Below are 144179 nucleotides of genomic sequence, written 5' to 3' on the forward strand. Positions count from 1 at the left end.
TGGCTAAATCCATACCCATTTAAGGGGAAGAACTTTCAAAAGTTCTAGATAAATTTTCATCTATAAATTCATCCATTGGAGTACTCCCCTCTTCAACCTTTTCCACTCATAAGTAACACATGCTAGAGAATGGAGGAAATGGTATCTGTCTTCAAATATATGAAGGGTCTTCATGTGGAAAATCCATTAGGCTGATGCTATTTGGCTCCAGACAATAAGATTAATAGAAAAGAGTAACAATTGAAAGGTACTATTTTGGCCAAATATAAAGGGGAAACTTCCTAATCTAGAGAGCTGTTATTTTCTGTTTCTTTGGAAGTCTCCAAGAGGGGAATTGGTTATTGCTGATCAGGGATGCTCCACTGAAGATTCCTATTCAAGTAAAAAGTTACACTAGATGACTGTCTTCTAAGATTCTTTCCAATTCATGTAACCTAAATTTAGTAAGTAATAAGTCTTCAATTATGGGGGGAAAGAGATAGAGAAAGAATGAAAAACTACTAAAAAGTGTAGGCTTGCTGGCCTGAGATACCTCAGGAAAGAGTCATAAAGAATCTGGTAGCAGAAATAACTTTACAACATACCTCCATGTAAGGTGGGGTAGGAGGTATTAAAACTAGCTCAGAGACAATTTAGTCAGGGTACTCAAGTCTCAGGCTATTGACATTTTAGACATAACTAGATATCTTAACAGGTAGGTAGTTCAGAGGAGTCAGGAAAAAGTTAGTTTGATTCCTTTCTTAATAACAAGTTGTGTGACTTTGTTCTAGTCATTTGATTTTCATACTCAGTTTTCTATTCTTAAGAATTGGTTTCATAATAGCACCTACATTAAGGGGTTGTTATGAAGAGCTATACCAATGCTATGTGACTTACTTCTTGGTTTCCTCACCACAGAACAGTTGCAAGGTGCTACAGGTTTCCTGATTCTTGCACTGGGATTATGCCTAAGAGTAATGTTGGGCAATTCAGAAGTAGGGGAGCTTTGCTCAACTGTATTAACTCAAAATGTTCTTACTGCATATTCTATTGTGACTAAGTAATTGTGATTTTGTTACCTATTGAATGATTTATGAGAACAGTTTGGTCTTTACTGGACATAAACTACCCAATTGCTACCTTACATTAGGCTAGCCCAGAACACCAAATAACTAAATAAAGACAACAGTAAGTAGAGGAATGAAAGAACTGCTGAGAAAACATCAGCATTATCATTATCATCATCAACAATAACAACAATAAAGTTGTTTATATGGAGTTTATATAAGGAGAATGGAGGGATTCTAGAGCCAGCCTATCCTGATTGCCATTTGGCCTAATTAGCCAAGTTTTTGATATGAAAGTCTAGGCCTGAGTCTAGGATTTGTTTCTCTGTATTACTGTTTGGCTCCTTTTCCTGGGATGGATATTACTCTTAGGCATAATCCCAGTGCAGCCAGGAGATTACAGGATGATAAAATTCTTCTTTTTAACCATTTTTCCTAAAGGACTAGCAAAGAATCTTCTTGGTAAGTTCTGGGACAGTGAGATGCTCCTAGATCATGGGTAGGTGCTCAAAACATCATGGTGCTGAAGCATGAGACTATACTTTTCTAGTTTTCTGTAATATCTGAGATGTAGTCCCTGCATTTATTCTGGGGAGTTTTACAGGTATGTAATGGGATTCTATGATGAATACTGTACTCTTACCTTTCCTAAGCATGTGATGTTTGAATTTTTGTCTCACATAGTCATTGTCTCAAGGGACTTAAGAAGAAATGAAGATTTAAAATCTCGGCTCTACCACTTACTAGCTCTGTCACTGTAGGCAAGTTTTTTTTTTTTTTTTTTTTAAACCTCTCTCACCTCAGTTTTCTCATGCATAAAATGAGAAGATTGTATTTAATAGCCTAGGAGATCCCTTTTAGCTTTATGGACTTCTCTATGAGATTGAGGGCAGGTTCAACTTTTCATGTCCATGTATCTCTTTCAGGTTCTAGTCCATCATAATCAATTTCTGAATCTTAAGTGTGACTATCCCTCATGATGAATATTTCCTTCCACTTCCTTCTGATTTCTCAGAAGAATCTCAACAAGAATCTGTTGGCTTTACAAAGTCTGGTCTGATCCTTTAAGGAAAGGTTGTTAAATACCAAATTTAGAAACTCATATGGACTGATGGTTAGTGTTTATAGTTATTGATGTTAACAACATGCTAAATTGAGTATGCCCAGGCTGAACATAAAACTTATTACATGGAAGTGCATATGCTAACATTTAAAAGAAATACTCCCTTCCTGGTTTATGGCCAAGGTTATTTTTGTTTTTTTTAAAGGGTAAGGATGCTTGGAGTACTATTTGTATTTAGATTTTAGTCAATCATAGGACTGCTAATTACCTCTCATATATAAGAATTCACACTTAAGTCAGCAGAAACTTTGTCTTTAAAGTGACAAAGTGACCAAGAGAAGACATGTTTTTCTGCCATTTTAGTCATGTCTGATTCTTTGTAACCCCAGTTAGAATTTTACTGGCAAAGATACTGGAGGGATTTGCAATTTCCTTCTCCAATTCATTTTAAAGATAAAGACATTGAGGCATATAGGGGTAAACGGTTGGTTCAGGATCACATAGCTAGTAAGTATTGGAGACCAGAGTTGAACTCGTAAAGATGAGTTCCTGATTCCAAGCCCAGTGTGCTACCAACCATGTCATCAAACTGCCCAAGAGGCTAAAATAAGAATCCAATCTGTGCCAGACTCTGTGCTTTATAAATATCTCATTTCTCTTCACAATAATTCTGTGAGATAGATACTATTATTATCCACAGTTTACAATAAAAGAAATTGAGGTAAACACAGGTTGAATGACTATGATGAGATGTGAGATTGGTTTTGGGGTGGAGAGAGAGAAAGGAGGGGAAGTGGGGGGGGAGAGGGGGAGAACGGGCAGGAGGGGAGAGAGAGAGAGAGAGAGAGAGAGAAAGAGAAAGAGAGAGAGAGAGAAAGGAAGAGAAGGGGGGGAGAGAGAGGGAGAGGGAGAAAGAGAGGTTCATGTGAAAAGAAGTCAGGAACCTGAGTGTCTGTGGCAATAAAAGGAAAGGGTTTTTTTGTTTGTTTGTTTGTTTGTTTTGTTTTTGTTTTTGTTTTTTTTCCTCCCACTAAGAAAAGAATTCTCTTAGTGGACAAACCCCTAATCTAATCAGGAGATTTGTAAAGAGATTTGCTGACAGTTCTTAATTTTATGGGCAGATACTGGCCTGCAAATAGGGGCAGTTTGAGTTGAAATCAGAACCCAGATCTTCCAACTGAATAGGAGTTCTCCAATTGAATGAGTGGTCCTGGACTAATCTTCAATTCAATAGAGGGTGTAATCAGTAGAGGGTATTATCAATGGAGGGTGTTGATGGTCTCCTCCAGGATAGGGCAATGAAACTACTTATCTTGATTCCCTGGGATGGGTCTTTTACAGAGGCGATCTTATCAAGAGTTCAAGGAGAGTTTCTCCCCTTCAAGGACCCCCTAGCTTCCTCCTAAAATCAGGACAGTTTCAGGATTCTCCCATCAACTGGATTTGGAATTAAGTTTTCCTAACCCAGGCCTAATACTATAGCTTCCACATATAGTTTTTTTTTTTTTTTTCTTAGTGAAGAAGGAGAGGTAAACAATCAATTAAAAATAGTTGTTAAACATTTGTTATATGCCAGACACTGTACTAGGCATTAAGGATACAAGTACAAAGGATAAAGCAACCTCTACTTGGAATAAGATTATATTCTAACAGATAATATTCAATTCAATTAACTAAGCATTTATGAAGCATCTATGTAAAAGTTAGGAAGGTAACCTGACCTAATGGTAAGTCTGACAACTCTGTGGAACATGGGTTAGAACATGAAGAAATTGTACATAGCAAGATCATTTAAAAGGTTATTGCAATATTCATAGGATCATCAATTTTGGATCTAGAAGGGATCTTAAAGATCATCTTGTACAACTCTCTTTATTTTACAGATTGAAAGACAGAGGAGGCCCAGAGGAGTTATGCAAATTATTCAATACAGATTGTAAATGAAAGAGCTAGAATTTGAACCAACATTCTTTGACTTCAAGTGAGAGTGATGTGGGAACCCTAAAACTGTCCTCCTTGAAACTATTCTTCTGGACCTTTGAGGTGAGCCCTGAAACTCTCCTGACAGGGATCTATTCTTCTGGGCAGTTAAGTGGTTCCATTAAGAGTGACCTAGGACCACGCCCTACTTAGCTCAAACTTGAGAGGCCTCATTTAGTTGGAGATGTAGATTTCTATTGACCTCTATTGAGCTGGAAATTAACTCAAGACCACTCCCAGTAAGTGCTCTCAATCAACCAGAAATCTAGGCCTGGGGGCAATGACAACATTGAAGGAATCTCATTCAATTGAAAGCTCAGTTTCAGATTCCTTATTAAAAAGGGCAACTTGGGGCTCATTTCTTTGCAGAGGCTCAAAAGCAGGACCATGCCTTGTCAAGGAACCTCTCTCTCTCTCTCTGGCATAGCTGCCTGCCAGGAACCTACCTGCTGGGAAGAAACCCTCATATCAGTGTTAACACTCATTTTATCTCTCTCTCTGCCAGGATTTCTCTGTTTGACCTTTATTTCTCTGTCAGGATCTTGCTACTGAGGATGTCAGCCTCTTAGCAAAAAGATGACATCTCAGTGCCAATAAATTTCTTATTGCCAGTCTGACTTTTCGAGTTTCTGAATTCTTTCATGTTGGACCTACACCGACCAGAAGGGGTTCTCACAACTCTCTGCCCTGCACCATACCTCATCAAGAAGTGATGAAATTCTGAAATAGAATGGCTGTTGTGTGAATGTATAGAATCGGAGTAGGTGTTTGAACTAGTGTGGTGGAAAAAATCAACAAATCAAGTAAATCCAACAAACATTTATTTAGTATTTACTATATGCCAAGGTTGTGCTAAGCACTAGTAATATAAATAAAAGCAGAAAGAAAAATAGTTCCAACCCTTAAGGAGTTTATAGTCTAATAGTGGAAGACAACTCATAAAAGCAAGCTAAAAATGGGAGAAAAGGGAGCAGGAAACATACAGGTGAGTGTGATAGAGAAAATCCAAGAAACAGGAGTGCAACTGGAGGGAAATGAAGACATGGCTACCATATACATGTTCCCTAAAATGGAGGTTCTTTGAAGAACCAGAAAATCATAGGGAGAAGATGCAGGATCAGACGGTCTTTCTAGTATGAGAAGTCAAAACACCAAGGGGATGAAGAAAATTCTGTGGCATGGCAGAGAAAATCTAGGAAGTCAAGAATTCATAAGAAAGATGAAAGGCAATTGTTTGGATATGAGGGCTGAAAGGTAAGTATTCAAATATGACTCTGAAGTTGAGAATTTTGGTTACTGTAAGCATAGAGGTATCCCTAAAAATAAGGGAATTTGAAGGAATATCAGGATTGATGAAGGATGAATAAGGAACATTGTTTTGGACATTTTTGAGTTGGAGATACCTATGGGTCACATTAAGTATCAACAGATGTGTTTATTGGCAGACAGAGAAGTGAATTTGGAGATTAAGAGATGAGATTGATAAATGAGTAATTAGCTTATATAATATATAAATATTGACAAGTAGGTAGCAGATTTGTGCTATTTGCCCCTTAACCTTTTATTCACTTTGCTATTGTTTTCACCTAAGGAACAATCTAGGGACTCTAGAAAGTAGCTAGTCTTCTTCATATAGATTCTGTTTTGCCACTGGCTAAATCATTTAAATCAAGGACAACTTATATGATATGACTTACTTGGCTATGATTCTTATGGGAGTTATGTGGGAAAATATGAATGTCACCTTCTGGCTTATTTTTTTCCTGATAAGTCTTAGGTCTCTTGCAAATCTTGGAACTAATAACAATAAAAATGAAAAAAAATACAAGTTTTATTTATCTTAGAAAGACTTGTATCCAAATCTTTAAATAGTCAAAAAATACTTCTATTTTCTACAATAATACAAAAAATAACTTGCAAATGATCATAGGTAGTCAAGAATCTACTATTTCCTACCAAGAGGAGTTGGACTATGTTCTCTAACCTTTTATGTGGAAAAGCCCAAGAATGCATGACATGCACATGCACAAAAAATGAGATAGAATCGGAAGGTTCAATGCTGCACCATTATGGATCCAGAAGCAGGCAAGTTAGGAAGGAAATGAAAAGGAATACATGGATCTTAGAGACAGAGGTCCATAATGATGGCTGCCACATTGCGGCTCTAGAGGGAAAGAGCCAATGGACACTCATGATAGGTACCAGACTTTAAATGGATCTTATTAGAGGCCTACAACTGAGGGTTCCTATTTTCTTTTTTTATTATTATTATAGCTTTTTATTTACAACATATATGCATGAGTAATTTTTCAGCATTGACAACTACAAAACCTTTTGTTTCAATTTTTCCCCTCCTTCCTTCCACCTCCTCCTCCAGATGGCAGGTTGACCAATACATGTTAAATATGTTAAAGTATATGTTAAATAAAATATATGTGTATATATATATATATATATATATATATATATATATATATATATATATATATATCAATACAGTTATTTTGCTACACAAGAAGAATCAGACTTTGAAATAATGTACAATTTACCTGTGAAGGAAATAAAAAATGCAAGCAGACAAAAACAGGGGGATTGAAAATGCTATGTAGTGGTTCACACTCATTTCCCAGAGTTCTTTTGCTGGGTGTAGCTGATTCTATTCATTATTGAACAAATGGAACATGGTGGAGCCACGTCCATTAGAATTGACCATCATATAGTATTATTTTTGAAGTATATAATGATCTCCTGGTCCTGTTCATTTCCCTCAGCATCAGTTCGTATAAGTCTCTCCAGGCCTTCCTGAAATGATCCTATTGGTAATTTCTTATAGAACAATAATATTCCATAACATTCATATACCACAATTGATTCAGACATTCTCTAATTGATGGGCACCCACTCAGTTTCCAGTTTCTGCCCACTACAAAGAGGGCTGCCACAAACATTTTTACATGCACATGTCCCTTTCCCTTCTTTAAGATTTCTTTGGGATATAAGCCCATTACTAAAACTGCTGGATCAAAGGGTATGCACAGTTTGATAATTTTTTGATATAGTTCCAAATCTCTCTTCAGAATGGCTGAATGTATTCACAATTCTACCAACACTGTATCAGTGCCCCAGTTTTCCCACATCCCCTCCAACACTCAGTATTATTTTTTCCTGTTATCCTAGCTAATCTGGCAGGTATGTAGTGGTGTCTCAGAGTTGTCTTAATTTGCATTTCTCTGATTAATAATGACTTGGAGCATCTTTTCATATGGCTAGAAATAGTTTCAATATCTTCATCTGAGAATTGTCTGTTCACATCCTTTGACCATTTTTGTCAATTGGAGAATGACTTGATTTCTTAAAAATTATATTCAATTCTCTATATATTTTGGAAATGAGGACTTTATCAGAACCTTTGACTATAAAAATATTTTCCCAGTTTATTGTTTCCCTTCCACTTTTGTTTGCATTATTTTTGTTTTACAAAAAGCTTTTCAATTTGATAACATTTTCTATTTTGTGATCAATAGTGATCTCTAGTTCTTCTTTGGTCACAATTCCTTCCTCCTGCACAGGTCTGAGTGGTAAACTATCTTATGTTCTTTTAATTTATTTATAATCTCATTCTTTATGCTTAGGTCATTAACCCATTTTGATCTTGTATTGGTATATGATCTCAAGTGTGGGTCAATGCCTAGTTTCTGCCACACTAATTTCCAATTTTCCCAGCAGTTTTTTTCAAACAGTAAATTCTTATCCCAAAAGCTGAGATCTTGGGGTTTGTCAAACACTAGATTATTAAGGTTATTGACTACTTTGTCCTTTGAACCAAACCTATTCCACTGATCAACTAGTCTATTTCTTAGCCAATACCAAATGGTTTTGCTGACCTCTGATTTATAATATAGTTTTAGATTTGGTACAGCTAGGCCACCTTCATTTAATTTTTTTTTTCATTAGTTCCCTTGAAAGTCTTGACCTTTTGTTCTTCCAGATGAATTTTGTTGTTATTTTTTTTAGGCCATTAAAATAGTTTTTTAGGAGTCATTGGTACAGCACTAAATAAATAGATTAGTTTAGGTAGTATTGTCATCTTTATTATATTTGCTCGATCTATCCAAGAGCACTTAATATTTTTTGAATTGGTTAGATCTGCTTGTATTTGTGTGAAAAATTTTTTGTAGTTTTGCTCATATAATTTCTGACTGTCCCTTGGGAGATAGATTCCCCAAAATTTTATATTATCGGCAGTTATTTTAAATGGAATTTCTCTTTGTAACTCTAACTGTTGGATTTTATTAGTGATATATAAGAATGCTGATGACTTATGTGGGTTTATTTTGTATCCTACAACTTTGCTAAAGGTATGGATTATTTTTAATAATAGTTTTTAGTAGAATCTCTGGGGTTCTCTACGTATACCAAAATATCATTTGCAAAGAATGATAATTTGGTTTCCTCATTACCTACTCTAATTCTTTTAATCTCTTTCTCAACTCTTATTGCAGAAACTACCATTTCTAATACAATATTGAATAGTAATGGTGATAGTGGGCAACATTGTTTCATTCCTGATCTTATTGGGAATGGTTCCAGTTTATCCCCATTACATATGATACTTACTGATGGTTTTAAATAGATGCTACTGATTATTTTAAGGAAAAGTCCATTTATTCCTATATTCTCAAGTTGTTTTTTTAATATGAATGGATGTTGGATTTTATCAAATGCTTTTTCTGCATCTATTGAGATGATCATATGGTTTTTGTTAATTTGGTTACTGATATGGTCAATTATAGTAATAGTTTTCCTAATATTGAACCAGCCCTGCATTCCTGGTATAAATCCTACTTCTTCATGGCGTATTATCCTGGAGATGATTTTCTGTAGTCTTTTTGCTAATATCTTATTTAAGATTTTAGCATCAATATTCATTAGGGATAGTCTATAATTTTCTTTCTCTGTTTTCAACCTACCTGGTTTAGGTATCAATACCATGTCTGTGTCATAAAAGGAATTTGTGGGAGTCCTTCATTCCCTATTTTTTCAAATAGTTTATATAGCATTGGAGTTAATTGTTCTTTAAATGTTTGGTAGAATTCACATGCAAAACAATCTGGTCATGGGGATTTTTTCTTAGGGAGTTGATTAATAGCTTGTTCTATTTCTTTTTCTAAAATGGTACTATTTAAGCAAGTCACTTCGTCCTTTGTTAATCTGGGAAGCCTATATTTTTGAAGGTAGTCATCCATTTCACTTAGGTTATCAAATTTATTAGCAAAGTAATTCTTAAATATTGCTCTAATTTCATCTTCATTGGTGGAATATTTTCTCTTTTCATTTGTAAGACTAACAATATGATTTTCCTCTTTCCTTTTTCTAATCAGATTTACCAAAGCTTTATCTATTGTATTGGCTTTTTCATGAAAACAACTCAGTTTTATTTATTAATTCAATCATTTTTTACTTTCAATTTTATTAGTTTCTCCTTTTAATTTTAGAAGTTCAAGTTTAATATTTGATTGGGGGTTTTTAATTTGTTTTGTTCCTAGTTTTTTAAGTTGCAAGTCCAGTTCATTGATCTTCTCTTTATTTTATTCAAGTAAGCCTCTAAAGAGATAACATTTCCCCTTACCACTTTGCCTGCATCCCACAAATTTTAGTATGTTGTGTTATTGTTGCCATTCTCTTGGGTGAAAGTATTAATTGTGTCTATGATTTGTTTTTCCATCCAATCATTCTTTAGGATGAGATTATTTGATTATTTAGTTTTCAATTACTTTTTGGTCTATTTACCCCTAGTTTTTGTTGAATGTAGTTCTTATTGCATTGTGATCTGAAAAGGATGCATTCACTTATTTCTGCCTTTCTGCATTTAATTTTGAGGTTTTTATGTCTTAATATATCATCACTTTTTTATAGGTTCCATGAACTGCTGAGAAGAAAGTGTACTCCTTTCTGTCTCCATTTAGTGCTCTCCAAAGATCTATCATACCTAACTTTTCTAATATTCTATTTACCTCTTTAATTTCTTTCTCATTTGTTTTGTGGTTTGATTATCTAATTCTGAGAGTGCAAGGTTGAGATCTCCCACTGTTATAGTTTTGCTGTTTATTTCTTCTTGCAACTCTCTTAACTTCTCCTTTAGGAAGTTAGATTCTATACCACTTGGTACATATATGTTTCATATTGACATTGCTTCATTGTCTATGCTACCCTTTAGCAAGGTATAATTTCCATCCTTATCTCTTTTAATTAGATCAATTTTTGCTTTTGCTTGATCTGAGTTAAAGATGGCAACCCCTGCTTTTTTGACTTCACCTGAAACATAATAGATTCTGCTCCAGCCTTTTACCTTTACTCTATATGTATTGCTCTGCTTTAAATGTGTTTCCTGTAAATACACATTGTAGGGTTCTGGCTTTTGTTCCAGTTTGCTATTCGCCTCTGCTTTATGGGAGAGTTCATCCCATTCACCTATATGGTTAAAATTATTAATTCTGTATTTCCTGCCATCTTATTATCCTTTTCTTTTTCTTTCTCCCTTTACTCCCCTCGCCAATATTAAACTTATGGGCACCATTTGCCTTACACAAATCTCCATCTTTAGAATCCTTCCCAGTCCCTTTGAGTGCCTTCCCTTTCCCTTATTACTGTTTTCATTTTCCATTTTTTTCTCCCACTTTTTAATGAGGTGAGAGAAGTTTCTCTGTAAACCAAATATGTCTATTATTTTTCTCTTTGAGCCAAATCTGATGAGAATAAGATTCACACAATGTTCCTTCCCCTCCATAAATTCCTTCAGATATAGTTTTCCTTTGCCTCTTCATGGAATGTTATACCCCTGTTTTTATCTCCCCTTTGCCTTTTTCTGATTCTATCTCCTTTCCACTTCTACTTCCCTTTTTTATATTATATAGTAAAATGAAATTATACATGCTGTCTTTATGTATGTCCCTAACAGAAATATAGTTCTCAAGAGTTCTTTTTACCTTTTTCTGCTTTTCTTGAGTTCTATAGTTGGAGGTCAATTTTTTTTTTTTTTTTTTTTGTTTAGCTCTGTTTTTTTTTTTTTTTTTAAATTAAAAACAAATGGAATTCACCTGTTTCATTAAATACCCATCTTCTTACCACTACACACCTGTCAGATCAGCTAGAATGGCAGAGAAAGATAAAATCATGATGGTCTGGGAATCAGGAAAAATCAGATTTGAATCCCATCTCTGACACTTAGTAGCTATGTTAACTCTGACTCACTAAACCTTTCTAGGGTTCAATTTCTTCATCTTTAAAATGGGAGATTTGAAGAATAATTAATTCTAATACTAAGGAAATGATGTGAATAAATAGGGAAAGAAAGAGTCCTATCAAATTCCTTTTATGACACAGACATGATGTTTATCCCGAAACAATCTAGGGTCAAAATAGAGAAAAAAATGATAGATCAATTTCCTTAATAAGTATTGATTCAAAAATTTAAATAAAATATTAGCAAGAAGATTACAGCAAGTTATTCCCAGTTTAATATACTATGACAAAGTAGGATTTACACCAGGAATGCAGGGGTGATTTAATATTAGGAAAAGTATTAGCATAATTGACTATATCAATAACCAAACTAATAAAAATCATGATTATCTCAATAGATGAAGAAAAAGAATTTGATATACTCCAATATCCATTCCTATTAAAAAACACTAGAGATTATGGGAATAAATGGAGTTTTCCTTAAAATGATCAGTAGCATCTATTTAAAACCAACAGCAAGCATCATATATAATGAAAACAAACTAGAACCATTCTCAGTGAGATCAAGGGTGAAACAAGGTTGCTCACTATTATCATTAGTCTTCAATATTGTATTAGAAATGTTAGCTTTGGCAATAAGAGAATCAAAAAAATTAAAGGAATCAGAATAGGTAATGAGGAAACCAAATTATCACTCTTTGCACATGATGTGTTGGTATACTTAGAGAATCCAAGAGAATCAACTAAAAAACTACTAGAAACAATTCACAACTTTAGCAAAGTTGCAGGATACAAAATAAATCCACATAAATCATCAGCATTTTTATAATTAACAAAAAAGTCCAGCAGCAAGAGATGAACACAATTATAAAACACTTTCCACCCAAATAAAGTCAAATTTAATCAATTGGAAAAAATATCAAGTCCTCATGAATAGGCCAAGCAAATATAATAAAACTATCAATCTACCTAAATTAATGTGCCATACTAAACAAACTCCCAAGAAATTATTTTACAGATATAGAAAAAATAATAACAAAGTTCATCTGAACGATCAAAACATCAAGAATTTCAAGGGAATTAATGAAATAATGCAAATGAAAGTGGCTTACCTATACCTTACCAAAACTGTATTTTAAAACAGTGGTCATCAAAACCATTTGGTACTGGCTAAGAAATAGAGTACTTAATTAGTGAAATAGATTAGGTTCACAAGACAAAATGTTCAATGAATATAGTACTCTAGTGTTTGACAAACTCAAAGCCCCTAGCTTTTGGGATAAATACTCACTATTCAACAAAAACTGCTAGGAAAATTGGAAATTAGTATGGCAGAAATTAGGCATTGACTCACATCTAATAACATATACCAAGATAAAGTCAAAATGGTTTAGACATAAAAAATAATATTATAAGCAAATTAGATGAACAAAGGAGAATTTACCTCTCAAATTTGTGGAGAAGGAAGGATTTTGTGGCCAAAGAAGAACTAGAATACTTTATTGAATACAAAATACATAGTTTTGCTTATATTAAACAATTTTTCTACAAACAAAACCAATGCCGACAAGATTAGAAGGGAATCAATAAACTGGGAAAATTTTTTACATTCATTAAAGGTCTCATTTCTAAAATATATAACTGATTCAATTTAAACTATTCAAGCCATTCTGCAATTGATAAATGGTCAAATGATATGGACAGAAAATTTTCAGATAAAGAAACCATTTCTAGTCATATGAAAAGTTGCCTTAAATCACTGATGATCAGAAAAATGTTAATTAAAACAACTTTGCAGTACCACTACATACTAGTCAGATTGGCTAAGATGACAGGAAAAGATAATGATGGATATTGGAGAGGATGTGGGAAAACTGGGACACTACTACATTGTTGGTGGAATTGTGAACTGATCCAACCATTCTGAAGAGCAATTTTAATTATTCCCAAAGAACTATTAAACTGTGCATACCCTTTTATTCAGCAATGTTTCTACTGGACTTTTATCCCAAAGAGATTATAAAGGAGAGAAAGGGACCCACATGTACAAAAATGTTTGTGGCATCCTTTTTTTTTTTTTTTTTTTTAGTGGCAGGAAATTGGAAACTGAGTAAGTGTCCATCAGTTGGAGATGGCTAAATCATTTATGGCATATGAATGTTATGGAATATTATTGTTCTATAAGAAATGATCAACGGGATGGTTTCAGAGAGGCCTGGAGAGATGTATATGAACTGATGCTAAGTGAATTGACAGAACCAGGAGATCATTTTACATGGTCACAAGGTTATGCAATGATCAATTCTTATGGATGTGGCTTTTTTCAACAATGAGATGATTCAGGTCAGTTTTAATGATCTTGTGATGAAGAGAGCCATCTATACCCAGAGAGAGACCTGTGGGAACTGATTGGGGATCACACTATAGTATTTTCACTCTTTTGTTGTTTGTCTGATTGCATTTTGTTTTCTTTCTCATTTTTTTTCTTCTTGATCTGATTTTTCTCCTGCAGCACAATTATTATAAAAATATGTGTAGAAAAATTACATATATTTAACATATATTGGATTACTTGCTATCAAGGTGAAAGAGTGAGGGGAAGAGGAGGAAAATTTTGCAAGGTTTTGCAAGAAGATCAGTGTTGAAAAAAAATCTATGAATATGTTTTGAAAATAAAAAGCTTTAATTAAAAAAAATAAATGGGAGATATAATAGTACCTACTTCATAGGGTCATCATGAGGTTCAAATAAGATAATGCAAACTGCTTTGTAAACCTTAAAGAAGTGTGTAAACATGAACTATAGAAATTTGGTGGCATGATGGTTAGAACACTGGATGTAGAATCAAAGAGACTTGACCAAATCATTTAACATCTTTTTAAAAAGATCCTGAGGTCTCAAGAAAATGAAATTCAGTAGACAGAAAATCCCAGGGAGGCATATTAGCTCTGATCATATCCTTCCTCTTTCCTGTTTTTATTACCACTTTCAATCGCATGGAGGAGTAAAAAGCCTAAATGTGATAATGAATTCCATGATTTTTATATTTCAGCAAATTCTGTTTTTGTATCAAATTTTTTTCCTCAAGTTTTTTGAAGTCTAACCTTTTCAATTTTGTTGTTTTGTTATCGATATCTTCTATAATTTTAAAACTATCTGTTTAAATAATTCGATTTTTTTTTTTTTTTTTTTGGTTAGAAGTTGGGAGTGGAGGGGGGAAGAATATCCATTCAAGGAAATAGTGGACCAGTATGGACATGGAGCAAGTTGAAGAATAAGCAGGAGGTGGAAAGTGAGTGGCATCTCTGAGCCTTCCCATGATGTGGCAGTTTAAGATTATCTTTATCTTTATCACTTTGGCATATTCTTCACTCTATGATTTATTTATTTGAAATTTTATATTTAGGTAAATTAAATGATTTAACCTTAAGGAATGTCTTATGATTTTTTTTCTTTCTTGTGTGGCTTTTAACCTTTTAAAAATATTTTTATTTGAAAGTCAATTTTTTTTGGTGGTTCTTTCTATTCTAGTAATTCGTTGGGAATGCTTGAAAGTCCTTTAATTCATTAAATATTTATTTTTTCCCTTGAAGAATCATACTCACTTTTGCTGAATAGATTATTTTGCTATATAACTACTGGGGACTTTCATTTTGGGATCTTTTCTAGGTGACAATTGGTGCATTCTTTCAATTCCTATTTTGCCACTAGTTCAAGGATATTGCCACCTGGGAAAAATCCTAAAATGAAAATTCTCAAAAATTATATTGTAGAATCCCAAAGTTCCAATACCAAAAAGAACATACTTCAAACAGGCACAAAGAAACAATACAAAAACACCATGAAACCATAGTGAGGATCATACAAAATTTAACAACTAATACTTAAAGGAGCAGAAGACTTGGAATTTGATATTCCAGATAGCAAAAAACCAATGTCTCCATCTATATCCTTGATCCCTGATGTCCAGAAAAGTGTTTCCCATCTTCCCTGCCTATCTTTTGTATTTAATACCTCCCCATATACTGAATCTTTTTCTGCTTCCTAGAAATATGATTGTGACTTGCCTATCTTTGAAAATTCATCACTCGTTTGGTTCTGCAAATATGTATTGTATCTAGGATATACTGCAACATATTTAACATATATAGGACTGCTTGCCATCTGGGGGGGGGGGTGGAGGGAGGGAGGGGAAAAATCGAAACATAAGCGAGTGCAAGGGATAATGTTGTAAAAAATTACCCTGGCATGGATTCTGTCAATACAAAGTTATTATTAAATAAAATAAAATTAAAATTAAAAAAAAAAAAAAGAAAATTCATCACTCGATCTTACTAACTCTGTTAATTATGGTTCACTTTCTTTTCCCCTTGAGAAATTATTTAAGAATAATTCTCCACTGGGCACTTTCACTTTTCATCTTACTTTCTCCTAAACTCTATATAGTGTTTTAATCATTCAACTAAGACTTCTTTCTCCAAAGTTAATGAGAATGATTTTTTAATATTATCAAATGTATTAGGATTTTTCTCAATTTTCATATTTTATGACATTATTAACTGGACTTCCCTTAAAGATTTGTCCTGAGCTCTTTTCTTTTGTCTTTGTACAATGTCACTTGATAACCTAAATACCTTTCAGCCTTTCATCTATATAGCTGTTTCTTAATCTAGTTTCTCCCTGAGCCAAATAGTCAGTATCACAAAACTATGTGTCCCCAAACAAATTACTTTGTAAGTATCTCAAACTCAAAATGTTAAAAAACAATTGACTAACATTTCCTCCAAAGCTTTCCACTCTTTTGAACTTTTTATTACTACAGAGGTCACCAGCAACCTCTTAGTTAGCAAGGCTCTAAACCTCAGTATCATCTTTGGCTCTTCATTCTCATTCACTCTACAAAGCACATTCATTGGTAATTTTATTTTCCTTTCTGACTTCACAACATCTCTATTTACATCAACTTCTCTCTATTTACATAACCACAACCTTACTTTAAGAGCTCATCAAATGATATTCTTTTATTGTTAGATATTTTTAAAGACTCCATAACATAAAAGAACTGTTTATGTGTTTTTTTTAAACAATCATTTGGGTTAATATCATCAATACATCAACATATGTCTCTTAAGCTCAGATCTGTCTTTTACATAGTCTTTCCTGATTATTATAGCTGAGAGTGAAAATTTCCATGAGAAAATGTTCATGAAGGTTTTTGTATGGATACTGCTCTCCATATATCATGCTTTACTTTGTCTTATGCTTATTTATGTACAAATGTCAAATATATTCTCTTCTAAATAGATCAAATAACTTTTCTGCTTAGGGCCATTATTGTTTTTAATTCCCATATTTCTAGCCTTGTGATTTATATGACATATGCTTAATTTAGTTGAACAGTGAAGTCTTTATGTTAAAATGATTTTTTTTATTATCCAGAATATGCTTATCTTGAATTATGATGGATAAAATTACGTTGTATTTAGGCTATACAGGAAGCCTTATTTTCTAACTTTCAGATTTCCTTAATATTGGGTAATGATGGAAATAATGCCTAGTTTTGGAAAAACAAATACAATAAATTCCCATTTATAGGATCTAAATGATCAGAAAATGTGAAGAAATAAAATTACTTCACAGTTTAATACAATGGTGATTGATATAAAGGAAGAAAAATTCATGTAAGATCTTGATATTCCTTCAAAATTCAAATAAGATTTTAATCTTCAGTATAATGGACATTTAGTAGAATTTATGGTATTTTGATACCTTGAAAATCATGTGTATGTAACATATGACAACTTTCTGTCAACTTGATTATTTGGCTTTTTGTATTAGCAATAGTTTAATGCCATTTTGCAAAGATCCTCTTCTTTATAGATTTATGTTTCAATTTTCAAAAAGATGTTCATCAATCCTTCAAAAACTATTGCTAAAACAGAAGAGAAAGACAAGCAAAATTCTCAAGCTGTCTCACAATCCCAGACTATTTGAAAGTGAATGTACTCTTTTTTTTGGAGTTCTGTTAATGTGTCCCAAATATTTAGTTTTAAGGCTTTCTCAAGTACTTTAGTTTTGTTTTTCCTTAAAATAAAGAGTTTCAGCTGCATTTGTCACTTTTTACTTTGTAAACTTATTCAAGTAAATTAAGAATACAACATTAGGTTTTTTTTTTTTTTTTTTTTTTTAAGTTAGAAGACAGGTTCAAATCCAAGCTTTGTTGTGCATTGCTTGTGACCTTGTTAGGAAGTGCAACTCCTATAAATCTTTCCCCTCCCCTATAAAATGTAACACTTGACTAGAAAATTTCTATGTCTTTTTCAGATTTATGTTCTTGGTCATATTTACTGTAGATATGATAACAGATTGTTTCTAAGACACTGTCATTATTATTCTGTACAGTTTAAATAATTTTTAAAATTCTATAAATGTATAATATGACCTAGACTCAAATCTTATATGTAAACACTGACAATGAATTGAGAATAATAGACAATTACCTAGGCTAGAAGTAAAAAGAAATGTAGTGAAAACTCCAAAAAATATTGGAGTTCAAACCTAATCTTAGTTACTAAGCAAGTCACTTAACCTCTTTCTGCTTCAGTTTTTTCAACTGCAAACAGAGATCTTTATATCATATATCTCACAGGGTGACTATGAGAATCAAGTGAGATAATATTTTTAACAAGCACTTAGCACAGTGCTTGGCACATAATATACACTATATAAATGCCCAATCCCTCTTTTCCTCCCTTTGTATAAAAAAAGAATGTTTAGCTTTGAATATTTCTATTATTTTATATTAACTATTCAATTTTATAAATGTAAATCTATTTTATTTTAACACCCTATGTTGCCTTACTAAATTAAAAACTTTAAAAGCAAGCAAATTGTTGGACAAAGATGAAAAGAAAGACCAATATCTTCTTTCACTGTAAACTCAGTGAGAGTAACTCAGGTTAAAGAAAGAGGTGATAAAAACAATTGCCAGTAGGGGGAACTAGTGAATCCATGTGTGAATCTCAGTGTAAGAGAAGGTGGGGCATTACAGGAAGTAGTCTGCAGGGCATTTGAATTATAATCTTTGGTCAAGTGGTTAACTCGGTGTTTTGACACAAGATTGGCAAAGGCAGTAAATATGTTTTACTAATTGGCCTGCTGCATAAAGAGAATAATTCTTGGAACCATTCTATTCCAGCATATGTACATTCACAATCAGACTGTAAATACACAAATCTAAAACCATCACGGAGATGAAAAATGAATAACATAGGCAAGTATCCAGATTTTTATTTATATGATTCCAAACAGCTGGATGATTCTCTTTAGATCAGTGTCCAGTTATTAATGTTTTTAAGTCAAACCAAGCCCATGCTGATTGAGACCTTCCTAGGGGTGTTTATATTGGTCTGTAGGTATTGTTATACAAGATCTGATGATGCAAAAAAATCATCTTCCCAATAGATCTGCATGCTATTCATCACCTCAAAGTCAATGTTTTGTTCATGTTTTATGTATCACTTTTGATCCTGGGTTCTAGGAAGTGTAAGTGTCCTTGATTACATGGAAATTATGGGCTAATTTAATCTGGAGGCAGTTGTAAAATGCACTTATTTTCAAAATATCTATATTAGCATCTTCTGAAAAATTCTAGTAACCAAAATCAGTTTTTATTTATCCATTAATTATTTATTTATTAATTTATCATTTACTTATTTATAATAATCATTTAAAATTTTTATTTCCAAATTCCCGCCCGCCATCTAGCCTTGTCTTGTCTACTAAGAAAGCAATTGGTATGGTAACCATTATAAATATGAAGTCATAAAAACACATTTCCATTTTAGTCAGGAGATGAATTTTAAAATAATTATTGTAGATAATAAGAACAGAGAAAATCAAAAGGGGAACTTCTTCCAATCAAGGGAGTCTTTAATTTAATAGTTAAGATCTAGTGAGTTGCTGAATATCAAAGACATTAAATAACCTACAGGATTGGAATTTTAGTATTACTGACTCTAGGGACAGAGGGGTAGAACCATGATGGAGTAAATGCAGGGAATAGCTGAACTCTCCCACACACACTGCTCCAAATTCCTTTAAGCAATTACTCTAAACAAATTTTAGAATACACAAAAAAGATGAATGGCATATTTTCCTGCTGAAGATAACTTAGTAGGTCAGCAAGAAAGATCTGTGACACCAGGGTGGGAGTCTGGTGCATAGTTCCAATGCAGGCCATGCCAACACAGCCCTGGTCCTAGTCTCAGTTCAGGTGCCAGCAAAGCAGGAATATGACATGGGCCACTGATCAGCCACAGTACTAGCTGTTTCCAGACCTCTCAACCAGAGATACTAAAGACCACTTGGAAGGTCAATAGGAAAGATCTGTCAGTAGGGTGAGAGGGTCTTGGTTAACCAGCAAACCAGAGTGAGCATGATTGGCAGTGGCAGTGGCAAATTCTATCCTTAGTGAAAAGGAAGTCTCTTTACCACGTCTGAGAAAGTGCTCTGTTGTTGACCATAGAAAGTTATTATAAAACAAGGAAGATCAAAACACCCACTGAGAAAAAGATAGCAACGTCAAAGATCCTATATCCAAAGGTTCCAAGAAAAATAAGAATTGGTTACAGGCCATGGAAGAGCTCAAAAGAAATTTTAAAAATCAATAAGAAAGATTTAAGGAGTTTTCTCTAGATAATTTCTGTTTTTTCTTTTCCTTTTCCTTTTCCCTTTGAGGCTTCATTTGGTTAGTGTCTTCAGAGTTTAAGATCTGTTCTTCCCTGTCTTCATGATAGCTATCTATGGTCAGAGTTCTTTTTACACTTTTGCTCTACTGAAGTCTTCTCTTTGGGCAAAGGGGAAATTGTCCCAAGCTTCCTCTATAGGCAATAGTGACTTCACCTTGCCCTGGGCCTGGTGCTGCCAGCTTCCTTCTCATGTTCCCAATTGAAACAAAACTTTTCTGAAGTTCTTCCAAAATATCTTCTGCTTGAAATTTGTTATATTCCAATTTGTGGGTTATGTCATTTCTATTTTCAAGGATCAAAGGGCATGAAATATGATATTCCAGAAGGCAAAGGAGCTTGGACTGCAGCCATGAATCAACTATTTAGAAAAATTAAGCATTATCTTCCAGGGGAAAAAATGAATGAAATTAAGTGAAATTAGGGAATAAACATCTCAAAATCAAATGCAGAAAAAAAGAAATAATAAATGCATTGTTTTCAGATCATGATGCAATTAAAAATTACATGTAATAAAGGGTCAGGGAAAAATACATCAAAAATTAATTGTAAACTATAAAATCTAATCTTAAAGAATGAGTGGGTGAAACAAATCATGGACACTTGGAAACTAAATAATCTAATTGTAAAGAATAAGTAAGTGAAACTACAAATCATCGACATGATTTGTTGGGAGTTCAAATGTTGGCATTCTTGTTCTTCTCAAAACACAGCCGGTTTAGCTTAGAGCCCTCCAAATATCTCCAAATCCAAAGGTACTGTCCTTTAGCCTCTGCCTCTACTTTCTTCAGCCTCCAACCAGCACAGAGATGGAATGAATCTCTTGTCTCCTTCACTTGGGGTTCGGCTAGCTTTCTGGTGAGTCTTTTAGACCAGCTTGGTCTCAGTGGGGGGAGTGCAGGAGCCCAGCTACCAACTACAGTGGTGTGAGATGAAGATGAATCTGGTTGTCCGCTGAACTCTCCACTCGTAGCTTTATCCTCTGGAAACTCTTCTTCTGCCACCAGCCAGCCAAGTAGAAAATATTCCTTCTTGCCTCAGAGAGAGGGCTTCTGGCATAATTCCGCTGAAATCTCCCAAAGTGCTCTGTGTCTGCACCAGAGTGCTCCTCTCCAATCCAGCTGAACTCTCTTCTGCGACCAGCCAGCCAAGTGGAATATATTCTTGAATAGATCTTTCTTCACTGGCCTTATATCTGAGTCTTCTGAAAGAATGGGATTAGGGGTTTTCTCCCATAGTGCTTTCTGGCCCAAAGAGCTTCAAGGGAGGTGTGAACTAACAAAGTTACAAAGTTTACTTTGTGAAGCTGGCATACTTGTGAACTCCAATGAGTAAAGGTGTAAACACAAGCATTGTACTAATTAGTTCTACTTAGTACCTTGTTTCAGGTTCTGGCCCAAAACATCTTCTTGTAAGATTAGATCAACTCTAATTAGTTAGCAGTTTGTAAAGATTCCAACAATGATTGATAATTTCATCCAAGAGAATGACAATAATGACACAACATACCAAAATTTATGGGATGCAGTCAGAGCATTCATAGGGGAAATTTTATATCACTAGATGCTTACTTGCATAAAATAGAGAAAGAGAAAATCATAAATTGGGCATGCAACTAAAAAAGCTAGAAAAAGGACAAATTAAAACCCCACAATTAAATACCATATTTGTAATTCTGAAAATAAAAAGGGAAATTAATAAAATAAAAAAAACTATTGAGCTAATAAACAAAAGTAAGTTTATGAGAAAAAGAAAGAAAAAAATAAAGCTGTTAGTATCAAAAAATGAAAAGGGTGAGCTTACCACCAATGAAGTGAAAATTAGCCCAACAATTAGGAACTATTTTGCTCCACTATTTGCCAATAAATCTGATAATCTGAGTAAAATGGAAGAATATTTACAAAATATAGATTGCTCAGCTTAGGAGAGAAGGAAATCAATTATTTAGATACTTCCATTAAAAAAAAATTAGAAGAGGTTTTTAATCATCTCCTTAAGAAAAAAAAATCTCCAGGGCAGATTACTAGTAAATTCTACCAAATATTTAAAGAACAATTAATTTCAATTCTATGTAAATTATAGAAAAATAGGGGGAGAAAGTGTCCTACCAAATTCCTTTTATGACATAGATGTGATGCTGACGCCTAAACCCCATAGAGTCAAAACAGAAAAAGAAAATTACAGGCCAATTTCTCCAATGAATATTGATGTAAAAATCTTAAATAAAATAATAGCAAAGGAATTACGACAATTTATCACCATAATAATACACCATGACCATATAGACGTTCTACCAGAATTGCAGGGCTGGTTTAATATTAGGAAAATTATTAGTATAATTTAGTATGTTCATAACCAAATTAATAGAAATGATATGATTATCTCAATAGATGCAAAAAAAAAAAAGAATTTGAGAAAATCTAACACCCATTCCTATTAAAAACACTAGAGAGGTTAGGAATAAATGGAATTTTCCTTAAAATGATTAGTAGTATATCTATTTAAAATCATCAGCAAACATTATATGGATGGGGATAAACTAAAGCCATTCCTATATAACAAATATATTTCTATACAAATAAAGTCAGATCTAAATAAGTGGAATAATATTAAGTACTCATGCTACCCAGGAGCAATTAATATTCTTCTACTTGTTTAGATTAGCTGAATATTAAAAAAATAACAATTCTCTGCAAACTAATCTACTCATCAATGCCATGCCAATCAAACTGCCAAGAAATTACAGATCTAGGAAAAATAGTAACAAAGTTCATGCAACAGAATAAAAGGCCAAAAATTTCAAAGGAATTATTGATAAACAAAATGAAGCTGGCCTAGTGATACCAGATCTAAAACAATATTATAAAGCAGTGGCCATCAAAACCATTTGGTACTGGCTAAGAAATAGAGTAGTCGATCAGTGGAATAGCTTAGGTTAACAAGACACAATAGTCAATTACCATAGTAATCTCATGTTTGATAAACTCAAAGACCCAGTTTCAGAAATAAGAATTCATTAATCAACAAAAATTGCTGGAAAAATTGGAAAATAGTATTTCAGGAACTAGGCATTGACAAACACCTTATACCTTATACCAAGATAAGGTCAAAATGGATTCCAGATTTAAACCTTAAAAAGTGATACTCTAAGCAATTTAGCAGAACAAAGGATATTCTACCTCTCAGATTTGTACAGAAGGAAGGAATCTGTGACCAAAGAAGAACTAGAGTACATTATGAAATGCAAAATGGATAACTTTGGATCATTTTCTAGTCTATTTCTTGGCTTTCTTTAGTTACCAAATAAAGGGGATACTGTCCTAAATTTTAGGGGGTTTTGTGCAACTGTTTTAGAGGCAGTTTTATGGAATTATCAATTTTGACTCTTCTAAGGTGGTATGAACTAGGGAAAGAATAAGTTTATTACTCTCCTATATAGTACATTGGTTTGTGAATGACCACATGCATTGTTTTCAATCCTGCTTACCTAAAGCTGCAAGCTCTACTGTGTTAGTGGTTCTCCTCTCTCTGATTCTAAGACCCTGAATTTTGATCCTGGTTCAAGTATAGACAATAAAAGAGAGTCCTTGGTGCCACAAGGAACACTTATAAATCTCTTTCTGTTCCATTGTCTGATCTTTTGGTCATTTTGAGGCTGAGAGGTCTAGAAAGTGCCACTACTGCTACTGATTTGTTGTCCCACAGCTTGTTCAGGGTTTGAATGGGGCCTCACAGGTTGGTCTTTAATGGATTGTGCTCCTCTCTCACTCTAGACCTATTAAGTTGTCTTTAAATGGAAAATTATTTGCTTGTTTTTTTTTTTTTTTCCTGTGGGTTCTGCCATTTGGGAATTTTTAAAAATAACTTTTTATTCATAGAACTCATGCCAGGGTAATTTTTTACAATATTATCTTGCACTCACTTCTGTTGCAATTTTTTCCCCTTACTCACTCCACCTCCTCCCCCAGATGGCAAGCAGTCCTATATATGTTAGATATGTCGTAGTATATCCTAGATACAATATATGTGTACAGAACCAAACAGTTCTCTTGTTGCACAGGGAGAATTGGATTCAGAAGGTAGAAATAACCTGGGAAGAAAAACAAAAATGCAAACAGTTTGCATTCATTTCCCAGTGTTTTTATATTTTAATATACATATACATATACATATATATGTATATATATTATGTATATATATATATATATATATATATATATATATATATATATATATATGAAATTTTTTATATTATTATTTTAAAACATAACAGGAAATGTGTTAGGATTCTTACAAGGTGCTAAGTCAGTGGAATTGATAGAGACAATAATTATCTAATTTAGCATGGTTCAGTGTGATTGATCTGATCCTACAAGGAGATGTTATGGGCCAGAACTTGAAACAAGATATTAAGTAGAATTGAGGAGAGAGTGGTTAAATCTAGTTTAGGATTGATTTAATCCTACAACAAATAATGGTTTCCTAGTGATATAATGATTGATGTATACTCAGTGAACAGCACATAAGCAAGAAGCTTTCATGGCCAGGAGGACAAGCCCACTAGAGGACGAGCCTTCTAGAAACTCTGAGCCTCAGCCAGTGTTAGTCGAAGAGATTCACAAGCCAGAGAAAACAGCTTAAGCTTTCAGAACCAAGGAGAGAGAGAGACCTCTAAGAAAGCTAACCAGGCCCCAGGAAAAGAGAGAAGACCTGGAAAGAGAAAATAAAGGATTTGAACTTTAACTCCTGACTGCATTTGGAGTGATAACACTGAACTGAAACTACTGGCTACCTAACAGAACTCCAAGAAACCTGCTTCCAGAGAGTATTATATTTTAGAGAAGAACATTGCATTTTGGCGCCCAGAATGGGGCCAAGAACCTTCATCTGTAACACAGAAATTAGGGTGAGTACAACAAGGAAACAAAGGCTAAAATAGTATTTCTGCTAAAATGGGACAGATGTTTAGAAAACAGTCTTCTTTTCCTCTTCAAGGAAAATGTGTCAAAAGCTTGGTCAGACTGATAAAAAAAATCAAGGTTTAATTGTAACCTGGGAGCAGATCATTGAACTTTTAGAAATAGTACAGTGCATATCTCCTTGGCTCTCTAAGGAAAAAGAATTTAATCCAGATGAGTGGAAATTGGTAGGAGAGCAACTAGGTGAAAACTATAATTCCAATTCAAACTCAATTTCCAAAAATATACTTTAAACTTACAATTTAATATAACTGGCTTTAAGAAATTATATGTGTTAGAATAAAGAAAAAGACAAAAGAGCAGGAAGGAGAGGATCTAAATAAATTAGGTGAAAAGGATAAAGAATCAGATAAGAATGGAGTTGAGTACAATTTTAAATATAATATTTCACAGCAGAAGAAATTAGGTCATTCCTCATCCCCTGACCTCTCTCCCTCAATTAACTCTTCATGAATGGAGGGAGAAGGAGGAGGGGAAGAGGCAGTAACCCATTCAGGACCTCCTATGAAGCAGATTATGACAAGATTACAAAAAGCACTGGTTACAGCAAAAAAATGAAAGACAGGATGTATCAGATTTAATAAATGCATACCATGTGATTGAAGAGCTTGACTCTTCAGGTCAAAAAAGGAGAAGATACACTCCTTTTGATTTGGAGAAAATTAAGGATTTGAAAAAGGGTTGCACTCTTTATGGGGCTACATCATCTTATGTTAAGATGTTACTAGAGAGTTTGGCTTATGGAATCCTAACCCCTAGTGATTGGAAATCCATAACAAGGACATGTTTATAACCCGGACAAAATTTGCTATGGCTTTTGGAGTATCATGAATTATGTAGGATTCAAGCCCAATGCAATAGGCAAATAGGAGTTAATATACAAGACCTTTGACCTACTAGCAGGTGAAGGTCAATATGCAGAGAATTCAGCACAGATTAATTATCCCATAATAATGTATGAGCAAATTGCTAATGCTGCAATAAAACTTAAAGTTCCCTCCCAGCGAAAGATGAAGGTAAAGCCTTCACAAAAATAGAGCAAGGTCCCAATGAACCCTTTGTCAATTTCATGGGACATTTGCAAAGAGCTGTCACAAGAACCATTGGAGAAAATGCAGCTACAGAAATAATGATAAGACAACTGGCTAAGGAAAATGCCAATGAGATTTGCAGAAGAATTATATGGGGACTACACAAAGATGGTCCTTTAAAGGAGATCATAAGACTTTGTGCCACAGTGGGCACAAATACTTATTATATCCATACTATGCTGAACATGGGAAGACAGGGTCCCTCTTGACAAGGGACTTCAATGTGGAAAAGTTGGGCATCTGAGAGCTCAGTGTAGGCAAAGAGATAGAGTAAGAGGACAGGATGAGAGAATAAAATCCAAAACCCCATGTCCAAAATGCCACAAGGGCTTCCACTGGGAGTCAGAATGTAGATTGACCCAAGGAAATGAGAGGCAGGGCCCAGCTCTAAGACCTCAGTCAAAAGATAGGTGGGGCATAATGGCAGCCAAGGTTACACCTTTAGAAGTTCAATACTCTGATGTGATCAATCAGCAAAAAGCAACCACATAGCAGAAAGGGATTACATGATCAGTCATCCAAAAAACAATCAAGTAGCAAAAAGGGATTACAATTGGGAAGAATACAGGCTTTTTAACCCAACAGAAGGGCAGTGTCCAGTGCAAGTAGCTCCAATATAATTAGCAGCTCAATGTAATTGCCAGGTGATGAGAAGAGATTTAGAAAATAGTAAATAGAAGGGACTAGATAGATTAACTGTATGGGAAAAAGGGTTTGTTTGTATTTCTACAGATGGAGAAGGAATCAGATGGGAGTCAACAAGCACCTGGAGAGAGAAAGAAAAAGAGAAAAACCTCGGGCACTTGGAGAGAGACAGAAAAAAAGAAAAAAATCTCAAAACAAAGGAGAAGACTTAAGAACAAAATCTGCAGGAATCATTTGATTCCCTAACACAAGATGAGATTGTTGTAGGACTTGAAAACCAGCAGGAATCATTGGATTTTTTTTGATTATATTAAGTTTTTTTAAAAAATATTTTATTTTATTTCATAATAACTTTATATTGACAGAATCCATGCCAGGGTAATTTTTTTTTTTTTTTTTTTTTTTTTTTTTTTTTTTTTTTTTACAACATTATCCCTTGCACTCGCTTCTGTTCCGATTTTTCCCCTCCCTCCCTCCATCCCCTCCCCTAGATGGTAAGCAGTCCTATATATGTTAGATATGTTGCAGTATATCCTAGATACAATATATGTTTGCAGAACTGAGCAGTTCTCTTGTTACACAGGAAGAATTGGAATCAGAAGATAAAAACAACTCGGAAAGAAAAACAAAAATGCAAATAGTTCACATTCATTTCCCAGTGTTCTTTCTTTGGGTGTAGCTGCTTCTGTGCATTATTTATCAATTGAAACTGAGTCTTTGTCAAAGAAATCCACTTCCATCAGAATACATCCTCATACAATATCGTTGTCGAAGTGTAAAGTGATCTCCTGGTTTTGCTCATTTCACTTAGCATCAGTTCATGTAAGTCTCTCCAAGCCTCTCTGTATTCATCCTGCTGGTCATTTCTTACAGAACAATAATATTCCATAACATTCATATACCACAATTTACCCAGCCATTCTCCAATTGATGGGCATCCATTCATTTTCCAGTTTCTAGCTATTGCAAACAGGGCTGCCACAAACATTTTGGCACATACAGGTCCCTTTCCCTTCTTTAGTATTTCTTTGGGATATAAGCCCAATAGAAACACTGCTGGATCAAAGGGTATGCACAGTTTAATAACTTTTTGGGCATAATTCCAGATTGCTCTCCAGAATGGTTGGATTCGTTCAATCATTGGATTTTTTGAGATGAAAAATTGTTGATGAAACTATTGCAAGACTTCAAAACATGCAGGAATTATTGGATTCTTGGCACATGAATTAATGGACAATAGATTCCTTTTGGACTATTTCTAGAACTTATGGACATGTGTAATTCCTCATGTTGATTCATATTATTTGTTACATCACTATTAGCCTGTGTTATATTGCTATGTGCTCATATAATTTATGTAATTATGTGTTAATACCTTCCATACTGATGGATTTATGTATACCTGTTTTAAGAGTGAGCCCCTTCAGAAACCCACTAATCTGATTTGATTTCCCATTTCCTTTGATGTTTTCATCTCCTTTCCTGAAATGTCAGGGAGGGAGGGATCATCTCCTTTATATGGTGTTTTCACATTCTTTTTTGGGGTTCCCACCTCCTTGAGAAGTCAGGAAGGTCATGGCCACCTATGTTCTAAATCAAAAGAAAGTGGGAGATGTTAGGATTCTTACAAGGTGCTAAGTCAGTGGAATTGATAAGAGATAATACTTATCTAATTTAGCATGGTTCAATGTGATTGATCTGATCCTACAAGGAGATGTTATGGGCCTTGAAACAAGGTACTAAGTGGAATTGAGGAGACAGTAGTTAAATCTAGTTTAGGATTCATTTAATCCTACAGCAAATAATGGTTTCCTAGTGATATAATGATTGATGTATACTCAGTGAACAGCATATAAGCAAGAAGCTTTCATGACCAGGAGGACAAGCCCACTAGAGGATAAGCCTACTAGAGAAGCTCTGAGCTTCAGCCAGGATTCAGACAAGGAGATTCACAAACCAGAGAAGGCAGCTTAAGCTTTCAGAACCAAGGAGAGAGAGAGGCCTCTAAGAAAGCTAACCAGGCCCCAGGAAAAGAGATAAGACCTGGAAAGAAAAAATAAAGGATTTGAACTTTAACTCCTGACTGCATTTGGGGTGATTACACTGAACTGAAACTACTGGCTGCCTAACAAAAGCCCCCCCAAGAAACCTGCTCCCAAAGAAAATTATATTTTAGAGAAGAACATTACAGAAATGTTTCCTTGTAGCATGAAAAGAGCAGAAAAGAACATATGTCCCATTAAATTTGGCATATGGTTTTATCTGTATTCCAAAGTCAATATTTCCCATGAAAATTTCTAGCTTTTAACATTTCCTTTTAAAAGGAGTTATCTTATATAATATCTCTTAATTATTTACTTAAAAAGCAAGAGCTTTTAATAACTTTTGATATTTGTTCAGTGTCCACCAGAATTATTTTGACAAAGTTGTTTCATATTTTGCCTATTAAGATATTAAGTTCTGCAAATATATTGTTATTTCTGAAATATGTTTCTATTCATAGGATTTCCTTTAATTGGGCTATAGTAAAATGACTTTACTTAACATAAGGGGAAAAGAAAATCACATTGTAGGTATGGATTTATTCAATTAATAGTGTATGAACATCTAGAAATTTGATATACCATAATATATAATGTCTGTTTCAATCTAGTGACAAACATAAGGAGGATTCTGAACATAGTAAAGATACAAGCTCCAGAACTGGTTCATTCATATATCCATTCAACATATTTAAATTACGTCTTGATACAAGGTCCCATGGTAGATAAAATGGAGCTTACATTCTAATAGCATATAACAAAGAAGGACTTCAGAGTATTCTAGGAAAGTGTGAGTAGGGTGAAATTTTTTTCAGACTCCAGGTGATGACATAAACATAGTTTTAACAAACATAATATAAAAAGCTGACGGTGCACCTAGTTCACAAGGATTTATTAAGCACTTACTATGTGCCAGGAATTATGTTAAGTGCTAAGTTCTGTGGATATAAAGGTAAAAACCATGTACTCCACAGAGTATATATATTCTGATGGGAAAGACAACTAATGAACATCCATATAATGCAGAACATAATCAGGGTAAATGAGAGGCAATTTAAGAGGGAAGACACTAGCCTTAAATGGGGGCCAAGGAAGGCTTTCCTTAGAAGGTTCAATATTAGTTGAGATTTGAAGGAAGCCAAGGAAACCAGGAGAGAGTGTCAAGGAAAGAGCACAATCTAGACACTGGAAACACCAACTGAAATTCAGAGTTGAAAACTAGATCTTATACTTTCAGGCTTGTCCTGCCCATGGTGGAGAAGAAAAACAAATACCTTGTACACCTACCAGGCTAGTAGAGAATATGATGAAGATATTCTCTAACAGGGATTGCTAGCTCCCCAAGACTGCCAGTAAAACAGTCACTAAGCTAATAACTAAGGGGTAGATAGTAAAGAGAATGATGTTATTTGCAAATGAACCACAGGGGTTGAAAAACAAAATGCAACAACCAAGAGTTTTTAAAAGCATTGATATTTTCTCAAATGTGGGTTTCAACTTGATGGATTTCCTTTAAGAGGGTGGTATGGTAGATCACACCCATATGGTGATAATGAAGAGTGAAAATCAAATCATAGTACAAATTAAGAGAATTAGATTATATATTTTGAAAATGAAAATTTACAATCAAACTACAAGTTCAAAGTTGTTGCTAAATAAAAATAAAGTATTGAAGAAATCTTTAGAAACCCATCTATTCATTCTTCTAACAAATATCATGTAGTAGAGTGCTTTGCAGCCAAGATCACTGAGGCTTCCCCAACATATCTTAATAAATAGGGCATTCTCTGTAATTCTGGTTCTTTTTAATTGTGTGTTTTATTTCTGGTGGTATCATTCCTCATCATGTATTGTATAGTACTTTCCATTCTTCTTAGTCTATATTCCTTTTTACATTTTCCCAGATCTGATCCCACTTTAATTATTATCTTGTATCCATTCCAACTTTGGCTCCTTATTTTTGGATCTCTTCTTTTTTGTCCCCCATTATCTGAGTCTCTACTTTTATTGGGTTTCTTTCTCTCCTCCTTCTTCTTTTCCTCCTTCTCTTTCTTCTCCTCCTCCTCTATCTCTTCCTCTTTCTTCCTATCTCTCTGCCTCTGTCTCTAATAATAATCTCAATCACCTTATTGCCTTTTTAACCAATTGAAACCTTTCCTTCCTGCCTTTATCAATTTTTATTAGTTTATTGAATTCATTTAGAAATGCACAGGTGTTGTTGAATTGAAAAAAAAAACTGGGATATATTGGCATAGATGAAAATAGTAATCATGATTTGTTAGAATGTAATTGTTAGGAGTGACATTTGAGAGGGTTTCAAGTGTAAAGTCTGAAAGTTAGGAACAGGCCTTAATGTTGTACTGTAGAACAATTCTGGGAATGGAACCAAGATGGGGAAGTAAAGTCAGCAAGCTTCTCAAGCTGCCCAGTTTTCCTCAAAAACAACATTAAGCCAAGCCTCTGAACAGAGAATGGTGAAATAAAACCACTCTCTAGCTTAAGATAGACTGAAAAAGACTTCAAGAAAGGTCACTCTCACTGGGGTGGAAAGAGTGTTCAGCCCAATTCAAATACAATCTGGGAAAACCTGTGAAAGAATCTTAATCACAATAAATCAGCGACTAAGTTCCTCAGTTCTGGCTCAGTAAAGTAGCGAATCAGGTCTCCAATCTCAACTCAGAAGAAAAAATGTGAGAAACTAGGCTGTTTCCTGAACAGAGCAAGGAAAACTACCCCTTACAAACAAAAGGATCCCCTGTGCTCAAAGTCAAGGCTCCAAGCTGCATAGAAAGCTTAGTGTAGTACCCCCTTACCTCCAGGAGAAAAATTCCACCTAAAAGTAAATAATATCAAAAAAGGAAAGAAAATGAGCAAGAGACAAAAAAGAACAGTGGCCATAGATAGCCACCATGGTGACAAAGCAGACCAAAACATAAACTCAGAGCACGACAGAATATCCACTGAAGAAATCTCAAAGAATGAGATAAATTTGTCTCAAGTCCACATAGAGTTCTTGGAAATTCTCATAGAAGACTTCAAAAGGGAAATAAAAGAAGTAGAAGAAAAAATGAGAAAAGAAATGAGAGGCATGCATGTGAGTCAACAGTTTGGAAAAGAAAGGAAAAATTGTCTTAAAAAACTTCTTAAATAGTAGAATAAAATAGGAGGAAAAGGAGATAAAAAAGTTAACTGGAGAACATTACACATTAAAAACTAGAACAAGGAAAATGGAAGCTAATGACTTTGTTGGGGAGCAAGAATCAGTCAAATAAACTAAAAAGAATGAAAAAATGGAAGATGTGAAATATCTCATTGGCAAAATAGCCAACCTGGAGAATAGATCTGGAAGAGACAATTTAAAAAGTATTGACCTATCTGAAGACCACAACCAAAAAGAGTTTGGATAACTTTCTACAAGAAGTAATTAAAGAAAACTATCCCAATATTCTAGAAATGGGGGAGGGGAAAAGTACTCATCAAAAGAATCCATCAGTCACTTCTGGAAAGAGATCCTACAAGGAAAAACCCAACGAACATTATTGTGAAACTCCAGATCTCAAGGAAAAAAAATATTTCAAGCTGTCAGACAAAAATGATTCAACTGTCAAGGAGCAACAGTTAGGATTATCTAGCTTTTCACAGTTTCTACAATAAAGGATTGGAGGGCCTGGAATACCATATTCCAGAAGACAAAGGATCTGGAATTATAACCAAGAATTAACTGTTTAGCAAGATTTAGCAACATTATTCAGGGGAGGAGATGGACCTTCAACAAAATAAACGACTTTCAATCATTTCTATTGAAAACAAAAAGAACTAAATAGATAATTTAATCTACAAACACAGAACTCAATAGAACCTTAAAAAGGTAAACAGGGGAAAATATATATGTAAAGGTTAAACTATTTGCATCACGGGGGCGGAGCCAAGATGGCGGAGAAGGCACAAGCGACTTTCTAAGCTCATTGTTTACCTTCACTATCAAAATTATATCCAGCCTCAAAAATAGGCTTGACTGCTGCAACTCATAAAGATTAGAAGTACATCAACTCACCAGTTGAAAATTATCTGGAACCTCCCCAGAAAAGGTTTGTCCTCGGTGGGGGAAATCAACTCAGGCAGGGAGAGAACTAGAGATCCCAAGTGAAGCCTCAAAGTGGAAGTGAGAGCACAGATCACAGCACAAGCTGGCAGCCCCAACCCACAGTATGAGGCTTTTCCTTGGGGCAGTTGTGAACCTGTGCTAGACAGAGGGGCACAGCTCAGGGCAGCCTCTAATCTGCACAATGTGGGGCTCAGCTTGGGGCAATAGAACTTTAACAGGGCGATTTGCTTCCAGGCAGAGACATCCGGTCAGAACCAGGCTATTTGCAGGTCAGCTGCTAATACCCACAGCCTCACAAGGGGCACTGGCCTGGGGCAGTGACACTTTCACTGCTTAGTCTCTAGCTTTAGGACAGTCATAAACCACACAGTGGGGTTCTCCACTGGGCACTTCAGTAGCTCAGCCTGTGCTAATTCACCTCCTGTTAAGGGAAGGGGAAACTTTCACTCAGAGCACTCCCATACTAAGGAGCCAGAAGCCGGTTTACATCTCTCCCTGCTCTGCAGAGGAAGCTGGTAACCCCTTTACCCTGAGGCATACCTCAAAAAATGAATAAAAAAATGAAAAGGACCATCTATAGCTTCTATACAGAAAAAGAGCAGGTCTGAAATTCCAAAGAGACTAATAGCAAACAGCCACCAGACAATACCCCAAAGAGGAATGTTACCTGTCCTTTCTTACATAAGGCTCTCATAGAAGAGACCATTAAATGTCTCAAAAGAGAGTTAGAAGAAAAATGGGGAAAGGAAAGAGAAGCTATGCAAGAAAGTAACAACTTGCTGAAATATGAATTGGAAAAGGTAAAAAATTCCCAGGAAGTGCAGGGGAACAAAATTTGTGAATTGGAAAAAGTAAAAAAATCTCTGGAAAGTAAGATTTGTGCATTGAAAAAGACAAAGAATTCGCAAGAAAGTAGGATCTGTGAATTGGAAAAAGAAAATAATTCACTAAAAAAAATAGTGAAATGGAAAAAAAATTCCATAGAGCAAAACAATTCATTTAAAAACTCAATTGGACATATATAGAAAGAAGTAAAAAAAAAAAAGCTAATGAAGAAAATAATTCATTAAAAATCAGAACTGAACAAATACAAACTAATGATTCATTGAGACAGCAAGAATCAGTCAAACAAAACCAAAAAAATGATAAATTGGAAAAAAACCATGAAATATCTACTTAGAAAAATGACCGACCTGGAAAATAGATCTAGGAGAGATAATCTGAGGATTATTGGACTTTCTGAAAATTATGATGAAAAAAAGAGCCTAGATACTATTTTACAAGAAATCATCAAAGAGAACTGTCCAGAGGTAATAGAATCAGAAAGTAAAATAGGCACTGAAAGAATTCATCAAACACCTTCTGAAAAAGACCCTAAAATAAAAACTCCAAGGAATATTTGTGGCCAAATTTCAGAACTGTCAGATTAAGGAAAAAAAATTTTACAAGCAGCCAGAAAACAACAACAACAATTTAAATACCGAGGTGCCACAATAAGGATCACCCAAGATTTGGCTGCCTCCACCTTAAAGGATCGAAGGAATCTGATATTCCGAAAAGCAAAAGAACTTGGAATGCAACCGAGAATAAACTACTCAGCTAAGCTGAGCATTTTCTTCCAGGGAAGAAGATGGACATTTAATGAAACAAATGAATTCCATTTGTTTCTAAGGAAAAAACCAGAACTAAACAAAAAATTTGATCTCCAACCATAGGACTCAAGAGATGCAGAAAAGGTAAAAGGAACTCTTGAGAATTGTATTACTGTTGTGGATATACAAAAAGACTACATGTATAATTTGATTTTACTGATGTAACATAAAAAAAAAAGGGAAGTAGAAATGGAAAAGGGATAATGTCAGAAAAGGGAAAAGGAGGGCTAAAAAGAGGGAAACTACATCCCACAAAAAGGCAAAGGAAACTTATCATATCTGAGAGAACTCAGAGAGAGGAAGGAACATTGTGTGAATCTTACTGTCATCAGAGTTGGCTCAAAGAGAAAATAATTGACATACTTGTTTTACAGAAAATCCTTTCTCAACTCATTAAAAAGGGGGAGAGGAAAAGGGAAAAGAAAAAGAGTAATAAGGGAAGGGTACAAGGAAGGGGAAGAGATTCAAAGTGAGGAAGGGAGGGATCCTAAAGAGGGTGAGCATCGTGATACATACAAGTGGGGCGCATAAGTTTAAAACTGGGAAAGGGAGTTGGGGGGGGACAAGAAAAAGAAAAGCATAATCTGGGGATATTAGAATGGCAGGAAATACAGAATTAGTCATTTTAACTGTAAATGTGAATGGGATGAACTCTCCCATAAAGAGGAGGCGGATAGCAGACTGGATCAAAAGTTAGAACCCTACAATATGTTGTTTACAGGAAACACATTTAAAGCAGGGAAATACATACAGAGTAAAGGTAAAAGGCTGGAGCAGAATCTATTATGCTTCAGGTGAACTCAAAAAAGCAGGAGTAGCCATCCTTATCTCAGATCAAGCAAATGCAAAAATTGATCTAATCAAAAGAGATAAAGAAGGAAATCTTGCTAAAGGGTAGCATAGACAATGAAGCAATATCAGTACTAAACATATATGCACCAAGTGGTATAGCATCTAACTTCCTAAAGGAGAAGTTACAAGAGTTGCAAGAAGAAAGAGACAGCAAAACTGTAATAGTGGGAGATCTCAACCTTGCACTCTCAGAATTAGACAAATCAAACCACAAAACAAATAAGAAAGAAATTAAAAAGGTAAATAGAATATTAGAAAAATTAGGTATGATAGATCTTTGGAGAAAACTGAATGGAGACAGAAAGGAATATACTTTCTTCTCAGCAGTTCATGAAACCTATTAAAAAATTGACCATATATTAGGACATAAAGACCTCACAATTAAATGCAAGAAGGCAGAAATAGTAAATGCTTTCTTTTCAGATCACAATGCAATAAAAAGTACATTTAACAAAAAGTTAGGGGTAAACAGACCAAAAAGTAATTGAAAACTAAACAATCTCATCTTAAAGAATGATTGGGTGAAACAGCAAATTATAGACACAATAATTTCACTCAAGATAATGACAATGATGAGACATCATACCAAAATTTGTGGGATGCAGCCAAAGCAGTAATAAGGGGAAATTTTATATCCTTAGAGGCTTACTTGAATAAAATAGAGAAAGAGAAGATCAATGAATTGAGCCTGCAACTTAAAAAGCTAGAAAGAGACCAAATTAAAAACCCCCAATCAACTACTAAATTTGAAATTTTAAAATCAAAAGGAGAAGTTAATAATATTGAAAGTAAAAAAGCTATTGAACTAATAAATAAAACTATGAGTTGGTTCTATGAAAAAACCAATAAAATAGATAAACCTTTGGTAAATCTGATTAGAAAAAGGAGGGAGAAAAATCAAATTAGTAGTCTTAAAAATGAAAAGGGAGAACTTTCCACTAATGAAGAGGAAATTAGAGAAATAATAAGGAGTTACTTTGCCCAACTTTATGCCAATAAATTTGATAACTTAAGTGAAATCTATGACTACCTCCAAAAATATAGACGTCCCAGATTAAGAGAGGAGAAAGTAAGTTGATTGAATAGTCCTATTTCAGCAAAAGAAATACAAGAAGCTATTAATCAACTCCCTAAAAAAAAATCCCTAGGACCAGATGGATTTACATGTGAATTCTACCAAACATTTAAAGAACAATTGGCCCCAATGCTATATAAATTATTTGATAAAATAGGGAATGAAGGAGTCCTATCAAATTCCTTTTATGACACAGACATGGTACTGATACCTAAACCAGATAGGTTGAAAACAGAGAAAGAAAATTATAGACCAATCTCCCTAATGAATATTGATGCTAAAATCTTAAATAAGATATTAGCAAAAAGACTCCAGAAAATTACCCATAAATATAACTTGTAAATACAAGGCTATTAAAGAAAAAACTATTTGCATCACTTGATAGGAAAACAATATCTGTAACTCTTGAGAACTGTGTCTGTCACTAAGACAGATGGGGGGCGCATTACAAGGGCTTAGGATGTGCTTGTGAATGGTCCCTTTTGTGTTGACATCAAAGAAAATGACATTAAAGGGTGGAAACACTCTTCTAATGAAGAGTGCAAAAAACCTATTACAATTCAGGATAAGAAGAGAGAGCATTGTCTAAAGTTTAATCTCATCAATTTGGGCTTTAATAGGAAATAAATCATTCAATTGGATATATAAATATGTCTAAACTTATAAATAAATAGGAGGAGAAAGAGGAAAGGAAAAGGGAAAGACATAATAAAAGAGAGGGCAGAAATACTGTGCTAAAAAGGTAAGAGAGAAAGGCTTGATAGAAGATAAGGTACTGGGTGGATTGGGTTAAAAACACTACTAAGAAAAAGAGAGAGGTGTAAGAGGATAAGGTAGTGAGTGGGGTGGTTAAAAAACACTAGTAAAAGAAGGAGAAGGGATGATAAGAAATAAGATAGTAGATAGGTTAAGTTAAAAAAATAGGACTAAGGACATGATGGAAAGAGAAAACAAAAGTATACAAAGAGGGAAAAAATAGGTTGGAGGGATGTAAAGGACTGAAACTCTTAAAAGCTATGCTTGAATCAGACAGCCGAGCACTTAAGGCTAATTACCTATTGGGCAATGATTCTATTAGCATATGTTTGGGAAAATGGCCTTTCTCACTGTTCCGTGCTGGCTTGATGTTTGGTGTATACAAATAATCATAGGAAGGATTAGTGGTTGGAGTGAGAGAGGCAAGAGAACTTCAGTTGGATGCAGGACAAGGAGGAGAAAAATGTGGAGATTCTGGACCCTAGAATCAAGGAGGGATCCTTGGCAAAACTCCTGGAATTCTGTCCATCTCCATCACTTCTCCCCCTAAAGATCGAAGGACTTTTGCTTATCCTGACTCTAGCTGATCCTGAGGCCTCTAGGGAGCTAATCTGGACTTTTCAGAGGGAAATGCAGGGCTGGTAATGATAAATGTGAATGTGAATGGAATGAACTCTTCCATAAAATGGAAGCAAATAGCAGAGTGGATTAAAAAAATACAGAATCCTACATTATGTTGTTTACAAGAAACATATCTGACACAGAGAGATACATATAGAGTAAAAGAAAAAGGCTGGAAAAGAATTATTATGCTATAGTTGAAGTAAAAAAAAAAAATCAGGGGTAACAATTTTGACCTCAGATAAAGCAAAAGTAAAAATAGATCTTATTAAAAGAGATAAGGAAAGAAAGCACATCTTGATAAAGAGGACCCTAAATAATGAAATAGTAATGGTAATAAATGTGTTTGTACTAAATGGTAGAGCAGACAAGTTCCTAGAAAAGGTATTAAGCTAGTTACAGGAAGAAATAGACAGCAAAACTATTCTAGTGGGGGACCTCAATCTTTCACTCTGAGAATCAGAGAAGTCTAACCACATAATGAACAAGAAAGAAACCAAGGAGGTCAATAGGATTCTAGAAAACCTAGACATGATAAACCTTTGGAAATAAATTGAATAGGAACAGAAAGTAATACATCTCTTTCTTGACAGTGGATGGCATCTATACAAAAAATGAACATGTATTAGGGCATAAAAAACTTACAACCAAATGCAGAAACACAGAAATAGCAAATGCTTCCCTTTCAGTATATATTTATTTAGTGGATATATATTTATTATATTCAGAATTTAATAAAAAATTATATTCAATAAAGAGCCAGGAAAAGGATTCCATTGTCCATTAGTTCATGTGCCAGGAATCCAATAGTTCCTGTAAGCCCTGAAGTACTGCAAAAGTCTCATCAACAATTTTTCATCTCAGGGAACCCAATGATTCTTGCTGGTTTTTCAAGAAGTAAAACAGTTTCATCTTGTGTTAGGAAATCCAATGATTCCTGAAGCTTTTAAAAGTCTTTTTAACAGTTTCATAATCAGCCATCTGATTCTTTCTCCATCTGTGGAAATATAAGCAGATCCTCTTCCCCAAGCAGTTAATCTAATTCCCTTCTATTTACCAAATTTGGGATTTCTCCTCATCATCTGGTAATTACATTGGAGTCGTTTGCATTGGATATTGTCTTGTTGTCTTAAAAGGCCTGTATTCTTCCCAACTGTAATCCTGTTGCTTTTATGTTGGTTGATGACATCAGAATCCTGAATTTCTAAAGTCTCTCTGGGTGTAACCTCAGCTGCTATCATGCCCCACCTGTCCTTTGATTGATACTTTAGAGCTGGGCCCTGCCTCTCATTCCTCTGGGTCAATATCCATTTAGAGGCCCAGTGAAAGCCTCCGTTACATTTTGGACATGGGGTTTTGGGTTTTCTCTCACCCTGTCTTCTCACTCTATCTCCATATCTACAATGAGCTCTCAAATGTCCAATTTTTCCGCACTGAAAACATCGACGAGTTTCTCTAGAATTCCTCTGCCAAGAAGGACCTTGTCTTTCCATGTTCATCATAGTCTGGGCATAATAAGCATTTGTGCCCACTGTGGCACAGCGTCTTATGATTTCTTCTAAAGGAGCATCTTTGTCTAGCCCCCATATAATTCTTTTGCAAACCTCATTGGCATTTTCCTTAGCCAAATGTTTAGTCATTATTTCTGTTGCTGCATTGTCTCCAATGGTTCTTATTACAGCTGTTTGTAAACGTCCCACAACATCTGCAAAAGGTTCATTGGGACCTTGCTCTATTTTTGTGAAAGCATTATTTCCATCTTTCTGTCCAGGGAGAGAATTCCAAGCTTTTATTGCAGCCTTAGAAATTTGCTCATACACTGTTATGGGATAATAAATCTGTTCTGAACTCTCTGCATACTGACCTTCTCCAGTTAGTTGGTCAAAAGCAACTTGTACAATAGCTCCTGTTTGCCTATTGTGTTGGGCTTGAATCCTACATAATTCATGAAACTCCGAAAGCCACAATAAATTTTGTCCCGGTTCTAGACAAGTTTTTGTTATGGATTTCCAGTCATTCGGGGTTAGGATTTCATAAGACAAATTATCCAGTAACATCTTCACATAAGATGATGTAGCCCCATAAAGAGTGCAACCCTTTTTCAAATCTTTAATTTTTTCCAAATTAAAAGGAGTGTATTTTCTCTCTTTTTGACCTGAAGAGTCAATCTTTTCAATCACAGGATATGCATTTATAAAATCAGATATATCTTCTCCTTCATTTTTTGCTTTAATTAATGCTTTTTCTAATCTTGTCAAATTCTGCTTTACAGGAGAAGCTGACTGTGTTTCTGCCTCTCTCCCTCCCCCTTGTTCCACCCATGAAGGGTTAATTGCGGGGGGAGGGTCATGAGATGTGGAATCACCTAATTCCTCCTGCTGTGAAGTATCATACTCAGAATTGTAATTAACTCCATTCTCATCTGATTCGTCCTCCTTTTCACCTAGTAAAGTTGGCATTTCTTCCTCCTGTACTTTCCTTTTCATCATTCTATCACTTAAATAACTTCTTATAGCCAATTGTATTACATTATATGTATTAATTATTGAGTTAGGCCCATTTTTATCATAGAATTGACAAAGATCCTCTCCAACCAATTTCCATTCACTTAGATCTAATTCCTTATCAAGAGAGAAACAAGGACATATGTCCTTTACAGTTTGTAAAAGTTCAGTGATTTGCTGTAAACTTATAATTAAACCTTGGCTTTCCATAACTTTGACAATGCTCTCTAAACATTTTCCTTGAACAGAAACAGGCTGTTTTCTAAATATCTGTCCCATCTTAGATGAAATTCTACTTTAACTCTTTTAGCAAAATTTCTTTGTTGCACTCACCCTAATTTCTGGGTTGAAGTCTTTTCCACTGGATCAGGATCAGAGGCTTTTCCACTTGAATCAGGATCGTAGCTTTTCCACTGAAATCCACTGAAGGGGTCTGTTTGCCCCACGTTGAGCGCCAAAATGTTGTGATCTTCTTCTTCTCAAAACGCAGCCAGGTGATAAAATTTCAGATCTTTTGTTATCTCAGTATAGCCCGGTTAGCTTAGAGGCCTATCTCTCTGCTTGGTTCCAAGAGCTCTCTCCGAATGTTGCCAAATCCAAAGGTCTGGTCCTTCAGCCTCTGCCTCTGCTTTCTTCAGCCTCCAGCCAGCTCCAACTCTTCATGCCATTCCGGTGAAAATCCCAACTTGTAGCGTCTTCCTCTCTGAAGAACTCTCCGACTGGCCCATTGGCCTATTTATGCTCCTTCCAGAGAGAGGGATTATGGGTAGTTCTACTTAGTACCTTGTTTCAGGTTCTGCCCAAAACATCTTCTTGTAAGATTAGATCAACTCTAATTAGTTAGCAGTTAGTAAGGATTCCAACAAAAACCCAATTGGAAATCAAAGAATGAGTAGGTCAACCAACAAATCATAATAACAATCCTTAATTTCATCCAAGAAAATGACAATGAGACAAGATACAAAACTTAAGGGATGCAGCTAAAGCAGTTCTTTGATGAAATTTTATGTCTCTAAATCACTACGTAAATAAAATAAAGAGATCAATGAATTAGGCATGCAACTAAAAAAGCTAGAAAAGGAACAAATTAAACCCCCTCAATTAAATGCCAAATTACAAATGTTGAAACTCAAAGGAGAGAGTAATAAAATAGGAATTAAGAAAACTATTTAATTATTAAAACTAAGAATTGGTTTTATGAAAAAAAAACTAACAAAATAGAAAAACCTTTGGTTAATTTGATTAGAAAAGAGAAAGAAATAGATCAAATCACCAGCATTAAAAAGAAAAGGAGTGGGGCAGCTAGGTGGCGCAGTGGATAGAGCAACCAGCCCTGAAGTCAGGAGGACCCGAGTTCAAATCTGGTCTCAGACACTGTCTAGCTGTGTGACCCTGGGCAAGTCACTTAACCCCAATTGCCTCAGCAAAAAAAAAAAAAAAAAAAAAGAAAGAAAGAAAAGGAGTAAACTTACTACCAATGAAAAAGAAATAAAAACAATAATTAGGAGGTATTTTGCCCAACTTGATGGCAGCAATTTTGACAATCCAACTGAAATGAATGAATATTTAGAAAAATATAAATTGCCCAGGTTAAGAGAAGAGGAAATAAAATACACAAATAGTTTCATTTTAGAAAAAGAAGTTGAACAATTTATTAATGAATTTTCTATAAAAAAAAGTCTCCAGCACCAGATGGATTCACAAGTGAATTCTACCAAACATTTAAAGAACAATTAATTCCCAATACTATGTAAATAATTTGGGAAAATAGGTAAAGAAAGAGTACTTCCAAATTCCTTCTATGACACAAATATGGCACTAATGCCTAAATCAGGAAAAGCCAAAATAGAAAAAGAAAATTACATACCAATCTCCCCAATAAATATTGATGTAAAATTTTTACATGAAATATTAGCAAAGAGATTACAGAAACTTATCATCAGGATAATATATTCTGACAAAATGAGATTCATACCAGGAATTCAGGGAATATCAGGAAAACTATTACCATAACTGGCCATATTAATAACAAAACTAACAGAAGTTATATGATAATCTCAATAGATGCAGAATCAGCTTTTGGCAAAATATAGCACCCATTCTTATTAAAAACACTAGAGAACATAGGGATAAAGGAAGCTTTCTTTAAAATAATAAACAGTATTTATGTAAAACATAGAGCAACCATTAAATATAATGGAGAGAAGCTGGATGCATTCACAATGTGATCAAGGTGAAACAAGGATGCCCATCATCACCTCTGTTATTCAATGTTGTACTAGAAATATTGTATTTAGCCAAAAGAAAAGAAATAAAAAGAATTAGAATAGGCAATGAAGAAATAAAACTATCACTCTTTGCAGCTGATATGATGATATACTTAGAAAATCCTAGAAAATCATCCAAAAACCTACTGGAAACATTTCACAGCTTTAGCAAAGTTGCAGGATAAAAAATAAATCCACACATTCTGTATATTACTGAAAAAACCCAGAAGCAAGAGATAGAGAAATTTCATTTAAAATTACTATAGACAAAATAAAATATCAGGTTGTCAACCTGCCAAAATAAACCCAAGAATTATATAAATACAATTACAAAGCACTTTTCCTGGAAATAACATCAGATTTAAGCAATTGGAAAAATTGGAAAAATATCCTGTGTTCATGTCTAGGATGAGCTATATAAAACAAAAGACAATTGTCTGCCTAAATTGATCCACTTGTTAAGTGCCATACCAATCAAACTGCTAATACATTATTTTATAGAACTAGAAAACATAACAAAATTCATCTGGAAGAATAAAAGGTCAAGAATATCAGGGAAATGAATGAAGAAAATACAAAGGATAGTGGCTTAGCAGTACCAAATCTAAACAGCAGTAATCACAACTATTTGGTACTGCCAAATTAGTAAGCAGAACAGCTCAGATACACACAACATAATAATAAAGGCCTGTAACAATCTAATATTTGATAAACTCCAAAACTCCAGTTTTGGAAATAAGAACTCACTATTTCGCTTAAATTCTTGGGAAACCTGGAAAATAACATATCAGGAACTTGACATAGAGCCATATGTCACACACCATATCAATATAAGGTCAAAATTGAAACATGATTTGGTCACAAAAGATGATACTGCAACCAGATTAGAAGAACAAGGGATAATTTACCTATTAGATGTATGGAAAACAGAAGAACATCTAGAAAATATTATGAAAGACAAAATGGACAACTTTGTTTATCATAAATTAAAAGGTTTTGCACAAACAAAATCAATAGAAACTAGATTAAAGGGCAATGCAAGCTGGGAAGAAATCTTTACAGATAGTATTTTTGATAAAGGTCTGATTTCTGAAATATATAAAGAACTATGTCAAATTTATAAGAATACAATTCATTCCCCAACCAATAAATGGTCAAAGAATATGAACAATTTTCAGATAATGAAACTAAAGTCATCTATAGTTATATGAAAAAATACTCTAAATCACTATTGATTAGAGAACTGCAAATTAAAACAACCCTAAAATATCAATTACACCTCTTACATTGGCTACAATGACAGGCAAAGTTAATGATAAATATTGGAGGGATTGTGGGAAAACTGGGACACAAATGCATTGTTGATGAAGTTGTGAAATGATCCAACTATTCTTGAGAGTAATCTGAAACTATGCCCAAAGGATTATAAAACTGTGCATATCCTTTGACCCAGCAGTGCCATTAATGTGTCTATATCCCAAGGAAATCATAAAGGCAGGAAAAGGACCCAACATGTGCAAAAATGTTTGTAGCAGCTCTTTTTGTGGTAGCAAGGAATTGGAACAAATTGTGGTACATGAAAGTAATAGAATATTATTGTTCTATAAAAAAAAGATGAACAAACTGATTATTGAAAGGCCTGGAAAGATTTACATGAAATAATGCTGAGTGAAGCAGGCAGAACCAGGCTTACATTGTACACAATAACAGCAAGAATGTACAATGTTCAACTATGAAAGGCTTGGTACTTTTCAGTGGTTCGGTGATACAAAGCAATCCCAATAGATCTTGGACAGAAAATGCAATCTTCATTCAGTAAAAGATCTAAGGAGACTGAATGTAAATCAACACATGCTATGTACACTTCTTTTTGAATATATATATTTAATTCTCCTATGATTTTTTTCCTTTTTGCTGTGATTTTATCTCCCAACATGATTCATAAAGCAATATGTATTAAAATATATAAACTTTAAAAAAGATTGTTAAATTTATTTTATGTAATTGGGATATATTTAACTAAATAAAATAATTTGAAAAAGAAAAAATGTTCTATAATAAATAAAATAAAGTTAAATCTCATAGTTTCTTCATTTAACTAACTTTTTAAAAGATCTTATGTAAAGCAGTTAAGTGGCTGAATGGGTAGAATTTTGAAATTTAAGTAAGGAAGATCTCAGTTAAATTCCTGCTTCTGATTTTAATTCTGGATATCACTTATCTTTTTTTTTCAGCTTCAGTTTCCTTAAAGTTATAAAGGAGATAGATAATAACTGAACCTATCCACAATGTTATGAGGATCAGATGAAATAATCTAAATATGGTGCTTTTAAAACATTTAAGAACTTTATAAATATTAGCCTCCATTATTATTTGCAAAGTTGATTCTGTTACTATTAGTTAAAGAAATAATTCAATATTGAGAATTCTGATCCAGCACTTTTCTCCATTTAATTGAAAAGGTAATAGGTTGCTTACTATGCACTTCCAAAGAGAAAATAATAATAAATTCCAAAATAAATATTTAATTTAGGGAGAAAATGTTTTTGTATTTTGTATATTGTTGTTGTTGAGTTGTTTATGTCCAACTCTATGTGAGCCCAAGAATCAAATCAAGCTAATATTGTCCATGGTGCTCTCTTGGCATGAATACTGGCGTAGTTTGCCGTTCTCTGTAGATGAAGGCAAACAGATGAAGTGACTTGTCTAGAGTCACACAAATGCTAAGTATCTGAGTCCTGATTTGAACTTAGGTCTTGCTGATACTAGGCCTAGGGTTCTATTCACCAAGTTATTTAGTTGCCTATTGTAAGGGCTACCAAAGATTAAGTGTGTACTATGAAAGAACAATGATATTTCATATTGAAATAGTATGGTGGAGTCTACAAAGTACTTTTACATTTGTTATTGCTTTGTTTCATACTGCAGCCTTGTGAAGAAGGCATGGTAATTATTATCTTTGTATTATGAAATGGAAACTGAAAATCAAAAAGAAGTGTCTTATGCAAGATTCCATACATACTGAGTAGAGGAGCTAGATTTCCTAAAATGGGACTATTTAAATAATTTATTTTCTCTTCCATTAACCTGGGAAATCTATATTTTTGTAGATATTCCTTGATTTCATTTAGATTATCAAATTTATTGGCATATAGTTGGGCAAAATAATTCTTAATTGTTCAATTTTCTCCTGTCTTTAGATTACATGTGATTTTTATTGCATCATCATCTGAAAAAATGTATTTATTATTTTTGCCTTTCTGCATTTGATTTTGAGATTTTTATGCCTTAATACATGGTCAATTTTTGTATAGGTTTCATGAACTCCCAAGAAAAAAGTAAATTCCTTTCTGTCTCCATTCAATTTTCTCCAAAAATGTATCATACTTAACTTTTCTAACATTCTATTTACCTCCTTAACTTCTTTCTTAAGAGGAGCTAGATTTCCAACGCAGGTTTCTGGATTCTAATCCCATTGGACCTTAGCTTGTCCCTCCTTACTACGCACAATATTAAATAATATATCTGCCAAATCGTATACTAATACATGAATGTAGTTGGTAGATGGAACAATGGATGGAATGCTGGTACTGGAGTCAGGAAGACTCATTTTTGTGAGTTCAAATCCAGGCTCAGAACCTTACTTGCTGTGAGACCTTAGGCAAATCACTTAACCTTGTTTGTCTCAGTTTCCTAATTTGTAAAATGAGCTGAAGAAGGAAACAACAAATCACTTCAGTGTCTGCCAAGAAAACCCTAAATAGGATCATGAAAAGTTAGACATGACTGAAGTGACTGATGAACAATAAAGAAAAAATATTCCAAACAATGTAATATACCTATTGTAATAATTTTTTTTTAAAAAAATGAGCCTTCACAAAAAGAATTACAACATATTCTCAATTTTTGTTTTGGAAAGTGTGGTTACTTTACCTATAGTTGAGGTAGTTTTACTTATTCCAGAAAGTGGTAGGATTCAGTTCTGCTGGGTAATCCCATGCCACTTAACAGTTCCATTGATGTTATATATTCTGAATCTCCATATAACCAGATGAATTCTGAAACCTTAAATTCATATGCTTCAGGCTATATGTATCTTTATTTTTCAAATAAAAATTGCTCTATGAATTATGTTGGGAGAGAACAATCAGAACAAAAGGGAAAATTATGAGGAAAAAAATCAGAAAAAAAGAAGTAAACATAACATGTGTTGACATATTCAATCCTCATAGTTCTTTTTTTTTTTTCTGGATAACATTTTGTATTCACAATCTATTGGGATTGCTCTGGAAAGCTATATGGAGTTCTTCAGACATGGGAACCATGAAGGTTCTTTACTTTTTAGATTCCTGGGAGTAAAGGAACCAACCTGTTTAGGCATATACATGAGCCTAATCAACTAAAAAAAATATGAATGGGAAATTTATGCTGACAAAAAAAGTCCCAACCATTTATAAGTGATCACAGCATAGAAATGTTTCAATCCTGCCATTTTTTGCAGGTGTTATGGATGACCACCTCTTCCTTAATTATATAGGAATCTGTTTAGATTTTGGATGAAACCATTTTGACATGTGCTGTGTTTTGGCTCATCAAATAGTTAGAGATATGACCCAGGTATTTTGGGAATACTTTTAAAATGGATATCTTAGACATTAGACTGAAAAATCTAACACAATCCCATTTCCTAAACTGATTTTAGGATTTGAGAATATACATTAGAAACATTTTAAACATCTGCCAGAATGGAAAATAAATAAAAAATAAAAATAAATGGGGAAAAAGTGTTGGATCAGGGAGAAAGAAAATGGAAAATTAATTCACCAGATTTGGAATTGTCTTAAAACAAGATTTATTCTAGATGGAAACACTTAACGGAGCTAGCAAGGTTTTAGAAAGTGATATATTGATTGATCCCAGATTTCTGAGATCCTTATTCCAAATTTAGTCTGAGGTATTTTTTTTCAAATCATATTATTGGAAGCTTACTACTTAAAGGATGAATACTTTTAAGTAGGGCACTTTTATTATTATTATTTTACTGAGAGGGCAATCAACTAAGAAATGTTTATATATTTTGAAAGGCAAAAAAAAAAAAAACTAATGTAGCTAACTTCTTTGATGTTTGTGTTAATTAAATCCCATGTTAACTGACATTAAAATATCAATAATATTCTGTCATTTAAAAGGTGTCAGTTTATGATGGAGAACAACAAAATAAAGGTTTTTATTTTGCATTAGTTATGCCCAAAATACTTTGGAACTCTGAGCCTTTTTCAAAAACTTGAGCTACTTTGAGTTAACTTCTAGGGGGAAATATTCAATAGCTAGCCATAGAGATTGAAAATATATGAACAAGAATTGTATTTGATAACACATTACAATTAAAAAAGATGATTACACAAAAAACCTGCAAATCTATGGTGTACAAATTGTTATTCCCTCCAAATTTGCAGACATACAATTTTTCTAATCTTATGTCATTAGAGTTTAGTATTTCAATTTGGGAGTAGAGCTGGAGACACCAAGTAGTACTAGGCATAGTTCTAGGAAAGTTATAGTTCTCTGCTTTCACAGTAATATTGAAATATGTTTGATCCCTGCAATGTGACAAATGAAAGACTATTCTATCCTATAAATAAGAACTCTTCTAGTGAATTGACTAGAATTGAGGAGCTATGTATATATGCATGGGTGGCAAGTGATGTAGTAATGATAGGGGGTTAGGATAAGAGAAAAAAAGTATTCTTTTCTTAGATAGTATGCCTTATCTGGAGGAGATAAACTATTTTATTCTATAATTTTATCTTTATCACAGAGTCATAGATCACAGAGTCAAGGAAGACCTGGATTCAAGTTCCCTCTTGAACTTGACTCTGTTATGACTAGAAAAGTTTAAGACACAGAATCAAGCAGACCAGTATATTGAGTATAGAAACCAGCATATTGAGTATATCCACTGGGCTTCTTTCCATACCTTTCATCAGATTTTTACTCTTTGCCATTACTTTAATCTGTTATAAAAATTATATCTAAAAACTGAATATCTGACAACTGGATAGGTCTGACAAATTGTAACACAGAACATGGGAGATAAAATAGGAAAAATACTAACAGGATTAAGATAAATCTGAAAACAAGGTCAAAGCACACTTTGCCTATTTTATTTTTATAACTCATCTTCTCCTTTCATTTCCACCATCATCCCTGCATCAGTCTTAGGTCTTTCTCTCCATCTCTGCCATTGTAGGGGTCCAGGAGGATTCTTTTATAATGTTCATAGAACCTCAGAATCTTAGTGAATGAAGGAACTTAAGAATCATCTTGTTCAACCAGAATTTGAGGGAAGAAAAACTTACCATATTATTCACTCCTCTGCCTTCTTTCTTGGTGGCATCAGAATTATTACCAGTGTTAGAAAATCTCTTTTCAGAACACTGATAATCCAATATAATGGGTAAATCATTTCCTTGATTCTATTCTGTAAGTTTGAGTAAGTAGGTTGTGACTGTGAAAGGAATATTGCATTTAGAATCCACAGACCTGTTCAAAACTTGGCTTAACCATTTACTATTTGTATTACTTTGGACAAGTCAACAACATGTGGGCCTCCATTTCCTTATCTATAAAATAAAAGGCCTCCAGTTATCAATTTTTCAGGTTCTTTCCACTTCAAAAGCTGTAACACTATGACTCATTTCCTATACAAAATGTTAACTGTCTATTGACATGTGCATGTTCAAATGAAGAAAGGTTATGACAGTGCCAAAAAAGAACTGGTGAGGAATAATGGAAGTCATCTTCCATGATCTGATAACTGTGCTGTCTGTAATAGGACTAGCTATTTTATTTTTTGACATTCAGTGAATAAGATGAGTTTTGACTTCTACTTCAACCTGTCTCAAAGCTGGTTTTTTATTAAGTGATGGATTGTACTTTGATCTTGGCAGGAGTTCTCAACATGAGACCCTGGGTTCTGGCAGTTGGATTGAGGGTTTCCATGCTCATGTACTTTGTTTTTTGCCACTTGGCTCAATTTGCTTTATTGTTTCATCATTGATAAATGCTGAACATGGCCCTATTTAATGCATATAATGGTGTAAGTGGAATTGAAACTGACTATAACCTCTGAACTGAGATCCTGATGTTTTAGAATGAGATAATTATGAAGGTTATCAATGGGTCTATTGAACACTTCCAAGAAAATGGGGCTTCGGACCACTCTTCTATTTGGATTTTCCTGATGAGTTTCATCTTGGACTAACCATCTGAAAAAGGAAGGGATTGAACTAAATCATCTCTAAAATTCCTTCCAAATCAGATATGCTATAATTTTTTGTAACAGAGAAAGTTTTAGAAACAAGGAATTGGCAGAGCATAATATTCAGATTCAAAGTGGCCAAGACCAGGAAAGAAGAAAGAAGGAAATGGTAACATGATTGAGAAGGAGAGGACTGATAAGAAAGATTAATGCAAAGTCAGAGCTATAACTATGAATATTTTTACCTGCTGAAAAATATTTAAATAAAGTGTGTGTGTGTGTGTGTGTGTGTGTGTGTGTGTGTGCGCGCGCGCGCATGAGCACTGATATAGTTTGGAAATAATATAACCTATTATAATAATTGTCTTCAAGATTTCAATATTGTCTTCAAGCTATCATATGGAAAATAGATTGCTGTTTTTTCTCTCATGGGCAAAAATTGGAGGATTTGTAGAAATTACAGAGAAGCAGATTTATACTGATAATAAGAGGGAACTTCCTAATGATTTCTAAACCCTAATGAAATGGATCATTTCAATTTTCCTCTCACAGATTCTATGATGTTTTATGAAAGAAACAAGCAAAACCTAAATATTTTCAATGTTTAGGTCAGTCCAAAAGTGAAAGCCTTTTGAGATAGTGGATTCTCCTTAGCTAGATGTCTTTCAAGTACAGACTGTGTGTCCACATATTGGGTTGTTTTAAAGATTGCTACCATCTGAACCAGAAAAGTTGACAGGAGTGGCGCATTTTAAGGTCAAGAAGATCAATTCCATTTTGAACATATTGAACTTTAGATATCAATATGACCACCTGGTAGAGAAGACGATCTAATAGTTAGATATATGAAATTAGTGATCAAAAGGCAGCATGTGTGAAAGGAAAGAGGTATGACTTAAAGATGTTGTAAAGTTTAAAAAAGACAAGATTTGAAAATGGATTAGCTGTTTTGGGTGAATATTTTTGAAGGGCTGAGAATGACTCCATGATTCTGAGCCTGAATGAGTGGGAAAATGGTAATTCCTTTGATGGCTGTAATGACCGCGTATTTAAAATCAGCCGGAGTCAGGAATTCAGGTTAAGGGAAAAATCTTCAATATTTATTGAAGTGAAGAGGTGAATAAAGATTGCGATAGCAAATATAGGCAAGAAAGATTGTGATAGCAAATATGGGCAGTTGTGACAGGAAGCCAGCTAACAGAAAGAGATGTGAGCTGAGCAAACTGGCAATAGCAATCCAAAAATCTCTCCCTCCCCTTCCTTTTCCAATCCCCTGCCTCCACCCACCAAAATCATCATTTCCTATACAACCATCAGGACTTGCACAAAGAGTGGGCGGGGGCCATTCTTTCTCCAAGCTTATATATTAATAGAGTATGGTCCAATTACTATTTAGCCTCATGTGCTTGGGACCTCAGTGCATCAACTCAAGCCTCAGCCCATTACAGATGGCAATAGGCAAGTTGGTAAAGGCAGAGAGGATTTATGTACCTTGTTCTCTTCAATCTGTCTCTCAGTTTTTACAACTTTAACAGGTCCAGAGGGGGCCACAATGGATGAGCATTTTCTTTTTTTTAAAAAAAATTTTAATAGCTTTTTATTTACAAGTTATATGCATGGGTAATTTTACAGCATTGACAATTGCCAAACCTTTCATTCCAATTTTTCCCTTCCTTCCCCCCATCCCCTCCCCTAGATGGCAGGATGAACAATACATGTTAAATATGTTAAAGTATAAATTAAATACAAAATAAGTATACATGTCCAAACTATTATTTTGCTGTACCAAAAAAATCGGACTCTGAAATATTGTACAATTAGCCTGTGAAGGAAATAAAAAATGCAGGCAAGCAAAAATATAGGGATTGGGAATTCTGTGTAATGGTGCTTATTCATGTCCCAGAGTTCTTTCACTGGGTGTAGCTGGTTCAGTTCATTACTGCTCCATTGGAACTGATTTGGTTCATCTCATTGCTGAAGATGGTCAGAGTCATCAGAAATGATCATCATATAGTATAGTTGTTGAAGTATATAATGATCTCCTGGTCTTGTTCATTTCACTCAGCATCAGGCCATGTAAGTCTCTGCAGGCCTTTCTGAAATCATCCTGTTGGTCATTTCTTACTGAACAATATTCTATAATATTCATATACCACAATTTATTCAGCCATTCTCCATTTGATGAGCATCTACTCAGTTTCCACTTTCTGGCCACTACAAACAGGGCTGCCACAAACATTCTTGCACATACAGGTCCCTTTCCCTTCTTTAAGATCTCTTTGGGATATAAGCCCAGTAGTAACACTGCTGGATCAAAGGGTATGCAAACTTTGCTAACTTTTTGAGTATAGTTCCAAATTGCTCTCCAGAATGTTTGGATGTATTCACAATTCCACCAACAGTGTATTAGTGTTCCTGTTTTCCCACATCCTGGAGGGAGCATTTTCATGGCGCATTAGAGATCCAATCAAAAGAACAAAGAACAAAATAAAAAATTAAAGATCATCTTGTGCTAGTTTGCCAAAAAGAACTCTTAAGTGGAGCACTTAGACCAACTTTTCTAGGCATGAAAAGAAGCTTTGTGACTCTGGTTAGACCAACCATAGCAGTACATTCCTGTTAATAATTAGAAGTTTATTTTGAGAGGTTTTTGGTATTGCCTTAAATCTATTCTGGTGTGTAGAAAGTTGTTTATTTCCCATTAAAATTGATATTACAAGAAAAGCTCCAAGTTCTAAAAGAGAAAATAAGGCAAATTTGTCCTTTTCACATTGTCATTGGGGTTTTCCTGAGAAGACTGTCTCATACAATGTGATCAAGGATTAAGTATGATTTTTTAGATATGAAATTACACTGGAATTATTTGTGGAAAATTCATGATAAAATATAGATGAAACTCACAGAAAACAAAGGGATATAGATGGGCTATTTTGATGAGACTTTGTTTTGATGATATGCAGTGAAATCATAGATCACACAAAGCATCTGACAATTAATATTTATTTCCTATGAACCCAGAAAGGAGCCTGGAAATTAGTCATAACAATAACATGGCAAAGTGCTATGTGAATATTTTAATTATTTTTAAAAAACCTCATAATTCTTTTGTTTCCCCTGACACTCCTAGAAGGTTAATCAGATTCATTATCATGAAGAACAAGGAGAACAAAAACAGAAAAAGAGACAACTTATTTGCAACAGACCAAACATACTAGAAAGATCTGGGAAGGAGGGACCAGAAGCAAGGTACTTTAAATAGATATTTAAATCAATTTAGATTTCATTAAAATGAAACGTTATTTAACAATAATGGATGATAGTTTTGGATATTGAATTTGGATAGTGAAAAACAGTTCTGAAAAATCCATCTCTGAGTTTTCAAAATAAGTAAAAAATATTCTCATAAATATTCCTTGCAATGCATCTGGGTTTAATAATTATTGGAAAATAACTTCTTCACTTTTTTGCCTGAAACAGAATATATGTAAGTGATTTGAAAATTTTTATCAGCTCAAAACAATTTAGATCTAGTCACTATTCACTGTAAAACAACCAAACTGACTATTGGTATAATGACTAAATTTAGGAATGATTACAATAATTATGATTTGCATTTAGTCCATTTGTATATTTTTTCTACCCTCTATATATGTCACAGTGAAATATGACTGATATTTTGAAAGTCTTCCTCTCAAGTACAGTAGGCACTAGACATATTTGTTTGTGGTATGTCTCATTGCCTTGTGTTATGAGAAACTGTTTTCAGATGTTAATTCAAGTAATGTGATAACTTAACATAAGGATTGCATGAAATGTTTCAATTCTTCCAGAGAACTAATATGGATTTGTAAACTAAATGTTTGCTAGATATATTGTCTACTTTACAGCTTTGAGTAATGAAAGAGCCTCAATCAGTGTACTCACTAAATGATGGAAGGAGAGATTTGTGAGTATTTTTCTATTATAAGCTGGTAATCAAAGGGATTTCTTTATGAGAAGTCTTGGGGGGATATTGGAGGGAGCAATGGTAGAAATTAAGAAATGACTCACAAATGGATCATAGCAAAACCTGAGAAAGAATATATGGCACAGAATTTTAGAAGATACTTGAAAGGCCATCTATTCCAACCTATAACAATAAAAATAATCTTCTTTACAAAAATCCCAGAGATTTTTATTAAAAATCTGCAGTTCTAGGAAATGTCTAAGGGCGGATCATTTGATTTGGGGATAACTATTATTGTTAGGAAGTTCTTTCTTTCCTGACACAAATCCTAAATTCCACACAGAAGGGATGGAGGTTTGTCCTACAGAGGCCTAATAAAGAACCAAAATGAAAACATGAAGAATAATAAGTGATTTTATTTGAGAAAAGAAGCAGCTGAAAGGAAAGAGCAAAACAGACCATCTACCTGGACCCCCCGACATGATGAAAGTTCTAGAATTAAAAAAAATATGTATAGAAAAATCATATCAACTATAAAAATATGTGATGAAGACTTAGGTGACAGAAGAAAGTGGAAACTCCTAGTGAGAGCTTTGAAATAGATTATTAGAATCTTAGTTGACATTTAATTGATGATTGTTGATTGCATAATTTAAAAAAAAATCAGATCTATGAAGAGAAACAAGGTTAGTTTTCTTTGTATTATGAACTTTTTACAATAAAAACTACTCCCAATGGATATTGGCAGTATATTATTTGATACCACCCAAGTGTTGTTTTTCTTCAAGTTTCCATACTCTAACTGTTTATGTTTTCTCATTTGTTTCTGTTGGTAACCACAAATACTCTTATGACTTCAATTATTATTTCCAAGCAGATCTGCATATCCAATCCCAATTTTTTTCCTGATCTCCAGTTGCACATATCCAATTAACAAATTATCATCTTTACCTGGAGGTTCTACTCATGCCTCAAGCTCAATATATCCAAAATTTAATTTATCTTTTTATCCTTGAACTCTACCACGGTTTTCAACTTTTTTGGTTTAGATAATGTCACTACCATTCTCTCAGTTATAAAGATTTGAAAACTTAAGATCTACCTTGATTTCTTTCTCTTTCTCTCAGCCCCTTATCCATTCAATTCTATCTTATCACCAAATTATTTTTCACATTTCTGATCACCAGATCCAAATATGCTACCTGTACTATGGGTATCCCCATCTTTTTTATGCATGACCATTGCTCTTCACTCCTATAACCTCAGGGTCTTACAGGTGAGTTACCAAATCTCACCTGGAAGTAGGCCTCATTGCCACTTCCTGGATATCTCTACAATATTCTGCTTCTTCCATTTCCCATTTTCCATATCTCCTTTTGTCTTCCTCCAATAGAGTATATAAGTCCATTGAGGGCATGGAGTTATCTTGTTTTCTTGTATTTCTTCATTGTTTTCTTTCTAACACTTAGCATAATTGGTATAACATATTAAGTGATTAATAAGTGCTCTTTCTCTTCCCCTTTCTCTCCCACCCTCAATCCATTCATCACATTATTCTCCATCCCAAAGTAGAATGGCTCTAAGTGTAAGGAAGTCTTTTCTTACATTACATTTACATTTGCCTAATTGCCTACTTTTACTTGTTACTTCTAATTCTACTTTTGGAAGCCATTTACACTCTGAGATCCTCTTCAAAAAGACTGTTGATATTCCTACACCTTGTACTTGTGAAGTTGATTTCTTGAATCCAATTGAGACTTTGCCTTTATCCCTAGTGTCTTCATACTTAGTTGAAGATTTTTTTAAATTTTGACTCTTTTATCCAGAGTGTAAACAATCTCTTCCATCTTGCATCCTTTGTAAATTTTATTAAAATATTCTCTATAATTTTTGAACAGTATTGCCCTTTTCAGGACCTCCTTGTCTCTTGTGTGAATTATTTTATTTTATGAGCAAATATTTTAATTAAATATCTGGGGTAGGGAAAGGGAGAAAGAGAGAAAGGGAGCAAGAAATGCTTTGGAAATCATACAGTAAAAAGATAGTAAATGTTGAATTTGCTTATAAATTGGAATCTTAGGAAGACTAAAAAGTAGGAGCTTCAGGTCACCTTTTTGCTGTAATCTCTTCTTATCTACCTTCTTCGTGTCCCAGTGGCCACTGGAAATGTTAGACGCCTGGAGAAGCCTCATTTCCACCTGGCATCAAGAGAGGGTACCAGGATTATACTCAGGGATTTTTTTATAACTTTTCTTTCTTAGTCACTCTCATCCCTTGTGATTATTAAGGGGTGTGAGTAGCCCATGGCAACTTTGTGTAAATGACATCCAAAGTTTTTGCTTCTTGGGCCACAGTGGAAGATTTGGGTTTGTGATCACATAGCCCAGTTCTGTGTGAACTATTTTAATAGCTTTCTATATATGCTCTTTGCTTTCAGTTTTTCTTCCTCAAATCCATCTTTCATTCAAATACTCAAAAATTTCCATAGCCATATGAAAAAATAAAAAAGTGACAAGAATGAAGGTCATTATTTTTTTTGTTCCCTTTTTTGTTATGACCAAATAATTTATCACTATGTCTACTGATTCATCATTAAGTGTGGTAATGACTTTCTGTACCTTGCTAGACTCAATCTATTATCAGGACCATACTCAATGCCTTTCTAACGTGATAAAAATTCAAGAGTTTATATTCTTCTGGCAAAGCCTGTAAGAATTGATCAAACCATATCATAATAACATAATGATGAAATAGAGTATAATTACCCCTAAAGTCCATCTTCCAAAGGCATAGAAAGTCTTGCCATATCAATTCCTCTTTCAAAAATCTTCCATGACTTATCATTACTTATAGAGGAATTCACAAACTCATCAGCCTAGTGTTTGCTTTTTTTGTGTAAGTACTCATACCTTTCCAGTTTTATTTCATACTCTTTCTCCTTCACATGGTCTATGTTATAGCCAAAGTGGATAACAGGCTATTCTTTAATCTTATTCTGGGCTATCATGATTCTGAGCATTCAAGAAGACCAGGAATGATATTCTCTTAATTTAAAATGCTGAAAACCTTTAAAGCCCAACCAATCAAGAACATTTATTAAATGTTTACTATGTATCAGGTGTTACAAAAGCAATATAAATACATACAAACACATATGTAATTTGCTCTTGAATAATTTACAATCCATGGAGAACTATAATATATATCTATATAATTACATACAAAGAATGGGGAGGCATTAATAAGGGAATATATCAAAAAATCACATTTGAAAAATGGTATTAGAATTAAGCACTTGAGTTGAGAATAGCTGTTATTGTTGCTTCATAAAATCCTTTTTCCATTCCTCATCACATTAAGATAAAATTAATTCCTCTCCTCACATAGTATACTTTTAAAAAATAATTCTTACTATTAACTCTATCACATTATTTTTGTTTAATCTACACATTTTGTAGTAAATACTTGTGTGTTTATTATATTGCTTCCATTAGATCAAAACCTTGTCTAGGTTAATACCTTCCTCACTCCCTTCACATTTATATTTCTAGTATTTTTTATTCTGGTAAATGTTTAATATCAGGCTCTCTCCCTTCCTACCCTACAAAAGTATATATAATACTCTTTTAAATTTAATATGTATTATTAATATTTTCTCTGTCCTTTATTAAGCCTGGCTAATTATCAAAAACAATAATTTGATCCCTGACTTGTAGTGTTTGCTGATTTATGAAATATAAATTTAACAATCAGCTTTCATGAGTCTATATAAACTAATTCCAGCACACCCCTACTTGTTTCATGCCTCCTACAGGCAAGTTACTTAATGAATCTTTGTTAAATTGAATTGAATGTCATTTATTCTCCTTTTATAAATGGCCTGAGACATATTGTGGCTTGCCTAAAATCACAGGATTATTTAGTGGCTAATACAATGATTTATAGAAGAAATAGGCCTATAACACATTTCTCATGATTTTTGGTCAATGATTATATCTTTCTGACCAACCTGTATCCACTTCTTATATTTTCTGATTTACCCATATTTACACACACACACACACACACACACACACACACACACACAGTCGGGCACACGTGAAACTAGATATTCATTGTTATTATCAACAATAAAACTAAGGAAATGTTATTATTCTTTCTATTCTTTTATTCCAATTTTTTTTCCTGTTGGAAAACTAAGAGGCTCCTTGGAGTCAAGGATAATGGCATAAATTAATTTTATCCTAAACATTATACTTCTTCTTTTTTTACAGTATTTGATATGGAGCAGAGTGTTTAAGAAATATTTATTGAGATGAATGAAAAGAAATCAGAGGTGTGTTAACTGTAGTATTTATAATAACACACATGAAAATAATTATAGCTTTTTATAGACAGAATATATGCATGGGAATTTTTCAACATTGTCCCTTGCAATCACTTCTGTTCCAACTTTTCCCTTCCTCCCCTTTACCTCCTCCCCTAGATGGCAGGCAGTTTCATACATGTCTAACTGATTCTTAGACACCTCCAGGGAAAGAATTCTACTGACTTTATGCAACTGGAACCATTTTTTGATCACTCTAATTGTTAGGAAGTTTATTTGTTTCTGTTTGTGGATTTGAAAGCTGTGTCTCTATAATAATGTATTCATCGTTTCTAGTTTTACTCTCTGGGGCTAAATAGAACAAGTTTGCTTGGCCCTAGAACTTCCTTTTCCATGTGAAAAGCTTTCAAATTATTTGAAGACATAAAGCATGTGTCTCCCAAGTCTTCTCCTTTTCAGGTCATTAGATCCCTACTTAAGAAAAATCCCAAAGTAAGAATCATTATTGAATATTATTACTGAAGAAAGCTTTTTAAAAATTATGTAGTCAACTCAAAAAAGTAATTTTTAGCAATTGTCACTAAGTATGTCCAGGTAGAGAAAGTTACTACAAGATTGATTATCTAATGAGTGCGCTTTGAGGTATTTGTCATAAAATAATCCCACAAATCACTTCACACAAGCAGATAGTTTCTTTTTGGCTTGAGTAAACTAATGGAACTAGAGTGAAATCAAGAACTCATTCCCCATACTTGCTCATGTTTGTTTTCATAGAATTAATTTAATTTCTTATTTTTCTTGGCAGCTTTATCTTAGTTGTATCATTTTATGCAATAATATTTCCCCAAGATATTATTCTATACATTTGTCATGTAGTTTGTACTGCTTTGAGCAACTACTTCACTCTTCATAAAAGCTGAAAGACTACAACTCTTGTTTGGTTTTCTTAAACTCCTGGAATTTAGAGTCAGTAAATGACCAGGAACAAATTATTTGCATTTTTAATGTAACTCCATAATGTAACAATGCAGTGCAAGTTATATTCCCATCTTTTTCATTCTTAGATAAAAGTTTTAAAGTTGTGCTCCAAAGGTTTTCCTTTCCTGGCATTTTCAAATCAAATTTTATCTAGCTTCTTGCCATATGGTGGTGATTCAATTTGGTATTTTTCTTTATCAGTCAGGAGGTTTGTTGATGACAAAAAACTTCTCAGAGTTACTTGACCAGATTTATAATTAAAGTCTCTAATTAATTCAATTTGCTTGTTTTCCTTATAAAAGAGAAACAAAACTAAATCAAACAAAAAGCTAGCAAACAACAAAATCCAACATTTGTAATGAGGAGAGAAATTCTGAGAGGAAGAAGATTGAGTTCTCTCTTCATTGAGTAATAATTCAGTTGCTTGATATTGGAAGATATATGACCTTATTGGGGCACTTTATAGAAAGAAATTGATTGATAAAATTGAATGTGACTCAAGGAAAATAAAATAAATTGTAGTTCATATACTTTCTTTTATAAATGAGTTTATCTTTCTACTCAAGAAGTATAACAAATCCCTAGCTCAAAATCTGTTTGGAAAAAAAAATAATAATGGTTGATTTATGAATTCTAGTGAATGATACGAATAAATAAAATGTAAATAAATGAAATGATCACAGCATAGTATTATCATTTTTATTGTTATTTGCTTGTATTTTGTTTTCCTTCTTATTTTTTCCTTTTTCATTTGATATATGATGTATAGTGTTTCCTCAGAGAGAAATAAATTAAGCCTACAACAGTGTATAGATAATGATAAACAACAAATACTTTTTTTCATAATTCTTTTTTTGTCTTTTTTTCATAATTATAACTTTTTTTTGACAGAACCCATGCCTAGATAATTTTTACATTATCCCTTGCACTCACTTCTGTTCTGACTTTTTCCCTCCCTCCCTCCACCCCCTCCCCCAGATGGCAAGCAGTCCTATACATGTTAAATATATCCTAGATACAATATATGTGTGAAGAACCAAACAATTCTCTTGTTGCACAGGAAGAATTAGATTCAGAAGGTAAAAATAACCCGTGAAGAAAAACAAAAATACAGACAGTTTACATGCATTTCCCAGTATTCTTTCTTTGGATGCAGCTGGATAGGGGAGGGGATACAAAAAGAGAGAATTTGGAGTTAAAAGAAGGAATATAAAAAAGAGAAAAAAGAATAAGTAATGTTCTTACAAATGGGATTTTCTCTGGTCATTATTTCTCTCATTATCTCCTTAAGTGAAGGAAGGAAGTATCTGCATTTGCTATAGAATTCACTGAGACCTTTTCTTATTACTGTGGCAGTGACTAAAGTATTCTCAGATGTCCCTTCTGTGCCTTTAAGACACCTATATGGCACATGTTTGCATGTATATGTGTATCCCTCTCTCCCTCTCCCACTCCCTCTCCATTTCCCTCTCCCTCTTCCTCTCCCTCTCCCTCTCCTTCCTTTTCCTCTCTCTCTCTCTCTCTCTCTCTCTCTCTCTCTCTCTGTTTCTTTCTGCAATGTTTTTAATATTTTGAGTCTTTGAGATTACCTATTCTTTAAGATTGTCAACTTTTTTTGAGTGGAGATGAAAGGCCTTCTAACCAGCTTTCGTCTTAGTTGTTGAGGACAAAAGTACCATTCCTCACCAAATACCTTGCCAGAAAACTTATTGCAGATAAAAAGATAAATTTCTTTAATTATGTAGCACAATCCTGGAACACAGCAAAGACTTAACAAATACTTGTTGATTTGGCCTTAATTCTTCTCAAGTCACACTGCTTCTAGCTTGCATTTATTTTTAAGTAGTAATTTCATTGGAATTATTGATCAAAACTTTTTCTGTAATTCAGATAGCTGAAATCTCTGAAATCACATTTTCATAAGATGAAATGGCTCAGAGACAATATAAATTTTATTTTTGAAAATCAAATTGCTTTGATCATGAAAATAAAGAGATTTGAGTATAAAGTAATTGTTAATATATTTTCTTATATTGCTAAATAGACTAGTATTTTAATAATAACTACAAATTTATTGTCAAGGTTGGTTAACATGAAAAGATTATTTTTTAGTTGCCTCTTTTATTAGCTCTCACATTCTAGCCATAATTTCTTACAATGACTCATAATGTATGAATCATATTGCATTTTGTGGTCTTAATCCTCAATTTTTTGGATAATTCCCTTGGATGAATATAACAGGTCCAAGAAATTGAAAATACACTTTAGAATAATCCTTGTACACAATAGTGAATGTTTTATTTCTAGAAATTGTGGTGTTCTCTTCTTTTTTATAATATAATGATGGTTCTCTGTGGGAGCAGGTTTCTTGGGGAGGTTTTCTGGAGGCAGCCTTAGTTTTAGTTCAGAGTAATAACCACTCCAAATGCAGCCAGGTGTTAAAAGTTCAGATCTTTTATTGCTTCCTCCAAAATAGTCCGGTTAGTTTTCTTGGTGGCCTATCTCTCTGCTTGGTTCCAAGAGCTCCCTCTGAATGTCTCCAAATCCAAAGGTTTATCCTTCAGCCTGCAGCCAGCACATAAATGGAAAATGGAATAGATCTGATTCTGCCTCCGAGAGTGGGCTTGTGGGCTTCTGTATCTCCTAGAGTGCTCTGTGTCTGGCCCTGAGAGCTTCTTGCTTATATGCGTTCTCTAAAAGTGTGAACACAAGCATTATTTCTATCAGTTCCACGTAGTACCTTGTTTGAAGTTCTAGCCCATAACATCTCCTTGTAAGATCAGATCAATCATACTGAACTATGCTAAATTAGATAATTATTGTCTCTATCAACTCTAATGAGTTAACACTTTGTAAGGATTCCAACAAGAAAAGGGTATTTTTATTAAGAAATATATTTTTACAGTAACTTATACTTTATTGTATCAAGAAATAGTGCAAGATATTGTTTTTCAGTAATGGTTTGAAATCCAGATCTCATAATGAACAGTCACAAAAAGATCAAACTGATTTTTCTGAAGTTCTGGTTTTTGAAATAGATGTGAAGTGTGATTTTTAACTAGTGGAATAAAGATACAGGTTGTATTTTTATATCAGTCATAATGCCCTTTTTCTTCCAATCTTTCATTATGACAAAGAAAAACTTATAACAAAATCAAGTGACACTGAAACCTCAATCATATTCTCTCAAAAAAAAAAGCAGTCATTTTTTCTCTAGGTTCACTGCTGTCTATTATAGTTACATAGAAAATGGCTTCATTTTTACTGTTATTTTAAATTTTATTTTTTGTCTTTATGCATGTTATTTTCCAGATTCTATTTATTTTATGCCATATCAGTTAATATGTCTTGTAATGTTTCACTTAATATCTTCTCTACATTGCTTCTTATGACACATAATAAATAAAATTGTCTCAAAAATATTGAAATATAGTTTGTGTGTTTCTGATGGATGTCTCTGTCTATGCTGACTTAAAACTAGGGTTGTACATGCAGAAGGAACAATGAGTTATTTTGATTTGTCTTACAATTTTTGTTAAATTTCTTGGCAGTATTGCTGGTATATTTAGGCTGACTCAAAGAAAAAGGAAAATTTTACATCCTGGTAATTTTTTCCAAGCTAAGCATATAATTAATTAAACCCATGCAAGGGACAAGTCAGATAGCAGAGGATCATTTGGAGACAGAAACAAAGACACATATCCTCCCTGATGGTTGAGGACAAGAAATGAATGTCAAGACTGATGGCTAAGATCATTGAAAATTATTTGTGAAAAAAATTAAAAGTAAATGTGAAAACTTGTGTGAGACAGTGATTAAAAGCTGGAAAAACCCATCTGGTAGACTTTAAATGTGCAACCTTAAGAAGTTTTGAAATCTCTCAAAAATTTTCTTCTGACCCAAAGCATTTAGTTGGTGTTTGAGACAGTTTTCCAGCTAAGCCTTGGATCCTAAGGTTCCTAAAAGGCAAATTAGTTGTTTGCTTATTTTATGTCATATCCTTTGAAAACACTGAAATATTTTTAGGCAAGTTAGATACAAAAGCTATTTGGAGAGACATTAATTCAAAAATGTTATCGAATAGTGTGCTAGACTGAAAAGACTGGGCAAGAATAGTTTGAATTTTCCAAGATGTAGCTGTATAATTTATTTATAGTTCTTAAGGTTTTTCAAAAAGCAGTCAGCTTTTTAAAACACAAAACAAAACAAAACAATACCATTGTCTCTTCCAGGCAATTTTTGTGTTAATCAAATCACAATCAAGGCTCCTCTCAAGTTTTCATATTATTTGCTTTGTTATGTTTGAAAAGAATGTTCTTGACTTAATCACTCTGAGTACCTTGCTATCTTTTTCTTTGAACACTGAAATCCTTGAAGTTTTCTGTCTTCTTTCTAAGAAAAACAAACAACCCCAACCACAACCACCACAATATAAACATCCACACCTTTGGGAAAGGAATTTCTTCCCCATGGCTTGAAGGGAAAAAATTTAAAAATGAACCAACACTAGTAGGACAAAATAAACTTATTGCTGGTTTTTAGCAAAATTTTCTACATATTAGTTTGCCTTAAGAAAAAAGGAAACTCTATCCTATATGCCAGACACTACACTAATATGCTTTGTAGATATTATTTTCTTTAATCCTCACAATGACCTTGGGAGGTAGATGTTATTATTATCCCCACTTAACCTTGAGAAATTGAGGCAGACAAAGGTAGGTGACTTGCCTGAAGTCACTTAGTTACTGAGTATCTGTCTGAGCCAATTCAGTTATTTGAATTCAGTTATTTTTAATTCCAAATTTAGAACTCTTAGTCACAGAACCACTGGCTGTCTCTAATATAATGGTACTAGTATGCATTTTATTTTTAAACTTTTGTGTTAAATGGGATTGAAAGTCACATTAATCCTATCAGCTATCTTAATATTTCAATATCTCCCTTCTTTGGAATGCCACACTTTACTAATTAGGTAAAAATTGCACACTTTTTCATCTAAATTGCTTAAAACAAAATTTTGATTATATCAATCAACCAATGGGTTCCTAATAGATTTCTGCTGTGACTAGGCAATGTGGACACAAACAAAAGGATGAAACAGCCTCTTCTTTCAGGAAGTACACATTCTAACAGAGGAGACAAGAAGTACATATATGTATATAAAGAATATACAGAATTGTTTTTCTCAGAAATATAATCTATTTGAACTTATTAAAGGAGGGAAGAATAGAGTTGGGTCAATAAGAAAACAGATTTTCTTTATGAAAAGAAATTTCAGACTGCAATGACTTTGTACAGTTTTACATGCTTTCTAAAGGATACTATTTATAAAATGCTTTTTTTATGATCTAGGTCATTTGAGAGTTAAATTGCCCTTGGGAAGCACTTGACTGTGATGTGGTATTTGGAAATACTGAGTCAGTAGATACTCTTGAAAACTTTCTTTTATCTTGAAAACATGAAGGGTCCAACTTTATTTGAAACTATGTAAGTGAAGGGAAAAATCTGTGAGGTTTTTGGCAGTGAAGAACTGAGGAGGAAGAAGAATGAACTATGCAAAGGATGTAGCTCAAAATGGTAAATACAAAATAAAATCATTCTAATAAATGACAATCCAGCATTGTAGTATCACAAACATGGCTCAGATTCACTTTACACATTTAGATATTCCTCAAGATTCCAGGATGTTCAAATTTGGAAGATGTAGTCCAGAGTTGTAACAACAGCCTGTGCAGAAGAAGAAAGTATAGGCATTCTTCATTGCTATTTTTTTTACTCATTATGTCTGCATTTCCCATGCAAAGATAAACTTTTGGCCACACATCCTTCTGAAGACTTAAAATGAAGTCAGGATTATCATTTATTATTTTTTCTCCAAACAACATCCAGCTGTATTGGCATGGTAGCTGTTAGGAAAGGATAAGTCGGAATCCTTCCATCATTCAGCTTCATGAAACCAGTGACTGTGTTGCTATAGGATATCTACCAGATTGAACAGTTAGGTGATTTAATGGTAAGGGTGCTGGATATGGAATCAGAAAGACTTATTTTCCTGAATTCAAATCTGGCTTCAGACATTTACTATGTCTGCTTATATGTGAGCTTAGATAACTCATTTAACCCTGTTTGCCTCAGTTCCTCATCCGTAAAAGGAAAAGAAAATGGCAAACCACTCTGCTATCTTTGCCAAGAAAACCTTAAATGGGGTCATGAAGAGCTGAACATGAATTTAACAATTTAACAACAACAACAACAAACCTACCAGATGACAAATGTTTTGGTTGATTCCTTACCCAAGGTTATAGTCAAATGAATGACCTATTGACCTATTGTTCTGGAGAACAATTCCAAGACAGATAATTCCTTTTTTTATTTTCTTATTCTCATACTGCATTCAGGGGTGGGGGGAGAGAAGTGAGTGGGAACACAAAATTCATAGTAAATTGTAGATTCTCCTTCCAAAAATTTTTCTTTTATTATGTCTCCACTCGGTAGAGAACAATACCTTAAATAAATGATTATTAATGAGAATAGAATCTAGAGAAATTTCCCTTGCTTACTTTTCTTTTATTTCTCTCCCTTTATTGGGAGTAAGGGTGACTGACCTTAGTTTCTAGTTGCTGATGATCAGTCATCAGAGTCATGTCTGACTCTTCATGACCCCAAGTGGAGTTTTCTTGGCAAAGATACTGGAATATTTTGCCTTTTCCTTCTTCAGCTCATTTTACAGATGAAGAAGTGAAGCAACCATAGTTAAATGATTTACCCAGAGTTGCACACCTGGTAAGTGTCTGAGGCCACATTTAAATTCAGGAAGATGAGTCTTTCTGACTTCTAGCCCAGAATTCTATTCACTATGAGACTTATTTGTCACTTGAGAAGTATAATAAAATCTAGTGAAGAAGCTAATTAGACTCAGTCTTCACTGATGGTTTTTTTCTACTATCATTTTTCCCTTAGTGATTTAATGGAGAACTTGGAGAGTTAAAGAAGAATATCAAAGATCTCAAATCAGTCCCTTTTGGAGGAAGAAGTATGACGTAGCCTGGAAAATCTAAATGTAATGATACTAATAATAATAGCATTTATATAGTACTTTAAGGTTTGCAAAGCCCTTTATAAATATTATTTCATCATCCTAACAACTTTTAGAAATTGATGCTATAATGATTGTCATTTTACAGTTGAGGAAACTGAGGCACAGAGAGATTAAATGTCTTGCCTAAGTTACAGAACTAATTTTTGAAAAAAAAATTACCTGGATTTTCTGGATTTAAGAACTGTCTAACTAGTTCCCCAATGGTCTAGATGAATTGAAGGGAGTAAAATATTCACTATCAGCTAGTGATTAATTTTTTAAATCTACTAAATGACTGATTCTCAAAGTGGTCTTGACATAAGAAAATCCTGTTTCTAACCTCCTCAAAGTATGCAAAGTGAAATTTATAAAATGTCAATCTGAGCATGTAACTTTGTTGCTAAAAAAGTTCCAATGGTACCTTATTACTTCCAAAGCACAACACAAACACCTCTATTCAAACTTTTAAAAACAATTTGTCTTTGATCTTCTTTTTCTATACAATTATAATTCACATATGTATATATACTCAACACTCTAGACAAACTGTCTTACTTGCCATCATGAGAAATGATTATTAATAACCAATATCATAGGGAGATTCAAAAATCTCCCCTTAGTTCAAAGTTTATTTAAGTCTTAATTCATATCTCTATCTATTGCTTTCATATGTTTTATTGCCCATGTGTAGAAAGCATTCCTTCCTCATCTTTCTCTTTCTCTTTTTTAAAATAATTTTTTATTGACAGAACCCATGCCAGGGTAATTTTTAAATTTGTTTTTGTTAATTTGATTATTAATATGGCCAATTATGCTGATAGTTTTCCTGATATTGAACCAGCCCTGCATTCCTGGTATAAATCCTACTTGATTGTGGTATATTATCCTGGGGATGATTTTCTGTAGTCTTTTTGCTAATATCTTATTTAAGATTTCAGCATCAATATTCATTAGGGAGATTGGTCTATAATTTTCTTTCTGTTTTCAACCTACCTGGTTTAGGTATCAGTACCATGTCTGTGTCATAAAAGGAATTTGGCAGGACTCCTTCATTCCCTATTTTTTCAAATAGTTTATAAAGCATTGGGGCTAATTGTTCTTTGAATGTTTGGTAGAATTCACATGTAAATCCATCTGGTCCCGGGGATTTTTATTTAGGGAGCTGATTAATAGCTTGTTCTATTTCTTTTTCTGAAATGGGACTATTTAAGCAATTTACTTCCTCCTCTGATAATCTGGGAAGCCTATATTTTTGGAGGTAGTCATCCATTTCGCTTAAGTTATCAAATTTATTGGCATAAAGTTGGGCAAAGTAATACCTTATTATTTCTTTAATTTCCTCTTCATCAGTGGAAAGTTCTCCCTTTTCATTTTTAAGACTACTAATTTGATTTCCCTCTCTCCTTTTTCTAATCAGATTTACCAAAGGTTTATCAATTTTATTGTTTTTTTTTTCGTAAAACCAATTCTTAGTTTTATTTATTAGTTCAATAGTTTTTTTACTTTCAATATTATTAATTTGTCCTTTTAATTTTACACGTTTGTTCTTTTAATTTTAGAATTTCAAGTTTAGTAATTGATTGGGGGTTTTTAATTTGGTCTTTTTCTAACTTTTAAAGTTGCAGTCCCAATTCATTGATCTTCTCTTTCTCTATTTTATTCAAGTAAGCCTCTAAGAATATAAAATGTCCCCTTATTACCACTTTGGCTGCATCCCATAAATTTTGGTATGATGTCTCCCCATTGTCATTATCTTGAGTGAAATTTTAATTGTGTCTATAATTTGCTGTTTCACCCAATCATTCTTTAAGATGAGATTATTTAGTTTCCAATTACTTTTTGGTCTATTTACACCTAACTTTTTGTTGAATGTAGTTTTTATTGCACTGTGATCTGAAAAAAAAGCATTTACTATTTCTGCCTTCCTGCATTTGATTTTGAGGTCTTTATATCCTAATATATGGTCAATTTTTGTGTAGGTTCCATGAACTGCTGAGAAGAAATTATTCTCCTTTCTGTCACCATTCAGTTTTCTCCAAAGATCTAGCATACCTAATTTTAATATTCTATTTACCTCTTTAATTTCTTCCTTATTTGTTTTGTGATTTGATTTATCTAAATCTGAAAGTGCAAGATTGAGATCTCCCACTATTATAGTTTTGCTGTCTATTTCTTTTCACAACTCTCTTAACTTCTCCTTTAGGAAGTTAGATGCTATACCACTTGGTGAATATATGTTTAATATTGATATTGCTTCATTGTCTATAGTACCCTTTAGCAAGGTATAGTTTCCTTCCTTATCTCTTTTAATTAGATCAATCTTTGCTTTTGCTTGATCTGAGATAAGGATCACTACCCCTGCTTTTTTGACTTCACCTGAAGCATAATAGATTCTGCTCCAGCCTTTTACCTTTACTCTGTATGTATCTCCCTGTTTTAAATGTGTTTCCTGTAAACAACATATTGTAGGGTTCTGACTTTTGATCTAGTCTGCTATCCGCCTCCTCTTTATGGGAGAGTTCATCCCATTCACATTTACAGTTAAAATGACTAATTCTGTATTTCCTGCCATCCTAATATCCCCAGATTATACTTTTCTTTTTCTTGCCCTCCTTCCCTTCTTCCCTAGTATTAAACTTATTGGTCCCACTTATGTGATGCAACTCTCCCTCTTTAGTATCCCTTCCTCCTCCCTTTGAATCCCTTCCCCTTTTTTGTACCTTTCCCTTATTACTCTTTTTCCTTCTCCCTTTTCCTCTCCCACTTTTTAATGAAGTGAGAGAAGAGTCTCTTGTAAAACAAATTTGTCAATTATTTCCTCTTTAAGCCAACTCTGATGAGAGTAGGATTCACACAATGTTCCTCCCTCTCTCTAAGTTTTCTCAGATATGATAGGTTTCCTTTGCCTCATCGTCACATGTAGTTTCCCTCTTTTTCATCTCCCCTTTTCCCTTTTTCTGACACTATCTCCTTTCCATTTCTACTTCCCTTTTTTATGTTATATCGGTAAAATAAAATTATACATATGGTTTTTATGTATATCCACAACAGAAATACAGTTCTCAAGAGTTCTTTTTACCTTTTTCTGCTTCTCCTGAGTCCTGTTGTTGGAGATCAAATTTTTTTGTTTAAGTCTGTTTTTTTCCTTAGAAACAAATGGAATTCCTCTATTTCATTAAATGTCCATCTTCTTCCATGGAAAAAAATACTCAGCTTAGCTGGGTAGTTTATTCTTGGCTGTATTCCAAGCTCTTTTGCCTTTTGGAATATCTGATTCCAGGCCCTTCGATCCTTTAATGTTGAGGCAGCCAGATCTTGCGTGACCCTTATTGTGGCATCTCGGTATTTGAACTGTTTTTTTCCTGGCTGCTTGTAAATTTTTTTCTTTAGTCTGAAAATTCTGAAGTTTGGCCACAATGTTCCTCAGAGACTTTATTTTAGGGTCTTTTTCAGAAGGTGTTCGATGAATTATTTCAACACCTATTTACCTTCTGGTTCTATTACTTCTGGGCAGTTCTCTTTGATGATTTCCTGTATTTTTTTTTAATCTCTCCCATGATGTTCTCCCAACATGATTCATAAATCAATGTTTGTTTAAAAATAAATAAATTTATTACATTAAAAAAAGGAAAGGGAGGATATGTAATGTATAATATGGCTAGAAGGTGTGTAATTAATGAAAAGCTTTAAATTTCAAGTCAAAAATATTTACTTTGATCATGAATATAATAGGGAGTTGTTGAAGTTGCTTGAGTTAGGAGCAAGATTGCAGTGAAATGGTCAAATTAACATTTAAGAAATTGTGATCATAATGATGTGCTATAAGAAATGATTAGCTCAGTGAATTAGAAAAAATTACATAGATTTGCATCAAATAATGAAGAGTGAAATGAGAAGAGTTTTGTATACAATAACAACGATTTTGCTATAAGAATGATTTTGGGTGAAAAAACTTATTTTGACTACTATAAATGCTCAAATTAAGACACATGAAAGAAGATGCTATCTGCATTCTCAGGAAGAATTTATAAATAGAATTATGTAGGAATGATTTTACACATGTGTTTGTGTGTTTATACACACGCATTTCTTTTGAATGGTAGCCTCAGTAGGGCAGAAGGTGAAGATGGGAAAGAAAAAAGAAATTCATATGATAACCTTATTTTACATATATATATATATACACATATATATAAGAAAGTAAATTGTATAAAATCTATTATACATTTTAAATATACATATTATACATATATGTAGACACACATACATATTTTATATATATATGTATGTATGTCTACATATATGTAAGAAAGTAAATTATATAATAGCTTTGTATGCAGCCATTTTTTTTACGGTCCTATGTAATGGAAATGCTTGATTTATTAAAGTGAAGGAGAGACACAGGAAAGAAGAGGGAGTTTAAGTTAACCAAGTCTTGTTATAATCAGAATGAACATGAACTTGGAAATGTGATACTTTAGAATACGTCATATTCCCCTCCCTTCATCCTCTAACTCCTCTCCTTAATCCTAATTAGCTATATATAAAGCCTAATATCAATAGATTATAAGGAAGCTACTTCCTAGCATCAATGTTACTTTTAAAAATGTATACTTTGTGTGTATAAACATATAAACACATATGTAAAATCATTCCTACATAATTCTATTTACCATGTTTCCCCAATAATGAGACATTGTCTTATTATTTTTTTGGACAGAAAAACACCAGAGGGCTTATTTTCAGGGGAGGGCTTATTTTAATGAACATTGGCAGCAATTTTAATAAACAGGTAAATGTGAACAAAAAAAAGTACCTTTATTCAATAATGATCATGTCATCTTCTTCAACAACATTGTCATAAGTGTCCATACCCTGAATTCTGTCCTGGATGTCTTGCATCTCTATTTCCTTCAGAAGAAGTAGACCCAATCTGTCATGTCCAGCAATATAGCTCTCTTTAAATGAACACATCTTGTCCAGGTAACCTGCTTGTAGTGCCTTGGTGACACAGCTGTCAGTAATTTTATCCCATGACTTCTTCACCCAAGTCACAACTTCTTACAGACAGGGCTTCACAAAGTTTCCACGCTGATTTCTTTCCATTCTATTTTCAATGTAGTCATTGACTGCCATGCACAAATGGTCCTTGAATGGCTTGTTTATTGCAATATCAAGGGTCTGGAGATAGGCAGTCATTCCTGCAGGAATCATTACTTGATTTATTCTTCTCTCTACAAGGAAGTTCTTCATTTCTTTAGCGTGGTGAGTGCTGGCTGAGTTCTTCTTTTATCCTCCATCATGCCCCCTCACTCCTGCTTACATACCAGGTTTTTATGTTGTCCTGCCTCAGCTGTCCTCTGCGGCACTGCTCTCAATGGCACCAGCAAGCAAATCACTGGGGAAGAACAGGATGATGCACTCACTGCTGCAGCTCTGATTGGCTGCAGCTTGGAGCACAGCATGCTTTTCACCCGGGGCGGGGGGGGGGGGGAGGAGGAGGTGCAGGGGGGTTGTGTGTGGAAGGTGCATACAGAGGGTACCGTAATGTAGCGTGTAGTGCAGGGGATCACCTTCACTACAGTAGCAATCTCAATAGGGCTTATTTTCGGGGGGGGGGGGGGCTTATTTTAGAGGAATCTTACACAGTAAGGGGAGGGCTTATTTTCGGGATAGGTCTTATTATCAGGGAAACACGGTATCAATTCTTCCTGACAATCAGATAACATCTTCTTTTATGTGTCTTAATTTGAGCATTTATAGTAGTCAAAATAAGTTTTTTTCACCCAAAATCATTCTTATAGCCAAATCGTTGTAATTGTGTACAAAACCCTTTGGCTCTCATTTCACTCTTCATTATTTGATGCAAATCTATGTAATTTTTTCTAATTCACTGAGCTAATCATTTTTTGGATGGTGAGAATGAGAATTTTTCCTTTACTTTCCCATCCCACTGTCTGAGAGGTGGAAAAGTTCAGAAGAGTGCTTATTCAAATATGTAAATGGAATGCAGTAAGTTATAAGTATATCAGTGGATATGAATAGTTCACTAGGAAAGAAAATATTCTCTGTTTTGACTTGATATGGATACAGGAATTTCCAGGAAGAATGTAAAATCCCCCGATTCTTAGCTTTCATGCTCCAACTATATGTCACAGAATTTTCCATTGGATATTTTTCTCTTTTCTCTTGTATACTTTCAGCATTTTCCCAGATGAGTTTTCTGTTGAGTCTCTGGGTGTGTGTGTGTGGGGGGGGGGGATGGGAGAAGGTCTAGACCAGTGATTTTCATTGGGGTACATAATTATTTGCATCTGGTTATAGTTATTCTCCCAGAGATTCTTTCACTTTGACAAAATATTAAGTTCTTAGATATCACCGTGCAATTTTAATTTTTCATGGCCATACTTTCAATGTGGAATAAGTATTTATTAAGAGATTACTATGTGCAAGGCAATGTGCTAAATTCTGACTATGGAATAAATTATCTAGTCCTCTATATTATTTCTCTCATAATGCTAAAGGAGTTCTTTACCAGAGCTCCATGAACTTTAAAAAATTTTTTTTGACAATTCTATTGCAATGCAATAGGTTTTCTTATTATTATTATATATTTATTTAACACATTAAAATATTGTTAGAAGGGATTATAGTTCTACTTATGCAGATAGGCAAAGTGCCTATAAATTTCAATATTAAAGGACATGCAAGGTTAAATAATTTATCTGGCATCACATATTTAGTATGTCACATGTAAAACTTGTGCCCAGGACTTTCTGACTTTGAGGTCTGTAAGTTATCCATTATGACACACTACCTCTATGGAATTCCAGTGCCAGAATACCAGAATACAAGGACATCGTGATACACTTTCCCTGGAGGCTATGTATATGGAATTCTTTTTGGTCTGTAACAATCCTTCCACTTTCATACTGTCCTTGTAAAATTATATTTAACAATAAACAATATACCCATATAGAGCATTTTAGAGCATATAGATATCTTCAATAACCAGCACAATTCACTTTATCAAACTGCAGGGAAAGTGAGCCTTGGGTGCAAAGAAGAAGGAAAAACTTCTGTGGAGACTACCATAAATTGTGTTCTGTCCTTTTTTGGATTGGGAATTATAGACTAACCTGGGAATAGCCTTTTTTTGTGAATTCTTTTTATCATAGCCTAAATTTGGTTCCAGAATGATCAACATCTTAATATTTTTATCTGAAGGCTGCAATAAATTAGGACTTTGTCCAAACACTTGTAAGTTGTTCATTTCAAATGTAGAGAACAATGGGGCTTTCAGAAAAAGTAGTGCTACAGTTTTTGTGAGGGTCTTTCCTTCCTTCCTATGTGGGAATTTATCTCTTTCTTATTGCAATAGTTAGATGAGACACTAAAAAGCACTACTATCATATAAGTATATCTTTTTATTATTTTTCCAGCATATCTTTTATAAGTATATTACAGTTTTCAAACAGCCCTGAAGCCCATCATCACAACACTAGTAGATTCCAAAAAAAAAAGGGGGGGAATTAGAGAATACAAAGTAACTTAATGCTTCATCTCTCCCAGTACTTTCTTATTAATACTGTGTCCATTGAATTTAGCACCTAGTATTGAAATATGTCTTGTCACTTTCAAAGAGGATATAAACCCTAAATCTGTTTTTTGACATTTTTTTCTAATCATAATGAAGGATTTATATCAACATAAGAATATTTACATATATACTCTCTAGTTTAACTAATAGCATGGGTAATTTTGGTATCAGCATATCTTTTTATTATGTTTTCAGTATATCTTTTATGAGTATTCTAGTAGAGTTAACAACGGGATCCATGACCATTCATCAGTACCAAACATGGAGATTATAAATACAAGCAGAAATAAAGATGGTCTCTACTCGCGAAGAATTCATATTCTAATGAACATTAAACACATAAAGGAGAGATGAAAAAGAATAGTGAGGATAAATGTACCCAGATTGAGCATATGGTCAACAAAGTCATAATAAATGTGGAGTATAAACTGAAAAGTAATGAAACCATAGTTGGTCAGGTTGATCATAGTTGAATATCCTACTTAAAATGAAAGTTCTGGGAGGAATTAGTTAGAGGAAGAGGTTGCAAAAGTGTATAATATTTATAATATGAGAAGTGATAAAATGATGGAGTTAGCTTCTATGATGAAAAAGTTTCTATAGAATAGTAGACATCTCCTATGGACATGAGTCAGGAGTGCATCCTAGATAGGAAATATAAGTAATCTGCCAACATTTGAAAATAGGGTTGATAAAGCTAAGTTCATAAGTTTAGTTTCTATAGGGGACAGTGAACTTTATTCTGTGAAAAAAATGTGATGATAACCAGAGAGTATACCTTTAACTTTTATCCAGCTGCCTGCAAAATTCATTATAAAAATTAAAAGAGAGAGTATATATGTGAATATTCCTATGTTTATGTAAATCAATTATGATTTATGATTTTAAAAGGATATCAAACAGGTTTAGGGTTTACATCCTCTTTGAAAGTGACAAAATAGATGTTAATATTAGATGCTAAGTTCAATGGATACAGTAGTAGTAAGAAGGTACTAGGAGAGAATAAGCACTAGGTTACTTTGTATTCTTTAATTTTTCCTTTTGTTGGAATGTATTGGTGTTTTGATGATGGGATTCAGTGTTATTTGAAAATTATCATAGCAGGAATGGAGAATATCAGTACTTTTTAAAACATATGTACATATATATTCATAAGTAACATACAAATTACAAATTGTAATTTATTATTGATGATTGTTAACAATCATCAAATTTATTATGTATTTACATTTGTTAACTATATGACATATATACATATGTGGATATATATGTGTATACATACATATATATGCATGCATATTTATTTGACGGTCAATGTTTTGGTGTGGTTAAATGATAGGAAAAAGAACTCAAAATTATCTCTTCTATTCATATTATTTTAAGATCAGCTTTTATGCAACATCAATTTATGTAATTTTTTGGAAAAAATAGGGATGGAGGTAATTGACTGATTTAACAGTTCTTGTTTTACTCTGATAAAAGATGACTTATGTTTCAATATCTACAGTGACATTTTTGTATGTGCTGTTTTATTTTTTAATCTAGTTGTCACTGCTATTCTTGGTACTGACAAACACAATAAAAATAAGAGCCATATGGCCACTCTTGCTGAGATTTTTATGATAATGTGTGTCATTAAAGTCTGTTAATCAAATCAGAGTAAGCAAAATCAAAAACATTTATTCAATGTTGCTTCTAAGGTGCTAGAAGTATCATCATAATTGAGTAATAAACAGGATACCATTGTGACTATAATTACTTGACTGAAGGAGAGTGAAGGAAAAAAAAAGATAGGATTTCTGAAATGGACCAAGTTATTTGTAATTTATCATAATATTTCTGAATATTTTAACTGAAAAAATATTTAAAAGATTTCTAAGAGGCAGCTATTTTGATTATCATTTGCAATTAAAGCATAAGGAGGCTAAGATTATTAGGTTGTTTTGGCCAACTTTTATTCACCTTCATTTGGAGAGATGAGAAATTTGTATGTATTAACCAATGTTCAGATTCATATATTTAAAACATTCAAATCGTAGCATGAAAGTCAAGCAGGAACCTTGGAGACTATCTAAACCATTCTAAAGGTGAGAAAAAATGAAGACAAGAAATAGTGACATAATTTGTCCAACATCAAAGTCAATTTGTGGTGTGCATTAAGGCTAGAAAGAGGATTTTCCTTTCAGTCCAGCTCTCTTTATATTGTTACACATTAATTGCAGAAAGAAACATTTTGGCAGTAAATGTGAACTAAATTTGGTATATTGTTGCATCTTGTGCATTTCACGAGTTCTGCTAATGGGACTAGAGAAGTGATTCCAAATTTTGTATTGTATTTTATTTCTTCTATTTATAACTTTACTCATTTATTAGCTCCAGTTGATGTATGTAACAAAGACATTTTATTCTATCACTTTATCATTCCTTTTTGGGATATATAACTGACTCTTTGAGCCTCTCTCTTCATCATGTTTATTTTTCCTCTTCACCCCACTTCTACTTTTCAATTTATTTTAATGCAATACAGAAATCTCCCCCCATCTCAGGTTTACAAATTAATTGATGGCAAACTTTGTCTTTTTTATTGTCTCTATTTATATTCCTAACACTCACTACAGTGCTTGGTATATAGTAAATACTTGTTAAATGCTTTCTGATTTGACTTACATCTTTTCATTTGCACATACATGTGACCACTACCAGAGAATGAGGTAGAGAAGTTATATCTGGGAATGTCAGTGAGAGATTCAAACCCTTTGTACCATTTGATGGGTACAGTTCATGGGTGAGGTCATTATGTTCTTTTCTTTTTAAGTCAAGTTGGTCTCATTGTACTGGTGAAAGAACATGTTCATAAGAGGAAAAGCATTTCAGTTTCTCAAAAGAAAGTTTATCAGAACATCAGTTCATCTGATAAAATCAAGAGCAAAATTTTCTTGTGTGAAACAACTTTTTTTATTTATACTACTCTGTCATTTTCTGCTATATTGAGCATAAAATGGTGTGAGAGAACATAATAATATCTGTGCAAGCTGATAGAGGGAAATACTAAAAGTAATCAATGAAGAAGCAGCATGGCTAACATGACATGATATCTGACATGGGATATTGTTGGGGATTTTCAAAAAGAAAGATAATTGCATAAGAATTTTATGGAGAAATTTGGGATATTGGTACCTGCTTTGGATCAAATACTTGGTCATCATCATCATTGAATTTCAGCAGTTAAATGTAAAAATGAAATATACTGTGAACATTTTTGTATTCAATTTTGCCTTACACCTTTTTTACATTTTACATGTAATTTTTATATTATACCATTTTTTATATTGTCTTACCTTTTTTACATTCTATTAAAACTAAACATGACTTAATTCAATTTAATTTACTTCAATAAATTTTTTTTGTATACCTACTATCATGAAGAAGAGGAAGAGTATGATAGTAAAATATGGTAGTAAATAAATGAGTAGAAAAAGACCTAAGTTCAAATAGGGTTTCTTACACTGATGAGCCATGAAGCCATTGATGTGCTCATACTGATTCATAAGATCTGAATGTCATATTTTTATTATGAGTATTTATATCTTGAAAACCAGCAAATAATACAAGTCAAGGCTTGATTTATATTCTTGTTGGATCTTCAGATCTAAGAAACTGATAGAGAAATTCTTAATAATGTAGGTTATGTTTAAAATTGAATCTAATGTATTTTTTTTTGAAACCACTTGTTAAATACATGCCAAATACACCCTTTTGCAGGATCCTTGAGAAGGGTATTTGCATATTTCAGTGTGTTCTCCAAATTTATCTACTCAATCATAATGTTTTTGAAAGTGATTTCTGCAGCAGAAATTCCCAGTGTGGATAAAAATCACACATCCTTTTGTCTATATACTTATACTTGGTGCCTAAATTGAAACTTCTCATCATTTGTCATCAAACACTAAGAAGGGACCACTTTCAAAGAAACATGTTAATAGAGTAAAGGTTCTGTGAAAGTACAAAAATGAAACATTGGACTACTTGATCAAGTTTTCCTCTGAACTTGTGATGATATATTTGTGAAGTTCTAGACAACTTTCATTAGGGAAACTGACCATTCAAGGGAAAAGTGACAATGATGAGTTCCTGCAAATAAATATAGGAATAGGTTAGCTGTAACCAGTCTTTGAGCATCCCAGATCATAGAAAATTTGTAGCAGACTCTCCTTTTTATAATAATAAATATAATAAAATAATAAAATTATGATTTTTCATACTGGGGAATGAAATTATTGAGCCTGGATAATATACATGTGCAGTTGATTTTCATACTCTAGAACATAATTTACATGAAAAATAAAGAAAAATTCTTATTTTGTCACTTTTAGTTATTTTTCTCAATTTGTAGAATATGTAGTTGCATTTCTTCCACTTCTTTGGATTCCTGTCATAAAAACAATGAAAAGATTATGGAAATCATAAGTAATATTGAATAACTTAATTTACACAACATTCAATGCAGTTTTGTTTATTTCTGATTATAAATGAAGTGGAACACTTAAATTTCAATATTTATATTACATTTTAAAATAAATTGTTCATATTCATTGACCGTTTATCTATTTATTATTGTTTTCCTATTATTGAATGATTTTCATATTACTATGATAAATTGTAGTTTGGTTAAGATAAAGAAAATTTCCTTAGTGGCACTTGTTTATACCAATGAAATCTAGGTTTGAACTAGAACTTAATTACACAAAACCAATCATTATTAGAGCAATTAAAATTTACTGTTTAAATGAATGGTGGTTGCTTGACTCTCTTTTGGTTAAATATAAATGTTTTGCTTTTCAGATGACTAATATGCCCCCTTTTCAGTTGTGTGTTATTATATATAGTTCTAAAATTTTATCAATAATAAATAATTTCATTTTAAATATGAATTTATATTTCTCTCACAACAACATATACCATATTGAATAATAATATCTAAAGATAATGATAAATCATTATCCTCTTATTTCCCTTATTACTCCTGAGAGTATGGTAAATTTTGCTAGTGATGAAAATAAGGAACTTTGGAGAAGAGTTTGGTTTATGAGAAAAGATGATGTGATCATTTTTTGAGTGGAGTTGAGGTGCTGATGGGACTTCCAGGTGTAGATCTCTAACAGGCAATTAGAAGTGTGAGATTCAGATTCAAGGAAAATATGGAAAAATATAGAGGAAGCTTGGCCAATCTTCCCTTTGCCCTAAGAGCAGACCTCAATCTTTTAAAAAGTGAGGAAAAAATAAAAAAAAAAGAATTGTGAACATAGATAATTTTTATGGAGAAAGAGAACAGACCTCAAACTCTGAGGGCACTAAAACCAAACCAACTCCAGATGAAGTCCCAAAGGGTGATATGAGTTGGTTCCCATGTCGCAAGTCTCTCTTAGAAGAATTCTAAAAGAATCTTTAAAAGAGTCAGAAGAAAAATGGGAAAAGGAAATGAGAACATTGCAGGAAATTTTGAGAAAGCAAACACAGAAATAATCTAAAGAAAACTCCTTACAAAATAGTTTTAGTGAAATAAAAAAAAGATATAACTTCTTAGAAAATAGATTTGATAAAATGGAAAGAGAAAACAATGACTTGAAAAACAAAATTTTTGAAATGGAAAAAAAAAAACATCCATTGAGCAAAACAACTCATTTAAAAATTAAATTGGCCAAATACAAAAGGAACTAAAAAAGATAATTGAAGAAAATAATTCACTGAAAATTCGAACTGAACAAATGGAAATGAATAACTCAATGAGACATCAAGAATCAGTCACACAAAACCAAAAAAATTTAAAAAATAAGAAAATGTAAAACAGCACATTGGAAAAATAACTGATGTGGAAAATAGGTTTATGAGAGACAATCTAAGGATTATTGCACATCCTGAAAGTCATGATGAAAAAAAAAAAAAAGCCTAGACATTATCTTTCAGGAAACCATCAAGGAAAACTGCCTCAATATCCTAGAACCAGAAGGTAAAGCATATATTGAAAGAATTCACCAATCACCTCCCAAAAGAGACTCCAAAAATGAATATTTTAAGTCATATAATAAATTTCAGAATTACCAGTTCAAGGATAAAATATTGCAAGCATCCAGAAAGAAACAATTCAAATTTCAAAGAGGCACAATCAGGATTACTCAGGACCTGATAAGTAGCTTGCACCTTCTGCCTGAAATCTGATATCCCAACAGGCAAAGTAACTTGGATTACAGCCAGATATCTACTATCTAGAAAAACTAAGCTTATCTTTCAGCAAAGAAGATGAACATTCAATGAGACAGGTGGATTTCACTTATTTATTAGAAAAGGACCTCGAAAGAAGCATAAAAAGATAAAAAGAAAAGAACTATTGAGGACTATATCTCTGTTATGGGTATACTTAAAGGGTACAGGCATAATTTGATTTTATTATGATAATATAAAAAAGAAGTTGGAGGTGAAAAGGGCATTGCAAAGGAAGAAGAGGAAAATAGAGGTAAATTTAGGTTAATTACATCTCGTGAAGAGGCAAAGAAGACCTGTTATAATTGAGGGAAACAAATGGTGTTAAGGACTATGCCTAGGTGAAAACATAGATCAATTCTCCAAGAGCCTTCACAGCTATGGATCATAGCATCTGAATTGTACAACAACACTGATTTGGATCCTTTCATTGTTGAAGAGAGCCACATCCATCAGAATTGATCATCATATAGTATTGTTATTGAAATATATAATGACCTCCTGGTCCTGCTCATTCATTTTTTTAATATAGCTTTTAATTTACAAGATATATGCATGGATAATTTTTCAGCATTGACAGTTGCAAAACCTTTTGTTCCAACTTTCCCCCTTATTCCCCCCACTTCCTCCCCTAGCTGGCAGGATGACCAGTAGATGTTAAATATGTTAAAGTATAAGTCAAATACAATATATGTATACATGTCCACACAGTTATTTTGCTGTACAAAAAGAATTGGACTTTGAAATAGTGTACAATTAGCCTGTGAAGGAAATCAAAAATGCAGGCAGACAGTACTAGAGGGATTGGGAATTCTATGTAGTGGTTCATAGTCATCCCAAAGTTCTTTTGTTGGGTGAAGTTGGTTAAATTCATTACTGTTCTCTTGGAATTGATTTGGTTCATCTCATTGTTGAAGATGGCCATGACAATCAGAATTGATCATCATATAATATTGTTGTTGAAGTATATAATGATCTCCTGGTCCTGCTCTTTCACTTAGCATCAGTTCATGTAAGTTTCTCCAGGCCTTTCTGAAATCAGCCTGTTGGTCATTTTTCCATAATATTCATATACAACAATTTATTCAGCCATTCTCCAATTGATGGGCATCCACAAAGTTTCCAGTTTCTGGCCACTACAAAGAGGGCTGCCACAAACATTTTTGCACATACAAGACCCTTTCCCTTCTTTAAAATGTCTTTGGGATATTAGCCCAGTAGTAACACTGCTGGATCAAAGGGTATGCACAGTTTGATAACTTTTTGAGCATAGTTCCAAATTGCTCTCCAGAATGGTTGGATGTATTCACAATTCCACCAACAATGTATTAGTGTCCCTGTTTCCCCACATCCCCTCCAACATTCCGCGTTATGTTTCCCTGTCATTCTAGCCAGTCTGACAGGTGTGTAGTAGTATCTCAGAGTTGTCTTAATTTGCATTTCTCTGATTAATAATGATTTGGAGCATCTTTTCATATGGCTTGAAATAGTTTCAATTTCTTCATCTGAGAATTGTCTGTTCATATCCTTTAACCATTTATCAATTGGAGAATGGCTTGATTTCTTATAAATTAGAGTCAATTCTCTATATATTTTGGAAATGAGACCTTTATCAGAAACTTTGACTGTAAAAATATTTTTCCAGTTTATTGCTTCCCTTCTAATCTTATCTGCATTAGTTTTGTGTATACAAAAACTTTTCAATTTGATATAATCAAAATTTTTTTATTTTGTGATCAATAATGATCTCTAATTCTTCTTTCATCATAAATTCCTTCCTCTTCCACAGATCTGAGAGGTAAACTATCCTATGTTCTTCTAATTTATTTATAATCTCATTCTTTATGCCTAGATCATAAACCCATTTTGACCTTATCTTGGTGTACGGTGTTAAGTGTAGGTCAATGCCTAGTTTCTGTTATACTAATTTCTAATTTTCCTAGCAGTTTTTATAGAACAGTAAGTTCTTATCCCAAAAGGTGGGGTCTTTGGGTTTGTCAAACACTAGATTATTAAAGTTATGGACTATTTGGTCCTTTGAACCTTACCCATTCCACTATCAACTAATCTATTTCTTAGCCAATATCAAATAGTTTTGGTAACCACTTGTTGGAATCCTTACTAACTGCTAACTAATTAGAGTTGATCTAATCTTACAAGAAGATTTTGGCCAGAACCTGAAACAAGGTACTAAGTAGAACTAATTAATACAAGGCTTGTGTTCACACCTTTACCCATTGAAGTTACAAGTATGCCAGCTTCACAAAGTAAACTTTCTAACTTCAAGGGAGTCCACACCTCCCTTAAAGCTCTTTGGGCCAGAGAGCACTATGGGAGAAAGCCCATAATCCCATTCTCTCAGAAGAGTCAGATAAAAGGCCAGTGACAAGGGATCTAAGACAGAATACATTTTTTCCTCTTGGCTGGCTGGTCGCAGAAGAGAGTTCAGCTGGACTCGAGAGGAGCGACTCTGGTGCAGAGAACACTTTGACAGATTTCAGTGGAGCTACGCCAGAAGCCCTCTCTCCGGGGCAAGTTGGTGGCTGGGCTCCCCAGAAGGAGACAAGAGAGACATTCCATCTCTGTGTTGGTTGGAGGCTGAAGAAAGCAGAGGCAGAGGCTGAAGGACAGAACCTTTGGATTTGGAGATATTCAGAGGGCTTTAAGCCTCTAAGCCCTGTGTTTTGAGAAGAACAAGAACTCCAACATTTGAACTCATAACAACCACTGTTTTGTAATATAATTTTAGGTCTGGTACAGTAAGGTCACCTTCATTTTTTTTTATTAGTTCCCTTGAAATTCTTGACCTTTTGTTTTTTCATATGAACTTTGTTGTTACCTTTTCTAGCTCATTAAAACAGTTTTTTGGTAGTCTGATTGGTACAGCATTAAATAGATAGATTAATTTAGGTAGTATTGTCATCTTTATTGTATTTGCCTTCCCGATACAAGAGCTTTAATATTTTTCCAATTGGCTTGATCTGATGTTGTGTGGAAAGTGTTTTGTAGTTTTGCTAATATAGTTCCTGATTTTCCTTGGCAGAAAGATTCCTAAATATTTTATAGTATCAGTAGTTACTTTAAATGGAATTTCTCTTTTTAACTCAAACTGTTGGATTTGGTTAGTGATATGTAAGAATGCTGATGACTTATGTGGGTTTATTTTCTATCCTGCAACTTTGCTAAAGGTGTGGATTATTTCTAATAGCTTTTTAGTAGAATCTCTGGGGTTCTCTATGTATATCATCATATCATCAGCAAAGAGTGATAATTTGCTTTCCTCATTACTTACTCTAATTCATTTATCTCTTATTTTAGCAAATCAATTCCCTAAGAAAAAATCCCCAGGACCAGATGGATTTACATGTGACTTCTACCAAACATTTAAAGAACAATTAGCCCCAATGCTATATGAACTATTTGGAAAAATAGGGATTGGAGGAGTCCTATCAAATTCCTTTTATGATACATACATGGTACTGATACCTAAACAAGGCAGATTGAAAACAGAGAAAGAAAATTATAAACCAATTTCCCTAATGAATATTAATACTAAAATCTTAAATAAGATATTAGTAAAAACACTACAGAAAATCATCACCATGACCAAGTAGGATTTATACTAGGAATTCAGGGCTAGTTCAATATTAGGAAAACTATTAGTATAATTGACTATTTTAATAAACAAATTTACAAAAAACATATGATCATCTCAATGGACTTTTCCTTAAAATAATAAGTAGCATCTATTTAAAACCAACAGTAAGCATCATATGTAATGGGGATAAACTGGAACCTTTCCCAATACGATCAGGAGTGAAAAAAGGTTGCCCACTATCACCATTACTATTCAATATTGTATTAGAAATGCTAGCTTTGGCAAAAAGAGTTGAATAAGAGATTAAATGAATTAGAGTAGGTAATGAGGAAAGCAAATTATCACTCTTTGCTGATGATATGATGATATAGCTGAGTGTAGGTCAATGCCTAGTTTCTGTTATACTAATTTCTAATTTTCCGAGCAGTTTGTGTAAAAAGCTAGAAAAAGAGCAAACTCTTACTTACTGTTGGTTTTAAATAGATGCTACTTATTATTTTAAGGAAAAGTCCATTGAGATGATCATATGTTTTTTGTAAATTTGTTTATTAAAATAGTCAATTATACTAATATTTGCTAATTGATTAATAGCTTGTTTAAGCAATTTATTTTCTCCTCTGTTAATCTGGGAAACCTATATTTTTGGAGGAATTCATCCATTTCACTTAAGTTATCAAATTTATTGGCATAAAGTTGGGAAAAGTAACCCCTTATTATTGCTCTAATTTCCTCTTAATTGATGGAAGGTTCTCCCTTTTCATTTTTAAGACTAACAATTTGATTTTCCTCTTTCCTTTTTAAAAATCAGATTTACCAAAAGTTTATCTATTTTGTTGATTTTTTCATAAAACCAACTCTTAGTTTTATTTATTAATTCAATAGTTGTTTTTATTTTCAATACTATTAATTTTTCCTTTTAATTTTAGAATTTCAAGTTTAATAATTGATTGCAGGTTGCAAATCCAATTCATTGATCTTCTGTTTCTCTATTTTATTCAAGTAAGCCTCTAAAGATATAAAATTTCCCCTTATTTCTGCTTTGGCTGCATCCCACAAATTTTGGTATGATGTCTCATCACTGTCATTATCTTGGGTGAAATTATCAATTGTGTCTAAAATTTGCTGTTTCACCCAATCATTCTTTAAGATGAGATTATTTACTTTCCAATTATTTTTGGTCTATTTACCCCTAATTTTTTGTAGAATATAGTTTTTATTGCATCGTGATCTGAAAAGAAAACATTTACTATTTCTGCCTTCCTGCATTTAATTTTGAGGTCTTTATCCTAATACATTGTCAATTTTTGCATAAGTTCCATGAAATGCTGAGAAGAAAGTATGCTCCTTTCTGTCACCATTCAGTTTTCTCCAAAGATCTATCATACTTAATTTTTCTAATATTCTATTTACCTTTTTAATTTCTTTCTTATTTGTTTTGTGATATCTAAATCTGAGAGTGCAAGGTTGAGATCTCCTACTATTATAGTTTTGCTGTCTATTTCTTCTTGCAACTCTCTTAACTTTTCCTTTAGGAAGTTAGATGCTTTATCACTTGGTGCACATATGTTGAGTATTGATATTGATTCATTGTTTATGCTACCCTTTAGCAAGATATAGTTTCCTTCCTTATCTCTTTTAATTAGATCAATTTTTGATTTTGCTTGATCTGAGATAAGGATGGCTACCCCTGCTTTTTTGAGTTCACCTGAAGTATAATAGATTCTTCTCCATCCTTTTACCTTTACTCTGTATGTATCGCACTGCTTTAAATGTGTTTCCTGTAAACAACATAGTGTAGAGTTCTGACTTTTGATCTAGTCTGCTATTTGCCTCCACTTTATGGGAGAGTTCATCCCAGTCACATTTATGGTCAAAATTACTATTTCTGTATTTCCTGTCATCTTATTATCCTCAGATTATGCTTTTCTTTTTCTTGCCCCTCCCCCCTTACTACCCTTTCCCAGTATTAAACTTATGGGCACCACTTGTGTCATGTGATTCACCCTCTTTAGGATTCCTCCCACCCCCTTTGAATCCCTTCCTCTTTCTTGTACCCTTCCCTTGCTACTCTTTTCCTTTTTCCTTTTCCTCTCTCACTTTTTATTGAAGTGAGAGAAATTTCTTTGTAACTGAAATATGTCAATTATTTTCTTTTTGAGCCAACTCTGATGAGAGTAAGATTCACACAATGTTCCTCCCCCTCTCTAAATTCCCTCAGATATGATAGATTTTCTTTGTCTCTTTGTGAAATATAGTTTCCCTCTTTTTATCTCCTCTTTTCCCTTTTTCTGACACTATCCCCTTTCCATTTCTACTTCTCTTTTTTATGTTATATCAGTAAAATCAAGTTATACATATGCTCTTTATGTATATCCATAAAAGAAATATAGTTCTCAAGAGTTCTTTTTACCTTTTTCTGCTTCTCTTGAGTCCTATGGTTGGAGATCAAATTTTTTGTTTAGATCTGTTTTTTTTTTTTTCCTTAGAAATAAATGGAATTTATCTGTTTCATTAAATGTCCATCTTCTTCCCTAGAGGAAAATGGTCAGCTTAGCTGGGTAGTTTATTTTTGGCTGCATTCCAAGTTCTTTTGCCTCTCAGAATATCAGATTCCAGGCCCGTTGATCTTTTAATGTGGAAGGAGCTAGATTTTGAATTATACTTATTGTGGCTCCTTGGTATTTGAATTGTTTTTTTCTGGCTGCTTGTAATATTTTTCTTAGTCTGATAGTTCTGAAATTTAGCCAAAATATTCCTTGGAGTTTTTATTTCTGGTCCTTTTCAGAAAGTGTTCAACGAATTCTTTCAATGCCTATTTTAGCTTCTAGTTCTATTACATCTGGACAGTTCTCTTTGGTGATTTCTTGTAAAATAGTATCTTAGCTCTTTTTTCATCATAATTTTCATGAAGTCCAATAGTCTTTACATTATCTGTCCTAGATCTATTTTCCAGGTCTGCTGTTTTTCCAAGTAGATAATTTAACATTTTTTCCCTAATTTTTCTTTCTTTTTTCTTTTTTCTTTTTCTTTTTCTTTCTTTTTTTCTTTTTTGGTTTTGCTTGATTGATTCTTGATGTCTCAATGAATCATTTGTTTCTATTTGTTCAATTCTGAATTTTAATGAGTTATTTTCTTCATTGGCTTTTTTTAAAACTTCTTTTTATATATGTCCAATTGAGTTTTTAAGTGAGTTGTTTTACTCTATGGATTTTTTTTCCCATTTCGCTAATTTTTTTTAACTGTTATTTTCTTTTTCCAATTCTCAAATACTACATTCTTGGGAGTTCTTTATGTTTTCCAATTCACAAATCCTACTTTCGTGGGAGTTCTTTACCTTTTCCAATTCACAAATTCTGTTTCTGTACACTTCCTGGGAATTTTTTACCTTTTCTAAATCACATTTTAGGAAGTTGTTACTCTCTTGCATAGCTTCTCTTTCCTTTCCCCATTTTTCTTCTAGCTCTCTTTTAAGATTCTTTATATTTTCTGCTAGGAGAACCTTGTATGATGGGAACCAGGTTACATCCCCCTTTGAGGTTTTCTCTGGAGAGTGTTTGCTATTAGTCTTCTTGGGGTTGAACCTGCTCTCTTTCTGTATAGAAGCTATTGATGGTCCTTTTGATTTTTTTACTCATTTTTTGAAGCCTTTAGAGTCTGCCTTTAGGGCAAGGAGGTTACCATCTTCCTATGCAGAGCAGGGATGGTATATGAACAGTTGTGAAGACCGCATTAGAACCCTGGATACTTTAAAATCAGCCAGAGTCAGGATAAGCAAAAGTCCTTGATCTTCATTTTTTTTGTGGAAGGGAGAAGAGAGAGAATAGAAACACTAATCTCTTCTTTTTCCTACCACCCAGAGTCACTCTCACTAGTCCTACACCACCATTTAATATCGCCTCCTAATCTTTATATTCACCAACAAATTGAGCCAGCATAAAATGGTGGGGCAGGCCATTTTCCGAGCAAATGCTAATAGAATATTGTCCAATTGGTAATTAGCCTTAAGTATTTTCTTGTCTGCACTTCAGTGCATGAACTCAAGTGTTTCAGCCCTTTACAGATAGTAGCTATCCTGCCAATGGGTTGCAAAAAGTGGGTGAGCTGAGGAAGTGCTCTGAAAAAAGTTCCACACTGGAAGTGACTCAGGCCTGTGTTGCATGGGCCAGTCTGCGGAAGTGCCTTGTGAAGAGTCCTGCTGTGTGGATTAGTGACTGCCTTGGGGCTAGAGGCTGAGCAGAGAAAGTGTCACTACTCCAGGCAAAATCCTACTGTGGGTATTAGCAGTTGCCCTTCCTTATACAGCACCGAATATGTCTCTGGCCTGGGGAATACAGTCAAGCTGAGGAAGTTCTATTAGCCCAGGCCAAGCCCCACACTGTGCAGATTAGAGGCTGCCCTGGGCTGTGCCTCCCTACCATGCAGATTTGTGTCTGCCCTGAGCAAGACCCCCATGCTGAAGAATGGGGGGCTCCACAGCTTTGCGGTGGTCTGTGCTGAGTCACTCACTTCCAGTTTGGGGTTGGTATAGCCAGATCCTGTTAGGTTCTGTTGTTTTTAAGAGTACCCTCTACCTTTAGCTTTAATTTCTCTGCTGGTCTACTGCTTTGCAACCAAAGCAGAGCAGTCAACCTGTGATAGAGTCCTTCCTGTAAATTTTCCAGCCACCGAGGCTAACCCCGCCCTGATCCACTCTATATGCTAGCCTCTGGTTCATCCCATGCTTGCACTAATCTGCTTCCACTGCTCAGGACAAAACTTTTCTGGTGATCTTCCAGATTATCTTTAGCTGGAAAGTTGTTGTACTTCCAATTTACATGAATTTAACCAGTCAAGTACTATTTTTGAGGCTGAATTTAATAATTAGTAGTGAGGGTATAAGAGAAGCTTAGAAAGTCGTGTGTGCCTTCTCCATCATCTTGGCTCCATTCCCATGCAAATAAATTAAATAACATATTAGCAAAGGGATTACAGAAACTTATCCCCAGGATACTACACCATGACAAATAGGATTTATACTGGTTCAATACAAGTGATTAATATGATCGATTATATCAATAACCACAATAACAAATCATGTGAAATGAAAAAGCATTTGAAAAAACCCAGCACCCATTCTTATTAAAAAACACCACAGAGTACAGGAATAAATTGAGTTTTCCTTAAAATTATCAATGTCATCTATTTAAAGCCATCAGCAAGAATCAGATGTAATGGGAATAAACAGAACCATTCCCAATAAGATCAGGGGTGAAACAAGGTTGTTCACTATCATCATTACTATTCAATATTATATTAGAAATGCTAGCTTTGGCAATAAAAGAAGAATAAGAGATTAAAGGAATTAGAGTAGGTAATGAAGAAACCAAACTATCACTCTTTGCAAATGATATGATGATATAATTAGAAAATCCTAGAGACTCAATTAAAAAACTACTAGAAACAATTCACAACGTTAGCTAAATTACAGGATACAAAATAAATCTACATATATCATGACAATTTCTATATGTTACCAACAAAATCAAGCAGCAAGGCATACAAAGAAAAATTCCATTTAAATTTATATTTATAAAATAAATATTTGGGAGACTGAGATGGCAAAGTCAGAAATTATATGAACACAATTACAAAATGCTTGCCACACAAGTGAAATCAGATCTCAACAATTGCAAAAACATCAAGTGCTCATAGGATGACAGAGCTAATATGATAAAAATGACAATAATACCTAAGTTAATCTATTTATTCAGTACCATGCTAATCAAACTCAAAAAATTACTTAACAGAACTAGAAAAAATGATAATAAAATCCATCTAGAAGAACAAAAAGTCAACAATTTCTCTTTTTTTTCTGTTCATTTTATCCCATTTCTTTTATTGTTATTATTATAGCTTTTTTATTTACAAAGTGTATGCATGGAAAATTTTTCAACATTGACCTTGCAAAACCTTTTGTTACAATTTTTTTTTCCTTCTTCTCCCCCCTCTTCTCTCAGAGAGCAATTAGTCCAATGCATGTTAAATATGTTAAACTATATGTTAAATCCAATATATGTATACATAGTTATACAGTTACCTTGCTGCAGAAGGGAAACAAACAACAACAACAACAACAACAACAAAAACAGAAGGAAAACAAAATGCAAGCAAACAATAACAGAAAGAGTGAAAATGCTATTTTGTGATCCGCACTCAGTTTCCACAGGCCTCTCTCTGGATGTAGATGCCTTTCTTCATCACTGAACAGTTGGAACTGGTTTGAATCATCTCATTGTTGAAGATAACCAAGTCTATCAGAATTAATCATCATATAATCTTGTTGTTATTATGTATAATGATCTCCAGGTTCTGCTCATTTCATTTAGCATAGTTCATGTAAGTCTCTCCAGGCCTTTCTGAAATCATCCTGCTGGTCGTTTCTTACAGAAAAATAATATTCCATAACATTAATATACCATATTTTATTCAGCCATGCTTCAATTGATGGGCATCCATTCAATATCCAGTTTCTAGTCATTACAAAAAGGCTGCCACAAACATTTTTCTACATGTGGGTCCCTTTCCCTCCTTTAAGATCTCTTTTGACTATAAGCCCAGTAGAAACACTGCTGGGTCAAAGAGTATGCACAGTTTGATAACTTTTTGAGCATAGTTCCAAATTGCTCTCAAGAATGGATGGATCTGTTCACAATTCCACCAGCAATGTATCAGTGTCCCAGTTTTCCCACATTCCCTTCAACATTTATTATTATCTTTTCCTGCCATCTTAGCCAATCTGACAGGTGTATACTGGTATCTCAGTGTTGTCTTAATTTGTATTTGGAGTACTTTGTTTTATGAGTAGAAATAATTTCAACTTCTTGATTTGAAAATTGTTTGTTCATATCCTTTGATCATTATCAATTGAAGAATAGCTTAAATTCCTATAAATTTGAGTGAGTTCTCTGTATTTTATTAATGAGGCTTTACCATATTACCTTTGGATGTAAAAATGTTTTCTCAATTTATTGCTTCTTTTATAACCTTGTCTCCATTAATTTTGTTAGTGCAAAATCTTTTTTAACTTAAAATAACCAAATCATCTATTTTGTGATCAATAATGATCTCTATTCTTTTTTGATGACAAATTCCTTCCTCTTCCACAGATCTGAGAAGTAAAATATCTTATTTCTTCTAACTTGCTTATAAAATCATGATTTTAAGCTGGATCATGAACCTATTTCAACATTATCTTGATATATAGTGTTAGGTTTCGGTCAATGCTTAGTTTTGCCATACTAGTTTCTAATTTTCCCAGGAGTTTTTGTTAAATAGTGAATTCTTATCCCAAAGCTGGGGTCTTTAATTATTATAGACATTACTATACTATATACTATAATCTTTGATTATTTTGTCCTGTGAACCTAACCTATTGCACTGTTCGACTACTCTATTTCTTAGCCAATACCAAATGGTTTTGATGACTATGCTAATATAGTTTTAGATCTGGTACAGCCAGGCAACTTTCATTTCCATTTTTTTTTTTCATTAATTCCCTTGAAAGTCCTGACCTTTTAAATAGATTAGTTGATCAGTGGAATAGGTTAGGTTCAAAGGACAAAACAGTCAATAATTACAGCAATCTAGTGTTTGACAAACCCAGAGACCCCAAAAACATGCTCCAAGTCATTATTAATCAGAGAAATGCAAATTAAGACAACTCTGGGATACCACTACACACCAGTCAGACTGGCTAGAATGATAGGGAACAATAATGCGAAATGTTGGAGGAGATGTGGGAAAACAGGGAAACTTATACATTATTGGTGGAATTGTGAATCCATCCAACCATTCTGGAGAGCAATTTGGAACTATGCTCAAAAAGTTATCAAATTGTGCATATCCGTTGATCCAGCAGTGTTACTAGTGGGCTTATATCTCAAAGACATCTTAAAGAAGGGAAAGGGACCTGTATGTGCACGAATATTTGTGGCAGCCTTCTTTGTCGGGCCAGAAACTGGAAACTGAGTATATGCCCATCAATTGGAGAATGGCTGAATAAATTGTATTATATGAATATTATGGAATATTATTGTTCAGTAAGAAATGACCAACAGGATGATTTCAGAAAGGCCTGGAGAGACTTACATGAACTGATGCTGAGTGAAATGAGTAGGGCCAAGAGATCATTATATACTTCAACAACAATACTATATAATGACCAATTCTGATGAACCTGGCCATCCTCAGTAATGAGATGAACCAAACCAGTTCCAATGGAGCAATAATGAACCAGCTACACCCAGAAAAAGAACTCTGAGAGATGACTAAGAACCATTACATTGAATTCCCAATCCCTATATTTTTGCCTGCCAGCATTTTGGGTTTCCTTCATAGGCTAATTGTACAATATTTCAGAGTCCAATTCTTATTGTACAGCAAAATAACAGTTTGATCATGTATATGTATTGTGTATCTAATTTATACTTTAATATATTTAGCATCTACTGGTCATCCTGCCATCTAGGGGAGGGGGTGGGGGGAAGGAGGAGAAAAATTGGAACAAAAGGTTTGGCGATTGTCAATGCTGTAAAATTACCCATGCATATAACTTGTAAATAATAAGCTATTAAAAAATAAATTAAAAAAAAGAAAGTCCTAACCTTTTGTTCTTCCAGATGAATTTTATTTTTATTTTTTCTAGGTCAGTAAAATAGTTTCTTGGGAGTTTGATTGGTGTAGCACTAAATAAAAAAATAATTTAGTTAATATTGTCACCTTTATTATAGTCTTTCAAAAGTCAAATTTTAAGTGAAATAATGGAAAAATGCAAGTGAAGGTGCCCTAGCTGTATCAGAACTAAAACTATGTTATAAAGCTTTGAACAGCAAAATCATTTGGTACTGACTCAAAAATAGAGTAGTCACTCAGTGGAATAAGTTAGTTTCACTGGACAAAATAGTCAATGACGATACTAATCTAGTGTTTGACAAAGCCATAGACCCCCAAAAAGCTTTTAGGATAAGCTCTAACTATTTGACAAAAATTGCTGGGGAAAATTGGAAATGACAGAAGCTAGGCATTGACTCACACATAATATTCTAGACCAAGATAAGATCGAAATAGTTTCAGGATTTAAACATAAAAAAGTGATATTATAAGCAAATTAAAAGAACAAAGGACAGTTTAACTCTCAGATCTGTAGAGAAGAAAAGAATTTGTGATCCAAGAAGGACTCATATACATTATTGAATGTAAAATAGATAATTTTGATTATATTAAGTTAAAAAAGTTTTTACGCAAGCAAAACCAATGCAGACAAGATTAGAAGGGAAGTAATAACCTGGAAATTTTGTTTTTTAGATTAAAAAGTTCTGATAAAGGCCTAATTTTAAAAATATATAGAGAACTGCATCAAAAGTATAAAAATTCAAGTCATTTTCCAATTAATAAATGATCAAAGGATATGAACAAACAATTTTCAGATGAAGAAATTAAAACCATTTCTAGTCACATGAAAAGTTGTTCTAAAATACTATTGATTTGAGAAATGCAAATTAAGACAATTCTGAGATACCACGATATACCTCTCAGATTGGCTAAGATGACAGATAATGATGTATGTTGGAAGGGAGGTAGGAAACCGGGAACACTAATACATTGTTGATAGAGCTGTGAACTGATTCAACCATTCTGGAGAGCAATTTGGAGCTATGCCAAAAGGACCATCAAATTGTGCATATCCTTTGATCCATCAGTGTTTCTACTGGACTTTTATCCTAAAGTGATCATAAAGAAGGGAAAGAGAGCTCCATGTGCAAAATTGTTTGTTGTAGACTTTTTCATAGTGGTGAGGAACTGGAAATAGAATGAAGAATAGCTGAATAAATTATGGTATATGAAAGCTATGGAATATTATTTTTCTATAAGGAATGATCAGCAGGATGATTTCAGAGAAGCCTGGAGAGAAATACAGAAAGTGATGCTATGTGCAATGAGCAGAACCAGGAGATCATTGGATATGGCAACAGTAAAATTATATAGTGATCAATTCTGATGGACATGACTCTCATCAACAATGAGATGATTCAATCCAATTTCAATATTCTTGTGATGAAGAAAGCCATCTGTACCCAGAGAGCTATGTTATTGAGAGTTTTCCATCAGTAGAGGTATTCAAGAAGAGCCTGACTAAGCAACTATTAAGAATATAAACAATGGAATTCTTCATTTGGATGGAGATTGTTAGATGGTCAGTCAATTAAAATTTCTAAGTGCCAGAACCCAAATTTCATGAGATAGGGTCAACTTACACATAAACCAATATTTGGTGGATGGAGAATGAGATGAATAGCAGTTATTTTGACTACCGACAAAAACAGTGACTATTGTTATGCATATATCGCCTGAACTAATTTTCTTTTTTTCTTTTTTCTTTTCTTTTCTTTTCTTTTCTTTTCTTTTTTTTTAACTGGAGTGTGGCTGCTTTACATTCTACAGCTTCTTGGAACAACAAGTGATAATTAAGTCAATCAGGTGGACAGCAAAAGTGAAATGCAGCTTTGTAAAAGGTCTTGCAGCTTTACTTAAGAGGTCTTTAACGAACAGAGTTCACACAGAACAAGCACTCATAAAACAAAGACACTTTCAAAGTCTTTTTAAAGAACTTTGGAATTGATTGTATAACATGGGAGGCACTGAGTAAAACAGAATGGAATTAGCTCAGAAGAAATGTGAGATGCACAGAGTTAAAGATTTCACTACAAATGTTCATAGGGACTATTTGTCTGTGACCTATGGCAGATCTCATATTCGTCTGGTTAGCTATAGTCAGAAAAATTGTATAATAGACATGTACATGTATAGTAGATATATATATATATATATATATATATATATATATATACATATATATATATATACATGTAAATATATGTATCTATATGAAAATAGATACATATATGACATATATGTTCAGTCAGTCCAAAGGTGATAGAAAATAGTCTATTGAATGTGTTTTTAAGTAGTTTTCAGATCATTTTTATGCCTTTTTTTTTTTTTTTTTTGATTCTCTGTTAAGGTCCTATACTACCATGCATGCAATTAACCATATTTATATAATACTGAGAGAGGGCTTCCTTTGCCTCTCCTAATTTATCAAATGGCTCTTTGAGTCATATTCATATTGAAACATAGTCATCTACTTAAGGTATGCATGGTAAATTTGGGTGGGAATACTTTCAACTTTCCATTTATACACATTTGAGGAAACTAAGGTTTGAGGTTAAATGCAAAGTCCTATACATGGTTAAAATCAGCAACATGTCACTTGACTCATAGTATTGCACTATACTATACAAACATATTCCCTGAGCCAGATCATAAATCTTATCTTTAATTCTTGTAAATACTAGTCCCTATAAGTATTTGTTATAATATGATAATATTGTTTTTAATTTTTTCCCAAAGTATGAGCAGCTTCCTGTTGTTGTTCAGCTGTTTCAGTCATGTCTTCATAACCCATCTTGGGATTTCCTTGGTAAAGATACTGGAGTGGCTTGCTCTTTCCTTCTCCATCTCATTTTACATTTGGAGAAACAGAAGGAAAAAGGATTAAATAACTAATCCAAGGTCATACAACTAATAACTATCTAAGACTGATTTGAACTCAGGTCTTCCTAACTCTAGGCCCTAGCTACCTTCTGGTTACAATTTCTTACAAATCAATAATAATAATTGATTTGACATCTGTTGAAATATTTCTGATGAATTTAAGATTACAGAAATCCACGAAGACAGTACTCTTATAATGGTGATTGAGAATCTTATTGAAGGATGTAATTATCTTAGAGTAGTATTAAATTAATTTAATAAATAAATGCTTCATTATTCATGAAAGATTTATATATTTAGCATTTCTGAGTACATTATGAACCCTGACTTCTATCTACTATCCTTTCTACTTCTGGGTGGTCTTCCACCTCAGTTGAAACGATGTACATTTAAGGAAAGCACTTATTGCAGTGTTAACATAAGCCTAACATATTTAAAAGGTAGCAACTTCACCCTCATAAATGAATTTAGAAGCTAATGTAAATACTTTTGAGTTATATAATTTGGGTTATTCTCACAATTGTTTCTTTCCCATTAGTCTAGCCATATAATTTAGTCTATTGTACAAGACACTTCAAGAAATAAACTCTAAATACAGGTGGCTAACAATTGCTGGGCTAGCATATGTAGGCATATGTAATAGTAGACTCAAATGCAAGGTAGAACAATGAGTTACAATGCTAATTTTTCTTTGAATGCTATTTCAAAATCAAATCTATATGGACTTCAATTAGAGTTTAGGTAAACTTCCAGTCTAATGCATCTTAGTAAGTATTATCTCCAGTGAATCATGTTACCAGAACATGATTTGGGTTATTAAGGCCTTTCTATACTATCATTTGCAATAACTTGATGCAGCTGTTTCGAGCATTTTTCTCTATGTGATGTAAACCAAGCAAGGCTATAATCAGTAATTAGCAACCATGTGTTATGTGTGTGTCTCTACAGAATATGACATAATTGTACTTTATGTCCTCTCTCCCTGTTGCAACCCTGTGAAACATTTCATGTTCAAAGGGGAACCATATGATGTACAGTAGGGAGCAAATCTGATGCTGCTCCCTAACTGAGTTTTCTGAAACAGCACATCCTTGTAAAAAAGCTCTCCAAATGAGAAACAGACATTCTAGGAAGTTTTCATGGCATATTTTTAGTGTTTGTTTTCAAGAAATGGAAAATGATTATGAATGATAGAGTCCCTTAATGACTTTCAGGAGAGCCCTCCATACTGATGGGACTAATCAAATCTGTTTTGGTACTCACCTTTTCATACCTGTAGGAGAGCAGAACAAATTGAACATGTATGAAATCACAATCTGGTGTTGTCTAATCTTCTATTCTTTTACTGTTGCATATTTACTTCTTTTAAGTAATTTTTACCTAATTGATTCTTTTTATAAAAGTAAATGTTAACATTCCACTTATGCCAAATCCAGATAGGTAGTAGCCTTTGCAATCTGGAATCCAATAATCTATAACTAAGAAGGAATGACCCTGATGCAGACAAATTAAATATTGCAAAGTCTGCCTGTTAAAGATTAAATGTTTTATTTATGGAAACATCTAAGTCTCCTATTTTGTCCCACAAAATAGGGAATGATAATAAGTACAACTCTTGTGAGTAGCCATTTGTTTTCTCAGCTAGATGATATGGGGCACAGAGAGCCAGATTTGTAGTAAGGAAGACAAATTAATATCCAGTCTCAGACACTATCTGTGTGATTCTGGGCAAGTTATTTAATTTCTGCTGCCTCAATTTCTCACCTATTAGGAGGTTTAAATGAGGTAAATGTAAAATGCTTAACACAGTTCCTGGCACACTGTAAGCACTGTATAAATATTAGCTATGGTGATGATAGTGATGATGATGATGTTGAAGACATTGGAGAAGATTCCTGAAGAGTCATTTGAATGTTTAATGAAAGTTGGTGATTTGAAGTATGTATATGCATTTAGCAACTGATTCCAGGCTGATAATCATGCTATACATGGGACCTTCTTTGACTATAACTGGCTATGTAGGCAGAACTAATAGTAGATCTGAAAGCCTTATGGATATCCATAGAATCCAGAAGAACAGCTGTCCACTTACATGCATTAATCAAAAATCTATGCCATTTGGTTTTTAAGATTATAATAGATATGATGTACACAAATTAGAAAAATGAGATGGGGCAGGCATAAGCCAGCACACTGATAGCAAAGAAGCTTTAGGACAATCAGTCAATTAGCTTTTATTAAATGTCACACATAGTTCAAAGCACCGGGGAAGGCCAAAAATTTGGGCCCTTATCTCAAGGAGTTTACAAATGCATATATAGGGAGGAGAAAGAGAAATCCTAAAAAGCAGAAATAGGAAATTGAGAACCACAATGTTTTGGGGCCACAGCATATTACAGAAGATTTCAATAATTCTCATCCATTATTGTGGCTTTGAGCCATTATGATGAGTTCAAATTACATATAGAATTGTTATGGTCCTGACACATTTCCATAAGATTTGGGATTAAGGAGAATTTGTCCAGTCTCAGTGGAACCTGTGCATATGCTGTTGAGGGACATCTTGGGGATAAGCATGTTTGGGAATATTTCTGGACCTAAAAAAGAGTAAGCAGAGGGAAGAGAAATGATGTGGCATGATATGTCCCACCAGGGGCTTTATGATATTTGATTTTCCTTCTGTCATCCTGCCAGTGCTGGATGTTTGGCACTCGTGGAGTGTTACAACTCCAGCTCCAGGAGATTGTATTGTTCTTGCTAATACTTGCAATTTGTATTTGTGTTCTTCCAGTCTCAGGAAATTATATGCATCTATGAAAGTAGTGACAGTGGCAACTTCATGTGATACGAGCTCAGGCTACAGAGACCTAGAATGGAGTGGCCTCCATGGGGCAGGGAAATGTTTTGGGAGCTTCTTAGCCATAATGTAACAGCCTTGGCTGCTTTATTCTGGTTTAAAAGCCAGTGGATCATCAGATTAGTTGTGAGACATCTAACAAAACCAGAAAAGTTAAATACTGGGCCTTTTCAATAATAATTTGGTACTTGGTCACACCCATCGACACAAGAAAAAAGTCAGCAGCACCAGCACCAGGGGTGCAAGAAGCTGACACCTATAGAGGAAGCATGAAACAATCTCCCCTTTGGCCAAAGAGCAGACCTCAATCTTTAAAAATGAGCAAAAAATCAAAAAGAGCTCTGATCATAGATAGCTTCTATGGAGACAGGGAGGAACAGACCTCAAACCTTAAGAACACTAAATGTAAAATGTCTCCAGATGAAGTCCCAAAGAGAGATATGAGTTGATTTCCAACTCATAAGGCTCTCTTGGAAGAATTCCAGAAGGATTTTAAAGAACAAGTTAGAAGAAAAATGGGGAAAGAAATGAGAATTTTGCAAAAGAGATTGAAAAAAGGAAACAGAAATCATTTGAATAAAACCCTAAAAATGATCTGGTGAAATGGAAAAAGTATATCATCATTACAAAATAGCTTTGATGAAATGAAAAAAGAAACCAAATTGAAAAGTGAAATTTGTGAAATGGGAAAAAAATCAATGAATGAAAAAACTCATTTAAAAGTTCAATTGGTCAAATGCAAAGATAAAAGATATGCCCCCAAAAAATAATTCAGTAAAAATTAGAATTGAACAAGTGGAAGAGCACTAATCAATGAGACATCAAGAATAAGTCAAACAAAACCCAAAAAAAAGGAAAAAGAAGAAAATATAAAATACTTTCTTGGAAAAATAACTGACAGGGAAACAGATCCAGGAGAAACAATCTAGGAATTGTTAGGGTACTTGAAAACCATAATAAAAATTGAGCCTAAAAAACAAATTTCAAGAAATCATCAATGAAAACTGCCTTGATGTTCTAGAACCAGAGGATAAAATAGCTATTAAAAGAATTCATTGATTATCTCCTGAAAGAGACCCCAAAATGAAAATTCCAAGGAATATCATAGTTAAATACCAGAATTATCAGACTAAGGAGAAAATATTGCGAGCAGTCAGAAAGAAACAATTCGAATATCAAAGAGTCACAATCAGGATTACTCAGGACCAATCAGCTTCTACTTTAAAGGATCAAAGGGCCTGGAACATGATATTTCAGAGGGCAAGGGAGCTTGAATTGGAGCCAAGAATTGGGGGGCAGAGCCAAGATGTGGAGAAGGCACACACGACTCTCTAAGCTCCTCTCATTCCCCTCATAACCAACCATTTAATGCAGCCTCAAAAATAGCTCTTCACTGCTTAAATTTAGGAAGATCAGAAGCCCTACAACTTATCAGCCAAAGTCAATCTGGAAGATCGCCAAGAAAGGTTTGTCCTGAGGGTTCAGGAACAGACTAGCACAGGCAGAGAGACTAGCTTCCAGAGCAGACCAGGGGTGGGGTGATCTCTGTGGCTAGAGAAGGTATAGAGCTGACTGCTATAGGCTAACTGCTCTGCCTTGACTACAAAGCAGTAAACTGGCAGAGAAATTAAAGCCTAAAACAGAGGGGACACTAAAAAAAATGTCACAACCCAACAAGATCTGCTGTAACCACTCAAAGCTAGAAGTGACTCAGGCAGACTTTAAGGCAGCCCTTCAGCCACATCCTGCAGTTTGGGGCTTTTGCAGGGGCAGTTACAAATCTGCATGGCAGAGGGGCACAGCCTGGGCAACCTCTAATTGGCAGAGTGGGGGACTCGGCCTGGGGCAATAGAACTTCCCCAGCAGACTGTGCTTCTGGGAAGACACTTCCTGTCCCTGAAAATCCATTCACTGCTCAACTGTTAATACCCACAGCCCCAGGGTGGGATTTGGTGTGGGGTAGTGAAACTCTCACTGCTCAGTGTCTAGCTCCAGGGCAGTCATTATCTCACACAGCTGGGTTTTTTTGCAGGGCAGTTTCCCAGCTCCACCCTGCAGGCCTGACTTACTCCCTGGGGTGAGAAACTCTTTCCCAGAGCACTCCAGTACCTCATTGCTTTTTGTAGTTGGCTGGCAGGACAGCTACCCATCCATGCACCTTTCACTGCTCTGCAGAAGAAGCTGGTAACCTCCTGGCTCTGAAGGCAGACCTTACAGGCTTTAACAAAATGAGTAAAAAAAAAAAAAAAATCAAAAGAACGATTGATAATTTCTATACAGAAAGAGAACAGCTTTTCAACCCTGAAGAGACTAATATCATACAGTCTCCAGACAATTGTTGGTCCCGAATATAAAAGGCTCTCCTAAAAGAGACTATTAAAAACCTTAAAAGAGAACTAGAAGAGAAATGGGGAAAGGAAAGAGAAGCTATGCGAGAGAGTACAGAAAAGGCCTATAACTCACTAAAAGAAAAATTTGATAAAATGGAAAAAGAAAACAACTTCCTGAAATGTGAATTGGAAAAGGTAAAAAACTCCCAAGAAATGCAGAGAAACAGAATTTGTGAATTGGAAAATGAAAATAACTCACTAAAAAAAAAATCGTGAAATGGAAAAAAATTCCATAGAGTAAAACAATCCAATTGGACTTATACAAAAAGAAGTAAAAAAAAAAATGAAAAAAATAACTCACTAAAAATCAGAACTGAACAAACAGAAATGACTGATTCATTGAGACATCAAGAATCAGTCGAGTAAAACCAAAAAAATGAAAGATTGGAAAAAATTGTCAAATATTTACTTGGAAAAACAACAGACCTGGAAAATAGATCTAGGAGAAATAACCTGAGGATCATTGGACTACCTGAAAAGTATGATGAAAAAAAGAGACTAGATACTATTGTATAGGAAATCATCAAAGAGAACTGCCCAGAAGTAATAGAACCAGAAGGTAAATAAGTGTTGAAAGAATTCATTGAACACTTTCTGAAAAAGACCCAAAAATAAAGACTCTGAGGAATATTGTGGGAACACTCCAGAATTTTCAGACTAAAGAAAAAATTTAAAAGCAGCCAGGAAAAAAACAGTTCAAATACCGAGGTGCAACAATAAGGGTCATGTAAGATCTGGCTGCCTCAACATTAAAGGATCGAAGGGCCTGGAATCAGATATTCCAAAAGGCAAAAGAGCTTGGAATGCAGCCAAGAATAAACTACCCAGCTAAGATGAGTATTTTTTTCCATGGAAGAAGATGGACATTTAATGAAATAGAGGAATTCCATTTGTTTCTAAAGAAAAAAACAGACTTAAACAAAAAATTTGATCTCAAACAACAGGACTTAAGAGAAGTAGAAAAAGGTAAAAGGTACTCTTGAGAACTGTATTTCTGTTGTGGATATACATAAAAACCATATGTATAATTTGTTTTACCAATATAACATAAAAAAGGGAAGTAGAAATGGAAAGGGGATAATGTCAGAAAAAGGGAAAAGGGGAGATAAAAAGAGAGGAACTACATGTGATGATGAGGCAAAGGAAACCTATCATATCTGAGAAAACTTAGAGGGGGGGGAACATTGTGTGACTCCTACTTGTTGTGATCTAGGTCAGATGGATCTGAATTAGTCCCTGTTCGGGCGCCAAAATGCTGGTGAGCTTTTTCTTCTCAAAACACAGCCAGGTGATAAGAGTTCAGATCTTTTATTATCTCCAATATAGCCCGGTTAGCTTAGAGGCCTATCTCTCTGCTTGGTTCCAAGAGCTCCTTCCGAATGTCGCCAAATCCAAGGGTCTGGTCCTTCAGAGGACCAGTTTTGTCCTTTAGCCTCTGCCTCTGCTCTCTTCAGCCTCCAACCAGCACAGAGATGGAATGAATCTCTTGTCTCCTTCACTTGGGGCTCGGCTAGCTTTGTGGTGAGTCTTTCAGACCAGCTTGGTCTCAGTGGGGGAAGTGCAGGAGCCCAGCCACCAACTACAGTGGTGTGAGATGAAAATGAATCTGGTTGTCCACTGAACTCTCCACTCGTAGCTTCTTCCTCTGAAAACTCTTTCTTCTGCCACCAGCAGCCAAGTGGAAAATATTCTGCCTTGCCTCGGAGAGAGGGCTTCTGGTGTAATTCCGGTGAAATCTGTCAAAGTGCTCTCTGTCTGCACCAGAGTTGCTCCTCTCCAGTCCAGCTGAACTCTCTTCTGTGACCAGCCAGCCAATTGGAAAATATATTCTGGAATAGCTCTCTCTTCATTGGCCTTATATGTGAATCTTCTGAGAGAATTGGGATTATGGGTTTTCTCCCAGAGTGCTCTCTGGCCCAAAGAGCTTTAAGGGAGGTGTGAACACAAAGGTGTAAACACAAGCATTGTACTAATTAGTTCTACTTAGTACCTTGTTTCAGGTTCTGGCCAAAATCTTCTTGTAAGATTAGATCAACTCCAATTAGTTAGCAGTTTGTAAGGATTCCAACACCTACTCTCATCAGAGTTGGCTCAAAGAGGAAATAATTGACAAATTTGTTTTACAGAGATTCTTCTCTCACTTCATTAAAAAGTGGGAGAGGAAAAGGGAAAAGGAAAAAGAGTAATAAAGGAAGGGTACAAGAAAGGGAAAGTGATTCAAAGGGAGGAGGAAGGAATAATAAAGAGGAAGAGCTGGGTGACACAAGTAGGACCAATAAGTTTAATACTAGGGAAGAAGGGAAGGAGGGCAAGAAAAAGAAAAGTATAATCTGGGGATATTAGGATGGCAGGAAATACAGAATTAGTCATTTTAACTGTAAATGTGAATGGGATGAACTCTCCCATAAAGAGGAGGCGGATAGCAGACTGGATCAAAAGTCAGAACTCTACAATATGTTGTTTACAGGAAATGCATTTAAAACAAGGAGATACATACAGAGTAAAGGTAAAAGGCTGGAGCAGAATCTATTATGCTTCAGGTGAAGTAAAAAAAGCAGGGGTAGTGATCCTTATGTCAGATCAAGCAAAAGCAAAGATTAATCTAATTAAAAGAGATAAGGAAGGAAACTATATCTTGCTAAAGTGTACTATAGAAAATGAAGCAATATCAGTATTAAACATATATTCACCAAGTGGTATAGCATCTAACTTCCTAAAGGAGAAGTTAAGAGAGTTGCGAAAAGAAATAGACAGCAAAACTATAATAGTGGGAGATCTCAATCTTGCACTCTCAGATTTAGATAAATCAAATCACAAAACAAATAAGAAAGAAATTAAAGAGGTAAATAGAATATTAGAAAAATTAGGTATGATAGATCTCTGGAGAAAACTGAATTGTGACAGAAAGGAGTATACTTTCTTCTCAGCAGTTCATGGAACCTAGACAAAAATTGACCATATATTAAGGTCTAAAGACCTCAAAATTAAATGCAGGAAGGCAGAAATAGTAAATGCTTTTTTTTTTTTTCAGATCACAATGCAATAAAAACTACATTCAACAAAAAGTTAGGTGTAAATAGACCAAAATGTAATTGGAAACTAAATGATCTCATCTTAAAGAATGATTGAGTGAAATAGCAAATTATAGACACAATTAATAATTTCATTCAAGATAATGACAACGGTGAGACATCAAATCAAAATTTATGGGATGCAGCCAAAGCAGTAAGAAGGGGAAATTTTATATCCTTAGAGGCTTACCTGAATAAAATAGAAAAAGAGAAGATCAATGAATTGGGCCTGCAACTTAAAAAGTTAGAAAAAGACCAAATTAAAAACCCCCAATCAATTACTAACCTTGAAATTCTAAAATTAAAAGGAGAAATTAATAATATAGAAAGTAAAAATTCTATTGAACTAATAAATAAAACTAAGAGTTGGTTTTATGAAAGAACCAATAAAATCGATAAACCTTTGGTAAATCTGATTAGAAAAAGGAGAGAAGGAAATCAAATTAGCAGTCTTAAAAATGAAAAAGGAGAACTTTCCACTGATGAAGAGGAAATTAAAAAAATAATAAGGGGTTACTTTGCCCAACTTTATGCCAACAAATTTGATAACCTAAGCGAAATGGATGACTACCTCCAAAAATATAGGCTTCCCAGATTATCAGAGGAGGAAGTAAATTGCTTAAACAGTCCCATTTCAGAAAAAGAAATAGAACAAGCTATTAATCAACTCCCTAAAAAAAAATCCCCGGGACCAGATGGATTTACATGTGAATTCTACCAAACATTCAAAGAACAATTAGCCCCAATGCTTTATAAACTATTTGAAAAAATAGGGAATTAAGTAGTCCTACCAAATTCCTTTTATGACACAGACATGGTACTGATACCTAAACCAGGTAGGTTGAAAACAGAGAAAGAAAATTATAGACCTATCTCCCTAATGAATATTGATGCTGAAATCTTTTTTTTTATTTAATATTTTTTTTTAATTTTTATTTAATAATTACTTTATATTGACACTCGTTTCTGTTCCAATTTTTTTCCCTCCCTCCCTCCACCCCCTCCCCTAGATGGCAAGCAGTCCTTTATATGTTGGATATGTTGCAGTATATCCTAGATACAATATATGTTTGCAGAACCGAACAGTTCTCTTGTTGCATAGGGAGAATTGGATTCAGAAGGTATAAATAACCCGGGAAGAAAAACAAAAATGCAGATAGTTCACATTCGTTTCCCAGTGTTCTTTCTTTGGGTGTAGCTGCTTTTGTCCATCATTTATCAATTGAAACTGAGTTAGGTCTCTTTGTCAAAGAAATCCACTTCCATCAGAATACATCCTCATACAATATCTTTGTTGAAGTGTATAATGATCTCCTGGTTCTGCTCATTTCACTTAGCATCAGTTCATGTAAGTCTCGCCAGTCCTCTCTGTATTCATCCTGATCAGCATCTATTTAAAACCATCAGCAAGCATCATATAGAATGAGGACAAATTAGAAGCATTTTCGATAAGATCAAGGTGAAACAAAATTGCCTGTTATCATTATTTCTATTCAATATTGTATTAGAAATGTTAGCTTTAGCAATAAAAGAAGAAAAAGAAATGAAAGGAAATAGAATAAATGATGCGGAAATCAAACTATCACTCTTTGCAGATGATATGATTGTATACTTAGAGAATTCTAGAGAATCAACTAAAAAAACTACTAGAAACAATTTACAACTTTAGCAAAGTTGCAGGATAAAAAATAAATCCACATAAATCATCAGCATGTCTATATGTTATCAACAAAGTTCAGCAGGAAGTGATACAAAGAGAAATTCCATTTAATATTAATTTAGCTAATGTGAAGTATTTCTGAGTTTACTTGAAAAGGCAAAAGTCAGGTACTATTTTGAACACAATTACAAAACACTTTCCACATAATAAAGTCAGATTTAAACAACTGAAAGAATATCAAGTGCTTATGGGTAGGCCAAAAAAAATGAAAATAATAATTCTATCTAAATTAATCTACTTATTCAGTGCCATACCAAGCAAAGTCCCAAAAAATTATTTCATAGGTCTTGAAAAAATAATAACAAAGTTCACCTGGAAGAATAAAAGGTTAAAAATTTCAAGTCAATTAATGGAAAAATGCAAATGAAGGTGGTCCAGCTGTAGCAGACTTAAAACTATATTATAAAGCAGTGGTCATCAAAACCCATTTGGTACTGGCTAAGAAATAGAATAGTCTATCAGTGGAATTGATTAGGTTTACAGAACAAAATAGTCAATGAGTATAATATTTTTTTGTCTGACAAACTAAGACCCCAGCTATTGGCATAAGAACTCACTATTTAACAAAATCTGCTGGGAAAATTGGAAATTAGCATTGACCCACACCTAACACAGTATAACAAAATAAGGTAGAAATATATCCATGATTTAGACATAAAGAGTGATATTATAAGCAAATTAGGAAAACAAAGGGTACTTTATCCCTCCGATCTATGGAGAGGGAAGGAATTTGTGTCCAAAGAAGAATTGGAGTTCATTATTGATCACAAAATAATTTTGATTATCTTAAGTTAAACAGTTTTTGTACAAACAAAACCAATGCAGACAAGATTAGAAAAGAAGAAATAAACTGGGATTTTTTTTTTACATTCAAAATTTTCAATAAAGGCTTCATTTCTAAAATATATAGAGAACTGACTCAAATTTATATGAATTCAAACCATTCTCCAATTGAAAAATGGTCAAAGAATATGAACAGACAATTTTCAGTTGAAGAAATTGAAACCATTTCTAGCCATATGAAAAGGTTCACTAAATCACTATTGATAAGAACAATTCAAATTAAGACAATTCTGGGATACCACTACACACCTCTCAGATTGGTAAAATGAAAGAAAACGATAATGATGAATGTTGGAGGTCATGTGGGAAAACTGGGATACTACCATGCTGTTGGTAGAATTGTAAACAGATCCATACATTCTGGAGAGCAATTTAAAACTGTGCCCAAAATGCAATCAGAATGTGTATACTCTTTGATCCAGCAATGTTTATGCTGGGCTTATATCCCAAAGAGATCATAAAGGAAGGAAAGGACCTCCATGTGTAAAAATGTTTGTAGCAGCTTTTTTGTGGTAGCAAAGAATTAATGAATAGATGCCTATCAGTTGTGGAATGGCTGAATAAGTTTTGGTATATGAAGTTATTGGAATATTATTGTTCTATACAAATAGTTAACAAGCTCATTTTAGAAAGGCCTGGAGAGATCCATATGAAACTGATGCTAAGTAAAACAAGCAGAACCAGCAATACAATGTATACAGTAACAGCAAATTGTCTATGATCAACTATGAAAACTTGGTTCTTTTCAGTGAGTCAGCGATCAAATGCAATCCCAATAAACTTTGGATAGAAAATGCCATCTTCATCCAGAAAGAGAACTATGGACATAGAATGTAAATCAATGCATGCTAAGTTTGCTCCTTTGTTCTGTTTTTTTTTTCCCACTCTCCTGTTTTTTCTCTTTTGTCATGATTTTTTTCTTTCCACACAATTCATAAAGAAATGTGTATTAAAAAGTTAATATACACATATAACCAGAAAAAAGATAAAGTAAAAAAAAATGTTTCTTCTGTTCATTAATTTCAAACTTGTCCAACTCTTCATGATGCTATTTAGGGATTTCTTTGCACAGATACTGGTGTTGTTTTCTATTTCCTTTTCTATCTCATTTTGTGTAAGTAAGGCAAATTGGCTTAAGTGACTTGATTGGGTCATACAGTAAGTGTCTGGAAGCTGGATTTAAACTCAGGAGGATAAATCTTCCTGATTCTCCCCCCCCCCCCAAGTGCTCTAGCTGCCCATAGATTAAAAGAGGAGATTCTTAATGTTCTTAGAGAAAATCAAATGACTTTTTTATATACAAATAGGCTGAAGATAAACTTCTGACAGCAGAATCCTTCATTACTTTGATGAATGTCAAAACAATGTCAGTGTAATATCAATTTAAAAAAATCCTTTGGGGCAAATCACAACGCAACTTAATTCTCTTTTTATTTTTATTTTTATTTTTTTGTATTTCCACAAAGTTTCCATGGAACATCTACTTAATCTAGTTTTGCTCGTGAGAATATGTATGAAGGATGGCAAATAGCCTCTCAAGCTTGGATCCAATATATGCCTGGGGTATTTTTCATTTACATGTGGGTATATCAGAAAATATGTCTCAAAACCAAGTTACTCTGTCAGTTTATTCTCAAACCATATACACAGTTATCCTAAAATTATAAATTATGTGTTCTTACTGAGGTTTTTCACTCTATTATTCAGCAGTGAAAATGATTTTATTTTAAAGGAAAATAAAATGAAATGATACTAAAAGAAATAGTAATAGATGTTTTCCCTTCAAAACCAGAGGGATATTCTCCCAGAAATACATCATCAATGGCAAGACTAAGGAATACACATTGGGAAGCACATACAAATGGAACTTGCATGGAGTAATATGGAGATATTGAACATGCATGGACCAGGGGAATAATATGGGAAAACCTAAAACAGGAAATATTTATGACATAGAATGTATATACAAAAATGAGGAAAGAGTGCATTTCAGACAGATGCAATAAAAATTTTGTGAAACAGAAGATAAATTATTATGTACAAGGAACAATAAAAATGTCTACCAAATAGTTCATGAAGCAAATTTTATTTTTATACTTGTTTTATAACAAGAAAGGTAATTTTGATAATGGTTATGAATGAGATTTATATTTGTATGATAAACAGTGAGGTTCACGTATAGTTATAGGGTTGATAGGGAGCCACAGAAGTTTATTGAAACTGGGAATACCACCATCAAATTTATGCTATCGGAAAATCATTTGAATACCTATTTGGGGGAAAGCTGGAATGGGGCAAGATTTTAAGCAAGGAGAACAATGAGTAGACTATTGTGTTAGTCTAGGTGAGAAGATTGGTGACTGAGTGAGTTGAGAGAATGGTTGAGTTGTGTTATGCCCCTATGGACTACTCCAACCTGGTAGCTACCCTTTAAGCTATTCTTAATGCCCATCTGTTGACAGCACAGCTAGGCCACACTTACCCGTCTTTGGGCACCAACCCGGATCCCACAGAGACAGACCACCAGCAGGTAGGGTGAAGCAAAAGAGAACTTTATTCTTAGGTAGCACATATTTATACCTCCATGAGGATCTGGGGGAAGGGAGAGGTCCTCCAGGAACCTGGCATAATGGCATTGGCCCGAGAAAAAGGAGGGAGGCGTGCTAGGCTGTGAGAGCACTAAGGAGAGAGGCATGATACCTGGGGTCAGACACCACCTTCTGTGGCTATGCCCCACCTCCACGTAGGACTTGTCTGCGCCTCTGTATCTCCCATCCCTCAGGTCATCCCTCTCATCCCACATGTCTTGAACTACATTCCTTGCTTCTAGATGATTTTTTAATCCTTACAGAGTTGCAAGAGATGTTGTGGAAGTAGAAAGCAACATTTGGTAAATGATTCAGGAATCATGGATGACACCATAAATGTAAAGTCAGGAAACACTTTGACAATGATAGAATAGGGCTGATTTGGGAAAAAAAAAATATAATGAATTGTCAGGATTTAGTGGGTTCTATTCACAGATTATACTAATAGCTCTCTTTTATATAAAGAACTTTAAGTTTTTAAAGGGGTTTTCCACAAAAATTCTTTGTGAAGTAGTTTTTAAAGGGATTTTCCACAAAAATTCTTTGTGAAGTCATTGGTGTGGGCAGCACTCACACTTGAAGAAAGAACTATAGAGGCATAGAGGATCGTGGTTTTGAAAATCTTCACTTAGGTGATCCTGGACAACCTGTTCATTCTCTGGGCTTCAGTCTTCTCTAGATGAATTTTGCTATTATTTTTCTAGCTCTATAAAGTAATTTTTGGCATTTAATTGGTATAGCATTGAATAAATAGATAAGTTTAGGTAAAAAGTTCATTTTTATTATGGTAGCTCCCCATGAAGAATCGACATTTCCCCAATTGTTTAGATCTGACTATTTGTGTGAAAAGTAAGGCTGCAGTCTTCTCATCTAGAACTTGATAGCTTGTACTAGGCAATTTCTGATGCCTCTTTCAACTCTAAATCTAAAGTTCTCAAGCCCAAGATCCAACATGAATATTTTGGCATGTCTGTGATTTCAAAAAACTGGGCATATTCCCCTCATGTAACAGTTATCTCTTCTAATCATTCTATCTTACTTTTCATAATCAGAAGCACAAGCATTTACTGTGTTCCCTTTTGGATAAAGTTACTAGCTAGCTCTAATTTTAAAAAGTCCTAATTGAGAGAAAAGGAAAGAGAAACAACTTCTCTTGGCCTCAGTTTCTTCTTTTGTGAAATTAAGAAGCTGATTTACAAGGCCTCTAAGGTTCCTTCCAAAAGTGAATTAATGATTTAGTCTATATCTTTTTTTTTTTATCATGTTTATAGCTGAATCAAGGCTTGATGAAGCATTGGGGAAAGAAGCAGTGAATATATACCACTCAATCTCACTATGGGTAGAATATGAAAGTTGAGTTACCCTGTAAGTCAGAATTCACATCAAGCTTTTCTTCTCAGAAAAATTGAACTACTAACAAATACTTATGGGAAAATGATTTCAACATGTCTTTCTTTTTCAATCATGACATCTCAAGGAGGCTGTAATACCACAGAACCCTTTTATGTAATATTCTGACAGAAAACAGTCATTGTTTAGATAAGAAACTTACAGCAAATAACTGTCAAGTAGGAGATTTCTCTCCTCTTGGTACTTGCTCTTCAGGATGGAGAACAGTAAAAGAGCCCTTTACTCTTTTTCCATCAGTACAAGTTTGTTCCATTCTTGTTCTCCAGTCCAGATTAGTGGCCATAATAAGCCCTGTAAATGTCACTGTGAAAGGAAGTGCTCCTGTTTCCAGCATTCTTTTATTTGTACCTTTTAAATATGGTCTTTCTCAATCATAAGGAGGCCAATCAGATTAATGAAGACCTAAAGATTTCTGGAAATCTCTGTATTATAAAGCCATATTAGCATTTTCCTTTCTCTTATACTATTCTCTTTATTTCTTATTATTTTTCTTATACTATTCTCTTTAACTATAGCTTAGCTGAATGATATCATCCCTAGAATTGCCTTGAGGAATGTAAGAATCTGGCAAGGCCAAGGCTTAAGATCTCTGTGTTTGCTTTGACCCTTTGGGACCTCATACTAGCCAAAACTGGTATTTTCCATGCCTTTCAGTCTGCTTGTTCCATCCCTTGGTTAGGATTTCCCTTTTGGGCTAGCTCTAGTTTCAAAAGCTCGTGATTAAGAAAAAAGGGTGGGGGGGAAGAGAGAGATTTTAGCTACTCAGCATGAATTAAAATAAACTTGAGAAGAAAAATTTTAAAAATATATATTATTGCCAAACATCTTATTTTATACCCAAACCCCTGCCTCCACATCACTGGCTGCCAAATCTGACTATTAAAGCTTTTGACAAAAATGGAAAAACTGAAAAATCCACAGAAATGCACTGATATTACAATGACTATTTTTTCAGTTATTTTCCTTGGGCAATGGGACATTTCACATGCTCTTTGATAGATTTACAGGCAAATTCATGAGCTTTAACTTATTATCATTACTGACAGCCACGTGTGGTTTGGCCAACAGTTTGATGTGGAAAACAAATTATTCCTTTAAAAAAAAGTCATAGAAATGCCCTAGGCATCCATGAACATGAAACTTTTTCTTTTGTCTTGTAGTAATATTTTAAAAGACATGAGAATATACTATTCTTTTATGTAGCTATAATTAAAAACAGGTTTATATTTCATAATTTCTTTTTCCAGGTATCTTTTTGGAGGAGGGTATCCAAGGAGAAGTTAGGAAAGCAGCCTTAAGACTGAGAAAGATATTTTTTCTGTTTTCTTCTGATTTAGTCTGAATCAATAAATAGGAAAAATAGAACTGTACAGGCATATCTCATTATAAAGAAAATTCAGTTTATAAAAATCTAAAATTGCAGAACAAATTAGTAACTGAAATTCACATTAAAATGACCACTTTACAATATAATCTCAATCTTTGTCCCTTATATCTTCTCTTCTTCCTGTTCCATTTCCCTGCCTTTGTCTGTCTCTATTTCTGTCAGTCTATTTCTACCTCTCCTTTGTTTCCTCCTCATTTCCTCTTGCTCTTTCTATCTGTCCTCATCTCAAGATTCCTTCAAAATCTAAGTTCCTTACCTGGGATCCCAGGAAATTGTTCTTTTAACATTTTGATAGTGGTGTATTTCCACATAATTGGTTTTCTTTGAAATCATGTGTGTTTTGTTCATTTAAGAATATTAGAGGAGGAGTTCATAATCTTTAGCAGACTATCAAAGGAGTTTATGATGAACACAATCATTAAGAACCTCTGCTTTACATTAAGATTTCTTTAGGGACAACATGATGTTATTGGTCAATAAATGGGTTACAAATTATAAATTGGATACAATCTTGATTTTTTTTTTCAATCTTGATTTTGATATATGTTGACTGTGTTAACCTGGGTAAATCACTTAACCTTCCAGTACCACAGACAACTTCAAAAGGCAACAAATTCTACAAATATTGCTGATCCTCATTGATCAAGGAGTTTCTTCAACAAGAATTCATTACACCAATAAGTCCAGACTAAATATAGTGGAGATTATCCTATGAATTGGTGTGTATGAATATATGTTAGGTGTTATCTAATACTAGGCATGCTAGCAATAGTATCCAAGAGTACAGTCACAGACAACCATACCAACCCAAAGACTTTTCTTTTAGCAGGCTCTTGTTCTTATTACTTCTATATTATCTGTCCTCCTCCTCTCCCTCCCTATATGACTTTCTCCCTTATATCTTCTCTTTTTCCTGATCTCTTTCTCTGCCTCTGTCTCTATTTCTGTCAGTCTGTCTCTCCCTTTCCTCCATTTCCTCCTTATTCCCTCTTCCTCTTTTTGTCTGTCCTCATTGTTTTGCCACAAAATCTGGGTAAAACTAGGTAAATATCTTGTCCCATTGGCTAACTTTCACTCTTTTAATGTGAAGTTTCAATTTTACAAGGTTAAATAAATCATTAAGCCTCTTCTGAATTCTTCTTACCTCTTCTCAGGGTAACTATGGACTCCCATGATCCAGTTCCTCAAGTCTTTTTGATTTTTTCGAAGTCTTTATGGTTCCAAAAAGGTACACAATATTTGGTATAAAGCTTCCAATCTCCCTTAGCCCTTGTCTTTTCCCTTTCCCCTTTTCTTCTTTTCACTGCCTTTCTCATCATCCCATCTTCTTTCCTTTCTTTTCTATAGATCTTTCCATCTCTGTCTTTGTGAAACAAACTTCAGATGAGGAATTCCCTTTACAATATTTTTAAAAACCAGCAGCAATTCTTCTAGCTTCTAAAATGCCCAGGTTGATTCTACAAGTTTAGGTTTTAACCAGCATATCCAAGGTTAACTTATGAGCTCAGTTTGATATGAGTTTAGGTACAGCAATACTATAATGTTTCTGAAGGGATTCTTTGGTTTTGATCTGGACCTTCCTTGGCATATAAACCTGGTAACAGGTTTACATTTTAGTAATTTTATTTACATAATAACAAAATGCTTTCCAAATTGTGGTGCCATTTCACAGCTTCACCAACAATCTACTAGTGTACCTATCTTTCTGCAGCCTTGACTATTAACCTTTGGTTTTTTATTTTTGCCAATTTGTAGCTTGTCAGGTAAAAACTTCAGATTTGTTTTAATTTGCATTTTTTAAATTAATTTTTATTTGGAATATTTGTTTATATATTTTCAAATACTTTGTAATTCTTTTGAAAACTATTCATATCCATTGGACATTTATTTATTGAATATGGCTATTAGCGAATTCATTAATTGATATAGACATACACACACACACACATATATATATATATATATATATATATATATATATCTTGAATACTATGTATACATACACATAGACATATATACGTATATGTCTATGTGTCTATGTTTATGTGTATATAGCCTTTGAACACCAAACATTTAGCAGAGAAATTAAATTCAAATTATTTTTCCCATTTTTTTAAAAATTAAAACTATTCATTTATTTTTTAATAACTTTTTATTGACAGAACCCATGCCAGGGTTATTTTTTCCCATTTGATCATTTGTCTTTCTATTCTAGATAGATCAGTGTTGTCTGTGTAGAGCTTTTAAACTTCATATGATCAGTGATCTATTTTATCACTTGTGATTGTCCCTTTGTATTGTTTGGTTAAAAAAATGCTTCTCCTATTAATAGCTTCAAAGAAAAGTTAAATTAATTACAGATAAAGATGAATGGTAATGCTACAATAAGGGGAACATTAATTTTCCCCTCTCAGAACTAAGTAAATATAAATAAAAAGAAGTAAAAAAGAAGTCAAGGAAGTGAATAAAATTTAAATAAGGACATGTATCTGGAGAGAACTGAATTGAAACTGGATTTGAATTCAGGTCTTCCTAATTCCAGGGCCAGTACTCTATCTACTGAACTATCTAGCTGCTCTTCTCCAGCTACTTTGTAAACTTTGTCTCTGGTACCTTATTAAATACAGTTTTCTTTTGATTTGATTAGTTTTGTCTTGAAGTCTGAAAAGGATATTCTTAATGGTTCCATTTTTGTGTTTTTAACTATTAATTATTTAAAATATTAAAACAGTCAATATTTATGAACTACTGACAAAAATTTCAGACACTTAACACTTACTAGCTATATGATTCTGGGCAAGTCACTTACCCCAAATGTATTGGTGGGGAAAACAACACCAACACCAACACCAACAAATTTGAAATTAAACAGCTTAATTTTAATTAAACTTAATTTTAATTAAATTAATTAATATTTATATTAACAATAAAATATTATATATAATAGATAATTAATAACATAATAATGAAATTGAATAAAATTAACTAATTAAATTAGTTTAATTAATTAAAAATTAAATTTAATTAAAAGAATCAGTTGATGAAAGAAGAAATCATAGTATTAATCAGTAATTTCATTGAAAAGATAATGAAAATAATGAGACAACATACCAAAACTTGTGCCATACATCAAAAAGAAGAAAAAAATATATATCTCTAAATCTTTACATCAATAAAATAGAGAAAGAATAGACAACGAATTGGCAATGCAATTAAAAACAAACTTGAAAACTTTGGACTAAAAATCCCCAATTAAGCATTAAATTGGAAAGCCTAAAAATTAAAGATGGATTTTTTTTAAAAAGAGTTTAAAACAAACAAATATGAATTAATAAATAAAACTAAAGGTTGCTTTATGAAAAATTAATAAACTGTATAAACCATTGATTAATTTGATTAAAAAAGAGAGGGAAAGAAAAGCATAGTATTAAAACTGTAAAGATTGAATATACCAATAACAAAGGTGAAATTAAAATAATTATAAGAAAAATAAAATTATATAAATATATAAAATAAAAAATAAATAAAAAATATAATATAAAAATAACATGAAGTTATAGAATATTCACAAAAATATAAATATTCTAGATTATCAGAAGAGGAAATAAAATACCCAAATAGAGATATTTTAGAAAAAGAAATTGAAATGGCCATAAATAAGCTTGTGAAGAAAAAAGCATCAGTATCAGAATGATTTATAGGTGAATTCTATCAATCATTTAAAAAGAAATTAATTTGAATATTAGATAAATTATTTGGAATACTAGGTAAAGAAGAGATACTACCAAATTGCTTTTACAAATAATATGACACTGATACCTAAACTAAAAAGAGCAAAAAGAGAGAAAGAAAATTATAGGCCAATTTCATTAATAATAGGGATGCAAAATTCTTAAATAAAATAATAGCTAAAAGATGACAACAATATATGTAAAGATTATACATTATGATCAAGTAAAATGTATGCCAATAATGTAGAGTTTATATTAAACTATAAATATATTAATTGTGTCAATAAGACAAAATTTATGTAATTATATTGATAAATGCAGGAAAAAGCTTTTAATGAAGCCAACATTCATTCAAAGTATAAGTCTAAATGCATTTTCCCCTTAAATTGACAAAAAGTATTTATCTAAAATCATTAGCAAGAATTGTTTGTATGGGGGAACAAGCTAGAAGTCTTCCTAGTAAGATCAGGTGTGAAATGAAAATGCCCACCATCACCAAATATTATTCATCTTTACACTGGAAATCCTAGTAATAGTAATAGAAGAAAAAGACCTAGAAGGAAACAAAATAGGTAATGAGGTAATAAAATATCTCTTTTTGTAAACAATATGATGATATACTTGAAAAATCCCAAAGACTCAACTAAAAAAGTTAGCTGAAACAATTAATAATTTTGGGAAAGTAGCAGAATATAAATTAATTCACACAAATCATCAACATTCTAATGTATCAGAAACAAAAGCCTGCAAGAAGATTTAGTAAGATATACTCGATTTTTAATACCTCTAGGTAGTATAAAATATCTGGCTGCACACCTGTCAACACAAACTGAATAAAAATATTTTATTAAAATGTATTAAAATTATAAAAAAATTATAAATCCATCAAATTTTTTAAATTCATAAGGACTTTTATACAATTAGATTCAGACAAGTATCTGGAAAATGTACTGTTAATAGTTAGGCAGAGCCAATATAATAAAATTATAATTTTATCTAATTTATATCTTTAATACTATTCCAATTAAATAATCAAAAAATCATTTTATTGAATTAAAAAAACATCCAAAATTATCAAAAGAAATTTAAAAAATATAAAAAAAATAAAGGAAGAAAATAGAGCAGTACCAGATCTTAAACTGTATTATTAGGATTAAATTACTAAATTTATCTGGTATTGGCTAAACAATAAAAAGGTAGATCAATGAAACAGAGTAAACAAACAATTTGCAGCAATAAATAATTATGGTGACTTACTGGAAAGACTTAATATTGTAGAATAAGAATTCATTATCTGATAAAAACAATTATAAAAACTGGAGTATGAAAGAATTGGGCACAGAAATATATATATATATATTAAACTCTAACATTTTATTTTTCCCCAGTTACATGTAAAACAATTAAAAATGTTTTTTTTTTCATTTTAAATTACAGATTCATACAAAGTAATGAAAAATATGTCCATAAAAGTCATGTTGTGAAAGGAAAAACTAAATTCTCTCACTAAAACAAATAAAAACAATAAGCAGTAAAACAAAAACAAAACACAACTCTCAAGAAAAAAGTTAAAAAAGAGTTAAAAAAAGGTTATGTCTCAATCTGTATACAAAAACAATTAGTTCTTTCTTTGGTTACAGAAAGCATTTTTCATCATAAGGGCTTCAGAGTTGTCTTGGATCATTGTATTTCTAAAAATAGCCAAGTCATTTGCAGCTAATCATCTTTTAATATTGTTATTACTTTGTACTTAGTAAATTCCACTTTTTATGTGCTCGTAATGGGATTCTTTCCAGGTTTCTAAAAGTATTCTGCTCCTCATTTCTTATAGCACAATGATATTCGTTCATAAAAACACACCAAAATATGTTTAGATATTCCCCAATTAATGGATATCACTTTAATTTTAATTTTTTCTCCCCAAGAAAAGAGCTACAATAAATATTTTGTAAATATAAGTCCTTTTCTTTTTTGTTTTTATCTCTTTTGGGATATACATATAATAGTGATTTTGTGAAGTCAAAGTGATAAATATAGCCTATTTATCATAATACAAGATTGCTTTACAGAATGCTCAAATCAATTTACAATTCCATCAACAATGTATTATTGTCTCATTTTTTCCCACATTCCTTCTAATATTTGTCATTTTCCTTTTCTGGCCTATTGGCCAATCTAACAGATATGAAGTAGCACCTCAGAATTATTTTAATTTCCATTTTTCCAATCAATAGAGTATTAAAAAAATAATATAGTGATAAATAACTTGATTCCTTCATCTAAAAACTGTTCCTATCTTTTGGTCATTTACCAATTGAAGAATGGCTATAATTTTTTTTTTTTTATAAATTTGACTCATTTCTCTATATGTTTGTAAAATGGGGTCTTTATCAAGAAAATAAAATGCTTTAAATTCTTTTCACGATTACTGTTGCTAACTGTATTTCCCCCTTTTTAATCTATTCTCTCTTTTCACCCTGTCCCTCCTCAAGTATTTTAATTCTGATAATCTTCTTCCCCAATCTTCCTTCTCTTATATCATCCTCCCTCCCCTTCTCAGATCCACATTTCCTTCTTACTTTCTTATAGGGTCAGATACATTTCTATCTTCATATAAATGTTTATGTTATTCTCTCTTTGAGACAGTTCTGATGGGAGAAGATTCACTTATTCCTCCTCTTTTATCCTTTTTCCTGACCACTGTAAAAGCTTTTCTTTGCCCATTTTATGTGAGATAATTTATTCCATTTTTCTTCTCCTTTTCCTATTTTCTCAGGACATTCCTCTCTCATCCCTTAATTTTATTTTTAAAGATATGTTCTCTTTATACTAAACTTATGCATATGATATCTGTCTATGTATATTTCTAACTGCTATAACAATGAGAATGTACTTGGGAGCTAAAAACATCATATTTACATGTAGGAGTATAAACAGATTAATTTTATTAAATCCCTAATAATTTCCCTTTTCTGATTATACTTCTCTAGAATCCTGTATTTGAAAGTTAAATTTTCTATTTAGCTCTGATCTTTTTAAATAAATGCTTGAAAGTCCTTTATTTAATTGAATATGTACTTTTCCCCTAGAAGGATTATGCTTAGTTTTGATAGGTTGATGTTGTAAACCCAGCTACATTGCTCTTTGAAATACCATATTCCGAAGCCTCTGATCTTGGAATCGTTAAATCTTGTATTACCCTGACTGAGGTTCCATTATATTTGAAATTTTTTTGGATACTTGCAATAATTTTTTTCCCCTTGATTCAGTAATTCCATAATTTGACTATAATATCCCTGGGAGTTTTAATTTTGTGATTTCTTTCAGGAGGTGATTAGTATATTCTTTTAATTTCTATTTTGCCCTTTGATTCTGGAAAATCAGAGCAATTTTCCTTTATAATTTCTCAAAATTTGATGCCTAGGCTTTTTTTTTTAATCATAGTTTTTAGATAGATCAATAATTTTTAAATTATTTCTCCTGATTGATTGTTTTTCCAATGTGATATTTCATATTGTTTTCTATTTCTTCATTCTTTTGGGTTAAAAAAACATTTCTTGATTTATCATAAAGTCATTAGCTTCCATTTGCTCAATTCTAATTTTCAAGGAATTATTTTCCTCAGTGAGTTTTTGTACCTCCTTTCCCATTTGGTCAATGTTGCTTTTTAAAGTATTCTTCTCATTAGCATTTTTTTTTATATTTCTTTTTGTCCCATTCTCAATTTTCTTCCCAATTTTTCCTCTCCCTCAGTTACTTGATTTTCAAAATTCCTTTTGAATCCTCCATGGCCTAAGACTAATTCTTATTGTTCTTGGAGGCTTTGGATACAGGAGTTTTGACTTTTTACCTTCTGATTGTCTTTTGATCTTCCTTGTTATAGTAACTTTCTATTTTCAGAATCTTTTTTTCTTTAGTTTGCTCATTTTTCAGTTTATTATTTGACTTTTAATTCTTTATTAAAGTAGGTCTTTGTTTTCAGAATGGAGGGTACACTGTCCCAAGCTTCAGGGGTTTTATGCAGCTATTTTTAGAGAGCTTTCTTAAAACCTGTAAGTTTTCAGTTCTTCCAAGGCATTCTTTTAAGGTATTGTTGTCTAAGAGGAGGTGTGTTTACTACTCACTCATCTGAGAGTGACCACAAGCACTCTTTTCTGCCCTGAGACTGTGAAAAAGGGTCTTTGATCTATTGTGGTTGTTCTACTGTGCCTGAGCTCTTTCTCACCCTGGGATGGTGACTCAGGTCTGTCTTCCAGATCTGAGAATGGTAAAGCAATAGAGTCCTGCTATAGTGCTAACAAAGGACCCTTATAATCTCTTGACTAGCTGTTTGACATTCTTACCATCTGTAAGCTGAGACCTCTGGAAGCAGCTACTTATTCAGAGGTTCCCAATGCTTGCTTCTAATTTTCTGGTCAGGGTTGCACACCCATCTCATCCCAGTGTAACAAACCTTTCTTGCTGATTTATCACATAGTTTTTGGTATGGTCTGAGAGGACTGGAAACTGCCCTTGTTGCCCCATGGTGCTTTTGGTTTGTTGGGATCAGTCTGCACTGACAGCACTGCACTGTGCTGGATTGTGACTCCACTTTCACTCTAGTAAAAGATCTTTTCTCCTCAGTTTTAAGTTATATTCAACTAAAAAATTGCTTCAGTGTGCTTTATAATTTCTTTAGACTCCTTATTTTAAAGGTATTTGGAAGATTTTGTAGCAGAAGTTAGTCAAGTCTCTGTCTTTATTCTGCCATCGTGGCTTGCCTCCCACAGACCAATAACTTGCCTCACTTACCATATAAAAAGATATATGACAAGAAAATTTAAAGAATATGCAACATATTATTCATCATATATATGGATAGACAAACAACTGATAAATAAGGAACCAAGCAGAATGTGGTGTAAAAATGGATAGTTTTTATTTTTAAAAAAACTCTTTATTAAATATTTCCCCAGTTACATTTGAAACATTTTTTTACATTTGCTTTTAAATTTTTTATTCTCTCCCTATCCACACCCTCAGGATCTATTGTAGAGGCCTGGAACTCTGAAAAGATAAACTTAAGACTCAGTATAATTGATGAAATAATAATTCTCTAACTATTGATGTTTTCACTCTAGTCAAGTACATACACTTAAGGTAATATAGTGATGTAATGGCTCATCTGACAAGTTGGAGCACGCTCAAGTGTGTTTGGGCATGCGCTGTGTGAGGTAGTGATGTAACATACTGGAATATTTAAGGGAGTCACAGACACAGAGGACCCTGGTTCTTGGCTGAATGCTCTCAGCCACAGCTCTTGTCAGCAGCTCTTAGCCACAGAGGACTCCAGACTCCATCTTGGACTCTTCTGTCTCCTTCACTTCTCCACCTAAAGACCAAGGTCTTGGGTTGGTCCTGAGTCCCTCCAGAGTCCTGAGTCCCTCCAGAGAGCTTGCCCAGACATTATAGCCCATCAAAAAATTATGTAAAGTTACACAAAATATTTCCACAAAAGTCATCGTGGATCATTGTAATGTTGAGAATACCAAGGTCATTTATAGCTGGTTATCCCAGCACATTTTCATTACTTTATATACAGTACATTTCACTTTGATCAAGTTTGTGGAGGACATTCCACGTTTTGTTCTGGGAGCATCTGCTTATTTATCATAGAACAATAATATTCCATAACAATCATATACCACAATTTACTCTTTCACCAATCGATGGACATCTTTTCAGTTTTCATTTTTTTTTTTTTTTGCATGAAGAAGAGAGCTGATAAAAATGTTTTTGTACATATAGGTCCCTTTCCTTAAAAAAAAAAAAAAATCTCAAGATAGTGGAGAGAACACATGTTTCTTTCTTACCTTCTCCCACTACCCTTAGACTTCCAGATCTATCCTCTGAATTAGCTCTGGATGGGTAGAATACACGACTGTTGGGAGTGTAACAAAATACCAGCAGAAGATAATTTTGAAGATTGCCAGAAAAAGGTCTGTTTCAATCGAGCACAGAGGGAGATGGGCCAAGCACAAACATGCTGAGCATAGATGTTGAGTGCAGGCAGTGCAGACCTGGAGCAGTGTGGGATCCACATGGCTGAGAATCTATCTGGAGCAGTGTTGACTACTCTGCCCTGGCTGCAAACTAATAGATCAGCAGATAAGTTATAAACCATCCAACACAAATACAAAAAGTAAATAGTGAATCCTGACATGCCAGAATCTCATGGGACCTGGCCATACCCAAACAGCAATAACTCAGAGCAGCCACTGCTGCTTGCAAAGGAAGTTGCTGCCTCTTGTATGGAAAACTTGGACAACTTCCCTTTTCCTAAAAATACAGATCTCAACTTATTTTAAAAATGAATAAAAAAGCTAAACTCTGAACATAGATAGTTTTTATGGTGAAAGAAATCCTGAAGAGTCTAAAAGCAGATCATTTCTAGATGAAGCCTCAAAGGATGATATCAGTTGGTCTCCATTCCATAAAGCTCTCCTAGAAGAAACTAAAAAAAAAAAAAATATTTTTAAAGAGAGTTTCAAGAAAAATGGGGAAAGGAAATGAGAATTTTACAAGAGAGTTTGGAAAAGGCAAATTATTTGAAGAAAATTCACTACAAAATAGTGAAATGGAAAAAACATATAACTTTAAAATATTTGACAAAATAGAAAAAGAAAACAACTCCCTGAAAAACATAATTTGTGAAATGGAAAAAAATGCATAAAACAAAATAACTCATTTAAAAATTCAATTTGACAAATACAAAAAGATGTAAAAAAAAGTAAATGAAAATAATTCACTAAAAATTAGAATTGAACAAATGGGAATGAATGACTCAATGAGACATCAAGAATCAGTCAAGAAAACCAAAATAAAAAAAAACAAAATAGAAGAAAATATAAAATAGCTACTTGGGAAAACAACTGACTTGGAAAATAGATCTAGTAGAGACAATCAAAGGATTGTTGGACTTCTTGAAAACCATGATAAAAAAAGAGCCTAGACACTATTTTTCCCCCAGGAAATCATCAAAGAGAACTGCCACAGTACCAAAGGTAAGATAGCCATTGAAAGAATTCACTGAACACCTATTGAAAGACCCCAAAATTAAAAATCCAAGGAATATCATGGCTAAATTTCATAACTATCAAACCAAGAATAAATATTACAAGCAGTCAGGAAAAAAAATTTAAATACTGAGGAGCCACAATAAAGATTATCCAGGACCTAGCAGCTTCTACCTTAAATGATCAAAGGCCCTGGAATCTCATATTCTGAAAGGCAAAGGGACTGAAATGCAGCCAAAAATAAACTACACAGATAAACTGAGCATTTTCTTTCAGGGAAGAAGTTGGAAAATCAATGAAACAGATGAATTTCATTCATTTCTGATGAAAAGACCAGAGCTAAACAAAAAAATTGACCTCCAAATATAGGCCTTAAGAACACAAAAAAGAAAAAGAAAAGAATTCTTGAAAACTGTCTTTTTGTTATGGGTGTGCATAGATAGTACATGTATAATTTGAATGTACTGTTAAAATATAAAAAAAAAAAGAAACTAGAGGTGGAAAGGGGATGGTACTGGAAAAAAGGGGAAAATGGAGGTAAAATGAGAGAAATTACATCTCAGGGATAGGCAAAGAAAACATATTTTAATTGAGGGAAAGAAAGAAAGGTGAGGAACATTGTGTGACTCTTACTGTAATCATATTTGTCTCAAAGAGAAAATACTATATATATCTGGTTTCATAAAAAAAAAAAACTTTTCTCACCTTATAGAAATTGGGAGGGGAAAATCAAAAAGGAAAGGATAGGATAAATAGAAGGGAAAACAGAAATAGTTGGGGAAAGGTATAAGAAAAGGGGAGGATTCTAAAGGAGGAGGACTACTTGAGGCAAATTGTGCTCATAAGTAAAATACTGAGGACGAGGGAAAGGGGAAAAAGAAAGAGAAAAGTACAATTTGGGGTAAATAAGATGACAGGAAATACAGAATCAGTAGTTTTAACCATAAATGTGAATGGTGTGAACTCTCCCAAAGTGTAAGCAGATAGCAGACTGGAAAATCCTACAATATGTTGTTTACAAGAAATATTTAAAGGAGAATGATACATAGAGTAATGGTAAAAGGCTGGAGCAGAATCTATTGGACTTCAGATGAAGTAAAAAAAAAGCAGGAGTAACTATCCTGATCTCAGATAAATCAAAAGCAAAAATTGATCTAATTAAAAGAAATAAGGAAGGAAATTATATCTTGCCTAAGTGTACCATAGATAATGAAGCAATATCAACATTAACATATATGCACCAAGTGGAATAGCATGAAAATTCTTAAAAGAGAAAGAAGAAATAAACAGCAAAACTATGATAGTGGGATTTTCCAATTATTGTCATTTTCTTGGATGAAATTATCAATTCTGCCTATGAATTGTTGTTTCACCCACTCATTTTTGAGAGTTATATTATTTAGCTTCTAATTAATTTTTAGTCTATTTTCCCTGGCCCTTTATTACATGTAATTTTTATTACATAAGATTCCAAAAATAGATGCATGTTATTTATGTCTTTTTGCATTTGATTTTTAAGTTTTTAATGTCCTAATATATGATCAATTTTTATGTATATTTCTTTTGCTGCTGAGGAAAAAAAAAGTATAATTCTTTCTCTGTTTATTCAATTTCTCCAAAAGCCTATCATATCTAATTTTTCTAAAATTCTATTTACCTCCTTAATTTCTTCCTTATTTATTTTGTGATTTGATTTATCTACTTCTGATAGAGAAAAATTGAGCTCTCCCCTCTATTATAGTTTTTCTGTCTATTTCTTCTTGCAGCTCTCTTAATTTAGCCTCTAGGAATTTGGAGGCTATTCCATATATGCACCATAAACATATTATTATTCTCTTATTGCTGAGGCTAGCATTTCTAATACAATATTGAATAATAATGGTAATAGTGGGCAACCTTGTTTCACTCCTGATCTTTCTGGTTCCACTTTATCCCCATTACATATGATGCTTACTGACAGTTTTAAATATATGCTCCTGACTATTTTAAGGAAAAGTCCATTTATTTCTATACTCTCAAGTGTTTTTATTAGGAGTGAATGTTGGATTTTATCAGATGCTTTTTCTGCATCTATTTCTATTTCCAATTTTTGCTAATGTGGTTATTGAGATAATCAATTTTGCTAATAGTTTTCTTAATATTGAACCAGTCCTGCAATCCTAGCATAAATCCTACTTGGTCATAGTGTATTATCCTGTGACGATTTTCTGTAATATTTTTGCTAATATTTTATTTAAGATTTTAGCATTAATATTTATTATTTTCTTATAATTTTCTTTCTCTGTTTTCAACCTACCTGGTTTAGGTATCAGTACCATGTCTGTATCATAAAAGGAATTTGGTAAGACTCCTTCAATCCCTATTTTTTCAAATAGTTTATATAGCATTGGAGTTAATTGTTCTTTAAATGTTTGGTAGAATTCACATGTAAATCTATGTTGTCTTGTGGATATTTTCTTAGGGAATTGATTAATAGCTTGTTCTATTTCTTTTTCTAAAATGGAATTGTTTAACCAATTTACTTCTTCCTCTGTTAATCTGGGCAAGCTATATTTTTGAAGGTATTCTTCCATTTCATTTAAGTTATCAAATTTATTGGCATAAAGTTGAGCAAAGTAACTCCTAATTATTGCTCTCATTCCTTTTTAATTAGTGGCAAGTTATCCCTTTTCACTTTTAAGACTAATAATTTGATATTTCTCTTTCCTTATTTAATCAGATTTACTAAGGGTTTGTCTATTTTGTTGTTTTTTTCATAGAACCAACTCAGTTTTATTAATTAATTCAATAGTTTTTTTTTTTACTTTCAATTTTATTAATCTCTCCTTTTATTTTCAGAATTTCAAGTGTTTGACTGGGGGTTTTTAATTTGTTCCTTTTCTAGCATTTTTAGTTGCAAGCCAAATTCATTGACCTTTTCTTTCTCTATTTTATGCAGATAGGCCTCTAAATAAATAAAATTTCCCCTTATCACCACTTTGGCTGCATCCCACACATTTTGGTATGACATCTCATTATTGTCATTTTCTTAGGTGAAGTTATTAATTATGTCTATGATTTGCTGTTTCACCCAATCATTCTTTAGTATGAGATTATTTAGTTTCCAATTTTTTTTGGTATATTTTCCCCTGGCTTTTTATTCAATGTGATTTTCATTGCATCATGGTCTGAAAAAGATGCATTTACTATTTCTGTCTTACTGCATTTGAGTTTGAGGTTTTTATGTCCTAATCTATGGTCAATTTTTGTATAGGTTCCATGAACTGTTGAGAAGAAAGTGTACTCCTTTCTGTCTCCATTTAGTTTTCTCCAGAGATCTATCATATCTAACTTTTTTAGTATTCTATTTATCTTTTTAACTTCTTTCTTATTTATTTTGTGGTTTGATTTATCTAATTCTGAGAGTTCAAGGTTGAGATCTCCCACTATTATAATTTTGCTATCTATTTCTTCTTGCACTTCTCTTAATTTCTCTTTTAAGAATTTAGATGCTACACCACTAGGTGCATATATGTTTTTTTTTTGTTTGTTTTTTTGTTTTTTTAATAATTTTTTTATTGATAGAACGCATGCAAGGGTAATTTTTACAGCATTATCCCTTGCATTCATTTCTGTTCCGATTTTACCCCTCCCTCCCTCCACCCCTTCCCCGAGATGGCAAGAGTCCTTTACATGTTGAATGGGTTGCAGTATATCCTAGATACAATATATGTGTGCAGAACCAAACAGTTTTCTTGTTGCACAGGGAGAATTGGATTCAGAAGGCTTAAATAACCCGGGAGGAAAAACATAAATGCAAGCAGTTTATATTCATTTCCAGTGTTCTTTCTCTGGGTGTAGCTGCTTCTGTCCATCTTTGATCAATTAAGGCTCTCTTTATCAAAGAGGTCTACTTCCATCAGAATACATCCTCAAACAGTATCATTGTTGAGGTATATAATGATCTCCTGGTTCTGCTCATTTCACTCAGCATCAGTTCATGTAAATCTCGCCAGTCCTCTCTGTATTCATCCTGCTGGTCGTTCCTTACAGAACAATAATATTCCATAATGTTCATATACCACAATTTACTCAACCATTCTCCAATTGATGGACATCCTTTCATTTTCCAGCTTCTAGCCACTACAAACAGGGCTGCCACAAACATTTTGGCACATACAGGTCCCTTTCCTTTCTTTAGTATCTCTTTGGGGTATAAGCCCAATAGAAACACTGCTGGATCAAAGGGTATGCACAGCTTGATAACTTTTTGTGCATAGTTCCAAATGGTGCATATATGTTTAATAGTGATATTGCTTTATTATCTATGCTACCCTTTAGCAAGATATAGTGTCCTTCCTTATCTCTTTTAATTAAATCAATTTTTGCTTTTGCTTGATCTGAGATAAGGATGGCTTCCCCTGCTTTTTTGACTTCAACTGCAGCATAGTAGATTCTGCTCCAATCTTTTACCTTTACTCTGTATGTATCACCCTGCTTCAAGTGTGTTTCCTGTAAAAAACATGTTGTAGGATTCTGGCTTTTAATCCAGTCTGCTAACTGCTTCTTCTTTATGGGGGAGTTTACCCCATTCACATTTATAGTTAAAATTACTAATTCTGTATTACTTACTATCTTGTTAACTCCTGCTTATGCTTTTCTCCTTTATTTCCCCCTTCCCCTTATCCCCAGTATTAAACTTGTGAGTACCACTTGCTTCTCACAGCCCTCCCTTTTTTGTATCCCTCACTCCACCTTAGAGTTCCTCCCCTTTTCTTATCCCTTTTCCTCATAATTTCTGTATTCCCTTCCACTTAGCTTACCCCTTCCCTTTTCCCTTTTCCTCTCCCACTTTTCAATGAGACAGAAGAAATTTCACCATAAATTGAATATGTCTAATGTTTTTCTCTTTAAGCTTCCCCCTCCATTCTTTCACTCAGATATAATAGGTTTTCTTTGCTTCTTCAGGAAATGTAGTACCCCCACTTTACCCTTTTTCTGGTACAATTTCCTTTCCACCTCTAGTTTCTAGAACAAATCATACATGTGTTTTTTATATATCTTTATAACAGAAATATAATTCCAAAGATTTAGCTTTCTCTTGAGTCCTATATTTGGAGATCAAACTTTTTGTTTAGTTCTGTTTTTTTTTTTTTTTCATCAGAAATTGATGAAGTTCACTTATTTCATTGAATGTCCTTCTTCTTCCTTGGGAAAAAAATGCTCATTTTTGCTGGGTAAGTTATTTTCGGCTGCATATTCAGTTCCTTAGCCTTTTGGTATATCAGATTCCAGGTCCTTTGATCCTTTAATGTGGACGCTGCTAGATCCTGAGTAATCTTTAATGTGGCTCCTCTATATTTGACTTGATTTTTTTCTAGTACTTTGTAGTATTTTTTCTTTCATCTGATAGTTCTGGAATTTAGCCACTATATTTCTTTGAGTTTTGATTTTAGGGTCCCTTTCGGTAGGTGATCAATGAATTCTTTCAATGTCTATTTTTCCCTCTGTTTCTATAACTTCTGAGCAGTTCTCTTTGATAATTTCCTGGAAAATAGTGTCCAGGCTCTTTTTTTGTCATATTTTTCAGGAAGTCCAATAATTCTCAGATTATCTCTCCTAGATCTACTTTCCAGGTATGTTGTTTTCCCAAGAAGGCATTTGACATTTTTTTCATTGTTTCATTTTTTTTTTTTTTGTTTTTGTTTTTGTTTTTGTTTTTGTTTTGGTTGACTGATTCTTGGTGTCTCCTCAAGTCATTCAATGTCATTTGTTCAATTCTGATTTTTAATGAATTATTTTCTTCACTCACTTTTTAAATATCTTTTTCTAATTGTCCAATTGAGTTTTTAAACAAGTTGTTTTATTCTATGGGATTTTTTTCCCATTTCTCCAGTTTTATTTTTAGAGAGCTATTTTCTTTTTCCAATTCACTAATTTTGTTTTTCAAGGATTTGATTTCTTTATCCACTCTATCTGTAAATGAGTGGGATGACTTACCCAGATCTCTTACCAAGCTTCCTTTTCCTTTTCCCATTTTTCTTCTAGCCCTCTTTTGAGAACCTTTTTTTAATTTCTTCTATGAGAGTCTTGTATGTTGAGTACTACATCATATCTCCCTTTGGGGATTCATCTGGAGACAATCTGTTTTTAGTGTCCTCAGGTTTTAAAGTCTGCTCTCTAACTATATAGAAGCCATCAATAGTTAGAGTCCATTTGAACTTTTTGCTCATTTTGTCAAAGAAGAATCAAAGAAAACAAACTAACAACAACAACAACAACAATAACAAAAAAAAACAAAAACAAAAACAAAAGAACAAATGCAGTCTGCTTTTTTGGAGGGGTGAAGAGGGCCAGATGATATTATCGAGCTTCCTCTACACACTGCAGGGGCAGCAGTGAGGCACTAGCAGGACAACAATGACTGCACTGTGTCTGCACTCTGAAACTCTGAGAGCATGCTGAGACACTCTTGCTGGGTGTAGCCAGGTCACAAGAGACCCCTAGCTTTTTGGGCTTATGGTCTTTACCCCCTTTGTTTATAGATTTTCTGCTTGTCTACTGGCTTGATGTCAGGAAAAGTAGCTACACTGTAGTAAAGTTCTCGCAGAAACAGCTGAGATCACATCCCACCTCCCTCTGGTCTGCTCAGTGTGACCCGCCTGCTGTATTCTCACTGCCTGCCATGCTCTTGCTGCTTGCCTGGCTTCAGTTTGTGTCCAATCTAACCATCCCCACTCCCAAGCAAAAATAGACCTTTTCTGGTGAATTTTGAGGATATCTTCAATTGGTAATTTTTTTTTTTCAGTCTAGCACTAATTCTGAGGCTTTGTCATGAAAGTATTCTGAGAGCAAAGACAGAGCTTAAGTAAATGTGTGTGTCCTCTTTGCCATCTTGGCCAGAAGTTCTCTGCTAAATTTTTAATAGTATGATCTTTAATATGGATGTCACATATTCATTTAGAATGTATGGTGGAGTATGTTTTAAGGTATTGATTTAAGTCTGATCTCTTCTAGATTTATTTTGATTTGTAGCAATTTTTAGCAAATAAAGATTCCTAACTTTCCATAGATATGCTATTTTCCATTTTTTTCATACATTGTATCATTGGGTTCTATTGTTTCTGGATTTTTCTTATCTTGTCTATGTCATTGATCAATATGTTTATTCTTTAACCAATACCAGATGGTTTTCAAGGCGGCCTCTGAAACTGAAATGCAATGAAGTATAAATTAATTCTCTGCTTTTTGTTCTAATTTTGACCTGACAATGAACACTCAGATAAAATAGGCTTTCCACTAGCCATCACCTCCATAAATGGAGCCATTGTTTATGATAGAGAAAATTTGAATACCATAGATAAGTTTACTTACCTTAGCACTATACTTTCCAAGATTTTACACATAGATAATGAGGTTTATACATTCATTTCCAGGCCTATCTCCGTGTTTGGAAAGCTCTGAAGAAAAGAGATATTAACTGCCTACTAAGTAGAAGGGCTATAGAGACATTATGCAGATAAAACCTGGATAATCTATTAGTTCCTAGTCAGGAAACTGAATTGCTTCCATCTTTTATTAATTTCTGTGAACTATTTCCTAGTAATTGATTGAATTAATTAGCAAATTAAGTTTGCTAATGTTGTCATTGTTATATTGACACAGCCTAGCCATAAGCACTGACTATTCCTCTATATATTAAAGTGCTTTACTTTTTTATTATTATTATAGCTTTTTATTTACAAGATATATGCATGGGTAATTTTTCAGCATTGATAATTGCAAAACCTTTTGTTCCAATTTTTACCCTCCTCCCCAGCACCTCCTCCAGATGGCAGGTTGATCAGTAAGTGTAAAATATGTTAAAGTGTAAGTTAAATGCAATATATGTTTACATGTCCATACAGTTATTTTGCTGCTTTACTTTTTAAAGAGCAGAATCTATGAAAGCCCTTTGTGAGCTTTGAAAGTTAATCCTTAGATATTTCATATATTGTTTTTCTTATTATTATATACAATATATTGATTTTTAGAATTTATTTTGCAGCTTGAAACTTTGCTGAAGCTAATAATTACCACATTTCCCTTTGCTGATTCTTTAGGCCTTTTTATTACATTGCCAATAAACAGGGATAGTTTTATCTTCTCTTTGACTATATTTTTTTCTTTAATTCTTTTTTTCTTGTATCATTTCTATTTATAGTTATGGAAAATAATAGTGAGAAGAGTTGACATTTTTTCATTACTCTCATATTTATTGGAAACCACTTCCAGTGTATTTTTATTGCCTGTGTTGCTTTTGGTTTTAGATAGACAATTATTTATGATATTAAAATATTTCTATGCTTTTATTTTGTAGGGGACTTTTTTTAGTATAAAAGGTTGCTGTACTTTATTTTTCTGTTATTTATTAAGATAATCATAGTTTTGGTAGCTCATTTTGCTATTTGGGAATCATGCTTTCTTATTTTAAATTAGATTAATTTTTAAAATTTTATTAATATTTTAAATAATTAGGTGTGTTTCATTTCTAATTTCTATTTTTTGTTTTCAATTTATCTTTCTTCTAATTTTAATATCTTCTGTTATGCTTATATATTTGTTCATGTATTGATTTTTCTGAATTTTTAAAATGCATAGCCAGTTTGTTAATCTTATTTTATATTTTGTTAATATATGATGGGAAAATATTATTTTTTTCTTTGAGGAAAGTTTTAACTGTACATCAGAAATGTGAATACTTTTGATCATTATCTTTTTCTTTTATATAATTATCCATTGTTTCTATTATTTGTTCTTTGCCCCACAAATTGTTTTGGATTTCATTTAAAGTCTATATTTGGATTTGTATCTTTTGTTTCCAGTTCCTGGAGCAATTTCTCTTTTTATTGCTTATGATCAGAAAAGGACATATTAAATATTTTGCTTTTTATTTTTATTTTCAATATCTCTTTGACCAAACACATAGTCAATTTTTTTTCTAAAAATTCCATGTTATACAAATATGCATATAGTTTTACTGTCTTATTTAGAAGATGCCATAACTTTTATAATTTTTGTTCCTCCCAAAAATTGTTTAGTTCCAGGTTTGTCCTTTTATTTGTCTTTCTGTTTGATTTATTAGATCCTGAGGTAGACAAAAAAGTCTCTTGTCACTATTACATTACTGTTACAAGACTGTTTTTGTCTTCCTCATTTTAGATGTTTTCTTTTCTTTTTGCATTTGGATGATGTATATTTACTACTGCTATTGAATTCTTTGCTTTCTTTCATTGTAATACCATTTCTGTGTATCCCATGTTTTGTTTTGTCTTGTCTGAGAACATGATGCAAACATGTACTTTTTTGATTCAGTTGAATCATAGTAATTTTAGTGTTTTTATCTATTTTTTTCCTTTACTCATTTTCTGACTTCTTCCTTTATAATTATAGTTTCTTTGGGCATTAAATCTCAAAATATCTCTGTTTTCTCCTATATTGGGCAATTCATAGACCACCATTCTAATTTTTTGTCTAAAATGCCTTTTGGGAGTTTAGAATTGATCTGCTGAATGTTGTGCTGTACTCTTTCTCTAAGGCATGGTGGATTGCCACACAATTGCTTACATACATGGTGTCTTGAGATAGTGACTTATTCCATTATTTTTGTCCCTTAATTCTCGGCCTTGGCATAAACAACAGAAAGGTTTGTAGTATATTAGGAGATAATATAAAATTGAAAAGTAGTAAATGGGAGGATGACACTGAAATGGGCAGTAGAGGAGATGAAACTGGGAAAGATCAAGGTAGCATCTATAGGGTGTGATCTTGTCAAAGAGAAGAGTGATCCATTATTAGAAAGTAGAATAAAGGAGAAAATAGAGGATAAAGCTAAATTACTGTGAAAAGCATAAAAAGGAAAACATGAATTCATGACTAATTGAAGAAGACATATGTGTAACTGCTGTTTATATACTCTCCTTCTAGGACTTCTGGCAATCTTTTACAACACTATGTTGATTTATATGGTTTGTTATACCGTTACTTGGGTGTACAATTCATGTTTGTTACACCACCTCAAGCCTGCACTGACTGTAGGGAGAGTCATCACTAATAGCCTCTGCGTTATTGGTATGTGCTTGTGTAATACCTCCCATGCTGATGGATTTATGCATAATAAGACCCTTCAGCCCAGAAACCTGCTAGCACCCCCCACTTCCCTTTGGTACTTTTCATCTCCCTTCCTGAGATGTCATGGAGGGTGTGATTATCTCCTTTTTAGTGCTTTCACCTCCCTTCCTGAGAAGTCAGGGGAGTCTTGATCACCTCCTTTTTGGTGCTTTCTCCTCCTTTCCTGAGAAGTCAGGGAGGGGGTGATCACCTCCCCTTGAGGGCTCTGACCTCCCTGAGGAGTCAGGGATGGCATGACCACCTGTGTTCCAAAACAAAAGAAAGCAGGAGATGTAATGGGCTGAGGCTCAGATTGATGCACTGAGGTCCCAAGCACATGAGGCTAAATAGTAATTGGACCATACTCTATTAATATATAAGCTTGGAGAAAGAATGGCCCCCACCCACTCTTTGTGCAAGTCCTGGTGTGTTGTATAGGAAATGACGATTTTGGTGGGTGGAGGCAGGGGAGTGAAAAAGGAAGAGGAAGGAGAGACTGCTCTCATTGCCATTGCCACGGCTTTTCAGCTCAGGTCTCTCTCTGCTAGCTGGCTTCCTGTCGCAGCTGCCCATATTGCTATGGCAATCCTTCTTGCCCATATTGCTATCGCAATCTTTTTTCACCTCTTCACTTCAATAAAGATTGAAGATTTTTTCCTTAACCTGAATTCCTGACTCCGGCTGATTTTAAATACATGGTCATTACAACTAATGGTTTTAATTTTTCTTAGTGATTTTTGAAGTAAAGGCCTCTTCATTCTCTACCTGACTACTCCTATGAATTTCAGCCTGCCTTTGTTTTGCTCCTGGTTTATCACCAGGTTTATCATGTATTGTCACTTTAGAGTATGGGGTACTTGAAGGCAAGGACTTTATTTTGTCTTTCTTTGTATTTCTAGTTCTTAATATGCATAGTATATAGGTGATATGTAATGTTTATCACATATTATTGACTGACTGGTTGACTAATTCTACAATTTAAAAAATAACCACGAGCTGTTCATGTTTGGATGAGAAATATCTCTTATTTCAAAAAAGCATGCCACATTGTGGTTGTCAGAACCCAGACCACTTGGGAAATTAGATGTTATTGCATCAAAAAGTTGTGTGCCATTTGGGGGCATATGTGAGTGATGATTACATTTACAAATTTAGACATATTTCATTCTTGTTTCTTTTTTTCCTCACAGAAAATTTCTGCTCTTCTTTTAGAAATCACTCTGGATTTTTCTGAGTCAGTCATTTCCTGGTCAGTCATTTTTTTTTTTTTCTTTCTCTAAGTCTATATTTATCTTCAACTCCAGAGATTAAAAAGTTTTTAACATCTCTGAAACTGACTTTCCCATTTGACATCATTATTTGACATCAGGAACAGAAATGATATTTCTACAAATTATATCAAACAAAATGAGAGAAAATAAAATGATGAGAAAAAGATCACCTTTGATGGATAAAAGAATAAATGAGGATTAAATTCTACCAGGAATCCACTATTTTTTTAAACTAAGTTTAATAAACTGGAGGTCATTTAGTTTCCATCTTTACTTTGAATCTCGCAGTGAACTTCTCTATGTATTGCCATGTCTGTTTGATGACAACTATTGCATCACTACTAAAAAAAAAAAAAAAAACCCTCCAACAAACAAACAAACAAAACTCCTGAAACTCTTTCAAGAATTAAATACCATAAGGCTAATGAACTGAAGGGATTTATACCCCATTAAACCTTCCTGGGCAGCTTAGTGGTATAGTAAATAGAATACTGGGCTTGAAATTAGGATAATTCAAATCTCAGATACTTATTACTTTTGTGATCCACTGTGATAACCTTGTATGACCTGTTAAGTCATTCAACTCTATTTGTCTCAAGTCCTCATCTTTAAAATGAGCTAGAGAAGGAAAGGGCAAACAATTCCAGAATCTTTGTCACAAAAACCTTGAAATGCAGTCATGAAGAATTGGATATGACTAAAAAGAAAACTTTAGAGGAAGAATCACCAAACTTTGATTCCCAACAATAACTATATTATATATTATCAGGACATTAATATGTTTTTCTGGTTACTAAGTAAATTAGTGGCCTTATTTTTACTCTCCTGTTTAATTAGCTTACAATTACTGTGATTTCTTTAGGAATAAAATTATATTTGAAATTATTTTAGAATCAATAGCATTAAGTCATTATTCTTTATATGTTTCTACAGCATCTCAATTTACTTACTTGGAAAAATAGGGAGAGACTTCATACATCTCTTTAAAAACATGGCTTAGAAATGATTATCTCTATTTGTGGTCAGAACTAGAAGACTAATCACAGAGGTCATAACCTCATAACCCTTATAGGTACAGACTATTCCTAACATAGTAAAAGAAGGCATTGGAAAATTTGGCTTTTGTAAATGTGGATCTTGATTTCTATAACTTGGTCACATTTGTGGTAGGAGAACCCTGTGTAATGAGCCAAACCATGCCCTCAAATTATATGCTAAAAAGCAATAAAATCTAAATGGGGCTATTTAAGTTCTAGCTGGTCACTACCACCATAGTGAAATGTTCTGTTTGTTCAGTGGAGTTGTTTCTGTGACTGACCTTGATTTTGCTATTGAATTAATATAAGATATGGGAAAACCTTCTGTATGTACAAAATGAAGATTTGCAGAAATTACTTTTGTCTATTCATTCACTTATTTGCTGATTCATTCATTCACTTATTGATTTGTTGACTGTTTCATTGAACAAGCACCTATTGAGTATCTCCTGGGTGTATAACACTGTATAAATGTAATGTGTGTATGTGTGTAGGAAGGATTTAAAAACAAGAAATATATTTTTAGAAAATAAAGAAATCATTCAAGGGCAGAGGAAGTCAGTCTTAGAGATAGGAAAAGAGGAAAATTTTCCTGTCAGTTTCACTATATTTCTTCCAAGGAATTCCACCTTGAGGAGAACTTTGAAATTTTTGCTCTCCATTTGACATTAATATGCTACACAATTTTCTGAAAAACAAACAAAACCCCACAAAATGTGTTTATTCTGATGACTTCAAATGTTCATCAATTGAAAGACCAGTGCATTCTAACTCTTATTCTTATGCCATGATTATATCCTAATAACATAAACAGAAGAATGATGATGTACTCCAATAATTGGATCTGACTTGTGATTATATCACAGTCAGAAAACCTTTATTTGGACACCCTTCCATAAATTCTCATTTGCAACTAGTCTTCAACTTAAAGTCTTAAGAAGTGTTTGGGCTAGTGAGAGGTTAGTTAACTTGCACAGATGCCTCTGCTAAGAAATGCTTAATAGAAAAAATTGAGCACTTATTGCAATAGCATAAATTTGCTTTTCTGTGTTGCCAAGATTATAATGGCTTTCTTTGATAATAGAAGATTCCAGAAGTGCTTTGGATTGCAGTAATCAGGATACTGGAGTTACCTCAGGATCACCATGAAATATTTTAGTTTCTTTTCCTGTAAAACTATGGTAACAATTTCTAAATTTCCCACTTTGTATAGTTGTGAGGAAAAGCCTTTCCACACTTTAAAACACTATGAGATTTGTGTTTGTTTTTGTTTATTTCTCAGTATTTGTTTAAATATTGATCAGGAAAATGAAGACATTGAAGCTAAGTAATTGATTAAAAGGAAAATATTTTCCATGATCAATATTGCATTTATTAGTACTATTAACATCCCTCCTCCCCTAAAACTCCTGAAACAAACCAATAATATATATGCCCACATAATGGATGTGTTATCAATTCATTATTTTAAGTGAACTAGACACTATAACAATCTCATTTAATTCTAGATTTCTGAATTTATAATCCTGCATATTTCAGGAAATTGAAATTAAATTAAAGAATGTATTATAAACTTTGTTAATAATATAAAAGATAATTCACAATTTCATGGTACTTTAAAATTTACTTAGCATTTTCCTTCTAACAGTTCTGTGAGTTCATAGCTATAGACATGATTAATCCCATTTTATACATGAGAATACTGAAGTGAAGTAAGAACCAGAGACTTATCCAAGATCACACAGATATTAAATACTAATGCCAGATTTAGACTTGGGATATCCTGGCTCAAGATACCATTTTTTTTTTGACTACAGCACAGTGCCTAATATGCTTCTTTAGAATGAGAGGAGCTTGTGCCATTGACTACCTCATACCAATTGGTAATGTCTTTCTTGCCATTTATAATTGTTTTTGTATTTCTGGAGTTTATTTTGGAAGAGAAGTCTTATCTGGTTCAGGATCACTTATGAACACTGCCTTTTTATCATCTGGTTCTCTTTACTGGTAAGATTCAAGAGATGACAGCCCTACCTCAAAATGGGAGCATTATCCTTCAGGTGTGAAATGTCACAGAGGACAAAAACTCAAGTGAGAACTTATTAAACTGAAGTCAATGTTCACAACCTGGATTCCCCCCACCCACCCAATATGTCCACGATTCTCCCACTTACACAGTACCCAAATCTGAGAGGCATCTTTTTTTTTTTTTTTTGCTCTCCATTTTATCTTTGATTTTCTTCTCTTCACTGTTTTCTACATCCAATTAATCACTTAATCATATTGATTATTCCTTTAAAATATTTCTTTTATCCTTCTTTTCTTTTCCCTTCTATCTACTCCCATAAGAGTTCAAACATTTATGAACATTTATCTGGACTATTGCAATAATCATGAAAACCTTTTTCTCTTCTCAACAAATTTTGCTTTGTTTTATATCACACCAATATTAGTCTCCTTCAAAAGCAGTTTGAATTCATCATTGTCATTCTCAACCACCATTAATCACTCCTTATTTTCTAAACAATAATACAATTGTATTATATACAATAAAGTCAAAGTTTATTCTGTCATTCAAAGGTTGCTACTATTAGTGTACAGCTTTGCTAAAGTGATTTTTAAAATTAAAACTTAGATTTTCTGTATCTCATATCATCTAATTTTTTTTTGCTATTTTTCTACATCATAATTTTTAAACTTGTGACATTTTAGCCCTCATACTTGCAAAATAGAAGGGCAATTAGGTTAAAATGTAATTGATAAATCTTTAATAAATTGTTTTATTAAAGCTTTTTATTTACAAAACATATGCATGGATAATTTTTTCAACATTGATAATTGCAAAACTTTCTGTCCAAATTTTTCCCTTCTTCTCCCCACCCCTTTCACTAGAAAGCAGGTAGTCCAATACATGTTAAATATGCTAAAATATACTTTAAATCCAATATAGGTATACATAGTTATACAGTTATCTTGCTGCACAAGAAAAATCGGATCAAGAAGAAAAAAAAAAGAGCCGAGAAAAGACAAAATATAATCAAACAATAACAGAAAGCATCAAAATGCTATGTTGTGGTCCATACTCAGTTTCAGGCCTCTTTCTCGGTATATATGGCTTTCACTGAACAAATGGAACTGGTTTGAATCACCTCATTGTTGAAGAGAGCCATATTCATCAGAATTGATCATTGTATACTCTTGTTGTTGCCATGTATGTATGATCTCCTGGTTCTGCTCATTTCACTTAGTATCAGTTCATGTAAGTCTCTCCAGACCTCTCTGAAATCACCCTGTTGGCCGTTATACTTTTTGTACTGGCTAGAAACTGGAAACTGAATGGATGCCCATCAGTTGGAGAATGACTGAATAAATCTTTAACAAATTAAGTAAAAATTCCATAAACATATTAATTCATGGTTTTCTGAGTGAATAGACTAACTCAGCATCATTCTGATCAAATTGGTACATCCCCTTTCAAATGAATATTCTTTCCAAATGCTCAGAAAATTATGACTAAAACAGACATCGAAAATCATCTAATCTAATTCCCTCTTCATAGATGAAGAAACAAATTTAAAAGGTAAGGTAGTTTTCTCAAAATCACATAGCAATAGGAGCTGAGCTAAATCCAATTTTCTTTTTATAACATCATGTTGCCTTCTACTATTCCTACAATTAACTTCAATATTAGAAATATCATTTGGAACAGAAACAGTACCTATCATTTATGTAGTTATTTAAATATTTAAACATATTTTCTCATTTGATCCTTACAAAAATCCTGGAATGTAGATGTTAATTATCATTTCATTTCATAGTAGAGGAAACTGAGATTAGGAGTTAAGTGATTTGCCAAAGGTCACATGGTTAATAAGTATCTTAATATAGATTTGAACTCAATGTTTCCTAATTCCACTATCCACTATGCTACTTTGCTGCTTTCTAATGGGAAACACATGTTTTTGTTCATATTGGACAACTATATGATTCCTAGGAATTCCTCTTTAACTCATATCTATACCCTGCACATTCCTTTCTCCATGCCAGTGTTTATACTGTCATCCTCACTTGCTGTCTCCTCCTTATTTAAGATCCCTTCTTTTCTTGAATTTCACAATTTTTGGGGAATCTATAAACAATACACAAAGCACCTTTTAAAAAAATACACAAAGCATTTTGCAGGGTACAAACGTGATGAAATAAATGGCATTAATTTGAAAGAGTGACTTGGTCACGTGAAGGTTGTTGTTTCTAAGCTAGGGATGTTTTTTGTATGTAGGCAAATCAGAATTTTTTGGTAGATAAAGAATCGGTGATGATAATGAATTGAGAAGTGATGAAAAAAGCAACCACTCAGATGGAGAGCAGGATGGTTTCCTAAAATGCTGGAATTTTTTTAGTATATTGAAGGATGAATTGACATTTATCAAGGATAGATTTTTCTATTATATTAAAAAGGTACAAATTGTTCAGAAAGTTTATATACTGATAACCAAATAGGAACCAATGAAATCTTGAGTATAAAACAAATACTTCCCTTCTATTTATAATTATAATTTGGGTCAATTTACTCAACCAGTTATAATTCTATTGAATTATACTATCATCTCTTGCCTCTTTATCTTATCCCCAAGGACATCATGAAAGACTTTTTCAAATATCTTGATAAGAGATATGATATTCTTCCAATTTAGTCCAGTACCCCTTTTCATAAAAGGAAATTACTTTGGTTTTAACATGACATATTCTTGATGAAACCCTTGGTAATTATCTTTTCTCTTTTCTAAGTGATCTAAAACCATCCTATTTATCTCATATTTTAGAATTTTGCCAGAATCAATACAAGCCCATATTTCTAAAAGCTCCATTCTCTTTATTCTTTTTGCCTTTTTTTAAAAAATCAAAATATTTTTTCTCTAGCTCATTGTAATGGCAGTTTTTGCTATCCCATTCATTATGATTTTTCAAAGATCATAATGATCATTTAACTAGTGTATTCAGTAGTTCTTTCAAAAATTAGTTTAGAATACAGAAGAGTGGTCACAGTGGCAGAAAGATAGAAAGATAAATAGAAAGACAAATAGATAAACAGATAGAAAGACAGAGAAACACATAGAAGACAGACATAATTAGAAAGAGACATACATAGAAATGTATGTGTGTGTAAGAGAGACAGACACACACACACAGACAGACACACACACACAGAGAGACACACACACAGAGTTTTGGAAGCTCTCTGCATACTGATAATAAAGTCATGAAAAGATGAAAATAAGTTATCTAAGAGTAGAAAGTCCAGGGAGAGAGAAAACTCAAAAATAGTAAAATCTTGAGGAATAACTATTTAATCTAGTCTTAAAGAGAAATGTTGAAGACCTAGGATTGGAGACAGATGATTAATTTAACCAGGAGAAAGAAATATAGGATCATTGCTCTTGAGGGATTTAAGAGATCATTCAGTTTAACTAACTCTTCTTTTTTAGAGATGTGGAAATTGAAGTCTAAGAAAGTAGAATGACTTGCTCAAAATCACAAAGGTAATAATTGACAGGGGTAGGACTTAAAGCTAAATAATTTGACTTCATAGCTCATGTTTTTCCCATTGAACTCTGCTAACACTTTATGGAAAGTATGGTGATTTAATTAAATTGATTTTGACAAACACTTATGAAACACCTATTACTTATAGGCACTTAATATAGAAAATAGACCCTGCTCTTTAGAAATTTGCAATCCATCAAACCACTACTACAACACAAAGTTCCAGAGCATATGTCGTTAGACTGCTGGCAAGAGTAACCCTAATCTCAAGATCAACATTATTGATCAACTATATTTAAATGGTTTTTATTTATTTATTTTTTTTTGGTAGGTATTTTTTTTAAATTTTATTTTAAATTTTTTATTTAATAATTACATTATATTGACACTCATTTCTGTTCCGATTTTTTTCCCCTCCCTCCCTCCACCCCCTCCCCTAGATGGCAAGCAGTCCTTTATATGTTGGATATGTTGCAGTATATCCTAGATACAATATATGTTTGCAGAACCGAACAGTTCTCTTGTTGCGTAGGGAGAATTGGATTCAGAAGGTATAAATAATCTGGGAAGAAAAACAAAAATGCAGATAGTTCACATTTGTTTCCCAGTGTTCTTTCTTTGGGTGTAGCTGCTTTTGTCCGTCATTTATCAATTGAAACTCAGGTCTCTTTGTCAAAGAAATCCACTTCCATCAAAATATGTCCTCATACAATATCGTTGTCGAAGTGTATAATGATCTCCTGGTTCTGCTCATTTCACTTAGCATCAGTTCATGTAGGTCTCTCCAAGCCTCTCTGTATTCATCCTGCTGGTCATTTCTTACAGAGCAATAATATTCCATAACATTCATATACCACAATTTACCCAGCCATTCTCCAATTGATGGGCATCCATTCATTTTCCAGTTTCTAGCCACTACAAACAGGGCTGCTACAAACATTTTGGCACATACAGGTCCCTTTCCCTTCTTTAGTATTTCTTTGGGATATAAGCCCAATAGAAACACTGCTGGATCAAAGGATATGCACATTTTGATAATTTTTTGGGCATAATTCCAGATTGCTCTCCAGAATGGTTGGATTCGTTCACAACTCCACCAACAATGCATTAGTGTCCAGTTTTCCCGCATCCCCTCCAACATTCATCATTATTTTTTCCTGTCATCTTAGCCAATCTGACAGGTGTGTAGTGGTATCTCAGAGTTGTCTTAATTTGCATTTCTCTGATCAATAATGATTTGGAACACTCTTTCATATGAGTGGTAATAGTTTCAATCTCATCCTCTGAAAATTGTCTGTTCATATCCTTTGACCATTTATCAATTGGAGAATGGCTTGATTTCTTATAAATTTGAGTCAGTTCTCTATATATTTTGGAAATGAGGCCTTTATCAGAACCTTTAACTGTGAAAATGTTTTCCCAGTTTGTTGCTTCCCTTCTAATCTTGTTTGCATTAGTTTTATTTGTACAAAGGCTTTTTAATTTGATGTAATCGAAATTTTCTATTCTGTGATCAGTAATGGTCTCTAGTTCATCTTTGGTCACAAATTTCTTTCTCCTCCACAAGTCTGAGAGATAAACTATTCTATGTTCCTCTAATTTATTTATAATCTCGTTCTTTATGCCTAGGTCATAGACCCATTTTGATCTTATCTTGGTATATGGTGTTAAGTGTGGGTCCATGCCTAATTTCTGCCATACTAATTTCCAATTATCCCAACAGTTTTTATCAAATAATGAATTCTTTTCCCAGAAGTTAGGGGCTTTGGGTTTGTCAAACACTAGATTGCTATAATTGACTATTCTGTCTTGTGAGCTTAGCCTTTTCTACTGATCCACTAATCTATTTCTTAGCCAATACCAAATGGTTTTGGTGACTGCTGCTTTATAATATAATTTTAGATCAGGTACAGCTAGGCCACCTTCATTTGATTTTTTTTTCATTAATTCCCTTGAGATTCTCGACTTTTTATTGTTCCATATGAATTTTGTTGTTATTTTTTCTAGATCAATAAAATATTTTCTTGGAAGTCTGATTGGTATAGCACTAAATAAATAGATTAGTTTAGGGAGTATTGTCATCTTTATTATGTTCGCTCGGCCGATCCAAGAGCACTTAATATTTTTCCAATTATTTAAGTCTGACTTTATTTGTGTGGAGACTTTTTTATAATTTTGCTCATATAATTCCTGACTTTCCTTTGGTAGATAGATTCCCAAATATTTTATGGTATCAACAGTTATTCTGAATGGAATTTCTCTTTGTATCTCTTGCTGTTGGGTTTTGTTGGTGATGTATAAAAATGCTGAGGATTTATGGGGATTTATTTTGTAGCCAGCTACTTTGCTAAAATTATGAATTATTTCCAATAGCTTTTTGGTAGAATCTCTGGGGTTCTCTAGGTATATCATCATATCATCTGCAAAGAGTGATAGTTTGGTTTCCTCATTGCCTACTCTAATTCCTTTTATATCTTTCTCGACTCTTATTGCCGAGGCTAGTGTTTCTAATACGATATTAAATAATAATGGTGATAGTGGGCAACCTTGCTTCACTCCAGATCTTACTGGGAAAGGTTCCAGTTTTTCCCCATTGCATATGATGCTTACTGATGGTTTTAAATATATGCTCCTGACTATTTTAAGGAAAAGTCCATTTATTCCTATGCTCTCAAGTGTTTTTATTAGGAATGGATGTTGGATTTTATCAAATGCTTTTTCTGCATCTATTGAGATGATCATGTGGTTTTTGTTTGTTTGGTTATTGATATAGTCAATTATGCTAATAGTTTTCCTAATATTGAACCAGCCCTGCATTCCTGGTATAAATCCTACTTGGTCATAGTGTATTATCCTGGTGACAATTTTCTGTAATCTTTTTGCTAATATTTTATTTAAGATTTTAGCATCAATATTCATTAGGGAGATTGGTCTATAATTTTCTTTCTCTGTTTTCAGCCTACCTGGTTTAGGTATCAGTACCATATCTGTGTCATAAAAGGAGTTTGGTAGGACTCCTTCAATCCCTATTTTTTCAAATAGTTTATATAACATTGGAGTTAATTGTTCTTTAAATGTTTGGTAGAATTCACATGTAAATCCATCTGGTCCTGGGGATTTTTTCTTAGGGAGTTGATTGATAGTTTGTTCTATTTCTTTTTCTGAGATGGGACTGTTTAGGATATTTACTTCTTCCTCTGTTAGTTTGGGCAAGCTGTATTTTTGGAGGTATTTTTCTATTTCATTTAAGTTGTCGAATTTATTGGCATAAAGTTGGGCAAAGTAACTCCTAATTATTGCTCTAATTTCCTCTTCGTTAGTGGTGAGTTCTCCCTTTTCATTTTTAAGACTAACAATTTGATTTTCCTCTTTCCTTTTTTTAATCAGATTTACTAAGGGTTTGTCTATTTTGTTGGTTTTTTCATAGAACCAACTCTTAGTTTTATTAATCAATTCAATAGTTTTTTTACTTTCAATTTTATTGATCTCACCTTTTACTTTTAGAATTTCAAGTTTAGTGTTTGACTGGGGGTTTTTAATTTGTTCCTTTTCTAGCATTTTTAATTGCAAACCCAATTCATTGACCTTCTCTTTCTCTATTTTATACAAATAGGCCTCTAGAGATATGAAATTTCCCCTTATTACCGCTTTGGCTGCATCCCATACATTTTGGTATGATGTCTCATTATTATCGTTTTCTTGGGTGAAGTTATTAATTATGTCTATGATTTGCTGTTTTACCCAATCATTCTTTAGTATGAGATTATTTAGTTTCCAATTATTTTTTGGTCTACTTCCCCCTGCTTTTTTGTTGAATGTAATTTTCATTGCATCGTGGTCTG

This window comes from Antechinus flavipes, chromosome 4 (assembly GCF_016432865.1).
Source record: "Antechinus flavipes isolate AdamAnt ecotype Samford, QLD, Australia chromosome 4, AdamAnt_v2, whole genome shotgun sequence".
NCBI lineage: Eukaryota > Metazoa > Chordata > Mammalia > Dasyuromorphia > Dasyuridae > Antechinus > Antechinus flavipes.